The sequence below is a fragment of the Struthio camelus genome, chromosome 23 (genome assembly GCF_040807025.1).
Source record: "Struthio camelus isolate bStrCam1 chromosome 23, bStrCam1.hap1, whole genome shotgun sequence".
NCBI classification, from domain to species: domain Eukaryota; kingdom Metazoa; phylum Chordata; class Aves; order Struthioniformes; family Struthionidae; genus Struthio; species Struthio camelus.
The window spans coordinates 8,783,330-8,908,428 of NC_090964.1; the positions used below are offsets into that span (position 1 = coordinate 8,783,330).

The 125,099-nt window shown below is 70.4% G+C and overlaps 5 protein-coding genes across 14 annotated transcripts; 3 read left to right on the forward strand and 2 right to left on the reverse strand.

Annotated features, from left to right (window-relative positions):
• Positions 1–4,601: 4,601 nt before the first annotated feature.
• On the forward strand, positions 4,602–41,276 carry ADGRB2 (adhesion G protein-coupled receptor B2). 10 transcript variants are annotated; one of them, XM_068917514.1, is made up of 33 exons: positions 4,608–4,679; positions 11,854–11,951; positions 12,913–13,708; positions 23,318–23,401; positions 24,502–24,666; positions 25,980–26,144; positions 27,662–27,826; positions 29,332–29,496; positions 29,584–29,685; positions 29,808–29,914; positions 30,394–30,588; positions 30,689–30,757; positions 30,845–30,953; positions 31,038–31,184; positions 31,906–31,981; positions 32,147–32,249; positions 32,416–32,459; positions 33,870–33,996; positions 34,685–34,788; positions 35,125–35,227; positions 36,007–36,157; positions 36,281–36,350; positions 36,499–36,565; positions 36,700–36,785; positions 37,345–37,443; positions 38,219–38,390; positions 38,476–38,571; positions 38,793–38,832; positions 38,926–39,584; positions 39,818–39,853; positions 40,391–40,495; positions 40,638–40,691; positions 40,896–41,276. In XM_068917514.1, the coding sequence occupies exons 3-33, from the start codon at positions 12,928–12,930 to the stop codon at positions 41,091–41,093; spliced, it is 4,644 nt and encodes a 1,547-aa protein (XP_068773615.1). In that variant the 5' UTR covers positions 4,608–4,679; positions 11,854–11,951; positions 12,913–12,927; the 3' UTR covers positions 41,094–41,276. The 10 variants fall into 10 exon arrangements, with proteins under 10 accessions (XP_068773616.1, XP_068773615.1, XP_068773617.1 ...); XM_068917516.1 differs by having other exon boundaries at positions 38,476–38,559; XM_068917515.1 differs by lacking the exon at positions 11,854–11,951 and having other exon boundaries at positions 4,602–4,679.
• A 5,469-nt stretch (positions 41,277–46,745) lies between these two features.
• On the forward strand, positions 46,746–75,632 carry COL16A1 (collagen type XVI alpha 1 chain). The gene is made up of 71 exons (XM_068917497.1): positions 46,746–46,770; positions 48,265–48,374; positions 51,555–51,617; positions 51,770–51,887; positions 53,796–53,919; positions 54,009–54,284; positions 54,383–54,463; positions 54,778–54,912; positions 55,501–55,554; positions 55,960–56,004; positions 56,136–56,171; positions 56,683–56,709; positions 56,897–56,959; positions 57,095–57,136; positions 57,217–57,261; positions 57,769–57,804; positions 59,698–59,760; positions 59,907–59,951; positions 60,042–60,137; positions 60,284–60,322; positions 60,849–60,893; positions 61,151–61,186; positions 61,322–61,438; positions 61,547–61,582; positions 61,738–61,773; positions 61,880–61,969; positions 62,070–62,114; positions 62,323–62,376; positions 62,846–62,962; positions 63,047–63,082; positions 63,280–63,387; positions 63,552–63,674; positions 63,745–63,798; positions 63,870–63,911; positions 64,041–64,076; positions 64,372–64,425; positions 64,632–64,700; positions 64,919–64,972; positions 65,124–65,150; positions 65,280–65,345; positions 65,536–65,589; positions 65,699–65,752; positions 65,840–65,893; positions 65,995–66,039; positions 66,132–66,239; positions 66,690–66,725; positions 67,069–67,149; positions 67,221–67,265; positions 67,697–67,741; positions 69,456–69,509; positions 69,613–69,666; positions 70,622–70,675; positions 70,821–70,865; positions 71,018–71,071; positions 71,227–71,262; positions 71,533–71,595; positions 72,310–72,381; positions 72,577–72,630; positions 72,720–72,764; positions 72,949–72,993; positions 73,103–73,156; positions 73,245–73,298; positions 73,425–73,475; positions 73,708–73,797; positions 73,934–73,969; positions 74,381–74,425; positions 74,519–74,707; positions 74,790–74,856; positions 74,954–75,130; positions 75,211–75,288; positions 75,375–75,632. Exons 2-71 carry the CDS (start codon positions 48,296–48,298, stop codon positions 75,575–75,577), a joined length of 4,854 nt encoding a protein of 1,617 aa, XP_068773598.1. The 5' UTR covers positions 46,746–46,770; positions 48,265–48,295; the 3' UTR covers positions 75,578–75,632.
• A 223-nt stretch (positions 75,633–75,855) lies between these two features.
• Positions 75,856–80,137, forward strand: PEF1 (penta-EF-hand domain containing 1). The gene is made up of 5 exons (XM_068917496.1): positions 75,856–75,951; positions 76,488–76,758; positions 77,660–77,815; positions 78,549–78,692; positions 79,316–80,137. The coding sequence occupies exons 1-5, from the start codon at positions 75,931–75,933 to the stop codon at positions 79,543–79,545; spliced, it is 822 nt and encodes a 273-aa protein (XP_068773597.1). The 5' UTR covers positions 75,856–75,930; the 3' UTR covers positions 79,546–80,137.
• A 2,026-nt stretch (positions 80,138–82,163) lies between these two features.
• TINAGL1 (tubulointerstitial nephritis antigen like 1) lies at positions 82,164–91,418 on the reverse strand. The gene is made up of 12 exons (XM_068917445.1): positions 91,349–91,418; positions 90,226–90,557; positions 89,482–89,545; positions 87,019–87,111; positions 86,771–86,885; positions 85,775–85,898; positions 85,431–85,581; positions 84,966–85,149; positions 84,539–84,584; positions 84,039–84,162; positions 83,451–83,496; positions 82,164–83,276 (listed from the first exon to the last, which is right to left on the reverse strand). Exons 2-12 carry the CDS (start codon positions 90,524–90,526, stop codon positions 83,130–83,132), a joined length of 1,395 nt encoding a protein of 464 aa, XP_068773546.1. The 5' UTR covers positions 90,527–90,557; positions 91,349–91,418; the 3' UTR covers positions 82,164–83,129.
• Positions 91,419–94,025: 2,607 nt separating this feature from the next.
• KCNQ4 (potassium voltage-gated channel subfamily Q member 4) lies at positions 94,026–117,392 on the reverse strand. The gene is made up of 15 exons (XM_068917836.1): positions 117,172–117,392; positions 105,479–105,569; positions 104,492–104,618; positions 104,119–104,294; positions 103,909–104,034; positions 103,696–103,806; positions 103,510–103,605; positions 102,974–103,062; positions 101,129–101,284; positions 99,752–99,796; positions 97,600–97,817; positions 97,357–97,459; positions 97,043–97,174; positions 96,760–96,895; positions 94,026–96,559 (listed from the first exon to the last, which is right to left on the reverse strand). The coding sequence occupies exons 1-15, from the start codon at positions 117,390–117,392 to the stop codon at positions 96,341–96,343; spliced, it is 2,046 nt and encodes a 681-aa protein (XP_068773937.1). The 3' UTR covers positions 94,026–96,340.
• Between the last annotated feature and the right edge of the window lie 7,707 nt (positions 117,393–125,099).

A 125,099-nucleotide genomic window follows, 5' to 3' on the forward strand; every position in this document is an offset into this window, starting at 1 on the left:
TTCAGGGCGCGCAGTGCTTGGAAAGGAGATGAAGACACCGAGCCGAAATGCATTTTCCTGGGCAAAATGACAGCATTTATAGGATCCGGGAACCACTTGGGATCGGCCATCGGCTCAGGAGCCACAGCACTGCTCCTTCATCCTTCACAAACCCCCAAAGTGAAATTTATTTTGGAGTATTTTCTTATTCTTCCTCTTCTGGGTATTGCATGGGCTTCCCTGGCAACGTTTCCTTTGCTTCTCTCCCTGCCACCAGCAACAGAAAGCTTCAGCGTTAAAGTACGTCTGGGCTGACCGGTGGCCGTGCAGCCCGGCACGGGCGCGAGAGCCGACCTCAGCGTCCGGCGGGGCGGCAGGAGCACTGACCGGGCACCGGCCGTCTCTTTAGAGGGACTTGCAAGGCTTCCTTCACCAGGCGCTTATTGCCTCTTCCCATTAAAGCGGATTCTCTTGCAAAACAAATTTTCCTGTTTATCGCTGCTTTTGTTTTTCCATTGGAGCAATTCGCAGCAAAGTTTATGGGAAGCGATTCAGACAGGAGGTTGCAATTATTGTCAGGTTAAGAGCTGCTCGGAGGGCTGCCTGCCGCTCGCTGCCGCTCGAGCTAAGAGGCTGCTCTTAGATCAGCGCCCTGTTTCAGCTAAATCTTTCTGAAAAGCTGCTGCTCCTTGCCTTGCTCGCAGGAGACGAGCCCTGCGGATCCGGCCCGTCGTGGGCCGGGGGCTGGTTGCAGCATCCCTGCGTCCCCCCAGACGCTGGCTGGCGGCTGCGCTCCATCTCTTCATCGAATCCTCACCCAGCGCTGGGTGCTGAGGACCTGCCACCTCGGGCACTCCGGCCTGCCCCTGATTTCTATGCCAAACGACAGGGAAATAAGAGCCCTGTGTTGAAAATGCAGTCTGACACGGCGTCTCGAGGGCGCCGGGATGGCAGGGAGGCCTCAGCCGTCCCCCGGCGCAGCTCTGCTGCCCGGTGCTGGCTGTGCCCGTGGCTGCCGCAGCGGGTGCTGCCTGCAATGATTGCAGCGTATAAATAACAAACACGGCGGCACCCAGGACCCCGTGTCAGCCAGGCCGGTTATTACTGCCTTAATGGACAGCCCTGATTCCCATGCACCAGGCGAAGCCCCGGCGCTAAACCTCTGCAAGCGCCGGTGCTGTTGTCGTCATGCCCTGTGAGCTGCTCCGTTGCACCCGATTCCCGACCCCTCTGAATTTGCACCCCTCTGCTCCCGGCGTGAGGCCGGGAGCCCCGACGGGCGCTTTCCCCTGCTCCCAGGCGTCCGAGGCGGTGAAGCAGATGCCAGGGCCTTCGCACCGCGATTGCTGCGACCCAACTCAAACCCAGGGTGTGGGTCGGCGGGGGAAGATGCTCCATGCTTGCTTCCCGCACACGTCGGGCCGCCGGGAGAGGAGCGCGTGGGGTCCCCGGGTGCCCGCGGTGGGCTGGCCCCGAGGGTGCGTGCGGGGCCGACCTGCCGCCGAGCATCTCGCTCTGCAGCTGGGGGAGGTTTGCAGGGATACGGCAGCAACGAGCAGCTACGGAGAAAGCACCCAGTTGTCCTGGTAACAGCGGGAGCCTCCTGCTCCCGGAGCTCAGGCCCTTTCGCGGCTTGCGGGGAGGGAGGACGCGGGCCCCTGCGGCCTCTCCTCGCTCCTCGGTTGGGGCAAAGATTTGGGGACAGCAGGGAGCTGGGGCAGGAGGCTAAAGCAAGGGCTTGAAATGACTTCCGTGTTGCAAGGCCAGGAGCAGGCACCAGGCACGAGAGTTACAGCCCACTGAGCATCCTTGCACGCCCCGGGTACGATCGGGGCTGTGCCGGCCGGAGCTCGGGCCCCGAGGTCTGTGCCGAGCCGCCCAGGAAGGCGACGGGGCCGGCGATGGGGCTCTGGGCAGAGCCCGTCGGGGACACGCACAGACCAGCTCCTGCAGCCACCCGCCTGCCTCGCAGGGCTGAGAGCTGGCGACAAGCGATGTGTTTTTAAATGTGGAAGTATATTAAGCCTGCAGACCTAGTCGGCTGCTGCCGGAGTGAATTCCTCGCGGGAAGCAGAGAGTGTGACCTAGCGAGCTGTGGATTTTGGGATGGCCCTTTTGTTAAACTGCAGCCATTGCCACAATCTGTATTTACAGAGCCTGGTTATGGAGCATCCCCCAGTTACGCTTGAGTTAATGACGGTCTTCTCCCTGGAATAAAGAGGACTTTAAAAAGCTGGTTTTCTTTCTTTCAGCTTTGACCCAGGGGGGATGAGTGTCTGTCTGGGCACGCTGGGGTCAGGCACCTGCAGGCTGCGGAGGAGCATTGGGAAAAGGGACTGTGAGGCAGTGAGTGAACTGAGTTGCAGGAAGGTCTCATGTGGATACGTCCACGCGCTTCCAGCGTGCCCGGCACTAGGCTGGGCTGGAGCCAGCACTGAGCAACAGAGCCCGAGGTGCTGCGCAGCTGTCCTGGTGCTCCCTCCTGCTCCCAGCCCTGGCAGGACGTCGCAGCATCGGGCCTCGTTGCCCCGCCACCCTGGGAACGTTCCCGCTGGCTGGGAGTGGGAATACGCTGCGTTTCCAGCTAAGCTGCTCCTGCAGTGTAGTGCAGCATGAGGCCCTGCTGCATCCCGCTGAGCTCCTTGCTGCATGGACCCAGGCTCGGCAGCAGGAACGCCTCGTCCCCCCCCGAGACTGCGCTTCCCTTGCTCCAGGCAGACTTGGCCCTGGATGAGGAGCCAGGCTGCAACGGAGCCTCCATGCACCGGCTGCTCCGAGTTGCCCATCAAGCACAGAGCCGCTCAGGTCTGCCCATCTGTGCGTGGAGCCGCCCCTCTGCACCGCGCTCGCCCCGTGCCAGGCGTGCGTGCCTGTGGCCACGCAGGCCTCACGCCTCGTCTGTGCTCCTCCACACAGGAAACCGCAGCTCCGCATTCCCCCTCGGCTCACCGCCACGGCCCTCAGGGGTTAGCATCCTCTGTCACACACACACACACTCATGCCGTGTTTGTGCAAACATGGGATGTGCCATCCACATCTCTCACCCTGTGCTTGTGCTCAAGCTCGCCTTCTACCCCACCCACCCCCCTGTACCCCCACAGCTCCCCTTGCAAAACATGCCATTCCAGGGCCTGCACATGCATGCAACACGGCTGCTCGCAGGGAGCGTATCTATCCTGCATAGCAGTGCACCGTGCACATGTGTGTGCATGCGCAGAACACCAGTGGTATGCATGCACACCCATCTCCTGCACTTGCATGCACACTGCCCACGCATCTGCAAGCATGAATAGCCCACCTGAGTGCACGCGTGAACAAGCTACCCATGTGCATGCATGAACCAACCCATGCTTGGGCAAGACACCATCTATCTATCTGCATGCACACCTCAAGCATGCGCATGCACACACAGCTCACCCGTATGCATGCAAACCTCCACCTGCACGCACACACACACACATATCATCCATGCACAGACACGGCCCATGTGTGTGCACACATCCCTCTACCTGCATGCGTGCACGCATAGCCCACGTGTGTGCACACATCCCTCCATCTGTGTGCATGCACTCTCCAGCCGTGTGCAGGCTTGCACACCTCATCTATGTGCATGCACACACACACTCCACCTGTATGCATGCACAGACGCACACCCCATGTGCATCTCTCCTCCATGTACACGCACACATACCACATCGATCTGCATGCCTGCACCCCCCCTGCTGTGTTCATTCCCCCATGTATGCACACACACACACACACACGTAGCATGCCTCACCCCCATGTGCATGCACCCACCCTATGTCGGTCCACCCCATGTGCAACCCCTGTGTGCATGCCCACAACCCCCCCCCCGCCTTGTGCACTGCCCCCTTGTGTGCACACACACACAAACATCTGCATTCCCCCTGTGTGCAGCCCCCGCATACGCACACAGAGCACACATCCATTCCCCCCCCGCACACAGAGCACACATCCGTGTGCACCCCCCGCGTGCGCGCACACACATCCATGTGCACCCCCCGCGTGCGCGCACACACGCATCCATGTGCACCCCCCCGCGTGCGCGCACACACATCCATGTGCACCCCCCGCGTGCGCGCACACACATTCATGTACCACCCCCCCCGCGTGCGCGCACACACATCCATGTGCACCCCCCGCGTGCGCGCACACACATTCATGTACCACCCCCCCCGCGTGCGCGCACACACACATCCATGTGCACCCCCCCCGCGTGCACGCACTCAGAGCGCTGCAGCGCGGGCAGCCCCCCCCCCCCCCCCCCGCAGCTGCAGCATCCCGGGGGTCACCTTCCCCCCCCGCTCGGAGCCCGGAGGCAGCAGCAGCGGGGGCGGGGGGGGGGGTGAGGCCGCGCCTCCCCCCCCATCCCCGCGGGCTCTCGCAGGCGGCCCCGGCGCCGCGCACGCTCCCCGCCATGCCCGGCGCTGTCACAGCGCCCCGCGCATGCAGCAAGTGCCCGAGCGGCGCGCGCCGCCGCCCCCCCCCCCGCCGCCCCCCCGCCGCCGCCGCCGCCGGGGCCCGGCGCGCCGCGCCGCGCACCCGCTGCCGGCCCCGCGCGCCGCCGCGCTCCCCCGGGCGCGCCCGGCCACCGGCTGCCGCCCGCCGCCGCTCGGGGATGGCCAGCCCGCTGCACGCCGCGCCGCGCCGGGGCTTGACGAGCTGCTAGCGGAGCGCAGGTAAGGGCGGCGGCGGGGAAGCGGCCCCCCGCGCCTCCACCCCGGTGCAACCGTTTCCTTCCCCCCCCCCCCGCCATCGCGGCTCCGGTGCACCGAGCCCCCGAGGCGCGGTGCGCTCCCCCCCCCTTCCCCTCCGCTCCGCCGTGCACCGCGGGGGCGGCATCGCGCCGGGGATGCGGCTGCGGCGGCCGGGGCTGCCCGGGAGCCAGAGCCGCGGGTCTGGCCGTCCAGCGCCCCCCTCCCCCGGACAACTTTGCCGCCCCGGCAGCGGGCTGCGGCGCTCGGCGGGGCCCGGTGCGGGGCGGCCCCGGCCCTGCCGGGAAGTTGCGCGGGGGCTGCAGCGGCGGCGGAGCGCGCTGGGCTGGGCTGGGCTGAGCTGGCAGCGCCGTGCAGCGCCGCGGGCCGGGGGGGGGGGGGGGGGTCGGTCCCCCTGCTCCGGTGGGAGGGGGGGGCCGCGGGGACCCGCTCCCTGCCGTCGCCCCCGCGCCAGCGGCGTGGGACCCCCACGCAGGAGGGGCGGCGGGTGCGCGCGTGGCGCCGGGGCGATGCTCGGGCAGCGGGCAAGGCCGCGGGGGCATCGCTGCCAGCCCCGCGGCGCCTGCGGGCGCCTGCGGGCACCTGCAGCCCGGTGCGCGCCGGCGTGTGCCCGCTGCCAGCCGGGCTGCGCCGGGCGCTTCGCCGCCGCCGTGCCGGCGGGTGGGCAGAGCCGGGCTCCCGCACCGGGAGCTGCTTTTGCAGTTCTCCCCTCGCGCGGGGCTTTGGGCTGGCGTCGGGCGCCAGCGCCGAGGGCCGCGGGCGCCTCGGTGGCGGCGGCGCGCCCGGGCCGTGGGCGTGCTGCGTGGGGCGCACGTGGGCTGGCGGCGTGTGCCGGGGCGGACACGTGCGGCACGCAGGCGGCACCCGCATCTGGGGGGGCAAGGGGAGCAGTGGGGGAGCGGGTTCCCCCCCCCCGCGCAGGAGGAGCGATGCCGGCCGCGCGGGTGCCCGCCTGCGGGCGTGCGTCGCTGTGCAGGTAACTTGTTGAAGCGCGGGGAGCTTCGCCGCCGGCCCGCGCTCGGGGGCTGCGTGCCCCCCGCGCCGGGGGCTCACGGCAGCGCGGCACGTGAACAGCCCTTTGCTTTTCTAGGTCACGTCGGTGCCGCCTGTGCCGGAGGGAGCCTGGCAGGCGGCGCCGGCTCGGGGCTGCCGGGGGCGCGGGGACCCCCCCAGTCCCGGGGGCCGGGGGGGTGCGCGGTGCCTCCCCACCGGGCGCTGCCGAGGGCTGGACGGCAGAGCGCCGCCGCTGCCATCCGACGGGGAAAGTTGCCGGTGGGCGATTGGGGGCCGGGGTGGGAAAGCGGTTTTGGACTCTCCTCTCCGCGCTCGACGGCTGCAAGATGCCCCGCGGGGAGGCAGCCGGCTCTCGGCATCGCGCGTCCCGCCGGCAGCCGAGCGCGGGGTTCGCTCCCGGCCGCCCCCGGAGTTGGCCGTGGGGCAGGGGCAGCCCGGAGCCCTGCTGCTCTCCGAGGCCCGCGAAGCTGCTCTTTAAACCTCGTTTCCAGCCCCTTTTTGATCCAAGCAGTTTGGAAGGAGGCCGGATCCTACAGATTTGGTCCGTGCTGGAGGACAGGTACGGAGGCGGCGCGGCGCGGCTGGCTTCCTGCGCTGCGCTCGCCGCTGCCTCCTGAGCCGCGGGCCCGGCTGCGGCGTGCCCGGGGGGGCGTCAGCTCCTCTTCACGTCGCCTCGAGCCGTCTCCGGCCCAGCGGCTCTTCTAGCGGCGCGCCTGCCCCCCGCGCCGCTGGCGACGGCCGCGCGGTCCGAGGCGCCGGGCGCCCCGCTGAGCCGCGTCCCCGCGGAGCTGCTTCCGCTCCGTCTCCTCGGGCCGCCTCGCGGGCCGCAGCGCTGAACGGCCTGGAGCAAAACCTGCGGCCGGAGCCGCGCGGTGGCGGCGGCGGCGGCGGCGTGGGGAGCTCGGAGCCGGGCGATGGCGGCGTGGGGAGCTCGGAGCTGGGCGATGGCGGCATGGGGAGCTCGGAGCCGGGCGATGGCGGCGTGGGGAGCTCGGAGCCGGGCGATGGCGGCGTGGGGAGCTCGGAGCCAGGCAATGGCGGCGTGGGGAGCCTGGAGCTGCACGATGGCGGCGTGGGGAGCTCGGAGCCGGGCGATGGCGGCGTGGGGAGCCTGGAGCTGCGCGATGGCAGCGTGGGGAGCTCGGAGCTGCGTGGGGAGCCCGGAGCCGTGGGACGGCGACATGGGGAGCTCGGAGCTGGGCGATGGTGGTGTGGGGACCTTGGAGCCTCGGGACGGCAGCGTGGGGATCTCAGAGCCGCGTGATGGCAGCGTGGGGACCTTGGAGCCGCGTGGGGAGCTCGGAGCCACGTGATAGCAGCGTGGGGACCTTGGAGCTGCGCGATGGTAGCGTGGGGACCTCGGAGCGACGGGACAGCGGAATGGGGAGCTCGGAGCTGCATGCCAGCGGCGTGGGGAGCTCGGAGCCACGTGGGGACCTCGGAGCCATGCGATGGCGGCGTGGGGAGCTCGGAGCCACGTGGGGACCTCGGAGCCATGCGATGGCGGCGTGGGGAGCTCGGAGCCACGTGGGGACCTTGGACTCGTGTGGGGACCTCAGAGCTGTGCGATGGCAGCGTGGGGACCTCGGAGCCGCGCGGGGACCTCGGAGCCATGTGATGGTGGCATGGGGAGCTCGGAGCCACGTGGGGACCTCGGAGCCATGTGATGGCGGCGTGGGGAGCTCAGAGACACGTGGGGACCTCGGAGCCATGCGATGGCGGCGTGGGGACCTTGGAGCCGCGCGGGGACCTCGGAGCCATGCGATGGCAGCGTGGGGAGCTCGGAGCCGCGTGGGGACCTCGGAGCCATGCGATGGTGGCGTGGGGAGCTCGGAGCTGCGTGATGGTGGTGTGGGGAGCTCGGAGCCACGTGGGGACCTTGGACCCATGTGGGGACCTCGGAGCCATGCGATGGTGGCGTGGGGACCTTGGAGCCACGTGGGGACCTCAGAGCCATGCGATGGCGGCGTGGGGAGCTCGGAGCCGCGTGGGGACCTCGGAGCTGTGCAATGGTGGCGTGGGGAGCTCGGAGCTGCGTGATGGTGGTGTGGGGAGCTCGGAGCCACGTGGGGACCTCAGAGCCATGCGATGGCAGTGTGGGGAGCTCGGAGCCGCGTGGGGACCTCGGAGCTGTGCAATGGTGGCGTGGGGAGCTCGGAGCTGCGTGATGGTGGTGTGGGGAGCTCGGAGCCACGTGGGGACCTTGGACCCGTGTGGGGACCTCGGAGCCATGCGATGGTGGCGTGGGGAGCTCGGAGCCGCGCGGGGACCTCGGAGCCATGCGATGGCGGCGTGGGGAGCTCGGAGCCACGTGGGGACCTCGGAGCCATGCGATGGCGGCGTGGGGAGCTCGGAGCCGTGCGGCGGCGCCAAGACCCTTCCGGGCCGGCTCTGGCTCGGCGGCAGCAGGAATTGGCGGTTCTTCTGCTCCGTCGCGGCCGCGTGACGGATCCGGGGCAGGACAGCCCGGTCCCCGGCAGGCCGAGCTGCGCGCCCGGCCCCGGACGGGTCCCCCCTGCCCGGTCCTGCTTCCCGCGGCCCGGAGGGGCTGCGCGGCCGGCCGACGGCGGCGGGTCTGCGGCGGGGGCGCGCTGCCCTCAGCGCCGGCTCGGCTCTCAACGCCCACCCGCCGGGCTGGCTGGCCTCGACGCAGAGACATCCGCAGGGGGTTTGGACCGAGGCCTTGCAAACTCATTTCCTACCGTGGCGCCGTGCTCCAGCGGGGCCGGGGCTGGCTCCGAGTCACCCGGCTCGGCTGCCCGGTGTCCCGGGCTCCGACCTCCGCGGCGGCCGACGCGTGCCGCCTCGCTCTCGTCCCGGCCGGTGGCTCTTGGTGCCCGCCGAGCCTCTCCCTTTCCCTGAGGCTCTGGCCGAGACGGTGGGTGCCCGAACCCCCCCCCCCCCGGCGCCCCCAGCCCCCTGGACGTCGCCCGAGCAAGAGGCCGAGCTGGGGGGCGGCGGGAGGCGCAGCCCGACGGCGCGGCAGCGGCCTTGCGAGAGGCTCCCGGGCAGGCGAGGGGCAGCCGCGCGCCCGCTGCTCCCTGGCAGAGCCTCGTCCCTAATCCCGGAGGAGATTTCACTGTGCTGTCTCTCGGCCTTGCTTTTGGAGCAGAGTTTTACCAACAGCAGTTAAGTAAAATAAATAAAAAGGCCTGCGCTTGCCAGTGATAGCGAGCCCGATCCGGTGATTGGCAAACCAGCACCGTTAATTACAGCTCCGCTTTGCTGCCAGCACGCGTTCTTCAGGAAAGGTGGTGGCAGCGTGCCGGGGAAGCCAGAGGGAGAGGGGGAGCGAGAGGGGAAGGGAAAGGAGACGTGCGCGCGCGCCGGGGCGGGGGGGAACGGGCGTTTGGTCCCGGGCTCCGGGGAGATTATGCAGTTCCTGGTGGGAGCTGCGCAGCAAAGCCGTCTATCCTGCTGGACGCGCGCGCGCGCGCGTGTGTGTACACGCACGAATGCAAGCGTGCAAGCTCGCCGGTGCACACGCGTGCGCGCGCAGGCGTGCACGCGCTCCCGCCGGCCTTTGCAGAAAGCCGTGCCGCCGGGGGGCCGGCTCGCGGGGCCGAGGGCCGCCGGCCGCGATTGCAGCGCCGTCACTCCGGCGAGCGTTGCTTAGCGGGTAGAGAGGCTGCGTGCCATCCTGCACGGGGGCGCGGGCCGCCGGCCAGGCTCGGCGCGGCGGGGCCGGCCGGGGCGAGGGGCAGAGCTGGGCGCGGGGGGCCAGGAGCCGCCGAGGGGCTGAGCGCGGAGCAGGCAGCGGCGTCTTTGCGCTTCCCCGACTCTTTATCAATCCTAGCGACGGTCCTGGATACCGGCGGTTCGCCGGCCCTCGGCAGGGCGGGGGGAAGCGCTTTGCTCGGGCGGCAGGGATGCGCTCCGGGCGCGTGCAGCCGGGCGGCTGGACCCTCGCTGCCCGCCCCAGCGGGGCCACGCCAGCCGCCACCACCTCCTCCTCCTCCTCCTCCTCCTCCTCCTCCTCCTCCCCCCCCCCCCGGATACGGCGGCGTTTCGGCGGGGAGCGGGTCCGCGCGGCTCGGTCCCTCCTGCCGCGCCTGCCCTCATCCGGCGCCGTCCTCGCATTAGGAAATCTCGTGGATTGTGTATTTTATACAGCCTGCGAAAAGAACACTGTCAGGTTAAAAACCGTGTCTCTTAAAACCCAAATCTCCTTTACTTTGTTATTAATCGTTTCTCAGATTACTGGTGCCAGCACGCTTTAATACCACCCGTTCCTCGCTCTTGCGGCTGCTCGTTCGTCTCGGGCTCCGCTGGCGCAGGAGCGGGCTGCCGCTCCGGCTCGGGCCGCGCGTCCCTTCCCACCTCGCCGTCACCGTCCCCCCGCAGAAAGCCGGGGGCTGCGCTGGCAGAGGGTGCAGCTGGGTCCCCGCTGCAGCCGCTCTTACAAGGAAGATCTTCCGGGAAGCGACCTGCCTGCGCTCGGGGCAGCCCGGCGAAGAGCCGCGAACAAACGCGTTGTGCCGCTCCGCTCCGCCGCGGCCGAGAGAGAGGGGAGCCCCGGCCGGAGGCGGCGGCGGAGGGACCCCGGCGTCCGGCTGAGCGCGGCGATGCCGGCGGAGATGGGTGTCTGCTCTCGGAAGCAGGGCTGCTGCTCCTCCCTCCGACCGCCGAGGAAGCGGGAACCCCGGGCTGTCCTTTCCACCCGATCGCTTTCCCGGCTCTGTAATGGCTCTTTAAAAAGCTTTAATTAAAAGCCCACCGCGCTGCCTGCCCCCAGGCTGGGAGCAAAGGGAAAGGGCAGGGCTGGAGCGGGCGCCGAGCGTGCCAGCCGGGCTCCGGCAGCGGCGCCGCGGCCGGGCTGGGCGGGAGCCCCCGCGGGCACCCGGCGCGTCCGGCTCCGCTTCGCCCCGCCGCGAGCGCCGGAGGCTGCGGAGAGGCGAGAGCGCGGGGCTCTGCAGCGTGCGCGCGCCGTGCCAGGCGGCTGCATGCGGCACGTCCCCGGCGTCCCCCCGCTTGGGCTGGCTTTGCCCGGGCCGCCGGGATGGCGAGGTGCACGCCGGGCGGTTTCTTTCCCGGAGGACGAGGCTGGACAGCCATGCGGCAGCGAGGCGATGCCCCGGGGGCCGGGAGGGCCTCGGGGCGGCCGGGAGCCGGGGGGATGCCGGATTCGCCCTTGCCGCCACGTACGGGTGGCTTTGCTGGGTAGGGGGTGATGGTCGCTGGCGCCCGCGGCCCCTCTGCGAGCCGCCCGCGCGGGGCTTTGCCCGCCAGTGCGGCCCCGCTGCTTCCCAGGCTGCCGCCGGCAGCTCCCGCCGGGCCGACTTGCTGCCCCAGATGTTAAATATATTCTCGGGCCCAGCTTGCAGCTCAATGAAATATTTTCACTGCAGCAGGAGCAGCAAACGCTGCGGGGAGCCGGGCTAGCGCTGAACGAGCTGAGACAGATTGGATCTGCTCTTAGCCAGCCCCGGCCTTTGGTACGGTGCCGGCGCCGCTCCGGGGGGCTCGGGGCCGACGCAGCCCAGGCCCCGGCTCGTTTTCGGGGCTCGCTCTGCCGCCCCGGCTGCCCCCGGAGCACCCGCATCTTGCATTGCAACGTGCCCCAAAGCCGGGAGCGGGCCACGTGGCCGGAGGAGCGGGCGGCGATGCGCCCGTGGTCGCTGTGCTCCCCAGCAGGCTTTTAGGGTCTCGCGTCCCTGCCGGGCTGCCGGCGGCCCGGGAGCTCGCTGCGGCGCGTCCCCGCCTGACCTGCTCCTCCGTCGGCCTCCTGCCGTCTGCGCGGAGCGGCTCTCCGGGAGGCCCCAGCTCCTTAGCGGATGCTTGAGAAACGTGGATGGAGAAGGGGCGTGCGGCTCCCCGTGCGCCGGGCGGCTGGGTCCCGGCTAGCGCCGGCAGGAGGATGGCTGCCGGGGGTGCCGGGAGCGCCGTGCCGGCACGTCGGATGCCGAAGGGGACGGGAAGGCCACGTCCCTCCTCGCCCCGGCGGCCAGGCTTGCGGGAGGTGTAAACGGCTGCGTGAAAGTGTGGTTTTTCTCTCGCCCCACGGCTCCTGCTTGCAGCAGGGGGGTCCCGGCTGGGTCCGGCCGGGGGCCTGGCTGCTCCCCCGGCGGCCCCCGCCCCGACGCCTGCGTGCTCCAGCCTCTGCCCTCTGTCCCCTTGTCCCCAGGCCCGTTTGCTGGCGGTTACTTGTGGCTTACTCAAGGAAAACCCCGCTGGGACTCCAGGAGCTGAGGATTTAGGAGGAAGAGGACAAATATTGCAAGGGTAGGATAATGCAGGGGGAGAGGAGCCAGGGGAAGGGGCCAGCCTTGCCGGCCGCGCTGCGCCGCAGGGGATCGCCGCTGCGGTGCCCCGTGCTAGTGCCGCGGGCTGCAGTCGGAGCATCCGCGCGGACGCGGCTCGTGCCGGGGCCGCCCCGAGGCGGCGCCCCCTCCCCGGCACCAGCCTGCGAGCCCCGTTCCTTCTCGCTCCCTGACGTGCCCGGCGCGGAGGCTGAGCCCAGCTTCGGGCTGCCTCCCCGCGGCGCGGGTGGCGACGGGGGCCGGCGCGCTCCGCTGCCGTTGGGACGCGCTGCCGGGTCCCAGCCGGCCCCGCGGCCCCTCTTCCCCTGCTCCCGCAGTCGAAGGATGCAGGGATGCTCGCGGCAGCCTGCTGCCTGGAGCAGGGCTTGGAAACGGAGCCCCGGCAGCTCGTCCGTCCGCTGCGGCGCCCGCCCGGCGCAGCCGTGCCCGGCACGCGCGCCGCCGCCTCGGCCTCTCCAGGGCCGAGCTCCGCTCCCGCTTCATAAGGCCACTGCGTGCGTTATTTCATTAATGAGTTATTAAAAAGCTATCCGAGGCGATGCTGTTGCGTAGCTGGCGTGGTCCTGGAGAAATTTGTGTTTTAACCATTGCTCGCCTTGTGCCGGGCTCCCGCAGCGGGCGGGGAGCGGGCGCCACTCTCCAAAGGGCGCCGTCGCCTCGGCCAGGGTGCGCGAGGGGTCCGTCGGCGACGGGACGGGCATGTGGCGCCCATGGTCCTGCAGCCGGCCTGGGGCTAGCGAACGCGGGGAAGAGCCCCGGCGCCCCGTGCGAGCTTAGGAGGCTGCGGCAGGCAGGTTGCAGCAGGCTGCGGGGAGCGAGGCCGGGCTGGGGGGGCACCGGCTCCGTCCCGGCTCCGCGCAGCGCGGGCAGCAGCGCGGCACCCGCTAAGCGTCCGCCTGTCCGGCTGTCTGTCTCTCCGGCAGGGCAAATGCCATAGGATGACCGCTGCTGGTCCCCTCTTACTGGCTGTGATTTCGTCCCTCCTGTGGCTCGCGCGGGGCTTCGACCCGGCTCCCAGCGCCTGCTCCGCTCTGGCCTCCGGCGTCCTCTACGGCTCCTTCTCGCTCAAGGACCTCTTCCCCACCATCTCCTCGGGCTGCTCCTGGACGCTGGAGAACCCCGACCCCACCAAGTACTCGCTGTACCTGCGCTTCAACCGCGAGGAGCAGGTCTGCACCCACTTCTCGCCCATGGTGCTCCCGCTCGACCACTACCTGGCCAACTACAGCTGCGACCCCCGCGGCGAGGCGGCCAGCCCGCCACCCGAGGCCGAAGACCAGGAGGAGGAGGAGGAGGAGGAGGGGGACGGTGAGGCCGAGCTGGAGCTGTGCGAGGGCGCGGGGCCCGTCACCTTCTTGCACTTCGACAAGAACTTTGTGCAGCTGTGCCTGGCGGCCGAGCCCGAGGCCGCCCCGCGCCTCCTGGCCCCCCAGGCGCTGGAGTTTCGCTTCGTCGAGGTGCTGCTCATCAACAACAACAACTCGAGCCAGTTCACCTGCAGCGTGCTGTGCCGCTGGCTGGAGGAGTGCCTGCAGGCGCCCGGCGCCCGCCGCTGCGGCCTCACCCACGCCGGCTGCAGCTGCCAGGCGGGCGGCGCGCCCCGGCGCAACGGCACGCGGCCCGGCTCGCCGCCCGCCGCCGCCGGCAGCCGCCACTGCTGCCTCCCCGAGCTGCATTCTGCGAATGCCAACGATTTCTACGGGCCCGAGGGCGAGCACGGTGAGTGGGGCGCGGGGCGATGCCGGGGGAGCCCCTCCGTCGTGTCCCGCGCATGGACCCTGGGGCAAAGGGGAGGGCAGGACGGCAGCTGGGTAGAGGGATGCAGAGAGGCGTGCGGAGAGGAAGCGGGTCGGGTGCAGGGTGCAGAGAGGCGCGCGGGGAGGAAGCGGGTCGGGCGGAGGATGCAGAGAGGCGCGCGGGGAGGAAGCGGGGTCGGGCGGAGGGTGCAGAGAGGCGCGCGGGGAGGAAGCGGGTCGGGTGCAGGGTGCAGAGAGGCGCGCGGGGAGGAAGCGGGTCGGGCGGAGGGTGCAGAGAGGCGCGCGGGGAGGAAGCGGGTCGGGCGGAGGATGCAGAGAGGCGCGCGGGGAGGAAGCGGGTCGGGCGGAGGGTGCAGAGAGGCGCGCGGGGAGGAAGCGGGTCGGGTGCAGGGTGCAGAGAGGCGCGCGGGGAGGAAGCGGGGTCGGGCGGAGGGATGCAGAGAGGCGCGCGGGGAGGAAGCGGGGTCGGGCGGAGGGTGCAGAGAGGCGCGCGGGGAGGAAGCGGGTCGGGCGGAGGATGCAGAGAGGCGCGCGGGGAGGAAGCGGGTCGGGCGGAGGGTGCAGAGAGGCGCGCGGGGAGGAAGCGGGTCGGGCGGAGGGTGCAGAGAGGCGCGCGGGGAGGAAGCGGGTCGGGCGGAGGGTGCGGAGAGGCGCGCGGGGAGGAAGCGGGTCGGGCGGAGGATGCAGAGAGGCGCGCGGGGAGGAAGCGGGTCGGGCGGAGGGTGCAGAGAGGCGCGCGGGGAGGAAGCGGGGTCGGGCGGAGGGTGCAGAGAGGCGCGCGGGGAGGAAGCGGGTCGGGCGGAGGATGCAGAGAGGTGCGCGGGGAGGAAGCGGGTCGGGCGGAGGGTGCAGAGAGGCGCGCGGGGAGGAAGCGGGTCGGGCGGAGGGTGCAGAGAGGCGCGCGGGGAGGAAGCGGGTCGGGCGGAGGATGCAGAGAGGCGCGCGGGGAGGAAGCGGGTCGGGTGCAGGGTGCAGAGAGGCGCGCGGGGAGGAAGCGGGTCGGGCGGAGGGTGCAGAGAGGCGCACGGGGAGGAAGCGGGTCGGGCGGAGGGATGCAGAGAGGCGCGCGGGGAGGAAGCGGGTCGGGCGGAGGGTGCAGAGAGGCGCGCGGGGAGGAAGCGGGTCGGGCGGAGGGTGCAGAGAGGCGCGCGGGGAGGAAGCGGGTCGGGCGGAGGGTGCAGAGAGGCGCGCGGGGAGGAAGCGGGGTCGGGCGGAGGATGCAGAGAGGCGCGCGGGGAGGAAGCGGGTCGGGTGCAGGGTGCAGAGAGGCGCGCGGGGAGGAAGCGGGTCGGGCGGAGGATGCAGAGAGGCGCGCGGGGAGGAAGCGGGGTCGGGTGGAGGGATGCAGAGAGGCGCGCGGGGAGGAAGCGGGTCGGGCGGAGGATGCAGAGAGGCGCGCGGGGAGGAAGCGGGTCGGGCGGAGGATGCAGAGAGGCGCGCGGGGAGGAAGCGGGTCGGGCGGAGGATGCAGAGAGGCGCGCGGGGAGGAAGCGGGTCGGGCGGAGGATGCAGAGAGGCGCGCGGGGAGGAAGCGGGTCAGGCGGAGGGTGCAGAGAGGCACGCGGGGAGGAAGCGGGTCGGGTGCAGGGTGCAGAGAGGCGCGCGGGGAGGAAGCGGGTCGGGTGCAGGGTGCAGAGAGGCGCGCGGGGAGGAAGCGGGTCGGGCGGAGGGTGCAGAGAGGCGCGCGGGGAGGAAGCGGGTCGGGCGGAGGATGCAGAGAGGCGCGCGGGGAGGAAGCGGGTCGGGTGGAGGGTGCAGAGAGGCGCGCGGGGAGGAAGCGGGTCGGGCGGAGGGTGCAGAGAGGCGCGCGGGGAGGAAGCGGGTCGGGCGGAGGATGCAGAGAGGCGCGCGGGGAGGAAGCGGGTCGGGCGGAGGGTGCAGAGAGGCGCGCGGGGAGGAAGCGGGTCGGGCGGAGGGTGCAGAGAGGTGCGCGGGGAGGAAGCGGGTCGGGCGGAGGGTGCAGAGAGGCGCGCGGAGAGGAAGCGGGTCGGGCGGAGGATGCAGAGAGGCGCACGGGGAGGAAGCGGGTCGGGTGCAGGGATGCAGAGAGGCGCGCGGGGAGGAAGCGGGTCGGGTGCAGGGATGCAGAGAGGCGCGCGGGGAGGAAGCGGGTCGGGTGCAGGGATGCAGAGAGGCGCGCGGGGAGGAAGCGGGTCGGGCGGAGGGTGCAGAGAGGCGCGCGGGGAGGAAGCGGGTCGGGCGGAGGATGCAGAGAGGCGCGCGGGGAGGAAGCGGGTCGGGCGGAGGATGCAGAGAGGCGCGCGGGGAGGAAGCGGGTCGGGTGCAGGGTGCAGAGAGGCGCGCGGGGAGGAAGCGGGTCGGGCGGAGGATGCAGAGAGGCGCGCGGGGAGGAAGCGGGTCGGGCGGAGGGTGCAGAGAGGCGCGCGGGGAGGAAGCGGGTCGGGCGGAGGGTGCAGAGAGGCGCGCGGGGAGGAAGCGGGTCGGGCGGAGGATGCAGAGAGGCGCGCGGGGAGGAAGCGGGTCGGGCGGAGGATGCAGAGAGGCGCGCGGGGAGGAAGCGGGTCGGGCGGAGGATGCAGAGAGGCGCGCGGGGAGGAAGCGGGTCGGGCGGAGGGTGCAGAGAGGCGCGCGGGGAGGAAGCGGGTCGGGCGGAGGGTGCAGAGAGGCGCGCGGGGAGGAAGCGGGTCGGGCGGAGGGTGCAGAGAGGCGCGCGGGGAGGAAGCGGGTCGGGCGGAGGATGCAGAGAGGCGCGCGGGGAGGAAGCGGGGTCGGGCGGAGGGTGCAGAGAGGCGCGCGGGGAGGAAGCGGGTCGGGTGCAGGGATGCAGAGAGGCGCGCGGGGAGGAAGCGGGGTCGGGCGGAGGGTGCGGAGAGGCGCGCGGGGAGGAAGCGGGTCGGGCGGAGGGTGCAGAGAGGCGCGCGGGGAGGAAGCGGGTCGGGCGGAGGGTGCGGAGAGGCGCGCGGGGAGGAAGCGGGTCAGGCGGAGGATGCAGAGAGGCGCGCGGGGAGGAAGCGGGTCGGGCGGAGGGTGCAGAGAGGCGCGTGGGGAGGAAGCGGGTCGGGCGGAGGGTGCAGAGAGGCGCGCGGGGAGGAAGCGGGTCAGGCGGAGGGTGCAGAGAGGCGCGCGGGGAGGAAGCGGGTCGGGCGGAGGGTGCAGAGAGGCGCGTGGGGAGGAAGCGGGTCGGGCGGAGGGTGCAGAGAGGCGCGCGGGGAGGAAGCGGGTCAGGCGGAGGGTGCAGAGAGGCGCGCGGGGAGGAAGCGGGTCGGGCGGAGGATGCAGAGAGGCGCGCGGGGAGGAAGCGGGTCGGGCGGAGGGTGCAGAGAGGCGCGCGGGGAGGAAGCGGGTCGGGCGGAGGGTGCAGAGAGGCGCGCGGGGAGGAAGCGGGTCGGGTGGAGGGTGCAGAGAGGCGCGCGGGGAGGAAGCGGGTCGGGCGGAGGGTGCAGAGAGGCACGCGGGGAGGAAGCGGGTCGGGTGCAGGGATGCAGAGAGGCGCGCGGGGAGGAAGCGGGTCGGGCGGAGGGTGCAGAGAGGCGCGCGGGGAGGAAGCGGGTCGGGCGGAGGGTGCAGAGAGGCGCGCGGGGAGGAAGTGGGTCGGGCGGAGGATGCAGAGAGGCGCGCGGGGAGGAAGCGGGTCGGGCGGAGGGTGCAGAGAGGCGCGCGGGGAGGAAGCGGGTCGGGCGGAGGGTGCAGAGAGGCGCGCGGGGAGGAAGCGGGTCGGGCGGAGGGTGCAGAGAGGCGCGCGGGGAGGAAGCGGGTCGGGCGGAGGGTGCAGAGAGGCGCGCGGGGAGGAAGCGGGTCGGGTGCAGGGTGCAGAGAGGCGCGCGGGGAGGAAGTGGGTCGGGCGGAGGATGCAGAGAGGCGCGCGGGGAGGAAGCGGGTCGGGTGCAGGGATGCAGAGAGGCGCGCGGGGAGGAAGCGGGTCGGGCGGAGGGTGCAGAGAGGCGCGCGGGGAGGAAGCGGGTCGGGTGCAGGGATGCAGAGAGGCGCGCGGGGAGGAAGCGGGTCGGGCGGAGGGTGCAGAGAGGCGCGCGGGGAGGAAGTGGGTCGGGCGGAGGATGCAGAGAGGCGCGCGGGGAGGAAGCGGGTCGGGCGGAGGGTGCAGAGAGGCGCGCGGGGAGGAAGCGGGTCGGGTGGAGGGTGCAGAGAGGCGCGCGGGGAGGAAGTGGGTCGGGCGGAGGATGCAGAGAGGCGCGCGGGGAGGAAGCGGGTCGGGCGGAGGGTGCAGAGAGGCGCGCGGGGAGGAAGCGGGTCGGGCGGAGGGTGCAGAGAGGCGCGCGGGGAGGAAGCGGGTCGGGCGGAGGGTGCAGAGAGGCGCGCGGGGAGGAAGCGGGTCGGGCGGAGGATGCAGAGAGGCGCGCGGGGAGGAAGTGGGTCGGGCGGAGGATGCAGAGAGGCGCGCGGGGAGGAAGCGGGTCGGGTGCAGGGATGCAGAGAGGCGCGCGGGGAGGAAGTGGGTCGGGCGGAGGATGCAGAGAGGCGCGCGGGGAGGAAGCGGGTCGGGTGCAGGGTGCAGAGAGGCGCGCGGGGAGGAAGTGGGTCGGGCGGAGGATGCAGAGAGGCGCGCGGGGAGGAAGCGGGTCGGGTGCAGGGATGCAGAGAGGCGCGCGGGGAGGAAGCGGGTCGGGCGGAGGGTGCAGAGAGGCGCGCGGGGAGGAAGTGGGTCGGGCGGAGGATGCAGAGAGGCGCGCGGGGAGGAAGCGGGTCGGGCGGAGGGTGCAGAGAGGCGCGCGGGGAGGAAGCGGGTCGGGTGGAGGGTGCAGAGAGGCGCGCGGGGAGGAAGTGGGTCGGGCGGAGGATGCAGAGAGGCGCGCGGGGAGGAAGCGGGTCGGGCGGAGGGTGCAGAGAGGCGCGCGGGGAGGAAGCGGGTCGGGCGGAGGGTGCAGAGAGGCGCGCGGGGAGGAAGCGGGTCGGGCGGAGGGTGCAGAGAGGCGCGCGGGGAGGAAGCGGGTCGGGCGGAGGGTGCAGAGAGGCGCGCGGGGAGGAAGCGGGTCGGGTGCAGGGTGCAGAGAGGCGCGCGGGGAGGAAGCGGGTCGGGCGGAGGGTGCGGAGAGGCGCGCGGGGAGGAAGCGGGTCGGGTGCAGGGTGCAGAGAGGCGCGCGGGGAGGAAGCGGGTCGGGCGGAGGGTGCAGAGAGGCGCGCGGGGAGGAAGCGGGTCGGGCGGAGGATGCAGAGAGGCGCGCGGGGAGGAAGCGGGTCGGGCGGAGGGTGCAGAGAGGCGCGCGGGGAGGAAGCGGGTCGGGCGGAGGATGCAGAGAGGCGCGCGGGGAGGAAGCGGGTCGGGCGGAGGGTGCAGAGAGGCGCGCGGGGAGGAAGCGGGTCGGGCGGAGGGTGCAGAGAGGCGCGCGGGGAGGAAGCGGGTCGGGCGGAGGATGCAGAGAGGCGCGCGGGGAGGAAGCGGGTCGGGTGCAGGGTGCAGAGAGGCGCGCGGGGAGGAAGCGGGTCGGGCGGAGGGTGCAGAGAGGCGCGCGGGGAGGAAGCGGGTCGGGCGGAGGATGCAGAGAGGCGCGCGGGGAGGAAGCGGGTCGGGCGGAGGATGCAGAGAGGCGCGCGGGGAGGAAGCGGGTCGGGCGGAGGATGCAGAGAGGCGCGCGGGGAGGAAGCGGGTCGGGCGGAGGGTGCAGAGAGGCGCGCGGGGAGGAAGCGGGTCGGGTGCAGGGATGCAGAGAGGCGCGCGGGGAGGAAGCGGGTCGGGCGGAGGATGCAGAGAGGCGCGCGGGGAGGAAGCGGGTCGGGTGCAGGGTGCAGAGAGGCGCGCGGGGAGGAAGCGGGTCGGGCGGAGGGTGCAGAGAGGCGCGCGGGGAGGAAGCGGGTCGGGCGGAGGATGCAGAGAGGCGCGCGGGGAGGAAGCGGGTCGGGCGGAGGATGCAGAGAGGCGCGCGGGGAGGAAGCGGGTCGGGCGGAGGATGCAGAGAGGCGCGCGGGGAGGAAGCGGGTCGGGCGGAGGGTGCAGAGAGGCGCGCGGGGAGGAAGCGGGTCGGGCGGAGGGATGCAGAGAGGCGCGCGGGGAGGAAGCGGGTCGGGTGCAGGGATGCAGAGAGGCGCGCGGGGAGGAAGCGGGTCGGGCGGAGGATGCAGAGAGGCGCGCGGGGAGGAAGCGGGTCGGGTGCAGGGTGCAGAGAGGCGCGCGGGGAGGAAGCGGGTCGGGTGCAGGGTGCAGAGAGGCGCGTGGGGAGGAAGTGGGTCGGGCGGAGGATGCAGAGAGGCGCGCGGGGAGGAAGCGGGTCGGGCGGAGGGTGCAGAGAGGCGCGCGGGGAGGAAGCGGGTCGGGCGGAGGGTGCAGAGAGGCGCGCGGGGAGGAAGCAGGTCGGGCGGAGGGTGCAGAGAGGCGCGCGGGGAGGAAGTGGGTCGGGTGCAGGGATGCAGAGAGGTGCTCTTGGAGGTGTGCAGAGAGGTGTGCGTGGTGCAAGCAGCATACTGACGGGGGAAGCCACGCAAAGGCCAGGTCCCGCTTCTCCGCCGGCCCGTGCGCTCCCACAGCTCGCCCGAGAGATGGCTAAAGTCAGCCTAGCTGCACAGACCGTGGCTTCCTTCTGCTCTTCCTCCCCGCGGCCACGTGCCGGTGGCCCCCGCCAGCACCTCTCCCTGCCGCGCGGAGCACTGGGCTGCCCGGCTGTTTGCCACGGCTGTTTTAGCACAGCCAGCAGGGCCCCGGGGTCCCCGGCACGGGGCTGCTGCGAGCTCGGAGCAGGGGACCTGTCACTCTGCATCGGGCGAGCCGTGGAAAGCAATTTGCAGGTAAAATGACCCTTTCCCGTGGCCAATTACCCTTGACTGCTGCAGCCCGGGCGCTTGTTATTCCAGGCAGGATGTCGCGGCACGGCGGCACGGCTCGGCCGCGCTATTAACCAGGTGGAATGAAGCCATTTACTTTTTACAAAATTGCAAGGACCTCAAGTGAAAATGAGGGAGCCGTGCTTGTCAGCCCCTCTCCCTGCCCGGGCCCGGCCAGGCTGCCCGGCGCGCAGCTGGCTTCGCCCGCGCTGCCCTTGCACCGCTGCTCGGCCCCGCGCCCCGGTGGGATTTTCGGCTTTGGGCCTGGGCTGCCGGGCCGGTGGCGCGCGCTGGGCAGGAGCGGCGTGCCGGGGAGATGGCGCAGGGGCCGCAGCTGGCCAGATGTTGCCCCTCGGCCGGCCCCGCGCGGCGCCCGGCGAGGCGCTCTGCCCCGCGTTGGCTGGGTGCTGTCTCTACCCTGGCCGCTGCCGGTCTCAGCCGATTAGGTGGTGGTGATGAGCCGTGTGTATATATATAATTTTAGCGGGCTTTAGCATTTATGTCAGGAGCTAAATGTCATTATGGGCAGATCCCCCCGGATAAATCCCTGGACCGTTTCGGCTGCACGGTTATAAATCGCCTCATCTCGAGGGGAACTGCTTGATTTGATTCCCCCCCCCCCCCCCCGCTTAACATGCAACTCTCTGTGGCAGATTAAGAGCTCAGGGCCTGGGTCAGGTGCTTTCCCACGGGCTCGCAGCCTCGTCCCAGGCGCTCTGGGCGCCCCTCTGGCAGCACCCTGTCCCCCGGCTTCCGGGCCCCCTGCGCCCCCGACGGGGGGCCGGGGAGGGGGGCACTGGCTGAGGCTGGGGCTGCCGCCGCCGGGTCGCTGACTCCCGCGCCGGCGCCGTGCCGAGCCCCCGCGAGGGCGAGCGCCTGCGCTCTCCTTCCTTCCCCAAATTACGTTTGACATCTAATTAAAACCTGGAGGCGCCCAGAGGTAAAATGTTATTGCAGAGAGGGAGTCGCAAGGGTGAGTCGGCGGGTCGGCCGGCCGGGGCCGAGCGAGCCCGCGCGGCGCCCCGGCGCGTGGGAACGGCCTCTCCGCCGCCCCTCCTGCAGCCGGGGGTGCGCGGCCCGCGCGGAGCCCGCCGTCCCCAAACGCCGCCCGTCCCCGGGGCGCCCGTGCCGCGGCGATGCTCGGAGCACAGAGCGCCGTTCATGGCGCGCGGGGGGGATCCGTCCGCCCCCGCCAGAGCCCCCAACTGGCCCCCCCCGGCGCGGCAAGAATGGGCCCCTTTCAGGGTGGCCGGGGGGTGAATGCCAGGCCTGTGATTCGAGCCTTGGCGGGCGCCCAGCGCTGATCTCACCAGGGTGCCGCGGCCGCGCGCTGGCGGGTGCCCAGGCGCTCCCCGTCGCCCTGCACGGGGCTGGGGGCACGCTGCTTCGCGGCGCCTGCTCCAGCGGGACGGGTCGGGGCCTCGCAGGGTGACGCTGGGCGCCTTGCACCCATGCGACGTGGGCAGCGCTGCCCGCGTGTCTGGGTGCTGGCAGCTCGCCGTCCTGGTGGGCTCAGCTCTTTGCAGAGCGCCCCGGAGGGGATGCAGCCCCGTGGCATCCTGCGGTGTCCTGCAGCCCCGCGGTGTCCTGCAGCCCCTCAGCATCCTGCAGCCCCACCACGTCCTGCAGTGTCCTGCAGCCCCACGGTGTCCTGCAGCCCCTCAGCATCCTGCAGCCCCGCCACGTCCTGCAGTGTCCTGCAGCCCCACGGCGTCCTGCAGCCCCTCAGCATCCTGCAGCCCCATGGTGCCCTGCAGCCCTGCGGCGTGCTGTGGCGTCCTGCAGCCCCATGGCGTCCTGCAGCCCCATGGCGTCCTGCAGCCCCGCGGCGTCCTGCAGCCCTGCGGCATCCTGCAGCCCCATGGTGGCCTGTGGCTGGAGTTTGCTCGGGCTCCAGTTTCCCCTTGCATCCAACTCGGGCCCCCCCAGGACGTGGCCGCCGGGGCGGTGGTGCCGGGACGGGGCCATGCCTGCCGTGCCATAGGCTGCCAGCCTCGTGGGGACGTGCCTGGGCTCAGGGGACATCGTGCAGTCCCCAGAAAGATGCCCCTTCCCTCGGCATGCCCGGCGGCCCTGTGGTGACGGCCGATGATTTAGGGCTCTCCGAAGGAAATTGAATTTGGTGTCTCTGTCGAACACCGCTGGGGAGAGCACCCTCGTATTTTCTCTGGATTTACGGTCTGCTGCCGGCTCGCGCGGAGGCGTGCGGGTTTGCGCCGCGTGGCTAGCAGCCCCTCGGCTGCCTGCGGGGCTCCCGCGGGCCGCGGCGAGCAGCTGCCCGGCGCGCACGGGCCGCGCGCGGCTTAGACCTGAGTTGCAGGCAAAAGGCAGGGAATTTGGGTCTGTTTTATGGCACTCCTAAGCGTCCGGGCTGCCGTCCCGGGATTTGCCCGGACGGGGTCGTTTGCTGCCCCCAAACGCCGCCTGCGCTGCTGGGCGCCGCAGGCAGGCCGGGGACCCCCGCACCGGCGCCCGCCTCTCCGCCGAGCCCTCCGCCTGCCAGTTAATTTCACGCCAAGCGCTCGTGATGGATCTCTCGTTATTTTTGGTGAGCCGAGCCGTAAATTTGTGGCACCTCACTGCAGCAATGTGCTAAGGGGCGAAGGGAGAGCGCGCGGCGCTGCGCCCCCCTGCCCGCCGGCCCCCCGGGCACCCAGCGCATCGGGATTTTGGCAGTCTCGCCGGGCCTGCAGGACCGCCTTTCGTCTGGCAGCTTCTGTCTCTGGAGGCTGATTTCAGCCCAAATTGGTTAAAAAAAAAGGGAAAAGGCGGGGAGCTGTCAGGTCGGGGATGTTCTTCGGTGATGCGCCCCTCACCGGAGCCCTTCTCTCCCTTGCAGGCAATGGGGTCGAGGAGAACCAGAAGGTGAAGACCCAGTGGCCCCGCTCGGCGGACGAGCCCGGCGTCTACATGGCCCAGACAGGTAGGGCGCTGGCGGAGGCGCCGCGGCGGAGGGGGGTCCCGCGCGGAGGGGGATGGCTTTGCCCCGGCGCCGTCTCCGCGGCCGTAACAAAACCAGGCGGGAAAGTTTCCCGGGGGGGGCGACGAGGAGGCAACGCTGGTCCCGGCGCCCGCCCGGCCGCGGGAGCGATGAAGACGGAGCGACTTCCTTTGCTTCCTGCCCGTGCACTGACTTAATTTGCTCCGTGTATATATTTCTCTTTGCACTTTCCTCTGAGGGTTGTAAAGCTGAAAAAAAAAAAAAACATTAATTGTTTCGTTCAAACGTATTTATTTGGCAAATTCATCTGGGTAATTTGAGGGCACTGCCCCCTCTTCCCCCCCGCCCGCAGCAGGTCCTGATTTATGGTGCGAGGGCTGCGAGGCAGCGGCGAGATGGACGAGTCCCCGGGCGGGAGGGATGCTCGGCCCGTGTGCCTGGCATGCAGATCCGCCCGGGCGCTCGCCGGGGCCCTGCGCCGCGGGCCGGCGCGCGGGGCACCCTGGCAAGCCCGAAACAGCAGCCGGGAGCACGCTGCTCGCTCGAACCTGCCGCTGTGCCAGCTCCCGCCGGCGTTTCCAGCCTCGAGGCGTGAGCCCCGAGGGGCGAATCGCCCCGGCCGTTGGGTTCCCGCGTGGCTGCCGCCGCGCTCCGGCACCTCCGCGGGAGCCCTGTTGCGGCTGATGCGCGCTCCCGTCTGTCTGCAGGACAAATCGTACCCTTCAGAGCCCTCCTCCGTATCGTCCTTTTTAATTTAAACTGATGGCCTTTCCTTCTGGCCTGTCCAATAGCTTCAGATAGATCATCGAGCTTAATAAGAGCTGGGTGGTTGCACATGTCGATACCGCGCCGGCGTGGGGAGGAGAGGGAGCGGAGCGGGGCGCTGGGCTCGGGTCCGGCACCCGCGTGCTCGCGACCCGTTTCCTCCGTCCGGCGGGTCGCTGCCGTGGGAGCCGCGGCGCCGGCTCCTTGGCCGTGCCGGCGTCCGCGGGGCCGTTCGGGAGCCTCGTCCCCGTCCCCGTGGGACCCCCGGCGGCCGGCCAGGAGGGGCGCCCGGCGCTCACGCGCGTGTCTCTCCGCAGGAGACCCCGCGGCCGAGGAGTGGTCCCAGTGGAGCGTCTGCTCGCTGACGTGCGGGCAAGGCTCCCAGGTGCGGACGCGCTCCTGCGTCTCGTCTCCCTACGGGACGCTGTGCAGCGGGCTGCTGCGGGAGACGCGCACCTGCAATAACACGGCCACCTGCCCAGGTACCGGCGCCGCGGGCCCGCGGGGGCTCGGGGAGGGGGTCCGGCGGCGGCCCGGGGGGCGCTACCTGCCTCCCCGGGGGGATTTCTGGGGGTCTCCCGGGGAGCCGGCGGGTCTGTGCCGTGTTGGGAGCGGGGCGATGCTGGCGGTGCCGGAGGGTCCGCGGGGGCGACGCTGGCTTCGTCCGGCCGTGCCGGCGCGGCTGCTGGGAGCAGGCGTTTCCCACCCCGCTGCATCGCGGGCTGCTCCGACCTCCCCGGCGGCGCCACGCCGTCGTCTTGCTGTATCGGCTCTCGGCACGCGCCGTGGGGAGCAGCGGGGCTGGGGCGGCGCGCGAAGCGGGGGCAGCGTCGCTGGCGTGGCTGACCCGTCCCGTCCCGTCCCGTCCTGCTGGCCCTGCTGCCTTCTCCTTCGCGAGGCTGTGGGTTTGATTTTGGGAGCAGCTCGGCGGGTGGCACCTTTCCATCCTCCTGCCCCCGCGCACCCAGCTTGTCCCTCCCGGCTCCGGTTTGACACCGGGGCTCCCCCGGGACAGAGGGTGTTTCCAAGGCCGGGGGCCGGGGGAAGCTGGCACCTGCGCCGTGGGTCGCGGGGCCGGGAGGTCTCCGGGGCCAGCGATCGCCGTCCCTGCCGGCATCGGCAGTGCGGAGATGTGGGGTGCAGGCAGGAGCCGCCCCGTGCGCCCGCCGTGGGGTCCGTGCGTCTCGTGAGGGGTCTGGACAGACGGCGGGGTTCGGCAGGGCCCCGGAGCCGCCGTGCCACGTCCAGCCTGCCCTGGGAGGTGTCGGGGAGCGCCGCTGGGGCTCCTCGGCGTGGAGAGCATCCTTCGGGGCGCTTGGGAGCCAGCCGGGTCCTGGCTCGCTGCGCGGGAGAGCCGAGCTCGCGCGGCTGCAGTGCACGGCGGGGACGGCCGCGGTGCTGAGCCCAGCCGGCGCGGCGGCACGCGGACGCGGCGGCCCGGGCTCCGCCGGCTGTCCCCAGCGGGCAGATGTGCGCGGGGCAGAAAGCGGCGGCGGCGGCGGCTGCGTGCGCACGAGGCCTTTGGGGTTCGCGCCAGGATGTGACGGTGGGGAAGAAGCAGCTGGTGGGAGACGGAGGGAGCTGGGCACTGTGCCCAGGTCCCGGGATGCGAGGGGGCTCCGATGCCCGGCACCCCTCGGGGCCGAGCCCGGCTCTTTGCCAGGCGGCCAAGGGAGGAAGAGGAGGAAGAGGAGGAGGAGGCGGCGGCGGCGGGGGGAGTCCCTGTGCACTCCCCGGGGGCCCCGCAGGCGAGCGGCCGGGAGCGCCAGCCTGACCGCGCTGTGCTGTGTTGCAGTTCACGGCGCGTGGGAGGAGTGGTCCCCGTGGAGCCTGTGCTCGGTGACCTGCGGGCGAGGGGCCAGGACCAGGACGCGGCGGTGCGTGGCCCCGCAGCACGGAGGGAAAGCCTGCGAGGGCCCCGAGGTGCAGGCCAAGCCCTGCAATATCGCGATCTGCCCGGGTTAGTACCTCCCTCCCCTTCTCCGCTTCGCTCCCTGCCCTCCTCTCGCACCTCCTCGTCGCCCGGCCCCAGCTCGGAAGAGCCCGGAGGTGAGAGCGAGGGGCTTGTGCCCGGTGCAGGGCCCTGCTAGAAACGGGGCTGTGCCCCGTCCCAGGCGGCCGGAGAGCCGGCTCCCGTCCCCCGGGTGCAGGACCGCCTGCCCCGTCCCGCTGCGGGACTCGCTCCCGGCAGGAGCGCGGGACCTGCCCGCGGGGCACAGAAACTTGGGCAGAAGCAGCAGGACAGACTGGGGCCGAGCGAGAGCCTGGGACGGGGGCAGCTGCGATGCCCCGACGTGCCCCAGATGCCCCCTTTGCCAGCAGGATGCTTGGTCCCGCTGCGGTCCCCCGCGGCGATCCCCTGCTGCGGTCCCTGTGCCTGCGATGGCCGCGGCCGCCTCGGCGTTGCCGTGACCTCTCTGCAGCTCCCCTGCCGGAGAGCCAGGGGTCGTTTCTGCTCCCTCCCCGCCGCTGATAAGCGGTGTGACCCCCCCGGCGGGCCCGTGCGGGGGCCGTGGGGAGGCGCTGGAGGTGGCGAAGGCGCAAGGGCTGCGGGTGGGTCTGTGCGCGGGTGGCAGTGCCGTCTCTGTCCCTTCCTCCCGCGCGGCTGAAGCGGCAGTGGCGGCTGGGGGGTTTCTGCGGCGATGGCCGGGGATGCTGCGTCGGGGCCGGCAGGCTGGGGGGGATCCCCAGGCCGCAGACCGGCCGGCACGGGGAGGGAGCCAGGGAGCCCGTGGTGAAGTGGCGTCCCGTCGTGGGCAGCGGCGCCGGGGGCTCGCACCGTCGCGGGGAGCGGTGCCAGGGGCTCCCACCATCGTGGGGAGTGGCACCGGGGGCTCACACCGTTGCAGGGAGCGGTGCCGAGGGCTCATCCTGTCGCAGGGAGCGGTGCCGGCAGCTCGTACCGTCGTGGGCACTGGTGCCTGCGTGGGGCTTGCACCGTTGCAGGGAGCAGTGCCTGGGGCTCACACCACCGCGGCAAGTGGTGCTGGGGGCTTGCACCGTCACAGCGAGCGGTGCTGGGGGCTTACGCTGTTGCAGCGAGCAATGCCCGGGGGCTTGAGCCGTTGCAGGGAGCAATGCCTGTTGCAGGGAGCAGCGCCAGGGGCTCACACCGTTGCAGCAAGCAGTGCTGGGGCCTCGCACCGTTGCAGCGAGGCTTGCACTGCAGTGGGAAGCAATGCCAGGGACTCGCCGTGGGCCATGCCGGTGTGGACACACCGCAGGGCGGGCATTTCTGTGCAGCGGGGTTGTAGGACCAGCTGCTCTGGATCTGGGGGCCAGCCCTGGTGACGGACCCCCGGCTGGGGCAGGGTTCACCTTGGACCCTTTGGGTCGCCGGGGCCTTTTGCGGGAGTGGAGCCGGCAGCGTCGGTAGGTTGGACCCGTTGCCTGGAGAGCAGCCGGGGGGCCGCGGCGTGGGGAGCTGCGGCGGCCGGCGGGTGCGGGCTGACGGCGCTCTCCTGTGCTTCCCCGCAGTGGAGGGCCAGTGGCTGGAGTGGGGCGCCTGGAGCCGCTGCTCGGTCACCTGCTCCAACGGGACGCAGCAGCGGACGCGCAAGTGCAGCGTCTCGGCCCACGCCTGGGCCGAGTGCCGGGGGGCTCACGCCGACGCCAGGGAGTGCTCCAACCCCACGTGTCCCAGTAAGGCCCTGCACGCGCTGGGAGGACGGTGGGGACGCGAGGGGGCAGTGGTCCATGGCACGGGGCACGGTGCGGAGTGAGTGGCAGGCCGGTGCAGGGCACAGTGGCACGCTGCTGCAGGGCACAGCGGCACGCCGGTGCATGGCACGGTGGTGCGCAGCGCGCTGCTGCAGGGCACAGCAGTGCACGGCACACCGGTGCATGGCACAGCAGTGCATGGCACGCCGGTGCAGGGCACAGCGGCACGCGGCACGCTGATTCGGGGCACGGCGGCACGCCGATGCAGGGCACGGTGGCACGCGGCACGCCGGTGCAGGGCATGGCGGTGCATGGCACGCCGGTGCAGGGCACGGCGGCGCGCAGCCGGGCCGTGCGTCACCCCCAAGGCTGCCGTCTCGCCGTCGGCGTGGGTCGGCGCCGGGCAGCGTGGCTGCCGAAACCCCACGCGCCTCCTCCCCGGCGGATGCGGTCGCACGGGGAGCACAAACATGTGGGCGATGCCGTGGATTCGCAGCTGTCTCCCGCGTGCCGGTTCCTCCCCCCGGTCGCATCCCAGCCGGAAGAGCTGGGGATTCATGCCGTGTCCTCAGCCCCCTTCCCGCGCTCGCCCCCCCCGCGTCTCGGCTGACTCACCCTGCGCTGAGCTCAGCCCGGACCCCGGCGCGCGGCTCCGCTGACGCACCGCCGCCGCCTCCATCCTCTCGCCGACGTGGGTTCGGAGGCAGGCGAGGGTTTGTGAGCCGGCACCTGCCGGTGCCGCGTGTCCCTCGGGGGTCCCCGCGCCGGGTGCCGTGCCCTGGAGGGCGCCGGGAGCCGCCTGCGCCCCGCTGGCCGCAGCAGCGCCTGCTCGGCTGCATTTTGGGTGCGCAGGGGCAGCTCTGGGGCTGTCGCTCGGTGGGGCTGAGCCCTGGCCCTGTCCCGCTGTCCCCTCGGGGGTCCCTGGTGGGGCTGGGGAGAGGTGGCTGCAGCCCAGGCTGGGACACCCAGCCCTTGGCGGGGGGACGCCGGGCGGATGCGAGGTGACGGCGGGGGGAATCACGCAGCTGGTGACCTTTAAATGTCACACGCCTGCTGCAAACGGTCTGGAAAAGCCCCGGGGCGCTGCACCCCCCCCCCCAGCTCCCCAGCTCACGCGGGGGATTCGGGGCCGGCCGCCTGCCTTCCCCGCTCCGGGCGGCCCGCGCATCCCGGGACACGTCGCGTCCCTCCTCCGCCACCCGGCTGCCTCCGGAGGGGAGCGAAGGGCCCCAGGACGGACCCCGCGTTCCCGTCCTGCCCTTCGACTCCGCTGCTGGCAGACGGGTGCTGGGCTCCCCGGCGGGGCTGCCCGGGGGGCCGGCGGGCTGCCTGGGGGCCTTCCAACGCGATTTAAACAAGCGATCAGCGGAGTTAATAGCCTGTGGAAGACGTGATGCGCTGTGGGTGGGCGCTGCCGGGACCCCCCCGCGCGGCCGGGACCCCCCGCGCGGCCGGGCGCTCACGGCGCGGCGCTGCCGCCCCTGCAGCCGACGGCAAGTGGGGCCCCTGGAACCACTGGAGCCTCTGCTCCAAGACCTGCGACACGGGCTGGCAGCGGCGCTTCCGCATGTGCGAGGGCACCGGCGTGCAGGGCTACCCCTGCGAGGGCACCGGCGAGGAGGTGAAGACCTGCAACGAGAAGAAGTGCCCAGGTAGCGGCGGGCGCCCCCGGCGCGGCCCCGGGCCGGCCCCCGGGCTCGGGCTGCCCGTCACCCGCCGTGTCCCCCCGCTCCCCGCAGCCTACCACGAGATGTGCAAGGACGAGTACGTCATGCTGATGACCTGGAAGAAAACGGCCGCCGGGGAGATCATCTACAACAAATGTCCCCCCAACGCCACCGGTGAGGGGTCGTGGCGGCGGGCTGCGGGTGCTGCACCAGCGTCCCCCACTCGGGGGGGGCGCTGGGGGGGCTGTTTCGGGGCAGGGACCAAACCCTTTGCCCGTGTTGTGTTTGCCGCGCAGGGTCCGCCAGCCGCCGGTGCCTGCTGAACGCGCACGGGGTGGCGTACTGGGGGCTGCCCAGCTTCGCCCGCTGCGTCTCGCACGAGTACCGATACTTGCATCTCTCAGTAGGTGCACGCTCGGGCGCCGAACCCGTCCCTCCCCTCCGCCGCCGGCCCCCCGCTGCTGCCCCCAGCTGCTGCACCAGCCGCTGCCGCCGGGGAGCGGTTCATAGCGACCGAAGGCGACCGCCGCGGCTGCCCCCGGCCCGGGGAGAGCCGCCGGTCCCCGTGTGCCGGCTTGCGCCGGCGGTCGGGGCGCTGCGTGGGGAAACCGAGGCAGGCGGCGCTGGGCGGGCCGGCCGGCAGCCCGGCTGGAGCTGCAAGGGGAGCCCGAGCGCCGCGTCCCCCGGGAAGGGCTCGCAGCGCGGCCAGCCCCTGCCAGCCCCCCCCTTGTCTCCCGCCGCCGCTCTAATTAATGTAATTAGCTCCTCTGCAGAGCGTCCCCAGGGCTCCCGCCTTCCCTGGCCCGGCTCCGGGCACGGTGACGGGAGGGGTCCCCGGGGTGGGTGCCCCGCGGCGGGTGACGCCTGTGTCCCTCTTGCAAGCTGCGGGAGCACCTGGCCAAGGGGCAGCGGGTGCTGGCGGGCGAGGGCATGTCGCAGGTGGTGCGGAGCCTGCTGGAGCTCGTGGCCCGCAAGACCTACTACAGCGGGGACCTGCTCTTCTCCGTGGAGATCCTGCGCAACGTCACCGACACCTTCAAGAGGGCCACCTACACCCCGTCCTCCGAGGACGTGCAGGTAGCCGGCCGGGATCCCGTCCCCGGGCTGGCTCCGGCTGCGGCGGGCACTGGCGGCCGGGCGCCTGCGGACCCCAGCCCCGCTGACCCCCCTTCCGCAGCGCTTCTTCCAGGTGGTGAGCTACATGGTGGACTCGGAGAACCGGGACAAGTGGGAGGACGCGCAGCAGGTGAGCTGGGGAAGGGGCTGGCGTGGGTGCATCCCCCCGCCACCTTCCCGGCTGCTGCCGGAGCTGGGCCCTCTCCCGCGCCCACAGGTCTCGCCCGGCTCCGTGCACCTGATGAAGGTGGTGGAGGACTTCATCCACCTGGTGGGGGATGCGCTGAAGGCCTTCCAGAGCTCCCTCATCGTCACCGACAACCTGGGTGAGCGCTGGGGCCGTGCCGGGGCGGGCACGCGAGCTGGAGCGGGCACGTGAGCCGCCCGTGATGCCCGCTCTGCCCTGCCAGTGATCAGCATCCAGAGAGAGCCCGTCTCCGCCGTCTCCAGCGACATCAACTTTCCCATGAAGGGGCGCCGGGGCATGAAGGACTGGGCCCGCAACTCCGAGGACAAGCTCTTCATCCCCAAGGAGGTGCTGAGCCTCTCCTCTGCTGGTAAGGCAGGGCTGCGGGGCCGCGCGAGCCTGCACGTGTGTGAGCGTGCACAGATGGGAGCATGTGTCTGAGCATGCACGTGTGTGCACGTGTGTGAGCGTGCACAGGTGTGTGCACGTGTGTGAGCATGCACAGATGGGAGCATGTGTCTGAGCATGTACGTGTGTGCACGTGTGTGAGCGTGCACAGGTGTGTGCACGTGTGTGAGCGTGCACAGATGGGAGCATGTGTCTGAGCATGTACGTGTGTGCACGTGTGTGAGCGTGCACAGGTGTGTGCACGTGTGTGAGCATGCACAGATGGGAGCATGTGTCTGAGCATGCACATGTGTGTGCACGTGTGTGAGCGTGCACAGGTGTGTGCACGTGTGTGAGCATGCACAGATGGGAGCATGTGTCTGAGCATGCACGTGTGTGTGCACGTGTGTGAGCGTGCACAGGTGTGTGCACGTGTGTGAGCATGCACAGATGGGAGCATGTGTCTGAGCATGCACGTGTGTGTGCACGTGTGAGCATGCACAGATGGGAGCATGTGTCTGAGCATGCACGTGTGTGTGCACGTGTGAGCATGCACAGATGGGAGCATGTGTCTGAGCATGCATGCGTGTGAGCACATATGCAAGCACGCACGGGTGTGAGCTCGCACCTGCATGTGCGGTGGGAGCCCGGCTGCCGGCTCTGCCTCCCGCCTCACGGCACCGCTCTCCTTCCCCTCTCTGCAGAGATGGATGAGTCGTCCCACTTCGTCATCGGGGCCGTCCTGTACCGCACGCTGGGGCTGATCCTCCCGCCGCCCAAGTGAGTGGGGCTGCTCCTGCGGCTGGGGGCACGGCGGGGGCTGCTGCCGTGCCGGGGCCGAGCTGAGCCCCGCAGCAGGATGGGGACGGGGCCGGCGGAGCCGCAGCGGGGCAGAGCCCGGGGGGCGCACGGTGCCCGGTGACCACCGCTGCCTCCTCCCTGCAGGACGCCCCTGGTCGTCACCTCCAAGGTGCTGATGGTGACGGTGCGCCCGCCGACCAAGCCCGCGGCGCCCCTCGTCCTGGTGGAGCTCTCCCACGTCGTTAACGTGAGTGTCGCCCTCGCCGCGGCTCCCGATCCCATCCCGGCAGAGCCGGCCGGCACCCACTTGCAAGCCCCGGGCTGGGTGCTGCCGGGGAGCCGCCGGGGCCGTGCCGGGGCCGGGAAGGGGTCCGGCAGCCGGACGAGCTGCTGAGCCGCCCCTCCGTCCGCAGGGCACGTCCCACCCGCAGTGCGTCGCCTGGGACTACTCGAGGACGTGAGTGGGGCGCGGAGGGGGGCGCTGGGGGCGGTGGGTGCCGCCGTGCCCGCACTCGGCAGGCGATGCTGCAAGAGGGGGCTCAAGGGTTGGTTTCGCTAATACGGGTATCGATTTTGCTCCGCTTGACGCCGGAGACCGATGTCTCCTGCCTGCCAGACGCAATTTATTAGCGTGGAGCCCGGCGCTTTGGCGAGCGAGCTGGAAAGTAGGGCACGGCAGGGGGAGCGGGCCGGGCGCGGGGTGGGCAGCCGGCCCCATCGCCCCCAGGCACTGCGCCCAGTCTGCCCCCAGGTGCCTCCAGCTCGGGGTTACTGGTTCCAGTGCAGCCCCGCTGGGGAGGCTGGGCCTGCCTGAAGTGTTGCAGTGAGGCTCCCCTGTTGACGAGGAGGAGCGTGACTGTGACGAGCGTGGCAGGTCTCAGCCTGGCCCTCGGCGTTTGCATCCCCAGCTGGCCTGGGGCCTGATCCACTGCTGTCCCACAGACCCAGTTCCCTGTTTCCCTGGTTCACTGGGAGCTGTGGCTGCTTTGCCAGCGCTGCTACGCACAGCCAGCACGGCCAGCCCCGCGCCCCGTGCCGCGGCGCTGTCACCTGGCTCAGTCCTGCTGGCAGCCGGGGGTCTGACCAGCCCCGGGGGCTTGAAGGGAGCCTTGTGCCCTCCCTAGGGAAATGTGGCTTTGGGAATAGCTCTTTCCTGCTCCATGAGTTGCAGCTCCTGCTGGGCTGCGAAGAGCTGCAGGTGGCTGCGTGGCTCTCGGGGGCCCTGGGACGGCTCCTGCCTGCCCCAGCACCTCCACTTTGCAGGGAGCGGTGCAAGCGGGACCCTAGGGCATCGTTGTGCCCTGGTGTGGTGCAGGGGGCTGCAGGGATGCCCCGGCACTGCCCCGACAGCCTGCCACCCGCCTGGGCCAGGTGGGACAGGATGCGCACAGCACCCGGCGCCTGGCTGGGAAGGATGCAGGGTTGCAGCATCCTTCCGCACGGGGAGCCATGCACGGGGTGCCTGGCTGCTCCGCATTGCAGCTGGCCGGGGACACAGCGGGGAGACGTGTCCCCTGCATCCCGCCTGCCCCTGAGCCATGCCGGGGGAGCCACCGCTGCCCAGGCACCCTGCATCCCCTCCGCCAGGGCCTGGCCCCCTCCCTCCCGCGGTTTGGCCCCCCACAACCTGGAGGAGGAGATTAAATCCGTGTTGCACTGCTCCCCTGGGGGATGAACGCGGGGGGAGGCGGGGGGCGGGGGTGGCTTTTGCCCCATGTCTGGCTTGGGGGATTAGCCCATCTCCCAGCCTCCCCCCGGGCAGGTGCCAGCAAAGGGTTAACTCGGCGAAGGCGCGAGGGGCTGTGGGCTGCGTATGCGTTTGATCATTTCAAATTGCTCTCTCCCTCGCTCTGGTCCCATTAATCAGGGATGCTGGCTTGGGAAACTGGGACACGGAGAGCTGCCAAACCCTGGAGACCCTCCCGGCACACACCAAATGCCAGTGCAGCCAGCTCTCCACCTTCGCCGTCCTCGCCCAGCTGCCCAGAGACCTGGTAGGGGCCGGGGGGCCGGGGGCCAGCCCTGCCGTCGGGGTCGCCAGCGATGGCATCTCGCCTGGAGAGGCGATTCCCACGCTGCAGGGCCGAGGGGGCCGCCCGGCCCGGCCTGGCCCCGGGGGGTGAGGGGGGACGGGGGGTCCCGCCGGGCAGCCGCGGCTTAGCAGAGCCGGGCACAGCCGTGGCCTGTCCGGGTGCAGGGGTCCCCATGTGGATGGGGCAGGGGGGCGCGTTGCCTGCAGGTACCCCAACCCCATGGGCTGCCCCGTGCTGGGTGGTGCGAGGGTGGGGGGGGTTGCAACTGCCAAGAGAGCGGCCTGGGCCCCCCCGGCGCCCCCAGGGCTGCACTCTGCCAGGCAGGATGCTGCAGTGATTTATAAGGCTCCTTAACAGGTGTTGATATGTGCGAGGAGGGGAGGGGACAGGGACGCACCCTGGGGCGGAAAGGAGCCGTCCTGGCATGTGTCCCTTCCCGCAGCCGCGCCGGCAGGGCCCTCCCGGCCCCCATTGCTATTCCAGCAGCGTCCCCGTTGGCCCGGAGATGGGCACCGGTCCCCGGGAACGCGTCTTGGCAGCGCCGAGCCGCGGCGCCCCCCGGGGTCCCCGAGCTGGGGGGCAGCTGTGGGGGTGCAGGGGCCGGCGTTAGCCTGGGGATGGTCTCAGCCTCTCTCCCTTCCTCCCCCAGGCCATGGACCCCTCGGGCACCCCATCGGTGCCGCTGATGATCGGCTGCGCCGTCTCCTGCCTGGCCCTGCTGACCTTGCTGGTGATCTACGCTGCTTTCTGGAGGTGACAGTGTGGGTGCTGTCCGGGGGCGCTGGGCACATCCACAGCCGGGGAGACAGGAGCAGATGCAGGGAGGGGGCGGTGAAGGGGGAGCAGCGAGAGCACGAGCTTAGCAGCGCTGCGATTAAATGCATTGTTCCTGGAAGAGAATAAACCCTCGTGGCATTAGGGCAGGAGGGGGCACGGAGATGCCGGGCTGTCCGGGTACGGCTGTGACCACGTGTCATGCAGGAGGCCCTGCTGGCCCGACCGTCCCCAGGCAGGACAGCGTCTGCAGCGCCTGGGCACGTCCCGGGCTCTGGGGCAGCACGCCGGCTCCACGCCGCTCCCTGCCCGCAGGTTCATCAAGTCGGAGCGCTCCATCATCCTGCTCAACTTCTGCATCTCCATCCTGGCCTCCAACGTCCTCATCCTCGTGGGCCAGTCCCAGATGCTCAGTAAGGTGAGAGCCGCCGGGGCGCCCCGGGGACGCGGAGCGCTCGCTGCTCGGCTCCAGCACCCTGGGTGTCCCGGGGCGGGAGCCATCCCGCCTCCGGCAGGGATCGGAGGATGGAGCAGGCAGTGCCCCGCAGGGACAGGGACACCTCGGGGCAGGCACGGCCTGGGGCATCGCTGCACCGAATCGAGGGTGCAGCATCGCCTTTTGCAGCGAGGGATGCAGGTGTGGGAGCGTATCAGCGTGCCGGGGCCGCGCCGTATCCCAGCCCTGCATCTCCGTCGGCCGGCTGCGACGTCCTCCCCCGTGCCAGTCCTGGCGCTGCCGGGGAGCGTGGCGAGTTTGCAGGTCTCTGCGGGCACGTGTCCCCGGGGGCCGGTGAGCCAAGCGCTCGGGCGCTGATGGCTGGAGCGAGATACGAGCGCCGCGGCTGCTCCAATCGCGCCTTATCTGCCCGGCTGGTCGCGCCGGCCCTGCTGGCTCCGAGGAGCAGATTTGATTTGGATTAACTCAATCTTGGGATTAAATTCTTTGCGCTGGTGGCTCGGACACAAACCTAGCCCAGGCGTGGGAGTTTAACCGCCGCGATGCCGGGCGGTTCGGAGGGCCGGTCGCGGCTCAGCCCCGCTGGCGGCCAGCGCCTGATCCTGGCGCTGCTGGCAGAGCCCCGCAGCTGCCCCGCGGCTCCCTTTGCCCCGCGCTGCCCCGAGGCAGACCGCAGCCCTGCAGCCCTCGGGGGGCTGCCGCGGGCCGCGTCCCCCTGACCCGCCTGCCTCCCCCGGCAGGGCGTGTGCACCATGACGGCTGCTTTCCTGCACTTCTTCTTCCTCTCGTCCTTCTGCTGGGTGCTGACGGAGGCCTGGCAGTCCTACCTGGCGGTGATCGGCCGGATCCGGACACGCCTGGTCAGGAAGCGCTTCCTGTGCTTGGGCTGGGGTAAGGAAGGGAAACTGAGGCAGGCTGCGGGAAAGCCTCTTCCGCAACGCCTTGCTGCAAGCCCTGGGAGGCCGTGGGGCCGTCCCCCGCAGCTCCGGCTCCTCTCGCCTCCTGCCTCTCCAGGTCTGCCAGCCCTCGTGGTCGCCGTCTCCGTCGGCTTCACGCGGACCAAAGGCTACGGGACGGCGAGCTAGTACGTGGGGACGGTGGGGACGCGGCGGGCTGGGCCGGGGCAGGGGGCTGGCAGCGGTGCCGGCAGCGTGGGGCGAGGGGTGCGGGACGGGACGGGGATCGGGAGGGAGCCCGGGACGTGCCCGACGCTCCGCGTTCCCCCTCCGCAGCTGCTGGCTCTCCCTGGAGGGCGGCTTGCTCTACGCCTTCGTGGGCCCCGCTGCCGTCATCGTGTTGGTAGGTGGGCCCCGTGCGGCGCTCTTCCCCCGCCGTGCACCCTGCAAAACCCTTCGCCAGCGTTGGCAGCTCCCCGCCAGGTCTCGGAGGGGCTCCGCGCCCGGCCCTAAGCCCAGGCTGTCCTCTCGCTCCAGGTGAACATGCTTGTCGGCATCATCGTGTTCAACAAGCTCATGTCCCGCGACGGCATTTCAGATAAGTCCAAAAAGCAGCGAGCTGGGTAAGTGCCGTGCAGCCCCGTGGGGGCTGTCCCTGGGGCCGGCGCGGGGATGGGGGCGCAGGCAGGCTGCTCCCCCCGGAGCTGTGCCCTATGCCCAACCCAGCTCTGCCACCTGGGAGGGCATTGGGGGGGGGGGTCTCCTCTGGGAGCAGGCTGAGGACTGGGCAGACTTCGCTTCACTTGTGGGCGGTGGGGGCCAAGCCCAGGGGTGCTGCAGCCCCTTGCTGGGGGGGGCAGCAGATGGGGGGAGCACCTCCCCCCGGGAAGGGGGAGCCCCTTCCCTGCCGCCGGCCGAGGGGGCTGAGCCCTGCGCCCGTCCCTGCTCCACGCTTGGCCACCCCCTGCTAGTCATTAACAACTGCTGCCGCCCGTCGACTAACCCGGCGCTCTCTCTCTCTCTCTTTCTCTTTTTCTCTTTCCTCATTTGCTTTCTGCCTGTGTCCATCCATCCATCCATCCGTCCGTCCGTCCGTCTGCCCGCTCCCCGTCCCCGCCATCCCGCTCGCCCCCGGCCTTGCTCTCCCGGCGCGGACCGGTCCTGGCCGCGGGGGGCGCCTAGCTCCGAGCCCCCGCCCTGCGGCAGCCTGCTGCTGAAATGCACCAAGTGCGGCGTGGTGTCCAGCGCGGCCATGACCTCCGCCACCGCCAGCAACGCCATGTTAGTGCCCGCCGCGCGCCCGCCCGCCCGCCCCGGCGCAGCCTTCTCCGGGGCCGGGGTGAGGGGGGGAGCAGGGGGAGCAGGGAGAAGGCTGCGCGCTCGGGGCGGCCCCCCTGCGCGCCGCGCTCGCTGCCCGGGGCGCGCGCCACCCACCGCGGCCATCACGTCTGCATGGCATGGCTTCCCGCAGGTCACGTCATCTCCGGGGACAGCGGGGCGGAGGGGGTGCGCGGGGCGGCTCAGCTCCTCTCCCCCGGCACGTCACGCCGGGGCACGTGCCGGCCCCGGTCTTGGGACGTCTTCCCGGCACGTCAGCACGGGGACGTGTCCCCAGGGCCAGGCCATAGGTGCCACCACCCCGCTGCTGCCGGTGGGGCCCTGGGGTTTAATTAGAACAGAAACAGCTCCAAAAAGTGCTGCTAAAAACCCCTTGTGTGGGGTTACTCCTGAGTGCGGGGCTCGGGGTGCAGGAGGGGAGCCCCGTTTTTCCCGTTCGCCCTATCGAATAGGCAGCGCAGCGAGCGCCCAACCGGGGGCGGCTCGGAGAGGCCGAGGGAGGGGGGACAGACGGGTGCCTGGACCGAGGCACTGGGGCTCCGCAGCGCTCGCCGGCTCCGGGTCTCACTGCAGACGTGCAGCACCGTGCACCGCCTGCCCCTTCCCTCGGTTCGCCCCAGCCGAGCTTGCGGGGAGGAAGGGTGCCGCTCCGGGGGGGTTTGTCCCAGGATAGCCCCGGCGCGGCCCGGCTCACCCGGCCCCTCTCTCCCTGCCCCAGGGCATCGCTGTGGAGCTCCTGCGTGGTCCTGCCCCTGCTGGCGCTGACCTGGATGTCGGCCGTGCTCGCCATGACCGACCGGCGCTCCATCCTCTTCCAGGTCCTCTTCGCCATCTTCAACTCCGTCCAGGGCTTCGTCATCATCACCGTGCACGGCTTCCTGCGCCGAGAGGTGGGAGCGGGGAGCCCGGTGGCGGGAGAGCCCCGGCCGCGGGGGCTGCCCCGGCCGCGGGCCGTGACCGGCTCTGTCCGCGCAGGTCCAGGACGTGGTGAAGTGCCAGGTCGGGGTGTGCAGGAGCGAGGAGAACGAAAACTCGCCCGACTCCTGCAAGAACGGGCAGGTGCAGATCCTGGTGAGGGCGGCAGCGGGCGCAGCGCCCCGGCTGCGTGCGGCAGCGATGCCGCCAAGAGCTGGGGCAGGCCGGCTGCGGGATTCACCCGGGGCTGCGTCAGGGACCCCCCCCAAACCGTCTTCTCCCTGGTGCTGGCCAAGATGCATTCATTTCTCTGTCTCTCTCTCTCTTCTCTCTCTCTCTTTCTCTCTCCCTTTTCCCTTCTTTCTGTATTTTTATAGACAGATTTTGAAAAGGACGTTGACCTGGCGTGTCAGACAGGTGAGGGCTCTCCCTGGCAAGGGCTCGGCGTGGCCGTGCCGTGCCGGGCGCAACGCCACCGGGCAGGGGGTCTGACCCGCTCCCTGCCCGCAGTGCTGTTCAAGGAGGTGAACACCTGCAACCCCGCCACCATCACGGGCACCTTGTCCCGCATCTCCCTGGACGGGGACGAAGATCCCAAGCTCAACACCAGCTCAGAGGGCGGCCTGGGCTTCTCCAGCCTGCCCGGGAACATCCCACCCCCCAGCATCCTGGTCCAGGTGCCCAAGATGACGCCCAACGTGGTGGCGGGCTTGAACGACCTCGGCGAGCCGCCGGCCAAGAACGTCAACCTGGAGGCGCAGGGCCCCGTGTACCTGTGCACGGACAGCAGCCTGCGGCCGGTGGAGTACAGCTGGCTGCGGGCCCAGGAGCCGCCGCTGGAGAGCGACTACATGGTGCTGCCCCGCCGGACCGCCAGCCTCAAGCCCTTCCAGCGGGAGGAAGGCAAACTCAACGCCGGCACCGAGGACGGGGCGGGCGGCGGGAAGGGGCGCCCCGGCGCCGAGGGGGACGCCTACCCCAGCTTCGTCTCGGTCGACCACATCAACGTGAACTTGAACCAGCCCTACGGGACGGTGAAGCATCCCTACGGCCTGCAGTTCAAGCAGCATCCCACCGTGCGGCAGATCCTGGCCTCGGAGCTCTCAGAGCGCAGCCGCACCATGCCCCGCACCGTCCCCGGCTCGGCGATGAAAGTGGGGTCGCTGGAGGTGAGCGGGGGCACCCGGGGAGACGCGGGCACGCGTGCTGGAGGACTCGCACGGGAGGGGAAACGCGTGGGCGAGGAGGCCTGGGGTGGGGAGAGCATGCAAGAGCGTGCATGAGTGTGCACGTGCGAGTTTGCACGAGTGCCCGCCTGCTGGATGTGCAAAGACCTCTCCGTTTTGTTGTCCGTCTCCTCCCTGCCTCGTCCCTGCTCCGGGCCGGGTGCCTCCCCTGCCAGAGGAAGAGGTTGCGATACTCTGATCTGGATTTCGAGGTAAGCTCTGCCACGCAGTGGGGATTGCTGGATCGGGCACTGCCCGTCCCTTGCCCTGCCGGGGCAGCGCCGGGGTCCCCGTCCCCGAGAGCTGGGTACGGGCACAGCAGGCGTAAAGCACCTTCTCCTTAATCACCTCTCCCCCAGCCCTGGGCAGATTTAAGCAAATGTGATGAAATAGAAGCCAAGCTCCGAGGACTTTTATACCCGGCAATGAAGAGCAGTAGCTCTTGATTAAAATGCCAGCGCAGAGCGGGAGTGTTTTAGCGGGCTTTACGGGAGGAGATGGTGCTGGCAGGCAGGCTGGGGCTGGCGGCGGCGTGGCTCAGCTGCCGTTAAGGGGCTCGGCGTACCTCGGCCAGGGCCGCGGGGCAGAGACCCCGGGGACGGGCCGCGTCTGCCCGCAGCCGCGCTGGCCCCGGCTTGGGGCGCCCCGGGAGGGCGGCGAGCGAGCGGGCCGGCGGGGGCCGGGGCTGGGGCGCGGGGCTGTGCCCGCGGCAAGCGCCCACCGCCGCGGGGGACCCTCTCGCCCTGCAGAAGGTGATGCACACGCGGAAACGCCACTCCGAGCTCTACCACGAGCTGAACCAGAAGTTTCACACGCTGGACCGGTACCGAGCCCCGGCCACCGGCACCTCCAAGGTGAGGTCCTGGGGGCGCACGCTGCTCGCCTCTGCCCCGCGGACCGGCCGGGGCGTTTGGGGAAGGCAGCGGGGGATGCAGCACCCCGGGGAGGTGCCAGGCGGGGGGGTGAGCGCTGAGCGGGGCTGTGTCTCTCCCGCAGCGAGAGAAGCGGTGGAGCGTCTCGTCGGGCGGCGGGGAGAAGAGCGCAGCCGGCGTAAGTGCCCGGGGCTGGGCTGGGCCCCCAGGGGGGTGATTCGCCCCGTGCTGCACGGGGCCGGGGGGGCCGGGGCACCCTGGGATGGGGCGGAGGAGGGTGGCTCCCACCCCGGGGTCTGGGTGATGGGTGCTGGATGCTGGGCAGGAGGGAGCCGCGCATGCCCCAGCCCCTTGCTGCAGCCCCCCCCTTTTCGCCCCGTAGGAAGCGGCCGGCCCCGAGGAGCAGCAGCAGCCGCCGCCGGCAGCACCGCCGCCGAAGCCGTGGAGCACGTTCAAGGCGATGACGCTGGGCTCGCTGCCCAGCGCCCGGCGGGACCGGCTGGAGCTGCGCCGCGCGGACTGGGAGAGCCCCGGCGTGAGCCTCGACGTGGCCGACGGGGACTTCCAGACGGAGGTGTGAGCCCCCCGGGCGCCGGGCCCGCCTCCGCCGGCCGCTGCCGGCAGGACGATGCCCGACGCTGCGTTTTCTCCGTCCTCCTCCGCGGTCGGGAGTCCCCGGCCGCTCGCCCTCTCGCCGGGGGCTCGGCCCCGCGGGGCAGGGACCGCGCTCCCCGCCAGCCGCCTCCTCCCGCCGCGCGGCTCCCCGTGCCCCCCGTCCCTGCGGGGCGGCGGGGACCCGCGCACCCCCCCACGCTCGCGCACGCCTGCACGCGCTCTCGCCCGCGCGCGGGGCAGGACCGGCCGCGGAGGGAGTTGGATCGTCGTTCTTTTCTACCGGGATGTTTCTTCACGCAGTGCACCGTGTGCACGCGCCGCGCCGCACCGGGGGGGACCCCGGGGCCGGGCCGCCCTCGCCCCGGCCGTCCCCCTCCCGGCCCTCCCCACCGTCCCCACCCCACGGGGCAGGTGCTGTCGTTGTTGGAAATAAAAGTTCACTCTCTGTGGTGCCGTGGGCCCGCGGCGTGGTGCTTGGTGTCCCACCGCCGCGCCGGGGCCCCGGCGCGCCCCAGCCCGGGGAGGAGGGTGGCCGTCGCCCGGCGGGGACCCAGGCCGGCTCTTGCAGGGTCCTGCTGGCCAGGGCTGGGCAAGCAGCATCCCTCTGCCTTGCGAACGAGCGTCGTGGTGCGGGAGCCAAAAGCAGTAAATTACGTGGTAATTAATCCATGAGCAAATTAGTAACTTCAGAGGCAATCACCATGCAGTGTGCAGAGGGGTGTAACGCTGCGGAGCACCCTCGCTGCCGCCCGCCGCAGAGCGTGGGGCCCTGGCCCGGGCTGTCCTCCGCCCAGCCACGGTCCTGTCCTGTCCCGTCCCGGCTGGGGGTTCGCGGGCAGCTCGAACCGTCCCGCTTGCTGAGCTCGGCGCCTTCCGCCGAGTGCCCAGGGAGGGGACGTGTCTTTGCAGCGCGGACACGCTCTGCAAAACCCGCGGGTGCGCAGGGAGCGCCCTCCGCGCTCGCCGTCCCACCGAGCCGGCAGGGCCGGAGCCGCCACGGCGTGGGGCCGGCGGGCGCCGTCTCTGCTGGCACCGCCGGGGATCTGCCGGGAAAAGGCTGCTGCCGGGCTTGGAGCAGTGACCTCCAGGTGCTGGGGCAGCTGCGCGCTCCCTTGCCCCGGCGGCAATTACTCCGGGGCCACGGGGACGCCACTGCGAGACGCGTGAAATTCATTACGGTCCCCTTTATCCTCTTTAAGCAAACCCGCCCGGGCAGCACGCGGCGGCTGCCAGCGGAGCTGACGACTCAATCGGCGCCGCCGGGATGGCCGAGCGCCCGCCGGGGGGTCCCCTGGCCCGCCCCGCTCCGGCAAAGGGCCGTGCAGTGGGAGATGCTCCCGTCAATCCCTCCTGGGAGCCAAAAAGGGCAAATCCCCTCCGGGAGGGTTTAACCCCTGTGCCGCCGGGCCGGGGGGGGCGCGGGAAGGGCTGGCTGGGAAACCGCCTCTGTGCATTTGGGGGTGACTTGTGCAGGGGGAGCTTTGCTCCCCGCCGCGGAGGGGGCGACGCCAGCCCCGCCGGGCGCCCTCCGCCCAGGACCGCGGCCGCCGGCTGCTGCCGTGCATCGCCGAGCGGGGGCTGCCGCCGGCGGCAGGCAAAGGCGGCGCGTCCTGGCCCGGCTGGAGGTGCTGCGGGAAGGCGAGGCGGCAGCTCGGCTCGCTCCTCGTTTTGCCGCCGCCGGCTCTCCCGGCAGGCGGCCGGGGAAACGGCCTTCGGGAGCCGCGTCGGGCGCTGGCGGCCCGGGGGGCACGCGCGGGGCTGCCGCGGCCGGGAAAGGGCAGCGCGTTTCGGGGGCGCTGGGCTGAGCGCGGGGAGCCGCGGAGGGGCCGCGAGCCTCGCGCCCGGAGGCCTGGGCTCGGCAGCGTGGCCATCCCATCCCGGCCCTGCCGTTCCCTTCCGGCTGCCCGGCTGCCTAGGCAGAAAATAAAGCTAAAAATCCCCGGTTTTCCCCGGCAGGGCAGCGGCCAGGGAAGGGCGGCCCGGGTTCGGGGTTGGGGGCTGCTCCGGAGCCGTGCTGGGATACGGAGGCAGGATGTGACCCCCCCCCGGATTGAGGAGGGGGGGGTGTCTCTCCGTGGCACCCCCCAGCCCGCCCCCGGGAGGCTGAAGTGCTCATTTCATGACTTGGCTCTTGCGGGCACCATCTGGTTTGAGTTTGGGGCACCGGGAGAAGCGAGCCAGGAGCTGCTGCGCGGCGGCGGGAGCGTGGAGGAGGCGAGGGAAGGGGCCAGATTTCCTCCCCCTTTCCAGCCTCCTAAAACAAGCCAGACCCCAGCTGTGAAAGGGGAGAGGGGGGTGCTGGGGGGGTGGGGTCCCGGGGGCCCTGCTCAGCCCGGGGGGGGCCGCAGGCACCTCCCACCCTGGTGTCTGCAGCCCCCCGGGCTGGAGCCAGCTCCGGTTGTGCAAGAGACGGAGCCGCGGCAGCGGGCGAGGAGAGCGGGGCCGGCTCCCCGCGCCGGGGGGGGCCGCGGGACAGCGTGCGGGGTGGGCGCCAGGGGCTGCGAGGGCTGCGCGGGCTCTGCCCCGGGCTCGGGCCCCCGGCCGCCCGGCCCCGCTCCCTCCCCGGAGATGCTCGCCAGCTCTCTCCGGCCGGCTGCTAAGTTTGCTGGTAAGAGCAGCGCTTGCTCCCGCGGGTGCTCGCCCAGCGGGTGCTGCTCGGGAGCCCTCCCTGCCGCCCCCACCCCGCGCTGCCCCTCGGACCCGGAGCCGGCTCAGCGTCCCCTCCTTTCCCTTGCAGCCACCAGAGGCAGCGTCAGGCTTTCCTGGGGCATCTGTTGGCAATTAGCAGCTTTTATTACTCATGGAGGCGCCGTATGCGGTGAGGGAGCGGAGCTGCCGGGGCCGCCGCGCCGGGGCGGGGGGAGCCGGGGCCCAGGGCGGCCGCCCTGCCGATTGCCCGGGGCTCGCAGCCCCGCAGCGAGCCGAGAGGGGCCGGGGGCTGCGCCCGCGGGGCAGCCGCCGCCTGGGAGCAGGGTGGGCAGCTCCGAAGCCCGTTGCCGTCTGCAGCCTCCGGCTGCGCCGGCTGCTGCACCACGACGGTGCGTTTCGGGGGGCGGAAGCCATAGAGGAAACGGTGACGTTGAGCAGCCCAGCACGGCGCAGCCGGGATGGAAAGTTCCCCTGCTTGGGTTTCCAATGGCTTCTCCTTTCGATCTTTGCCGAAGTATCGGCTCCAAAAAGAGGCAAAACTGCAGTTGTAACGCTGCTGAAACGAACCGTCTCCATCAACCTGGAAAGAATCGCCTTGGGCCGTCTCCTCCCCTGCAAATGTTGGAGGCTGGGAGCCTGTGCCCGGACTGCTGCGGAGGGAAACGCTGAAACGCCTGGACGCGTGCCACAGGAACTCCCTCCTGCCCGCGGGGCCCCGGCCCGCCGCCTCGCCCCTGGGGCAGCCCCCCGGCAGCGCCCCAGCGGCTCCGGGAGCGGCGAGCCGGCGGCCGCGGGAGCCCTGCAGACCGCTGCCGGCGGCCGCGGCGGGTCGGGGGCGAGCCGTCTCGGCTCTGGAAATTGCAGGGCTCCGCTCGGCGTCGTGTTTCTTGGCAGCCGCCGCGGCTGTTTCTTGGAAGTTCAGCTCGCCTCGGTTTTTCCATGTCGGCTTGGTGGGCAGGGGCCGGGGGGGGCTCTCCCCGTCCTTGTTCCCCTGCTCTAATAAAGTGTCCCCTGAGCGATAGGTGCCCCCCCCGTGCTCCCCCTTCCCGCCATGATTCCCACCAGGGCTGAGTTTGAGGATCTGGGGAGCTGCCGGCCGTGTCGGCGCCAGCGAGAGGCCTGGCCCGGGAGGTGGGGATGAGGAGGGTGGCCTTCGTCCCCCTCGGGCCGGCGCCGCAGGCAGCCCCTGCTCCCTGCCCGCGCCGCCCGCGCATCCGTCTGGCGCTCACGCGCGGCGTTTAGCATTGCCGGGCGGCCTCGAAGGAAGACCGGCGCGGGGTGAATAATTGGCGAATAAAAAGGAATTATAAAAGTTTTGTTGTTTCATACCCACTTGCTTTAATTACCCTTAATTACTACAGTAGGCAACCAGCGAAAGAATTAAGTGCTCTGTCACCGCATCTCGGGGGCCGTCGGCGGAATAAATGGCAGAGTCGAACTGCACTTCAAAAGCGGCGCTCGCTTGGTTTGCCCGAGACAGCTTATTTACTGTGGGCTGAATAAATATCAGTTGTTAATTAGAGCGCGTTTATTGAGATGCATGCGTCCCTAATACACATTTGTAAAGCTTCGGTGTAAATAGATTTGTCATAATTTGAGCGGGAAGCAGATGAGCAGGGGCCTGCCTGCGCCGGGAGCTGCCTGCTCCCCGCGTCCGTCCCGTGCCCGGCGCGGGCTCCAGAGGGACGCGGACCGCCGTGCCCGGCGAGGCCCTTTTTGGCTCGGCGCGTTCCCGTTCAGCGCGGCCCTGCCCCTGGGCGGCCGCTGGAAAATCGCTCGGCTGCCGTGTCGGAGCGGCGACTGGGCCCTTTGCCTGACTCAGCCGGGCCGCCCGAGCCTGGACGTGGCGGCAGCGGGGGCCGCCTGCTCCCTCCCTCCCTCGCTCCCTCCCTCCCTCCCAGGCGCTTTTGCCGGTCGTTCGGGGCGGATCTCGCCCTCTCTCTGTTCCTGTTCCAGCCCCGGCAGGAAAACCCTTTGGAAGGGGGAAGAGGGTGAGCGCCAGCAGCGGTGCCTCCGTCTCCGCCTGGGCACCGAAGCCGGGGAGCGGCGCAGGCAAGGGCGTCCCTGGAGACGGGGGCCAGGGGCCGGGCTCCGCGGCTCCCCCAGAGCGGCGTGGGCCGCTGGGCTGCCCCGGCCCGGCTCCGGGCACGCGTCCGCGTGCTCCCTGCCGGGGCCCAGGCGGGAGCCAGCGGGGCGGCCTCGGCGGCTGGCGTGCCGCCGGCGGCGCGGAGCCGGTGCGAGCCGGGGTCGGTGCCAGGCGTGCCGCGAGGGCCGCGCCGGCGCGGCCGAGCTGGCAGGGCCACGGTGCTGATGGAGAGGTGACTTTTTAGCTCTGGAAAGTTGGCGGCTTGGCTGCTGGGGGTGAGGGGGAGCCCCGGCGGGCCGAGGGGGGCGTTCGTGTCGCTGGGAGCGCTGCCGGCAGCAGAGGCTGGAGCGTCCCCGAGCCACCGGGCACCCCGGGGACTCCCCGTCACCGCTGCGGCGCGGCAGGCGCTGGCGCCCCGATGCCGCTGGGCTCGTCCGGGGCTGCCCCCGTCTCAGCCGGGCACCGGGGGCACCCGAGGTCGGAGGATTCGCCCAGGCCTGGCAGGAACCCAGGCATCCTGGAAGCGGCGGGAGCATCCCAGCCCCGGGATACCCCCCCTCTCCCGAGTGCGAGCTACCTGGGCAGCACCTGGTCCCTGTCCCCTCTGTGCCTCAGTGTCCCCAGGGAGGAGGGAGGGCTGGTCCTGGGGGGCCCCACAGAGCGTGGGGACGGGGTGACCCGCTTGCCCCTTGCATGGGGACAGAGCGGGGGACAGGGGTCACCCCCAGCACGGAGACCGGGGCTGCGGGGTGCACCCCAGGGGATCCCCTCCTCCAGGCGGGGGTGGCGGGTCCCAGTCCCCCCCGGAGCGGGGCGGGGGGAAGGAGGAAAGGAAGGGCCGGGAGTTGCCGGTTCGAGTCCCCCCCCCCCCGCCCCATCCCGGTCCAAGGAAGGGAGGAAGACGGCGGTGAGGAGCGGGGAGGGGGCTGGGAGGGGAGGCGGAGGGCGGGCAGCCGCCGGGGGGCGGCTCGGGCCCCCCCGGAGGGAGGCGGGGAAGGCGGGGGCGGCGCGGCGCTGCTCCCGGTGCCGGCGGCGCTCCCGCCGCCCCGCAGCCGCACGGACGCGCCGAGCCGCCGCCGCCGCCGCCGCCGCCGCCGCGCAGGTGAGCCCCGGCCCCGCGCCCCCCCCCGCCGCCGCCGCCCCCGCCGCGGGGCCGGGTGCCGGCGGGCGCAGGGGCAGGCAAGCCGGGGCGGGGGGGGGGAGCTGGGGGTGCCGGAGCAGGGGAGCGGGCGGCAGCGGCCGGGAGAGCCGGGCACGCACGGGCTGCGGCTGCAGGGGTCCGGGAGGTGCACGGGGCGCAGAGGGTGGAGGAGAGCTGGGGACAGCGGCAGGCGAGTCGGGGAGCCGGGATTGCAGGAGCAGGGGAGAGCCGGGGGGTGTGGGGGAGCGAGGTGCAGGCAGGGGACAGCCGGGGGCTCTGGTCACAGGGGCCCCCGAGCGCCGTGACGTGCAGGCTGCAGCGATGCGTCCCCTGCTCTTGCTGCGGTGGCGGGCGCCAAGTGTGTCCGCTCCATCGTGACGGCCGGCTCCCGCTGCCCTGGGCCCTGCCTTGCCTCGTGGCAGGAAGCAGGCGGGAGGGAGGCCAGGTGGGGGTGTCCCACGGGGTCTTGGGCCACCCCAGGGGTCCACATGACACTGGGAGATGAGACAGGAGGGGTCAACAGCTTCCCCGGGGGTCCTGAGCAGGCAGCGCCGAGGTCTGCTCTGGTGTGGCTCAGCCGCTGTGCTTCCAGGGCTTTGGCAGTAAATCTGGATGCTGGGGTTGGTGGATTGGATTGAACCCCCAAACGCTGGGCCCCGGGGCTTGCTCTGTGTGTTTGTAAGGGCTGGGCTGGAGGGGGCATCCCGCAGCGCACAGGGGCCACGCTCGGCCCCCCCCAGAGCCGTGGCCGAGGGGGTTGGATCCTGCTCTGTGCCCAGGGCTTTGCTGGCAGCGCCGGAGCGGCAGGCGAGTTCCCGCGTTGGCGGGCCGGTGCCTCAGCACGTGTCTGCGCGTACAGATAACCCGCGGCCATCGCAGGACGGCGGCTGGGCTGGATTTGGCAGCCGTTTGGGTGCACGTTTGGATGCATCCTTGCCGCAGGCTCAGATGGGGCAGTGGGGCCACTTGCAGAACGGGGTCTGCTGGCCCGGGTGGCTTCCCCTGCGTGCCGGCTCCCCGATCACGGAGGGGGGTCATCACAGGGCACCCTTGGCCAGACGCCGAACCCAGGCCCATTTCTGCCTGCATCACCCGAAGGAGATGCTCTTTTGGGACAGGCAAATCCCATCGAGGTGTCTTCCGCAGGAGATCCTGCGGCTGCTGAAGAGCCGCCCGGGGAGACGGTGGCGGTCCGTGCGCCCTCTCTGGCGCGACGCCCGTCCCGGGCCCCTCACTCCTGCCCATCTCTCTCACGTCTAGGACGCCCGTGGGGGCCCCGAGCTGCTGCCCCATGCGGGCTCTGTGGGCCCTCGCTCTGGCGGGGCTGGTCAGCGCCTGCACGGGCACGGAGCTGCCCTCGCCTGCCGCAGGTAAGGGAGCCGGGGGCGGCGGGCACGGCGGGCGTCTGCAGGTCGGTACAGGGGACGTCCCCATCTTGCCTGTCGCTGAGTGCCCGGGCAGAGGCCAGAGGGGAGGGAAGGGCAGTGGCAAGGCTGGAGATGGGTCTCTGGGGCAGCAGCAGCCGGGGCACCGCGGGCGCTGCGTCCACGCGGGCAGCGCCGGGCTGCGGGGCAGCGGCAGCTGGGGCACCGTGGGCGCTGGGGCAGCAGCAGCCGGGGCACCGCGGGCGCTGCGTCCACGCGGGCAGCACCGGGCTGCGGGGCAGCGGCAGCCGGGGCACCGCGGGTGCTGGGGCAACAGCAGCCGGGGCACCGCGGGTGCTGCGTCCACGCAGGCAGCACTGGGCTGCGGGGCAGCAGCAGCAGGGGCACCGCGGGTGCTGCGTCCACGCAGGCAGCACTGGGCTGCGGGGCAGCAGCAGCAGGGGCACCGCGGGTGCTGCGTCCACGCAGGCAGCACTGGGCTGTGGGGCAGCAGCAGCAGGGGCACCGCGGGTGCTGCGTCCACGCAGGCAGCACTGGGCTGTGGGGCAGCAGCAGCAGGGGCACCGCGGGTGCTGCGTCCGCGTGGGCAGCACTGGGCTGCAGGGCATCAGCAGCAGGGGCACCGTGGGTGCTGCGTCCACGCAGGCAGCACTGGGCTGCGGGGCAGCAGCAGCAGGGGCACCGCGGGTGCTGCGTCCGCGTGGGCAGCACTGGGCTGCAGGGCAGCAGCAGCAGGGGCACCGCGGGTGCTGTGTCCACGCAGGCAGCACTGGGCTGCGGGGCAGCAGCAGCAGGGGCACCGCGGGTGCTGTGTCCGCGTGGGCAGCACTGGGCTGCAGGGCAGCAGCAGCAGGGGCACCGCGGGTGCTGTGTCCACGCAGGCAGCACTGGGCTGCGGGGCAGCAGCAGCAGGGGCACCGCGGGTGCTGCGGGGCACGCCAGCAGCAGGAGCGGCGGGTTGCAGCCAGTGGCTCCCCGCACCGCTCCGGCCGCACAGGGCTCGGCGCATCGCCCGGCATCCCGTGAAAGGGCCGAGCTGCCCGGGCAGGCGCGGGGCCAGGCAGCGCGGAGCGTGCCCCGGGACACCCCGCTCCCCCCGCTGCCGTGGGGCTTGGCCGGCGAGAGCCGCCAGCTGGCCCCGAAACACCTCCTCGTCCGGCAGCGTGTGTGGGAGCCGGCTGGCCGGGGTGGGGGCTGCTCTGGCCAGCGGGAGCTGCTGGGGGGCGGCTGGCATCACGCTGCCAGGCGGGAGCGGGGCCGGCTGTGCCGGGCGCGGAGGGCTCGGGGCTGGGAGACGATGGCTCGGTCCCGTGGGGGACCCTGCTGGCAGCTCCGCCGGGGAGCTCCGGCTCGGCCGGGCGCTGCGGCGGACGGCTGGGAGGAGCTGCTCACAGCTCGCATCGGGCTTTGGGGGGGGGGTCATCCCACCGCCCCCCCGACCGCAGCCCCTTCGGCGCAGCCAGAGGCACGCGGGACGCCCTGCGGCAGGGCTCAGCTTTTCCGAGTGGTTTCCGCGCGGGGGGCAGTGAGCGCGCGGCCAAGATCCCGCGTCTCGGAGCAGGGGCCCCACGTCAGGGCTCGGAGCAGACGCCAGCGCACGCCGCCTCCCTCGCAGCCCCCCGCGGCGGTTACGTGGCGGCGCGGGCGGCGGGCGCAGCGCCTGCGGGCTGCAGGGGTCTGTGCAAAAGCGGGTGCATGGAGCTGTTCGCGGCCCGCCGGGCCCGCCGGGCTCTGGGCCGTTCGTTAGGGAAACGAGAGCCGCCCCGGTGCAGGGAGGGAGCAATGCCGGGGCCGGGAGAGACTTGAAAAATGATTGCAGCCAGGGTGATTTATGTTTCGTTTTTCCGCCTCCTGCCCCGGTTGCCGATGATCTCAGTGCCTGCAGGAGGGAGCTCTGCCTCGCAGCGCTGTCTCTGACAGCGAAATGTGCTGCCCGGGGCTTGTTTCAACACCGCAGACGGTCCTCCTCCTCCTCACGCGGTCTGCAGGCCCCGGGACCAGCCCCGGACGCCTGCGTTCTCCTCGCCGCTCCCGGCCCCGCTGCGAGGGGCAGGTGGTTCTCTTGCTTTTTGCTTCCCCGCTGCCACACTTTGCGGGGCTGCGAGCTCAGCGGGACCCGCCACCACGCCTGCGGTGACCGCCGCAGCCCCCTGTGGCGTGCAGGATACGCCGGGGCGAGCGGCGCTGTTCTGTGCGGCAGCCGTCAGCGCGCGAGCGAGTGGTCAGCTCTGGGGAGAAGCGCCGTGGCGTAGCGTTGGGCAGAGGGAGAGGGCAGCAGCGCAAGGGGCCCGTCCCAGAGCCTGGAGCCGTCCTCCAGCAGCACCCGACACCCTCGGCCGAGACGGGCAAATTGTTCAACAGCCATGGCTGCTGCAGGGCTGGGGTGTGCACGGAGACAAACAAATTCCTATGTCGATATCCCCATGTTTCCTCCTCTGTCTTGCACTGCTCAACATCTGGTAGCATCCAGCGGAGGAGGAGGATTGCTGCTAAAGCAATAAATACATCAGTGCAGTTGCAAACAGCTTCCCAGTGGTCGTGACTGATACGGCATTTCCTGCCTGTCCCCATTCCCGGCCCGTCACGCTCAGCGGCCGCGGCTCAGCCTCCCCGCTGGAGGTGCGTGTTCCCGGCGCGCCGGCCCTGGCCGTCACCTCCGTGCCAGGAGCCTCAGGCCGCCTGTCCTGAAAGGCATGGCCGGGACGGGGCGCGAAGGGCCGGCTCTGGGCGCCATCTCCTCACCGTGGGTGCCCGCAGCGGCGGTTTGAATCTCTTGATGTGCGTTCCAGCCGCGCAGTTGGTTTGAGGCAAAAAGTGCTGCAAATGGGAAAAGCATTTCACCTGGTGAACTTGCTTTGCTGGATTGCGCAGGGGCCGAGGCCAGTCCTGAGTCTGCAGTTCATCTGTTCAAAATACGCCTCCCAAATCCTGGCGGGTGGCTTGCAAGGCGCAGGAGCTGCGCTCGGAGCCCAGTTGCATCACAAGCCGTGGGAGCCGTGCCTGCTGGCTCCGCGCTGCCCTGCGGCCGCCCGCGGCCTCGGCTGGAGCCCCCCGGGTTTGGGGGGCTCTGCACAGCCCGGCCCGGCTCCCCAGGAGCCCAGCCGCCCCGTCCGGCCGCGGCCGAAGCGCGGGGACATCGCGGTGACACGCTGACTTGCCTTGCAGGGGAGCCGTGTCCGCAGCTGCGGGAGGAGAATCTGCTCGGGGACAAGTATGAAAACGTAACGGGTAAGGAGAGCCCCTCGCGCCCTCGGGGTCTCGGCCCATGGGCGCAGGCAGGGCTCACGGCCGCTCCGTGCTGCGCCTGTCTCGAGAGCGTCGGTCCTCAGCGCCCGCCGCTGGCCGGGGCCCCCTCTCACCCCCTGCTCCCCGTCCTGCAGGTTTCAACCTCATCAAAAGGTTCGACTTGCTGAAGATCTCGTCCATCAAGAAGATCCGCAACCCGAAGGGGCCGCTGATCCTGCGGCTGGGCGCTGTGCCGCTGGTGCAGCCCACGCAGTGAGTGCCGGCGGCTCGCGGGGGGCCGGGGGGGCGGCCGTCCCTCTCGGCCTCTTGGCTCGTGGCGTTGCCTCCGCTCCGGGGCCGCTGGCTCTGCGGCCGCCCGCTCTGCAGCGCTCGGTGCCCGGAGGGGACCGAGGCGCCGCCGAGGCAGAGCCCAGCTGCCGTGCAGATGTGCGTTTCCGTGCAGGCTCGGCCGGACTCTGCCCTCCTCCTCCTGCGGGAGAGGCCAGGCTGGAGCGTGCCCAGCTCCCGCGGGAAATAGGCTTTGGGCAGAGCTGGGGCACGGGGCAGCCGCGGAGAGCTGGGGCTGGGGTCCGCGCTCGCGCAGGTCGCCCACCGCAGCTGCACCCCTGGCAGCAGGGACGTCTCCCCTGTCCGTTTTACAGCCTGGATCCGTGCTCTGGAAAGCGGCTTTCAGGCAGCCGGAGAGGGGGGAGAGCGATCCCGCAGCCACCCGGCTCGTCCTGGCCGTTCGCGCCGGGCTGAGCGGCTCCGGCGCAGCACAGGGCCGGGAGGAGGAGGGTGGGCACGGGCCGGGTGGATGGCGGAGGTGGCAGGACTGCGGGTGCCGGCAGCGCCCAAGGGGACGCGGCGGCCTCCGTGGTGCAGCCCCAGCGCTGTCCGAGTCGCCTTCCTCCTCGAAAGTAAATCGGGGACCGAAGCAGCTCGGCTGGGGCCGCGGCCAGGCCTTACGCAACCGCTGCTCTGTGGCTGCTCTGTGTTTGCTCTCCCGAGCTTGGCAGGCGCTCGCCCAGGTCTAGACAAGTGGCTCGAAACGTTGCACGGCTCTGAGCGGGGGCTGCCCTGGTTGCTGGGGCCATGCGCTGGGGGAGCAGCCACGGCCCCCCCGGCACCCCCTCGTCTCCTCTCCCCCGTGTCCTGTGCCGTCCGCCCGGGCCGGGGGCGGCGCGTAGCCGGGGGCTGGCTCGGTGGCAGGGACGCTGCAGCGTGGCGAGGAAATCCCCGTCCTCGGGAGCAGCGTGGGAAGCTGGCTGCTGGAGGAGACTCCGGAGTGCGTGTTGTGCCTCCCCGCTGTCCCCAAACTGCCCCCGAGGCGGGCACCAGGGAAAGCCGCGGACGGACAGGGCCCTCCCGAGGGATGCTCGGGGCGAGGGCGGTAGCGTGGGATGAAGGAGATCCAGCCTTGGCTCCTGGCCTCGGCAGCCAAGTCCTTAGATGGCTTTTCGATGGCGGATGCTGCAGCCTGGTGTTGCTTTTGGCCGGGTGCCCGCGGCGGCCGGGAGCCAGCCCTCAGGAAGTGCTCGGCGCGGGGATGGATGCGGAGAGCGGCCCTTCGCCGCCCCGCTCTGCCGGCCGTGGGAGCCGGGTCACCCGCCCGGCGTGGCATCCCGCGCGTGCCTCCGGCTCAGCCCCTCGGCACCGGCGGCTCCCCGAGCGCGGATGGGACCGCGGGGTCCGCGCGGCCGCCTTGGTCCCGCTCCGGAGCGGTGGCTTGGAAAATCGCTGGCGTGGTGGAGCCGAGGCAGAGAGCCGCCTCGCCTCCGTTGGCAGCACCGTTGCCCAAAGCAAATATTTCTAGCGGGACGCGGGGCCGGGTGCCCTGGAGCTCTGGGGCGAGCTGGGCACGGACCCGGCTGGGAGGGAGGCCCCGCTCTCCTCCGCTTTGGGGCTTGGACACGCAGCTCCGTCTCGGCTCCTTGGTTTTCTTCCCGTGAGCCTGAGCCGGCTGCTGCTCCGGCAGCTCGCGGCAGCGGCGCCGGGCACGCAGGGACGGAGCTGGCCTGGCCGCGGGCTGTGGGTGCCTGGGGATGGGCGGAGGGGTCAGCACGCGCCGGGGGCAGCTGCCGGCTCCCCGCTGCGCGGGGATGCTCTGCCCCGACCGCCACCGGCGCGAGGGGTCCCGGCCGGCACCCATGGGTGCCCCGCTGACGCCGGCCCTCGCAGGCAGGTGTTCCCCCGCGGGCTGCCCCCCGAGTTCACGCTCGTCCTCACCTTGCTGCTGAAGAAGAACAGCACCGGGGAGCACTGGTACCTCTTCCAGGCCACCGACCGCCAGGGCTACCCCCAGGTACGGCCCGGCCAGGGGTGCGCGAGCCCCGCCAGGGGACGTGGCCAGCCCGGGGACAGTGCCATGCAAGGTGTCCCCTCTGTGCCCAGCTCTCCCTGGCCCTGCACGGCCCCGAGAAGAGCCTCGAGCTTCAGGCCCGAGCTCCGGGGGACGAGTTCGTCAGCGCCGTCTTCGCGGGCAAGGGGGTCTCCTCCCTCTTCGACGGCCGGTGGCACAAGGTGGCCCTGAGCGTGCAGAGCCACGGCGTCTCCGTCCACGTCGACTGCGGCTACATCTCCTCCAAGCCGCTGGCGCCCCGGCGGGCGCTGGTGCCGGAGGGCAATGCCTTCCTCGGGCTGGACGCCGCGCGCGGCACCCCGGTGCGGGTGAGTGCCCCTGCAGGGACGGACGGGTGGGCTCTGTGTGCGGCACGGTGGCGCCCGGCCCTGCCTGCCCCGACCCCGCCGCTCTGCTCCCGCCGCAGTTCGACCTCCAGCAGGCTCAGATCTACTGCGACCCCGAGCTGGCGAGGCAGGAGGGATGCTGCGAGATCTCGGCCGGCGGGGTGAGTCCGGCCGGCGCTCCCCGGTGCCTCTGCCTAGCGCCGCGTGTTGGCCATCGGCCCCCGAGGGGAAACCGAGGCACGGCACGGGCAGGGCTCTGAGCCAAAGCTTCCCCGCGGGTCCTGGCGCTGAGCTCCTGCTCGCCAGGGACGGGGACTGGGATGGGGACGGGGACGGGGCGGGAGCATTGCGGTCGATGTCCAGCCTGGGGTGCCGTGCGCGGTGCAGCCCTGCTGGCCGCCCTGCGCTTGCCCCGGTGGGGCCGGTGGGGCCGGGGCCGGGCCCCCTGCCGCTGAGCCCTTGCTTTCCCGGGCAGTGCCTCGCAGACGCGCCCAAGACGCGGCGGCAAGCGGAGCTGATGCAGAGCAGCAACCTGATCGAGATCTCGCCGCAGCCCCAGGGCAGGGTGTACACCCGCTGCTTCTGCCTGGAGGAGCCGCTGGGCGCCGCGGTGAGGGCTGGCGAACGGCAGGAGCCCCCCAGCATCCCTCCCCGAGCCTCGGCACGGCTCCCCGGCCCCGGCGCTTGTGCCCGCTGCGGCCCCGGGCCGGCCCACGCCGCGGAGCACAAAGCCGCGTTGATTCATCCGCTGGAAAAGCCCTGCCTCACATTTTCCACAGCCCGCAGCGGGGGGAGCGGGGGAGCGAGGGAAGGGACGGCTCCTGGCAGCCGAGCCACCGGCGCTGGGCTCTGCCCGAGCCCCCGAGGCGGTGGGGTGGCCGGGCTGCGAGGTCCCAGCGGGTCCTCCCCACCGGGGTCCTGCCGCCACTGCCCCTCTCCTCTGGCTGCCTCACGGCGGGCGCCCCCCCCGCTTCTCCTGGCACGGAGAGCATTGCCCCATCGCCTTGTCTGGGGAGGAGGGCACCCAGGGAGGCATCGCCCATGGGTGCCCTGGGGAGGTGTCACCCATAGGTGCCCCAGGAGCTCTCCCCTGTGGGTGCCTGGGCAGCTATAACCCCTTGGTTCCCCCACGGAGGTGTAACCCCAGGGTGCTCAGGGATGCGCTCATGCACCCATGGGTGCTCTGCTCTCTCCACAGGAGCCGGCGGGAGCTTTGGGGAAGACTGGCCTGAAGGGAGACCACGGGGAGAAGGTGAGGGCGGGTGGGAGAGGGCATCCCGCCCGGCGGCTCCGGTCTGCGCACCGCGCCGTGCCACGCCGTGCGCTGGCTCGGTCTGCGCTGCCCGCGGGCCTCTGCGCTCGCTGCCGGAGCTGCAAGGAGGCAGTAAAAAGCGGCTTGTCGGCTGCCCCGTGCAGGGGCGAAGGGAGAGCTCCCGACCGCGGCCGAGAGCCCCTTTGCTCCCTCCGCGCGGCTCCGCCACGTCCCCAGCGCGGGGGGCAGGCGGAGGCGCAGCCCCGTCCCCCGGGGCCGTGCACACTCAGCCGCCACCCCCCCGGCCAGCTCCTGCGCGGAGCATCGCCAGGGCACGAGCGGGGCCGGGCGGCGCGGGCTGCCCCGCTCCTGCTCTCACCCCTGCTCCGTGTCGCCTCCCCGCAGGGCTATCGGGGCCCCCCTGGGCAGCCGGGGACGCTCAGCAAGGAGGTAAGACCCCCACGCCGGGGCTGGAGCCCCCCGGAGCGGCCGCAGCTGCTGCCCGGGGCCCCGCGGGGAGCAGCGCCGGCGGTGCGTGGCGCGGGGGCAAGGAGGCGTCAAGGCGGCTCCGTCTCTTTCAGTGCCCGCCCTGCTCGCCGCGGACGGCTGCAGCCAACGTAAGTGCCGCCGCTCCTGGCCGCGCCGCGCGTCTCCTCTCGCTGCCGGGCAGCGCCGGGCTCTGCTGCTGGCAGGAGATGGCTGCTGCGGCCCTGGCTTTGCCCCCCGTGCGGGGGCCAGGGGACGGTCGGGGGCCACCAGCCCTAAGGCTGCGTCCCCGAGCCCCTGGTGGCAGGAGAGCGGGGCTGTGCCGGGCGCCCCCTCCCTGCGGGCGCTTTGCTGCTTGAACCCACGCCGAGGACGTCACCATGCACCGGCGGCGGCTGCAGTGCGGCTCTGTCATCTCCGCCGGCCCCCCACGACCTCCGGCTCCGCCTGGCCGGTGTCCCGGGGAACATCTGGCTGCTTGGGGAAGGTCCTTGATGCCTTCCAGATGTGAGCCCGTTCCTATGGCAACCACCAGCCGGAGCCGCGCGGTGGGGCGGACGGGGACCGCGGCGGGGACGGGGACCGCAGCGTGCCCTTGCCGGCGCTCAGGGCCCCGCGTGACGCCTGTCTCCTCTCCCCCAGGTCACGCTCGGTCCGCCGGGCCCAAAGGTAGGTTTGTCATCGCCCCCACGGCCGCGCAGAGCCCAGCTGCAGCAGGGACGTGGCTGCGGAGACCCTCCGCCCTGCCCGGAGCATCCCTGTCCCCAGGGTGCATCCCAGCGCCCAGCGGGGCACACGGGTGCGTGTGGCACCCCGCGTGCCCCGTCGTGCCAGCCCGGACCTTCCTCTCTTGCAGGGTGGGAAGGGAGAGCGAGGCCTGCCCGGCACCTACGGCGCCAAGGGGGAGAAAGGCGACCGCGTGAGTGTCCCCGGCGGCGTCCCGGGGCGGGGGACGCGCCGCCCCGGGCTGCTCCCTGCGGCTGGGGGCACGGCGCGGCGCTCCTGCCCCCCGGCCGAGCCCTGCTCGCCCTGAGCCGCCTGCTGTCCCCCGCAGGGCGCCGACTGCGTGCGGACGGCCCCCGACGGCCCCGTGCAGGTGAGGACCCCCCCCCGCCCTGCGCCCCCCCAGCCCCCTTCCCACCACCATCCCCTCACCCTCGGCCCCTCTGTCCCCAGTGCGCCGAGGGCCCGCCGGGCGAGAAGGGGCAGCGCGGAGAGGCGGTAAGCGATGCTCCCGGCCCGGCGCCCGCTGCCATGAGCCCTTGCTGCGGGTGCCCGGCCGGGGTTGGGCGCTCCGGGTCCCCTCTGGAGGTCTCGGAGCCGGGACGCAGCGGCGCGGTGCAGCCCGGGCGCTCGCCACGGGGCCCGGCGGCTCCGGCGCCGCCTCGTGCGCATCCCCTCCGCTTTGCCCCGCGGTTTGTCTCGCCTCCAAGCCAGCTGCGCCGGCGCTCCCGCGCCTGCTCCGGCGCCCGCCGGTGCCTCTCCCCAGCTCCCTGCTCTCTCCAGGAGTTAATCCCTGCTCTCGCAGCCCAGTAACGGCCCGTCAGTCTCCCCGCTCCGCCGCGGCCAAGTTTATACTGCGGGGTGTAAATATTTGTGCCACATCCTGCCTGGAGGCCCTGGGGCTGTTTGCCGGGTCGGGCAGGGTGCCGCGGCCGCCGCAAGGTGCATCCGCGGCACCGTGCCGCCCCGGGGCGCCGCTAACGCTGCCGTCTCTGCCGCACGCAGGGGCTCCCGGGAGCGACCGGCGCCGACGGGCAGAAGGTAACTGCGGCCGGCGCGGGGCAGCGGGGTGGCGGCTCCCCCGCCTCCGCCCGCCCCCACCTCCCGCGTGGGAAGCGGAGCTGGTCGGAGCTGGGTCCCGGGGGCCTGTGGGAGGTGTCGTGCTGCGGCCCCGGCAGGCGCTGGGGCTTGGCCGCCTGCAGAGCCAAGCAGCGCTGCCGAGGGCTTTGCTGGGGGAGCGTGGGGCAGCGGTGCGGGGTCTGTGGGGCAGCGGTGCGGGGGCTGTGGGGCAGCGGTGCAGGGGGCAGAGGGGCACAGTGCAGGGGCAGCGGTGCAAGGGCAGAGGGGCAGCGGTGCAGGCTGCCATGGGGCAGCCATGCAGGGGCCATGGGACAGTAGTGGGGAGCCATGGCACAGCGGTGCAGGGGCCATGGGGAAGCAGTGCAGGGGCAGCGGGGCGGTAGTGGGGGGCCGAGGGGCAGCGGTGCAGGGGCAGCGGGGCGGTAGTGGGGGGCCGAGGGGCAGCGGTGCAGGGGCAGCGGGGCGGTAGTGGGGGGCCGAGGGGCAGCGGTGCAGGGGCAGCGGGGCGGTAGTGGGGGGCCGAGGGGCAGCGGTGCAGGGGCAGCGGGGCGGTAGTGGGGGGCCGAGGGGCAGCGGTGCAGGGGCAGCGGGGCGGTAGTGGGGGGCCGAGGGGCAGCGGTGCAGGGGCAGCGGGGCGGTAGTGGGGGGCCGAGGGGCAGCGGTGCAGGGGCAGCGGGGCGGTAGTGGGGGGCCGTGGGGCAGCGGTGCAGGGGCAGCGGGGCGGTAGTGGGGGGCCGAGGGGCAGCGGTGCAGGGGCAGCGGGGCGGTAGTGGGGGGCCGAGGGGCAGCGGTGCAGGGGCAGCGGGGCGGTAGTGGGGGGCCGTGGGGCAGCGGTGCAGGGGCAGCGGGGCGGTAGTGGGGGGCCGAGGGGCAGCGGTGCAGGGGCAGCGGGGCGGTAGTGGGGGGCCGAGGGGCAGCGGTGCAGGGGCAGCGGGGCGGTAGTGGGGGGCCGTGGGGCAGCGGTGCAGGGGCAGCGGGGCGGTAGTGGGGGGCCGAGGGGCAGCGGTGCAGGGGCAGCGGGGCGGTAGTGGGGGGCCGTGGGGCAGCGGTGCAGGGGCAGCGGGGCGGTAGTGGGGGGCCGAGGGGCAGCGGTGCAGGGGCAGCGGGGCGGTAGTGGGGGGCCGAGGGGCAGCGGTGCAGGGGCAGCGGGGCGGTAGTGGGGGGCCGAGGGGCAGCGGTGCAGGGGCAGCGGGGCGGTAGTGGGGGGCCGAGGGGCAGCGGTGCAGGGGCAGCGGGGCGGTAGTGGGGGGCCGTGGGGCAGCGGTGCAGGGGCAGCGGGGCGGTAGTGGGGGGCCGTGGGGCAGCGGTGCAGGGGCAGCGGGGCGGTAGTGGGGGGCCGAGGGGCAGCGGTGCAGGGGCAGCGGGGCGGTAGTGGGGGGCCGAGGGGCAGCGGTGCAGGGGCAGCGGGGCGGTAGTGGGGGGCCGAGGGGCAGCGGTGCAGGGGCAGCGGGGCGGTAGTGGGGGGCCGAGGGGCAGCGGTGCAGGGGCAGCGGGGCGGTAGTGGGGGGCCGAGGGGCAGCGGTGCAGGGGCAGCGGGGCGGTAGTGGGGGGCCGAGGGGCAGCGGTGCAGGGGCAGCGGGGCGGTAGTGGGGGGCCGAGGGGCAGCGGTGCAGGGGCAGCGGGGCGGTAGTGGGGGGCCGAGGGGCAGCGGTGCAGGGGCAGCGGGGCGGTAGTGGGGGGCCGTGGGGCAGCGGTGCAGGGGCAGCGGGGCGGTAGTGGGGGGCCGAGGGGCAGCGGTGCAGGGGCCTGCGGACGCGATGCCGAGGATGTGGGGGCCGGGGAGCGCGGGGGCTCGCGGAGGGCAGACCCCTGCCCTGGAGAGCCCGAGCCCTGGCTGACGTTCGGCTCTCGCAGGGCCAGAAGGGCGAGAAGGGCGACGGGGGGCTCCAGGGCAAGCCGGGCCGGCCGGGCCGTGATGTAAGTAGCACCTTGCAGCGCCTGCCGCTGGGGCAGCCGCGTGCGGTGGCTCGGGCGCGCTGCCGGGGCGCTGCCGCAGCTCGTGCGCGCCGACCCCGCTGCCCTGCGCAGTGGGCAGAGCGCTCAGCCTGCTCCTTCGCCGGCAGGGCCGTCCCGGAGAGGTTTGCGTGGTGGGACCCAAGGGCCAGAAGGTAGGTGGGGGCTCACGGAGGGGCGGGCGGGCACCGGAGCCCCCCGTGCCCAGCTCAGCCCCGGTGCTGAGCGCCCGCTTTGCCTGGCAGGGTGACCCAGGCCTCGTGGGACCCGAGGGGCTGGCTGGCGAGCCGGGACCCCCGGGGAAGCCGGGATCTCCAGGGATTGGCTTTCCAGGGAAGCCGGTAAGGATGTCCGTGGGGTCGCGCCTAGGAAGTGTCCCCGGCTCGGCACGAAGGACAGCCGGGTCCCGGTTGTGTCTGCGCGTGGGCATCGCCGGCCGGAGGGCGTGCGGGCGGGCAGAGCTAACGCCGTCCTCTCTCCTTTGCAGGGTGACCCTGGTGGCCCCCCGGGTCCGAAGGGAGAGAAGGTGAGTGCGGCCGCGCGCGGGGCGCCAGCCGGGTCCGATGCTGCCCGGCCATGCCTGAGCTGCGCACCCGCCGGGCGGCCGGAGCGCTGCCAGCCGGAGCGAGGGCCGGGGGCGTTCCCAGCCGGAGCGTCTCGGCGTCCCCAGCCAGATCCTGCTGTCGGAGCGATGCTCCATCACGCTGCTGCTGGCCTTGTGCAGCCTCGTCCCGGCCAGCTCCGGCTGGGTGGCCCCGGGCTCATCCTGGGAGGGGGCAGGACACTCGCTCTCGGGGGCGAGGAGGGCAGCGGTGGGGGCGCGGGGATGCTGGGTTTGGGCAGGCTCCAGAGGGGCTGGAGCAGGAGTGGGTCCGAGGCGGACGCTGGCTCCAGTCCCTGGTTTGCGGAGGCGGAGAGGAGCGCCGGCAGCGCTGGGGCAGCCGGCCCAGCCCCGGGAGGTGCTGGGCTCGGTCACCTCCTGGCCGCTCTGCCAGGGCCGCGCGGTCCTGCGCCCCCGGCAGACGGCTCAGGCTCTCTCGCCCCGGCTCTAGGGTAGCTCGGGGGCTCCTGGACCTGGCGGATCGCCCGGGAAGCCCGTGAGTACCGGAGGGGGCAGGGATGGGCTTCCTGGCGCGGGATCGGGGCTGCTCGGCCGGAGCAGGGCCGGGATCCCAGCGCAGGCGTGGAGCGGGGTGGGAGGGCTGCTGTCCTCGCTCGCGGCCGGGACCGTCCCTCGCCGGACGGAGGGCAGAGCCAGGTGGCGCGGGGATGCACATCCCTGTCCCACGCTGGGTTTCCAGCTGCCCCCATCCCCATCCCTTAACCAGCCCTCTCCTCTGCCTTCCTCCCGCAGGGGACGTCCGGCGTCCCGGGGCCGAAAGGAGACAAGGTGAGTGCAGCGCCCGGGGTGGTGGCCGTGGCGGGCCGGGGGCTGTGCCACATCCCGCCTCCGCCGCCGCGGCGTCCATCCGCGGGGGTCCGGGGCGACCCTGAGGGCCGCGTCTCACCGTCCCCGCGCCGCCAGGGCGAGCCGTGCGAGGTGTGCCCCACCGTCCCCCCGGGGATGCTCAGCGCCGCCGGGCTCCCCGGCAAGCCGGGACCCAGAGGAGAGCCCGGAGCGCCGGGCAAGGACGGCGTCTCGGTGAGTCCGAACCTTGCGGGAGGGCGCGTGGGGCCGAGCGGGTGCAGAGCAGCACCGGCTCCTCGTCTCCGCTTCCCTAACGCTCCCTCTTCATCCCTCCGTCTCCAGGACAGACCCGGCCCGGCCGGACCCAAGGGCGACAGGGTAGGTGGTGCCGGAGCCGAGGGCTGAGCATCCCCTCCGGAGCAGGGCGGCGCTGACGGCGCCGGCCAGGGAGGGCGAGGTGGTCCCGGGGGCCGTCCGTCGCACCCGTCCCCGTCCCCCGGCGCTGCTGCCCGCTCCCTCTGTTTTCTCCCCAGGGAGACCCCGGCATCAACGGGATAAAAGGGGAGAAGGTGAGTGTCCGTCCGTCCTTGCCGACCGGCCTCGGGCCGGCACGCTCCGGGCACAGTCCCGGCAGCCGGCCTGAGCCGCGCCGCGGCCGTGCCACCTCTCCCGCAGGGCGACTCGTGCGTGCCGTGCGAGGCCGGCGTCCTCGCCGCCCTGCTGCGCAGCCCCGCCGCCGGGCACGAGGCCGAGCCGGGACTGCCGGTGAGTACGCCGTGGCCGTGGCCCCCCCATCCCTTCTGCGTGCGCCGTGGCGGGGCTGCGGGGACGGGGCTGCGTGACCGCCGCGCTGGCTCTTCGGCAGGGCGACGCGGGGCTCCCGGGGCTGGCCGGCATCAAGGGCGAGAAGGTGAGTGAGCCCCGGTGCCCGCGGCGCTGTTTGCCCGCCCCGGCTGCCTCCGCTGCCTTCCAGGGCGCCGGCGGGCAGGGGGAGCCGCGGGCAGACCGGTGAGCGGGGCGCTCGGCGGGCCGCGTGGCGCTGCGGCGGCTCGCGGGGTCTGCAGCTCCGCGCGCGGGGCTGAGCCGCCTCTCCTCTCCGCGGTGCCTTCTCCACGCAGGGGCTGCCGGGAGGCCAGGGAGAGCCGGGCGTCCAGGGGCTCAAAGGAGAGAAGGTGAGCCCTGCGGCGGGGGGTCTGCAGGGTCTCGCTCCCGGCCCTGTCCCGAAAACGCCCCCTTCTCCGTGCTTCCGTGTGCTCCGTCCCTGGAGGTGCTGGGGACGGAGGTCCCAGCGCTGGTGCTCCGGGATGAGGAGCTGCCCGGGTGAGCGAGGGGAGGGCTGGGCTGCCCCTGCATGCTGCCTCCACTCCATGCACCCCCAGACGCGTGTCCGGCTCCGTCTGTCCGCACGTCCCCCTGAGGCTCACGCAGCCCAAAAGGCTGAGCAGGAGCTTAACTGTAGGCAAAGCGGGGGAAACCCAGCTGAGACCTGTGCAACTCATTGCACGGGGCAGTCATGAGAGCCCGGCCAGGGCAGCAGTCCCAGGCGCCCCCGTAGGGTCCTGCTGAGGGTCCCACGCCTCCCACCGCTGGGCAGCAGCCCCCGAGGCCTCGCTCCGAGCGGGACGTGTCCCCCCTCCGCAGGGCGAGCCGTGCGGGCAGTGCCCTCCTGCTCCGCAGGCCCTCGAAGGGGCTGCGACGACGGTGGCCGTGCCCGGACCGCCGGGGCAGCCGGGCGAGGCTGGACCCCCGGGCCGAGCGGTGAGTGGACCCTTTCCGGCCCTGGGCATCCGCGCAGGATGCTGCGGGGTTGCTCTGGCCTGACCGGCTCCTCCGTTTCCCCAGGGGAAACCCGGCGACGCTGGCCCCAAAGGGCAGAAGGTGAGAGGGGCGCGGGGCAGCGGCTCCCGTCCGGGCACCGCGGGGCGGCAGCCTGCCCGGGGCGAGCGGCGGAGCCCGTCACCGCACGGGGGAGGCTGGGGACGGTGGCCAGGGCTGCAAACCCCCCGGTTTGTGGGGCTGGGGGGGCAGCCACGTGCTTCCCTGCCCTGTGCCAGCCTTGTCCCCCTCTTTGCTAGGGGGACGCGGGAAGCCCCGGGGACCCGGGCACCCCGGGCACAGCCGGTCTGCCAGGGCTGTCGGGTGAGCCCGGCATCAGGGGTCCAGCTGGGCCCAAAGGCGAGAAGGTGAGTAGCTGCAGGCTAGCGGGGGTCATGCGGGGCCCCTGTCGCCCCAGCGTCACCGGCTCCACGCGTGCCCCGCAGCCGTGCCGGGGAGCCCCGGCCGCCCCGCTTCCCTGCCGTCCTCTTGCCCCATCCCGACCTCCCCTCCTTTGCTCCATCCTTTCCAGGGAGAGGCCTGCGAATCCTGCCCCGTTCTCCAAGGGGAGTTCTCGGACGTGGTCGGCATCCCCGGAAAACCCGGTGCCAAAGGGGACCAGGGCCCCCCGGGCATCGGCCAGCCGGGCAGACCCGTGAGTGCCCCGTGCCCTGCGGCGCCCCGGCGGCACCGTGCCCTCCAGGACTGACCTCGGTGTGTTTTAGGGGAAGCCGGGACTGCCCGGGATTCAAGGCCCCGCCGGGCTGAAGGGGCTGCAGGTGAGCGGGGGCCGTGCGGGGCTGGGGCGCGGGGGCCCTCGGCGCCGCTCACTACCCCTGTGTCTCTGCAGGGCGAGCCGGGTCCGCGGGGGATCGGCCAGCAGGGCCCGCAGGTGAGTGCACGGGGCACACACCCGGGCTGCCCGCTCCGGCTCGGCCCCCCAGCCGGCCCCATAGCCCTCAGGTGCTGTGCAGTGCTGTGCCCGGCGGCTCGGCCGGCTCACGCGCTCTCTCTTCCCCAGGGAGAGCCTGGAAGGACCGGACCGCCTGGGACACCCGTAAGTAGTGTTTTGGGCTCCCCGATGCACATCCCGACCCGGCAAGACGTGGGCTGCAGCCTCCTGACTCTTGCAGGATGGGGGGTCTGTCCCGCGCAGCTCCCCGGGGCAGGGGGTGAAAGCGTAACCCCGGCCGGAGCAGGTCTCTGGAGCCGGTGCTGGGTCACTGCTGCGCGGTGGCAGTGTTTGCAGGGGGCCAGCGCAGCGCGGGCTGTCACCGGTCCCGCATGGGTCGCCGGGGTGGCCGCGGGCTATCCTGTAGCTGGGGGGAGCTAATGCCATCTGCTGTCCCCAGGGACCCCCCGGACCCCAGGGACCCCCAGGGGCCGCAGCAGAGAAAGGTGCCAAGGTAAGGGAACGTCCTGCCGAGCCCTCCCGTCGTGGGGGGCTTGCTTGTCCCACTGCCCCTCTGCGAGCCCAGCCTGGAGCCGCATCCATCCCGGCTGCATGCTGGAAGCTGGATGCTACCCCTGGAGCTGCCGGCAGACCTTTCCCTGCCGGTCCGCCTTCCCTGCCCACCGGTGACCTCTAAGCCGCGCTTCCCTTTCTCTGCAGGGATCTCCGGGGCCCAAAGGTGCCGTGGGCCCCCCAGGGCCTCCAGGGACCAGCGTGACGGGGCCGCCGGTAGGTCCTGCCTTCCCTGGTGGGCATCACCATCCTTCCCCCCGCGCCTCGCTCGCTGCTGGCCCTGTCCGGGCACCCGCACGCCCTGGGAGCAGCATCCTGCCGGATGCCTGGGTCCCTCCCCATGCCACGGGGCACCTGGGCTGAAAGCCACTGCGCCAGGTCTGTGCCGCCAGGCGAGCTTCCTCACGCGCTCCCTGCTCTCCTCTTCCTCGCAGGGCCGCGAAGGGCAGCGGGGACTCCCCGGGATGCCTGGATCCAGCGGGCTGCCGGTACGTAGGGCTGCGCGGGCGGTGCGGGCGGAGGGACAAAGCCCCCGGGCGCTGCGCAGAGGGCGACCGTGCCCCCACTGTCTGTGGGAGCCGGGCATGGGTAGGGGGCACCGCGGCAGCTAATGCGCGTCTCTGCCCTTCCTCTTCGCAGGGAGAGAAGGGCGCCCGCGGCGAGAAGGTGAGTCGGTGCTGGGGGTCGGGTTCGGGCCGTGCCCCCGTGCCACGGGGAGCAGCGGGCAGGGGGACGCCCTGGCCCCCGAGCCTCCCCGTGCCCGTCCTCCCTGCCCTCACCCTCCTCTTCCTCCAGGGAGACGCCGGCGAATGCACGTGCCAGCCCGGCCCCCGCCAGGACGCCAACTACGTCGGGATGCCGGTAAGCACCCAGCGCGCCCGCCGGCGCCCGCCTGAGCCGTGCAGCCGTCCGCCTGCCGCCTCTGCCCCCCGCTCCGCCGGCCCCCCTGCCCCCAGCTGCTTCCCTGCCCCAGCGGGGCCGTGCCAGGCTGCCCGCCCCCCCGGCCCCGCTTCGCCTCCGCTGAACGCTCTGCCCTTCTCTTGCACCCCAGGGAGCCCCAGGACTTTGGACCGGCACGTCCTGGCAGCCTCAGCCCGGCCCTCAGGTGTGTGCTTTCCCCGCGTGCGCTGCAGCCGCCTGCCCCGCGCTGCGCCCCCGGCCCCATCTCACCACCCTCCTCCCTCTCTCTCTCTTTGTGTTTTGGGGTGTTGCAGGGTCCCCCCGGAGCTCCAGGACCCCCCGGGCCCCCCGGCGCCCCGGGACGCCAGGTGAGCGATGGGAGAGGGAGCATGGGGCAGATACTGCCCAGCTTTTAGCGAAGGCTTCAAGTATTCAAGCTTTCGGCTTGGCTTCAGGGGATCCCAGGGCACAACGGTTTGCCGGGACTGCCTGGGCCGGCTGGAGACCTGGTAGGTAGCGGCTGCGCCGCGCGCGCGGGTCTGCCGGCGGTGCTCACGCGGGTGTCCTGCTCGCGCGGACCGGCCCTTTCCCTCCTCCGCGTCTGTCCCAGGGGCCGCTGGCCGTCGTGGCCGAGAGGAACATGGAAGTGCTGAAGGTGAGAGCGCCGGGACGGCGTCCCGCGCTGCGCCCGGCACCCGGCGCGCGGGGGGGCCCCGGGGCCGCGCTCACGCTGCTGCCTCCTGCCAGACCCTCTGCGGGGACTGCGTCCAGCTGCAGGCCGCCTTCGAGGCGCCCGGTGGGGAGAAGGGCGACCAGGGCATGCCGGGCGCCCCTGGCAGCGAGAGCTGCGCCCGTGTGAGTATTTGCCCGTCTCCGGGTGAGATCCGGGGGCCCCGGGGTGCTGGAGCAGAGAGGTTCCCGCGGCCCCGGCCCCGGCTAGCGCAGCAGGGGTGCGCAGCAGCACGGGCGCGCGTGGCTGGGTGCGCTCTGGCCATGCCGGCGCTGTGCCCGGCATGCAGCCCTGCTGCTCTTCGGGGCCCCGCTGCCCACGCTCGTTCGCCCACTTTCTGGCCCCAGCACGAGGCGCTACATGGGCAGGAGGCGCCGGTTTGGGTCGGGCTGCCCCGACAGCGCGCGGTGCAGGGAGGAGGCAGAGGGCAACGGGCACATCGGTCCGCTGGTCCTCTCGGGCAGAGGTGCTGAGCGCCCTAAGGGCGAGCGAGGCGGTGCCGGGAGCCCCGCGGCCCCTGCAGCCGCTCGGCGAGGCAGGGCTAACCCGGCCGTGACTCCAGGCTTTTCTTGCAGTGCTTTGCCCAGTTCCCGCGGGCGGAGGAGGCTCGGGTGAGTGCACCGCGCCGCCGGGAGGCCTGGGGGCTCCCACACCCCCTCCTTCTCGAGAGCTGGGTGCCGGCAGCCCGGGGCAGCGCTCAGCCCTGCCGGCTCGGTGCCGGCCCTGCTCCGGGGCGGAGGTGCCGGCTGGGTCCCGGGGCGCTGCAGCGCCGCGGTCCCGGCCGGGGCGGCACCCGGCGCTGCAGCCCCTTTGCAGGGGCCAGCGGGGCTGTGGCGGGAGGTGGCGCGGGCCGCGGCCGAGGCGCTGGAGCGCTTCGTGGGGCTCGGCTGGGCTCGGCTGCGGGGCGCCGGCAGAGCCGGGCAGCATCTGCTGAAATGGCTCCGTTTCCCACAGGGTGACAGCCCCGACACGGACTGCGTGGGCGAGCCCGGGCATCCCGGCGCCCCGGGCATCCCCGGCGAGCGAGGGGAGCAGGTAGGTGCCGCGCCGGGGCCGGGTTCGCCCCCCACCAGCACCCGCGCCTGACTGCGCCCGTCTCCCCCCAGGGCTCACCAGGACTGCGGGGACCCCCAGGGCCGCCCGGGCCTGTCGTAAGTACCCCGCCGGGGGCGGGGGGCTGTGGGGCCGCGTGCCCCTGCGAGAGGGGGTCAAATCACAGCCCCAGGGCAGCACACGCAGGCTGGGCGGGGGGGGCTCGGCTCTCCCCTCGCCCCGGTCCCCCACTGCTGCAAGTCACCGAGGGGCACCCCTGCCCCGACGCTACGGTGATGGGCAGAGGGCTGGGGCTGCTCCCAGGTGGAGGCTCCGGCACGGCTGTCCCCACCACGCCGGCTGCTGCGAGTCTGGAGATGGAGGCGAAGGCGCTGTCCCCCCGGAGACCCCAGAGCCTGCTTACTCGGAGCCGGAGGCAGAGGCGGCTGGCGCCCGGCCGCGGTGCCGGCGCAGCTCCCTGGCCCCGAGGGCTCAGCCCCGGCTCCCGGCGGCCGTTTCCAGCCTGTGACCTGCCTGTTTCTCCCCTCAGGGCCCCCCAGGCTTTCCCGGAACGCCGGGCGCACCCGGACTGCCCGTAAGGACCAGCACGGCTCTGCTCTGTGCCGTCTGTCGCTGCCGCTTGGTTTGGCTGTGCCCCCCGTCCCCGCTCCCAGCACCCTGCGGGCGCCGGCCGCCGGCCCCGCGCCAGGGCTCCGGCCACGGGAACAGCCGTTTCCCTCCCGCCCGGCTCTCGCCTCCTCTCCTCTCCCCACATGTCCATCTCATGCTCTCCATCTCTTCCTCCATCTCCATGCGGGGGCTCTTGGTCGGCCCGGGGTCCTCGGGCTCGGGAACGACCTTCCTGAGCTCGGGAACCTGCCTTCCCGGTGCCGGAGGCACCTGCGGCGGCTCGATCCCCCTCTGCCACCGTGCAGAGGGCAAGACTTGCCCACGCGCCCCACGTCGTGGCGCTTGGCCTCGCCGGGCCGCGGGCTCGTGGGCGCGCTGGCGACGGTGGCCGTCCCCGAGGCCGGCTCAGCCTCAGCCGCCCGGCAGCGCTCGGCGTGATGGGGACCTGCCCGCGGCGGCGGCACCTGGCGCTGCTCCTGCCGAGTGCCACGGGCGCACCGACGGCCCGGCGCCTACCTGGCTGCCGGCCCCTTCCTGCCGGCTCCCGGGCTCCTTCCTCGCTCCCGGCCGGAGCTAGGAAGCCCACCATCTCCCCCTGGTGCTGGAGCTGCCTGGGCTCATCTTCCTCCTCCCTGGGCCTTCATCCAGGAAGCCCATCATCCACCATCATCTTCATCCTCATCTTCATCCTCATCCTCATCATGCTGTCTCCAGCCGTGCTCCCGCCTAGCACGAGGCGGCGGCAGAGCCCGCTGTCCGGGATGCCGCCCAGGGCAGGGAAGAGGCTGTCCCCCGCCGTCCGGCTCGCGGAGGATCCTGCCCTCCCTCTGCCACGGCGGCCGCGTCCCGCTCCCGTCCCCATCCGCTAATGGCACCGTAACACCACGGTCTGTGTGGGTCGTCGCTCTGCGGTGTATCAGCGTGTCCTGTCCAGCCTCCCACCACGTCGGCACCACGTAACCCCCACTAACCCCCCCCCGCCCCCGTGTCACTGCGCCAGCGCCTGCCCTGGCACTCGGGGCCCCGGGGGCTCCCGGGTCCTTCCCCGTGCCTTGTGCCACCCTGGCGCGGTCCCCAGCGGATGGGGACCGCTGCCTGGTGCCAAACGCATCGTAGGCAGCGGTTGCAGCCGGCCGCGCTGCAGGCAGCCGTGCCGCCTCCCCGGGTGCTAATGCAACCCCGGGCCAGCCTCGAGCCCCCGCGGGAGCGAGCTGAGCGCGCCCCGCGCAGCGCCCGGGCTGCCGGCGGCGTCCGTCCCGCGGTGCCGGCAGCAGGGGCTTTGCACGTGGCGACAGCCCCGCGCTCCGGCGGGGAGCGCGCCCGGACAGGCCGTGCTCGCACGTCGAGCCCCGCACGGCCGCGCCGAGCCCCGACGAGGGTGACGCAGCACCGTGGCCCTGCTGCCACCTCCCGTCCCCGTGCAGCCAGGGCTCGAGGCAGCAGCAGCCAGGCACCAGCCGGGTTGGTTCCCGGTGCCCCTGGCTGGGATGCATGCAGAGGTGCCAGCACCGGCCCAGGGCAGGATTGGGCCGGCGCAGGCTGGCAGAGATGGTAAACCTCGGTGGGCGCAGCCCGGGCTCCCGCAGCCCCTGGCCTGCCCCGGCGTGTGCTGCCCGGTGGGCGCAGCCCGGGGCGGGGGCCAGCCGAGCCCCCGCTGCAGCTCTGCTCTCTCTCCGAAGGGTCTCCAGGGCGAACGCGGCCCCGCCGGCCTTGAGGGAGCCAAAGGGGAGCCGGTGAGTGGTGGGGCGAAGCCCCACGGACGGGAGGGGGACGTGGGCACCCTGCAGGCTCCAGGCGCTGGCCTGGGTGGCTCAGCATCGTCCTCCTTCTCTGCAGGGACCTCCAGGGCAGCCTGGCTACCCAGGTGCCACAGGCCCCCCCGGCCTTCCCGTGAGTACGCGTGTCCCTGCCGGGCATGGGGTCCCCGCAGGCACTGGGAGCACTGCATCCGTGCTCAGGAGCTGCGTGGCCTAGCTGTACCCCACGCGTCCCCTGTGCCCCACGCATCCCCTGTGCCCCATCCCTGTCCCGATGCCCCATCCGTCCCCCGATGCCCCACACATCCCCTGTGCCCTGCACGCCATGCATCCCCTGTGCCCCATCCCTGTCCCGATGCCCCATCCGTCCCCCGATGCCCCACGCATCCCCTGTGCCCTGCACGCCATGCATCCCCTGTGCCCCATCCCTGTCCCGATGCCCCATCCGTCCCCCGATGCCCCACGCATCCCCTGTGCCCTGCACGCCATGCATCCCCTGTGCCCCATCCCTGTCCCGATGCCCCATCCGTCCCCCAATGCCCCACGCATCCCCTGTGCCCTGCACGCCATGCATCCCCTGTGCCCCATCCCTGTCCCGATGCCCCATCCGTCCCCCAATGCCCCACGCATCCCCTGTGCCCTGCACGCCATGCATCCCCTGTGCCCCATCCCTGTCCCGATGCCCCATCCGTCCCCCGATGCCCCACACATCCCCTGTGCCCTGCACGCCATGCATTCCCTGTGCCCCATCCCTGTCCCGATGCCCCATCCGTCCCCCGATGCCCCATGCATCCCCTGTGCCTCATCCCTGTCCCGATGCCCCATCCGTCCTCCGATGCCCCACGCGTCCCCTGTGCCCTGCACGCCATGCATCCCCTGTGCCCCATCCCTGTCCCGATGCCCCATCCGTCCCCCGATGCCCCACGCATCCCCTGTGCCCTGCACGCCATGCATCCCCTGTGCCCCATCCATGCCCCACTGGTCCCCAGTAACCCATGCCCCATTCACCTGCCCTGCCCCACACATCCCCATGTCCCCTGCTTGTCCCCAGCCCCTGCTGCGGTTCATTCTCCTCCTTCCTTCCGCAGGGCATCAAAGGCGAGCGAGGCTACATGGGCCCCCCCGGGGAGAAAGGGGAGCTGGTGAGTGCCGCAGGGCTCAGCGAGGAGCCGGGGGTGCTCAGCTCCTGCAGCAGCCAGACGGGATTTTGGCAGCGCCGGGGGTGCCCACCTCACCCCCGGCCCCCCACCACATCCTCCTGAGCCCTGCTTTCCTCTCCCTCCCCAGGGCCCCCCTGGCTTGGACGGCATCCCCGGTCCCACAGGGCCAACGGTAGGTTCCCAGCGGCGCTCCCGGCCTTTCAGCTCGCTTGGAGGAGCCCGTTCGGCTCCCGCCGGGCTGCGGGGAGGAGGCGGGCGGCGCGCCGGGCACCGAGCCGCCCGCCCGGCCCTGCCACCTCCCCAGCTGCCGTCTCTCCGCCGCAGGGGCCGAGGGGCGAGCGTGGGCTCCCAGGCGGCACTGGGGAGAAGGGCGATCAGGTGAGCATCCCGCGGCTCTGCGCCCCCGGCACCCGCCCGGCCGGCTCGTCCCCCGGCTCGCCCTCTGCCACGGGGACGCCGGCCGGGCAGGACCGCGGCTCTCGGGGCCGTCTCGGCTCCCAGCCTCTGCCCCTGCCCCTCTTCTCTCCCCGCAGGGTTTCCAGGGACAGCCGGGCTTCCCAGGGCCACCTGTGAGTATGTCCTGTGGGATGCGGGGTGCACGGGACCGATGGCAGGAGGGACGGGGCGGAGGGCGCACGGCCGCGGTCGTGCAAGCATCCCAGCGGTCGGGGAGCTGCCGGGGACGGATCTCTCCCTGGCAGACGTGAGCATGTCCTGCCTGGCAGAGCCCAGAACAAAGCCTGTTAAAACAAGTTTGGAGACAGACAGGACGGGATGTACGTGGTTTAGCTCTCCCACCGCGATGCCCACCCCTCCCTGAGCGCTCTTCTTCTCTTTAGGGGCCCCCTGGTTTCCCGGGGAAGGTTGGCCCGGCCGGGCCACCGGGGCCCACAGCTGAGAAGGTGAGTTTAATGCTGTGGGGTCTGGTGCTGCAGGGTTTAGTGCTACAGGGTCTGGTGCTACAGGGTCTGGTGCTATGGGGTTCAGTGCTGCGGGGTTCAGTGCTGCGGGGCTCAGTGCTGCGGGGTTTGGTGCCACAGGGTTCGGTGCTATGGGGTTCAGTGCTGCAGGGTTTGGTGCTGCAGGGTTTGGTGCTGCGGGGTTCAGTGCCGCAGGGTCCAGTGCTACAGGGTCCAGTGCCGCAGGGTTCAGTGCCACAGGGTCCAGTGCCGCAGGGTTCGGTGCTGCGGGGTTTGGTGCTGCGGGGTTCAGTGCTGCAGGGTCCGGTGCCGCAGGGTTCAGTGCTGCAGGGTCCGGTGCCGCAGGGTCCGGTGCCGCAGGGTTCAGTGTCGCAGGGTTCGGTGCCGCAGGGTCCGGTGCCGCAGGGTTCAGTGCTGCGGGGTTCAGTGCCGCAGGGTCCGGTGCCGCAGGGTTTGGTGCCGCAGGGTTCAGTGCTGCGGGGTTTGGTGCCACAGGGTTGCTCTCATGTCTGGCCGGGTGCTGGCGGGATGGAGCAGTGCCAGACACACTGTGCCCAGCCCGAGGCCGCGGCACCCTGCCGCTGAGCCGTGGCTGCAGGGTGTCAGGATACGGCAAAGCTCCGGTTGGCTCCACCTCCTGTGGAGTCCTGGCTCCCACAGCCCCTCACCGCAGCGTCCCTCCTGTCGCTCTTGCAGGGCAGCGAGGGCATGCGTGGGCCCACAGGGATGCCAGGACCCCCCGGCCCCCCTGGCCCCCCGGGCATCCAGGTAAGGCCTGCTCCCAGCTCGGCGTCCAGCCTCGGCAGGGGGAACGGGACCGGCGGTATTGCAGGGCCGCGTGGCGGCTGGGGGAGCATCGCCGCACGGCCCCGCTCCCCCGGGCGCTGCTCCCGGCGCTCCTCGGGCAGCATCCCCGGGCCTCGGAGCGAGCAGCCCTCCGAAACCTCCTCCTCCCCCCCGCAGGGCCCCGCCGGCGTGGAAGGACTGGACGGCAAGGACGGCAAGCCAGGGCTGCGGGTGAGGCGCCGGGTGCTGCCGGCGGGAAAGCGGCCACACTGGCATCCCCCCGCGCACCCCAACCCGCCCCTCTCGCTCTTTCTCCCCAGGGTGACCCCGGCCCCCCCGGGCCGCCAGGGATGATGGGTCCGCCGGTGAGTGACGGCCTCCCTTGACACCCGTCCCCGGTGCTTGGCGCCCAGCGTGTCCCTGCGGCAGGGCTGGAGCGTTTGGGATGGATGGATGGATGGATGGATGGATGGATGGAGGGGGACGTGGCGAGCCTGCAGGAACAGCTCTGCTCGTGGGAACCTGGACCGACCTCTCTTCTCCTCGCAGGGCTTCAAGGGGAAGACGGGCCACCCGGGTCTGCCAGGACCAAAGGTGGGTGGCCGGCGGTGACCCCCAGAGTGGTGGCCGCCCCAGGGACCTCGGCCCCGCGCAGGGAGTCTCGGCTCGACGTGCTGCCCACGGTGTCCGTTTGTCCTCCTAGGGCGACTGTGGCAAACCTGGCCCGCCGGGGAACACGGGCCGGCCCGGAGCGGAGGTGAGCACGGGGGCGAGAGGCTGCGGGAGCCCCCAGCCCCGCGGGCTGCCGCCGATCCCACTGCCTCCCATCCCGCTGCCTTTCACAGGGTGACCCCGGACCCATGGGACCCCAAGGCCGGCAGGGACCACCGGGCCTTATAGTAAGTTGAGCTTTTCTGCCCCGGCATGCTGGGACGGCAGCACCCCGGCAGAGAGCGCAGGTCTGCCGGGGGGCTGGCGTCGCCTTGGCTCCCCCAGCCGCAACGCCGGCATCCTCTGCCCCGCAGGGTCCCCCGGGCAGCCCGGGCCAGCCGGGCCCCGCCGGCCTCGCCGGAGTGGTGAGTACGGCCCCGCCGGGCACGGCCGAGGGCTCATCCCGCCCCGTCCCGCTTTGCCCACCTGCAGCCGGAGCTGCGGGCACCGGCGTTAGCCGGCTGCAGCATTGCAGGCGCTGGGGAGCGGAGGCAGCTTGGGGATGGGGGCACCCTGCTCCCCAAAACTGGGGGTGCCCGCCGGGCCGTCCGGCACCGGCTCTGCCTGCCCGGCTCTTTCCTCCTGCCCCTTCCGCAGGGACTGAAGGGTGAGCGGGGATCGACGGGGGACCGAGGCCTGCCGGGGATGCCGGGACAGCCGGGGCCGCCGGGACACCCTGGACCACCGGTGAGTGCCGGGCACCGGGGGCACGGCTGCGGGGCGGCGTGCCGGCACGGTGCTGGGAGCACTGGTGAGGACTGGTCACACGAGGCACAGCACGACTGACCCGGCTTAATCTCACGTTTCCCCTTTGATTTTGCAGGGGGAGCCAGGACCCGACGGACCGGTCGGTAAAGAGGTATCTGCGTCCCCGCGCCGCGGGGGTATCTGCGTCCCCGCGCCGGCCGCGCTCTCTGCTCTCTCTCTTTGCCCGCACGCTGCGCTTTCTCCTCTGGACTCGCGCTGCTGCTCCGCGCCCTGAGCTGCCGCTGGACCTCTCCCGGAAAGCGGCTTCCTCCCGCCCCTGCCAAGGTATCCCTGGGGCGCCCCTTGCCAGGAGGGGACTGTCACCCCGGCCCCGAGGCACATCGGTCCCCGGCCCCCGTGCTGCGCTCAGGCTCTCTCGTCCCCTGCGTCCCGCTCATGGCGCGGCGCTGCTCGAGGAGGAGGAGGAGGAGGAGGAGGATGGCAGAGATGCTACCAGCCTCGCCGGTGGCACGAGCTGGCCCGGTGGCCAGCCCTGCCACCCTGCTTGTCCGTGTCTCCCTAGGGCCCCCCGGGAAAGCCCGGCACCGCGGGACCGGCCGGCCAAAAGGTGAGGAGCGAGCCGGGCCGGGCCGCGACGGCCCACAGCAGGGCCGGCGGGTGCCCGGGCTGCATCCCGCCTCTCTCCCGCGGTTTCTTGCAGGGTGAAGCTGGATCGCCCGGCGAGAGGGGCTACCCCGGGGAGAAGGGCCGAGCCGGCACGCCGGGGGGGCCCGGCAAGAGTGGCTCCATGGGCCTGGTGGGGCCGCGGGGCGCCGCTGGAGAGAGGGGCCCCCCCGGCATGCCGGGCCCGGCAGGCAGCCCGGGGCTGCCGGGCCCCCCGGGGATGATGGTGAGGAGGAAGGGGCAGGCGCGTGGGGGGCCGGCGGGGGGGCTGGCGGTGGCGGCCATCTCCTCTGCCCTCCCTTTTCCAGGCGGACGCGGTGAACTACGACGAGATCAAGCGTTTCGTGCGGCAGGAGCTGAGCAAGATGTTTGAGGGTGAGGGCCGGGGGCCGGCAGGGGGGGGTGGAGGGGGGAGCCGAGCCCCCTGGCCGCCGGCGCCGCGCTGAGCCCCGCCGGTGCCGTGTCCCTGCAGAGCGCATGGCCTACTACACCTCCAGGATGCACTTCCCCATGGAGATGGTGGCGTCGCCGGGCCGGCCGGGCCCGCCGGGCAAGGACGGGCTGCCGGGTCGGCCGGGTCCCCCCGGCTCGCCGGGCCTGCCGGGACAGATCGGCAGAGAGGGCCGCCAAGGCGTGCCGGGCATGCGAGGTAGGCGGCGGCGGCCGGTCCCGTCCCGTCCCGTCTCCCGCCGCGCCGCCCGCTCAGCCCGTCTCCGCGTCCTCTCGCAGGCGAGCCGGGCGCCAAGGGCGAGAAGGGGGAGAAAGGCGTGGGCCTCATGGGCGACAGCGGCCCGCCGGGACCCCCAGGTGAGCCGCCGGCCCCCGCCGCCGCCCCCGCCGCCATCGGCCCCGCCGCGTCGCCCCTCTCCTCTCCCTCTTCTCCTCCCTTGCAGGTCCGCAGGGGCCGCCGGGTTACGGCAAGATGGGCCCGCCGGGCCCGGTGGGGCAGCAGGGCGTCCCCGGCGTCCCCGGCCCGCCAGGCGCCACGGGGCAGCCGGGCAAGACGGGGCAGTGCAGCCCGGCCGAGTGCCAGGCCGCCCTGCCGCTGGAGCAGCCGCTCTTCGCCCCCAAGAGCGTCAAGGGCCCCTTCGGCTGAGCGGGGCCGGGCGCGCGGGGTGGCCTGGGTCCCTGCCGCGCCGCTCGCCTCAATAAAACCGAATTTTTTTTTTTTTTGGGTGTGTTTGTGTGTGCGCGGCCAGGCCGCTGCCTCGGTGTCTCCTCCGCCGCGGGGGGGCGGGGGGGGGTGCGGGACCACCCCCCCCCCAAAAGGGAGGCCGCTGGCCCTTTAAGGCTCGCCCCGCCCACGCCGGGTGATACCGCTCACGTGACTCCGCCGCACAGCCGCCCGGAGCGGGCGGGCGCGCCGCAGCCAATAGGCGCGCGCGCTGCCCGTGACGTCGGCGGAAGGGCGGGGCGAGGCGGAAGCGGCGGCGGCGGCGGGGCGGTGTCATGGCGGCCTACCCGGGGCAGGTGGGGGAGGTCCGGGGGGGGGGTTGGGGGGGTCAGAGAGCAGTTGGGGGTTGGGGAAGCGGCGCTGGGGGTCGGAGGGTGGTGAGGGGGGTCGGGGCAGCCCTGGGGGGCCGGGGTGGCGGTGGGAGGGGCTGGGGCGCGATACTGGGGGTCGGGGGACAACGGAGGCGAGAGGGCCAGAGCGGGTCGGAGGACGGGGCTGGGGGTCAGAGGGCAGGGTCATAGGGGTCAGAGGGCAAGGTCACGGGTCAGAGGGCAGGTCACTGGGGTCGGGGGGCGGGTCACTGGGGTCGGGGGCGGGGTCACAGAGTCAGGGCAGGTCAAAAGGACAGGTCACAGGGGTCAGAGGGTGGTGGTAGGGGTCAGAGGGCAGGGTCACAGGGGTCAGAGGGTGGTACTGGGGGTCAGGGGACAGGGTCAGAGGGCGGTGTTGGGGCTCAGAGGGTGGCGCTGGGGTCGGAGGGCAGGGCCAGCCTTGTCCCGCAGCGGCCAGGGTTGGCGGCGCGTGGCCCGAGCTCTGCCCCTCTCCCTGCCAGGGCTACCCCGGCACGGCAGGACAAGCCCCCGGCGCCCCCCCGGCCGGCTGCTACCCTGGAGGCCCCTACGGAGGGGGGCCAGCCCCGGCACCCGGGGGACCCTACGGGCCCCCGCCTGGCTCAGGGCCCTATGGGCATCCGCCCCCGCCAGCTGGTGCACCCGGGGGCCCCCACGGAGGCAGCCCAGCACCCGCAGGGCCCTATGGGCAGCCCGGCACCAACCCCTACGGTGTTCCCCCGGCGGGGCCCTATGGAGGAGCCGCTCCTGGAGGTGAGTGAGGGCTGCGGGACTCGGAGGGGCCCCTCCTGCGGGGCCTCCCTGGCCACCTCCCTGGCAGCCCTGGGGACAGAGAGGGGCAGAGCGTAGAGGCTGAGGAGCAGCGTCGGGCACCCTAGGCTGGTCCCTGCCTGGGACAGGAACCAGTCCCGGCCCGTCGCTGTCCCGGGCTGATTTCAGTGGGTTCGCTCCTCTCCCACTGCTCCACGCTACCCTCCACCAGGTTCAAGCCCCCTATCCTGGCCCCAGTGCAGCGGTCCCAAAACTCCCGAATCCTAGCAACGCTTCAGCACATCTCCTCTGTGTTTCCAATTCCCTACCGGTGAATGAACAGTTATGGGGGGATGATCCGGTTTTTAAGGCTCTGCAGGTGAAAAGGTTTCTCTAGATGTTGCTGGTTGTTGAGTGTGTTGGGAGGTGTTTCAGCAAAACGTGTTGCTCAGCCGGATTGAAGCTGTGGTATTTAGATAAATTATTTGTCTCAATTAAATTGAAAGGTTTCAGTTTGTTATTTTAAAATTCTGATGGGGAAGAAAATGCTGAAGAGGCTATAACCATGAGCACCAGAAATAAAACTTTACAGCCACACATCCGTCTGCCAGCGTCACGAGCATTTGTTGTGCTGGAATGGCATGGTTCCCGATGGCTTGTTCTCTGCTCCGGAGCTACGCGAGAAGTTTAATTTACTTCCCTTTCTCTGTCGCAAGACATCACACTCCAAGTCCCAGATGTCTTTTCCCAGGATTGATCATACAGCTGTAAAAGCCATGTAGAGTAGAAGTGCTGACCAGTCCCTGGGTGCTGGCTGCATCTCCATGAGCTGTCCCTGGGGAAGGACCTGTATTCAGCCTCTCTGATGGAAGGTGTGAGCTGTTGGTGGCATTTCTCTGCGCAGGTGGTGCCCCACCTGGCGTGGACCAGGAGGCCTTTTCTTGGTTCCAGGCAGTGGACAGCGATCGCAGCGGTTACATCTCCATGAAGGAGCTGAAGGAGGCGCTGGTCAACTCCAACTGGTCTGCGTTTAACAACGATACCTGCATGCTGATGCTAAGTGAGTCCAGACTCTCTCTGCCCTCCAGCAGGTTCCCTGCTGCGGTGGCAGGACAGGAACCATGCATGTTGTCAGGGGTGGGGTTTTCATGCTGCTTTAATGCTGATGCGGCCCTTTTTTTCTGATTTGCATCAGGTCTGCATCCATAAGGGGAAGTCCAGGTCCAGCCTGTGGTTCCCCTCTGGTTCGAGCATCACTTACAGCTGGCCTGTAAGCGCTCTCTGGAGCAAACAGTGCAGGTCTGAGCGCCCTTTTGGCGGAGGACAGAGGAGTCAGAGGCCCAAAGCTCTCTGCTCAGGAAGGGAAACCTACCTGTCTGGTCTCGTGTTGCTGCTGTGCCGTAGTTTAGCGAATACGCGCTCAGTTCTGCATGAGTCTGAGCGAGCCCAGCATCCTGGAGCCACGTGCTCCTCCCACAGAGCCAGGGAGCAAAGGGAGGGAGAGCTCCAGGCGCTGGCACTGAGCCAGAGCTGCAGCATTTCTGTGCTTGCCCCAGCATCGCAAAAGCAAAGGTTTCGTTGCTGCTTCCTGCCAGCCTCTTAGGGACCTGAATGGTCCTGTTTGATCGCTGTCCTGGCAAGGGAGGGCTTTCAGGGCTGGAGCTGGGGTGCTAGGACCGGAGGAGTACCTTCCTCCCAGGCAGTGAGGCTTGGAGCACTCCGGGGGTTTCTGTAGCGCATCCTTGCTCTGCTCCTCACTGCCCGGCTTGTGCTGTTCACTCGTTCCTCCCCAGACATGTTCGATAAGACTGGCTCAGGTCGCATAGATGTGTACGGCTTCTCAGCCTTGTTGCGCTTCATCCAGCAGTGGAGGAGCCTCTTCCAGCAGTACGACAGGGACCAGTCGGGCTCCATCAACTTCAGCGAGCTTCAGCAAGGTGGGCAAAGGGCAAGTGGGTTGCAGGGGTAGCGTCACCACACTGGCCCTCCCTGGGGGATGCTGTCTGACTCCAGCTGGTGTTTGTTTCTGGCCTGGCCCAGTGAATAATCCTCCTGGCACTGCCACACAGCAGGAGGGGCATTTCTGAGATGACAGAGTGCATCCTTCCTGCACAGCCGCAGCCCAGCAGCTGCAGTCCATGCCTGTTGCTGAGCAGTGCTGGGAGCGTCCTGGGCTGGTTACACCAGTCCTGGCAGAGCTGGTGGCTGAGCCTTCCCACAGGCGAAGAGTCGAAGAGCCACAGCAGGGCTGGAACATGAACTTCCTCCCTTAAGGAAACCCCTTCTCCCATGTCCTCCCCAACACAGCATGTGGTTAAACCCTGTTTTCTGGGGGGAGATGTTGGGTGGGTGTCTGATGAAGGGGGAAAATGTCTGGAATTCGTGCCTTGATTCGGTTCCTCCCTCCCGAGAGCCCTGTCTGCGCACACCCGCTGTCTGAAGGCTCCTCAACCAACCGGGGCAGACAGGGTGTGTGACAGCGCCTGGGAGGGAGGGCACAGTCGCTCTCCCTGGGAGTGGCTTGTCGCAGGGCTTTAGTCCGTGTGTTTCCTCTTCCCAGCTCTCTCGCAGATGGGCTATAACCTGAGCCCCCAGTTTAGCCAGCTGCTGGTGTCCCGCTATGCCCAGAGATCGTCCAGCCCCAGCATCCAGCTCGACCGCTTCATTCATATCTGCATTCAGCTGCAGACCATGACAGACGCCTTCCGGGAGAAGGACACAGGGCTGGTGGGCAACGTGCGGCTGGGCTACGAAGACTTCCTCACGATGGTAGTGACACGGATGTTGTGACGCCCTTGGCCGAGGCCAGCGTGGCTGCGAGCTGGCCGGGAGCTCTGCCCAGCTCTCCTGGCGGAGCAGGGATCCCTTGGCCGGTCTGGCTGGGGTGCGTCTCGTGCTCCACCTGGAAGAATGAATTTTTCCCCCCCGCCCCGGGCTGGGTTACCGGCCTGAGGACTCCCATGCTGTGGGCGTCAGCGAGCCATGAACCCCTGTTGGGACTCAGCCATCTACGGCTTTGGTTTCTTGTCCCCACTTGAAGGCAGTGGGTGCCTCCTTGCCAAACTGGAGCCTGGTTCTGCCACCCTGGGGGATGAGACAGGAGTGAGCCCGTGCCATGACCCCCAGGGAACGCTTAGATCTTTCTTTGCCAGACACAAGTTGTTTCAGCCTCAGCTGTGCTGTCCCTCTGCCTGGCTTGCCTTGCCTTGCCTTGCAGACTTTCCTTCCTCAGCCTCGTGCACTTTTAACAGCGCAGTGGTCCAAGCTTCCCGCTCTCGCTTGGAAACATCCTGACTTTATTGAAGGTCTGAGCACTGTTTCCCGCTGCTGCTAAACTGGGCTCTAGTCACAAATAGGATAATTAAATCTGTCTTTATTGCCAGAGGTTGTCTTGATTTATTCCTGACTGTAGGGGCCAAACTCAAAAACAGTTTCAAGCTTATGTTTACAGTTCTCTACTAAAATACCATGTGCACTGTTTGTTTTTTGCTGTCGGAGCATCTGGCAGAGATGCTGTCCGGGCCTCACTGTCTGCATCTCTGGGGCTTTTAAGCCCTGGGCTCAGCACTTTCCAAGGCAGGTATTGCTCTAAAGGAGGGACCAGCAGGCCCAGTGCTGAATGCGGAGCACTGTCAGCTCCTGCTGCCAGGCTGGGACTGTCTCGCCGTGTGGGGCTGGTGTAGATCAGTCTCTTTGCTCACAGGCGGGTCACAGGGGTCAGAGGGCAAGGTCACAGGGGTCAGAGGGTGGGGTCATGGGTCAGAAGGGCAGGGGGCAGGTCACAGGAGTCAAGAGGGCAGGGCTGGGGGTCAGAGGGCAGGTCACAGGGGTCACAGGTGGTGGTAGGGGTCAGAGGGCAGTGCTGGGGGCCAGAGGCATCGGAGGGTGGTACTGGGGGTCAGGGGGCAGGGTCAGAGGGTGGTGTTGGGGCTCAGAGGGTGGCGCTGGGGTCGGAGGGCAGGGCCAGCCTTGTCCCGCAGCGGCCAGGGTTGGCGGCGCGTGGCCCGAGCTCTGCCCCTCTCCCTGCCAGGGCTACCCCGGCACGGCAGGACAAGCCCCCGGCGCCCCCCCGGCCGGCTGCTACCCTGGAGGCCCCTACGGAGGGGGGCCAGCCCCGGCACCCGGGGGACCCTACGGGCCCCCGCCTGGCTCAGGGCCCTATGGGCATCCGCCCCCGCCAGCTGGTGCACCCGGGGGCCCCCACGGAGGCAGCCCAGCACCCGCAGGGCCCTATGGGCAGCCCGGCACCAACCCCTACGGTGTTCCCCCGGCGGGGCCCTATGGAGGAGCCGCTCCTGGAGGTGAGTGAGGGCTGCGGGACTCGGAGGGGCCCCCTCCCGGGAGCCCTGCTCCTCCGCCTGCTCGGCCGGAGCGGCTGGTCTCCCCGCAGCGGGCTCTGGAGCGCTCCGGGGCGGCTCTGCGCTGGCCGCGGCCGCTCCTGCTGCCCGGGCTGCTGAGCCGCCCCGCGCAGCCTGCGGCCACCAGGTGGCGCCCCGCTCCGCACGGTGGGTGCTGCTCCCCCGGGCCCTCCACGGGATATTTTAGGGGCGGGAGGGGCGGCTAGGTTGACCCATGGCTGCAAGCCAAAAAACGGAGGGGAAAAAAAAAAAAAAAAAAAAAAAAAAAGAGGAGGCGAGGGAAAAAATGCAAAAAAAAAAAAAAAGGAAAAAAAAAATCCACCCCCGCCCCCCCGGGGACAGCATGCATAACCATACATGCACATGCACACACTCAGGGCCTGATCCTGCCAGGCCTTGGCCCCCCCCCCCCCCTTCCTGGGAAGGTGCTGCACATCCTCCCTGTCCCCCTCCCAGGCCTGGCCTGTCCCCAGCACAAGGCTCCTCGCTGCAGCCGCATCTCAGCGGGTGCTCCCGGCCCTGGAGCTGCGCCCCCCCCCCCCCAAAAAAAAAACAAACCCGCACCCCGGAGGGACAGACACAAGCAGGCGTGCAGGCAGCTGTGCACATGTGCATCAAGCCCCCCCCCCCCCCCCCCCGGCGCTGTCCCAGCAGCCTGATTTGGATAGATGAATCCATGGTGGACGACAGCGTGGACCACTTTCCTACAGCCATGGTAAACACTATGGCAGGACAGACAGCTAGAAAGATCCCCGGCTCGGACGTGAGCCCGTGCAGCGTTGGGGGCAGTGTGGGCCGCCTTCCTCGAGCCATGGCAACTCACACACGGATGCACACGCACCCTCCCAGCATCCTGCTGCAGATCGGAGCCCATCGTGGGCAACCCTGTGGGCTCCTTCCTCGAGCCATGGCAAACAGAGCGGCGGTCGGCCGGACACACACCGACCCCCCCCCCCCCCCCCGAAAATGCCCTCAGGGTTTGCAGGCGGTCGCGGCATGCTGGCATGCCAGGGAGGGAGGCACAGCGGCACCCTGCACCAGCAGCGCGCGGAGCCTTCAGTACGTTTATTTACAAATAATAAAAAGCAAAATAAATATAGGAAACAAAAAAAATCTTACAAGTACGGAGCCTGCCAGGGCTGGGGCGGGGTTGGGGGGGGGGGGGATCGAGGCTGCCGCCATGGGGACCAGGGGTGCTGTGGGGCCGTGCCCAACCCCTGCTGCACCCCAGAATACCCCCCTGCTGCACCCCAGGATAACCCCGTCTGCTGCGCCCCCAGAATAATCCCCCCTCCGGCTGCACCCTGGAATGACCCCCCCCCCCGCTGCACCCTGGAATAACCCTCCCCTCCCACTGTACCCCAGAATAACCCCCCCATTGCACCCCCGAATAACCCTCCTGTCTGGCTGCACCCCAGAATAACCCCCTCTGCTGCACCCTGGACGCCCCCCCCCCAGCTGCCCCCCTGGAATAACCCCCGGCCCTGCAGCACACGGCATTATTTCTGCCCGACTCGAGGCACAGGATGCGAGCTGACACCCGGCACGGGTGACAGCTCCACACTCATGTGCATGGGGTTGGGGGCGGGGGGGGCAGGCTGGCCCCCCCCCCGTGCCGGGGGTGCACCAAAGACCTTCGCGGCTCGGTGTTTAGACGAGGGCGGCGGAGCTGTCAGCGCCAGGCGCGGCGCAGCGCTGACGCCTTTGAACACCACGCTGCTCCCAACAATGCCCAGCTCAGCCAGGCCGGGATTAGCGGGCCAGAGCCGCCGACCCACACAAAGCGTTTGGGGGGGGGGGGGGAAGAGCCTGGGGGCAGGCGGGGAGAGGGGCCGCAGCGGCCGGCCGGGCACACGGGCCACTGCCTCCCGGCCGCCGCGTCAGCAAAGCCGGGGGCCGGGCAGCGGCGAGCCGGGATGCCCCTCGCAGCGGGACGGGGCGGCCCCCCGGGGGTGTGCGTTGGTTGGGGGGGGGGGGTCGGTGGGGAGCGGCGGGGCGCTGGGCCCTGGCGCCCGCTCACTTGCGGCGGTGGTTCATGTCCTCCGTGCTGACGCGGCCCCACACCCCCACCACGAAGGTCTCCACCTCGCACTCGTTGACGCCGCGGGCGATGCGGAAGTAGCCGTTCTCGCCCCACTCCTTGCCCCAGGAGTTGGCAGCGGTCTGGCAGGGGGGGGACAGGCGCCCGTCAGAGCCCGGCCAACCCCCCCCCCCCCCGGCCACCCTCCCCAGCGCAGGGGCCCGCCACTGCCTGCCAAAGCGACGCTTGCACCCTCGCCGTGCAGCCCCGGCAGGCTGCTGAGGCTCAACAAACTCGTGACAGCTGGCCCTACTCACCCAGTACTTTTGGGTCTGGCCGTCGGGCGTTTGCTCTTCTCCCCACCTGCAGCAGGAGAGGGCGGGACGGTGAGTGGGGGGGGGGGCTGTGGGCACAGGGCACCCCACACCCAAAGGAAAGGCATGGGGGGCCCCGTGGGGGGGTCCGGCTCTGCGGCCAGCGGGGGGCACGTGGGCTGTGCTCTGGGCCAGGGGGTTTAGCCTTGCTCCTTTCTTGGCTCCAGCGCTGAGGCCAGCGCCTGCGCAAGGTGTATATACACCTGCTGCAGCCAGGTCCCTTTAGCCGCAGGAGCAGCAAGGGAGGTGGCCTCAGCTCCTCCAGCCCTATCGCCGCATGCGCCCCTGCCCCCAGCCCTGCACCTCCCTCCGCGGCTCCACAGCGAGCTGAGAACGTCGCACTCGCGGCACTTGTGGCCGCCAGCCCCTGCCTGCCGCCTGGGCACGGCGACGCGCAGGCCCGCGCGGCCGCCAAGCCCTGCACCCTCCTTCCGCCTCTGCTTCCTCTCCCCGCCCGGGAGGAAGGGGGACGCCTTTCCTCTGCCGAAGGAGACGTCTCCTGCGGCCGGACTCTCCGCTCCCCCCCCGTACCCGGTGATCCTGACGGAGTGGGTGCCGTGCCGGCGGTGCTTCGGCGCCTTCCCCTCGGCCACCGGCGTGTGCCGGTAGATCCCGCTCTTGTACATGAAGAAATCCTCGTGCACCTCCAGGATGGCTGCGGCCGGGGAGGGGGGAGCGGAGTCACCGGGGGCCGGGCAGGCGGCCGGCCCCTCCGCGCTGGGCCAGCGCCTCCCCAGGAAGGGGACGGGGGGGCTCCGCCTGGGAGCGGGGGGGGGGGGGGAAGCAGCCGGATTTGTCCCCGGGGATGTTGCACAGGATTCAGCCAGAAAAAGGACGAGACCAGCCCTGAGAGGGAGCCGGCGGCTGGGGAGTTAAGGGGAGGGCAGGGCGACGGGCACCGCCGCGTTGCCGCTCCACCGGCGGGAGCCCCCGTTAAATATTAAGCAGCAAACGCAGCCATGCGTGAGGGTCCCCGCGTCCCCGGGGTTTGGGGCGCCGCGGAGGGGACCCACGTGCCGCCAGCTCCCTACCTTGCACCGGGCCGTTCTCCAGCAGCTCCTTCATGATCTCCTTCTCCTGCAAGGACAGAGCGGGCGGTCGGGGGGGCGCAGGGGCCACCCCAGCCCAGAGCTCCCTGCAGCCACGTGCAAAAGCCATTGCGGCAGCCAGCAGGGCGACCCGGCGGCCGCCGGCGCGTGACGGCGTCTCGGAGCGGAGAGAAACGCCGCCGGCCCGCGTCCTGCCAGGGCCCGGGCAAAGTTTGCCGGGCAGAGCAGGTTTTTCCCTGCTTTCTTTCCAACTCGGCTTTGGCCAAGAACCCGACCACCCCAGCGCAGGCCAAGCTGCTTCCAGGGAAACGACTCCTGCTTCGCCCACGCTCGCGCCGGCAGAGGGTCCCGGGCAGGAGGGTGGCGCGGCCCTGGCCCGCCGGCCCGCAGCCCCCCCGGCGGCACTCACGCTGGAGGAGAGGCGGTAGGCAGGGGTGGACTGGTAGATGTCGTTGGCGTGGGCTTGGGGGTTGGGGCAGCGCGCCGTGGCCTGCCGCTTGCCCCGGCCCGTGGAGCGGCTGTGCATCATGCAGGGCCGCCCGGCCGGCGGGCTCTCCTGGCTGGTGAAGGGGTAGCACTCGTCCGTCACCACCCTGAACGCGGGGATAAGGGCCGTCAGGCGGAGGGGAAGGCTGGCCCAGCCCCGGCTCCGTCCCTGCTTGGGTCAGGAGCCCTCGGTCCCCAAGGGACACCCCCGGGGGGGACAAGAAGGTGGCTGCAAGGGGCACCTCCAGACTGCGCTCGCCCTTGGGGCTAGCGGTCCTTGCTCTGCCCAGGCCACCGCAGCCTCAAGTGCCTTTTTCCCAGCCCCAACATCTGGAGCGACCTCTGCCCGCTGCATCCCACCGGGCGTCCCCGCCAGGCGCGGACTCACCCTCTCCTGCGGAGGTACCACCAGGCCCCGTCCAGCCGGCCCCCGCGGCAGCCCCGCTGGTTGCGGGTGTCGCAGGAGAGGAGGTTTTGGGGCGACAGGGCGGGCGTCATGTGCCCCATGGAGTGGATGGAGATCCGGTCCGAGGCCACCGCTGGGAGCGAGGCCGGAGGTCAGAAAGCCCCGCGCGCTCCCCGCCATCCTGCCCCGCTTCCCACGGAGGAGCTTGGCCGGACCCCGCGGAGCCGCAGGGAGCAGCAGTGCCCCCGGCCGCTGGGGCAGGATTCGGTCCCTCACTCGGAGCATCCTTCCCTCCGGCCGCCCCGTCCTGCCCGGTCCCCCCTCACCTGCAGTGGAGAAGGCCCAGGACCCGGCGCAGTTGCCTTGGTCCAGGGGCTCGTGGATCATCCCGGGCCATTTAGCGGCTGCGTCGAAGTGGCGGGGCAGCACCTCGTTGGAGTCCATGGTCACCTGCAAAGGCAGAGGGGCTGCGACCCGAGCGGTGGGGCAGGCGCGGGGCCGCACGGCCGCAGCCCCGGCCTGGCTCAGCTCCAGCGTTTCCGCTTCGAGGGGAGACCGCGCACCCGCCCTGGCAGCACGCGGCTCGGCCATCCCTGGGGAGGATGCAGCTACGCCACGGCGCTTATCCCAGCTCAGGAAGCAGCTCTAAAAAAACCCATAAACCTCACCGGGTGTCAAGGCCAGGGCAGCCTTGGCGAGGGGGCTGCTCCCTGAGCCGCGGCGCCAGGCTCGCGCTGGGAGCATCCTTGGGGGCTGCCCAGCCGCGGGGCGCTCCAGCTTCCCAGTGTCGGATGGGGCAGGTCTCACTGGGGACACCAGCAGATGCTGGGACCCCAAAATGGGATGCACCGTCCTCTCCCGCTCCCCATGGTGCTTCCCTCCCTTCGCTGCACGAGGGGCCCCGCAGGCGCCCCGGGATGCCGCCCGCCCCGCGCAGGGTCAGGCCCTGCGGGCTCGTGTCCGCGGAGGCATCCTGCTAGCAAAGCATCAGCGGGGCCGGCTTTGCTGACTCAGCAGCTCCAGGACCCAGCTTTCCGATGGGAAACGAGCAAGGAGGAAAGGGGGGGGGGTCAGATCAGGGATTGCGAGGGGGGAATTTGCTGAGCTGCTGTCTCCAAAGGCCCGGGGCATCTCGTGGGGCCCACGGCGTCACCCGGCACAGCTCGTTCCTGCCTCCGCGCCAGGGCTGCTCGGCCCGGCCCAGAGCCGCTTTCCTGTTAGCCCAGGGGCTGGCAAAGTGCTGGGCCAGGCCACAGGCAAGGCTCGGTGGGGGCTGCCCGTGCCTCAGTTTCCCCTTCTGCCCGGAGCAGGGGCAGACTCACATGCAGCTCGTTCATGTTCATGACGGTGGGGGGCGGCTTGAAGGTGCCCAGGCGGTAGCGGATGCCCTCGTCCAGCGTCATGCCCCAGAAGTGGCTGTAGTTGGCGGCTCTCCAGCTGCGCGGGAGGCGGGAGCGGGCGTCAGGGGACACCCGAAAGGCACCCAGGCCCCCCCCACCCCGTGCATCCCCATCGCCTAGGACAGGCTGCGCTAGGCACAACCGGACGGCAACCAGGCAGCGGCTCTCACCCGTAGCTGCCGCGGTTGACGGCGTCGATCAGCTCGGCGTCCACGAGGCAGGCGTGCTCCTCGCAGTCCCAGCGCCCGCCCGGGCTGCAGGTGCTGCGGGGACACGAGGGGGGCCGGGGCGGTCAGCCGGGGAGGGCCAGCACGGCAGCCCCCGCCGCCAGCCCGGCACCCCCTCGGGCAGCGCCGGGCCCCGCTGCCACCGCCAGTGGCGGTCGAGGGGCTAGAGGCTGCGCCGCGGCCCCGGCCGGCAGCCCTCGGGCTGCCACTTGGAGCCGTTCCCTGCCTGGTCCCTGCAGGAGCCTCGAGGGCAGACAGAGCATGGGACAGAAAATAAGCTGAAAAGCTGAAAACCAGCCAGGCCTGCAAATGTCAGAGCAGGGCTTGGAACAGAGCCCGGGGAGGGGGGCTCGGAGCGGGCTGCCATCCCCGACCGAGACGATGTGCCCAGGTTCGCCTGGGAGCCCCGCGGTGCTGGCGCTAGAGACCTGCGAGGGATGGGACGGGGACAGGAGGTGGCCCGGGGCAGGCAGGCGCCAGGTGCCGGTCCCTGCAGGCATCCCCGGGTCGGGGCTCGGCAAGCGCTGAGCAATGCTCGGCATGCCCTCCTCCTGCCCGCGGCGCCAGCTCCCGGCCGCCTCTTCCCTTTTAAGGAGTCGTGCTGGGGCCAGAGCGGGCCCTGGCCAGCGCCGCACCCCACTCGCTGCGGGGCAGCACCCGGATGGGCCCCAGCGTCCCCCCCAGTAGAGGGTGGCAGTTCGGGGAAGCAGCCAGCCAGAGTTGGGTGCAGCAGGACCCCGGCTCCCAGCATCGCCCTGCCAGGGGCCACGGGCCCCCGCTGCGTCCCAGCTGCCACCCCAGGGGCCACCTTGCAGGGGACACATTGCTGCAAAACCAGGCCCATAGTGCAGGGTGCAACCCCCCCACCCAGCGCTGCCCCGTGCAGCTCTCCCCACCACACTGCCAAGCGCCTGTAAGGCGGTGGAAAAAGCCAGTAAGATGGTTTACGAGCAGAGCGCGGACCCCCCGGCCAGCGCCGCTCGGCCGCCTGCAGGCGCCCTGGCCCTGCTGACCCAGCCTCTCACTGTTAACTCCTCAGGGACGGGCGCCGGCACGCCGGGGCCCGCAGGACCGGCCCGGGGTGCAGGTGTAGCCCAGGTAGCAGGGTGCAAGCCAGGCCGGGGTGCCCCAACCCACTGCCCAGCTCCAGGTCCTCCTGCTTCTCCCAGGCTTTGACTTTGCTCCCTTCCAGCTGCCGCAGGCCCTGCGGGACCCAGGCGGGGACGAGGGTCTCGGATGAGGCAGTTCAGGAAAAGCTCTCCACGCTCCAAGTGCGGGGGAAGAAATGTTGGCAGAGGAGCGTCAGCCCCCAAGGCCCAGCGCTGGGGTGGCGGCAGAGATGCTTTGGCAGCAGCCGGGACCCATCATCCGAGCACACGGCCCTTGGGGCCACGACCTTCCCCTGGAGCTCGGGAACCGGCTCCAGCCCTACGTGCCTCCACGCCGCGGTCCTGGAGAAACGCCGGGGCTCAGGGCCGGCAGGGCTGCCGTGCCGGTGGTGTCCCTTGGGGAGCCTGTTGAACCAGCCGTGGGGTGGGCTCGCCCACGCAGCTATGCGGGGATGGCTTCACTTTTCACATCCAGCCCGGAGCAGGCTGCTTGGGGATGCACAGTGGCACGCACTCGCACACACGCATGCACGCACACGCACCCATGCACACCCAGCGCTCTCTCCCCGAGACGGGGCTTTTGATTTCCCTTATCTGCCGTATTGCTTTGAGCCAGCCAGCCACAGGTATGTTTGCTCCTTGTCTACACACTCTCCTGCGCCCACAGGTTTCCCTATAGCCCATCTTGGGGATGCCATTAATACCACCGCAATGAGTTTCGAGATAAACCCCAAGCTGTTGGCTAATGCAAATAAAAAGCACACAGCGCAGCAAGGGTGCTCGCCGCCGCATGCAGACGAGCGGCTTGCATCAAAGGAGGCTGCGGGGCCGGACGCCGGCTACCTGGCAGAGGCTCCCAGCTGCAGGCATGTCCCAGCAGGCTTGCACAAGCTGGACTCGGACCAGTGTGGCCAAAAAAACCAAACCCCAGGCAGCTCCAGGCCAATGCCGACAGCCTGTAGCTGCGGGAGGCTCTTGCAGCCAACCTGGCCTTGCACTACCCGGCCGAGCAGGAGGCTCCCAGAGACACGCTCCAAAACTTGGGAGCGGATCAAGGCCCCAGGGTCTGCGCTCCCAACACTGGGATATGCCAGAGCAAAGGCATTTGGCACAGCTCTCCCGCCACCCAGCGCAGGCCCGGCGCTGCCGCTGCAGCGGAGCCGGCTGCGGGCAGCCCCAGCCCACCTGGGCAGGCGCTCGCAAGCCTCCCGCCGCCGCCCGGCCCCTCGCCCTTCCTCGGAGCAGGGGAGCGGGCCGGCGCCGAGGCGGCGGTGCCTGGGCAGCCGGAGGCACTCACCACAGGTTGCAGTTCTCGCGGTATGTGGCTCCGCTGGGGTAGTTGCGGCCGGCGCGGGCGCAGCCTGGGCAGGAGAGAGCAGAGAGCCGCCGTGAGCAGCCGGCGGCACCGCGGCCCCCCTCCCTGGCTCCTGCAGGGAGAAACACCCCTCTCGGGAGGAGCAGAGCATTGCAATATACTGCCTAACACCAGACAGGTGCGTGGCTGCAGCCCGGCATCCCCAGACCTCCGCGCAGCCCCCACCTCCCCATCCGGCCGGGGCAAGGGGGGGGGGCCCGGCTCGCACCCGGGGCCGGTGGCAGCTGGGAGAGCAGGCCCAGCGCGGGGAGGGTTAACAAGCAGGGCTGTCCAGCAGAGACCCAGCTCACACACACAGGCTGACGGCGACGGGGATAAAGGGGCCGGTTGTACCGCGCGCTGGCTCTGCTCTGCGGAGACTTCTTAGGCAGCTTTGTGCTGCGCGGCGGGGGGAGCCCAGCATCGCCCCCTCCCCGCCTGAGCTGCGGCACGGGTTAAGTTAGGGCCAACATCTGCGTGACCCAGACATGACCGGCAAAGCTGGGACCGAGCATCATCTGGTCCTGCTCCATGTCACAGGTACGTGCCGCTGGAAAAGACCCTCCAGCCTTTTGGCCCTGCAGAGCCTGCCCCCCCCGGGACACGGGGCCTCGGGGCTGCCCCGGCCCTGCGCCTGGGACCGCTGCACGCTCCGACTGCTGCGCCAGCGCGGCCGTGCCGCCTTACCGGCCGGTTTGGGGAAGGGCGGCGGGATGCCCAGGCAGTACTCCCAGAAGTCCGGGCAGCAGTCGGAGATGGTGCGGTTGCAGAAGAGGTCACAGTAGCATATGGTGTCGAGATACGGCACGGTGCAGCCGTCATTTCGGCCGTGGCAGCAGACGTCCCCACGCTCGCAGTAGGACCCGCTGGCGTCGTAGACCCCGTGCTCGTACAAGCCCGGGGCCAGCTCCCGGCGCGAGCGCACCCGCAAAGCCACCGTCTCCTCTGCCATCAGCAAGAGGATGAGCAGGGTCCAGAGCACATGCATGTCACCAGCAATGTCCCCAGACCTGCCACCGCTGCAGAGACAGAGCGGAGTGAGCAGGGCATGGACTGGGCAAGGCTCCTCAACCAAAGGCTTTGGTGCTTCTCGGGGCAAGGGCAGCAGAGGTGCTGGGCACGGGACGGTTGGGCCCCAGGGAAGCAGTGGTGGGTGTCACCCAGGCACAACAGTCCTGCAGACCAGCCCCAGCCTGCAGCATTCCCAAATCCCCCGACAGCACCAGCTCGCAGCCCCCTTCCCCTCTCCCTGCATGGCTGTGTGACACTTAAAAAGCTCCAGATTTATTAGCTCCCATCTGATTTTCAACAGACACACCCAAGCAGCATCCAAGCTGACACCCCGAATGCTGGGCACCCACCAACCACACAGCAATGCCCAGGAACAAACTTCTTCCTGGGGTGCCCGACTCCCCGCGAGTGTCCCCCTGAAGGGCCCCACACAGACCTTAAAAACCACCCTCCTGAAGCAGGATCCCGGCGGGACAGGGCCCGAAGGGCACAGGGGGAGGGTGAGGGATCCCGGCGGCAGCGGGGTGCACCAGCCGCGGCCGCGACCCCGGGCGCGTTGCCCCGCCACGCCCCACCCACCCGCGTTGCTCCCGCGGGCACGGCCGGTGCGATGAGTTCCCAGGTCTCAGCGCGGGGGCAGTGGGGGCCGGGAGGGGAAAGGGCTCCTGGGGGAGGGGAGCGGCGCGACGGCACTCCAGGAAAGGGTCAGCGCGCTCGGCAGCTACCGGCGGGACCCCTTCCCCGGCACCGATCCCCGGCGTGAGGGACCGGGACCGGGACCGGGACGCCGCCAGCCTACCTGCAGCCCCGCCGTGCGCGCCGCGCCGCTCCGCGCCTGCCGCCGCCGAGCCCCTCCTCCGGCCCCGCCGCTCCTTATATCCGCGCCGGCCCCCGGGGCCTCGCCCCGGCCGGGGAGGGCGCGGGGAGGTGCCGGGGGGCAGCCGCGAGCCGGCGGCCGCAGCGGCGGGGAGGGGGGCGCGGGGCCCGCTGCCCCCCGCGCTCGGCGGGGCTCCCCAGTGGGTCCCCGGTGGGTCCCCGGTAGGTCCCCGGTGGGTCGCCGGCGCTCCCCGCCGCGCGCCGCCTTCTCTTCCCACGGAGCCAGAAGCCGCTCGGGCTGCAGCTCCCGCTCCGCCGCTTGCTCCAGGCCCTGCCGCTGGCGAACCTCCGCGGCCCGGTGGCACGGCGGGGTGAGGCCGGCGGGCATCGCCGCTGACGCGGGCTCCGGCGCGCTCATGTGAGCCGCAGCTGGAGGTGCCAAGGCCAAAGGTGACCCTAGAGCACGCGCGTCGCTGCGTCACATGGAGCGGGCTGCCGCCGGTGCGGGGGTGTCCGTGCCCCCGGCCGTGCCCTCCCGGCCTGGGTGTCCCACTCCTGCACGGGATTTCTGCCCGCAGCCGGCTGTGCCGCCCCGGGAAGCGGTGTGAGGAGGAGCGAGGTGCTGCCTGCCGCCCCTCTCGGAGCATCCCAGCCGTGGCACTGGGCTCTCCCTTGCGTGTGAGTGACACGGGGACATCCCACTGCAGCCCAGGGCAGGCAGCCAGTGTCACTAGAGCTGGCTCCATTTCCCCAGCTGCCAGGTCCCCCGGTGCAGCCGGGCGCTCCCGACCCGGGGAGAGGGGCTGTTGCAGCCAGCGGTGCTGCGGGCTCCGGCCGGGGCCACGCTGGGCTCTGCGGGCAGGGTCCCGGCGCTGGCGGCGGGGTTTCCGCGCCCCCGGCAGGGCAGGCAGCCCCGGCGCGCGGTGCCTCTCTTCCTGGCCTGCAGTTAGCATTTCCCAGCCATTGCCAAAGAATTCCTCGAAGTCATTGCATGGCAGCCAGGAGGGGAGGCACTGCGGGCGGCCGCGAGCCGCTGGAGGGAGCGGGGCAGAAGCTGAGCAAGGTGCTGCTGGGCATCCAGACCTTACAGGACCCTGGGGGTTTCCTGGAGACCCCTAACCCAAAGGAGGCTGCTAGGATCCCAGCCTGGCTTCTCGGCCAGCGCTCTCCGAAGGGCCTTTTCCTGCGAGCGTGGCCTTTGGCAGAGTGCGGACGCAGCTCGGGGAAGGGCCGGAGGGCTGATGAGCGCCTCAGGAAGGAACTGAGTCCAGCCTGGAGCCCGGCAGTCTCCAAACACAATCTTTCTCCATGACAGGATGAACAAGCATCAAGCGTGAGTCATGCTTCATGCTTTTTTCCAGGACCCTCAGTGCACAAAAGTGCACAGGCTGGAAGGACGCCCCCCGGCCGCTGCTCTCCGCGTCCTTGTGCTGCTGCCAGGCAGCGCGGCCTCCCGGGACGACCGCCTCTCGTCGGGGGGAGGATCTGCAGCGCAAGGTCTTACCCTGACCCCAAATAGTGCTGCAGCCCGTTCCCACGCAGGAGTTTCGCTGCCCCATGGCGTGCCCGCACCCCTGGCCGGGTTGCCCCGGGCTGCCCAGCGGCTGCCGAGGGGACACAGCCCCCGGAGGCAGCCGTGCTGGCCCCTCCCCGGCCCCACTGCAGCCCCCCGGCTGCCTGCCGCGGGGGGATGAGGGCTCGTGCGCGGCGGGCTGGCACGGCGGCGTCACTGGGGTGCCGTCGAGTGCCCCTCGCCCTGCTCCCGCGCTGTGTTTGGCGTGCTGAGCCCGGCCGGTGCTGCCCGCAGCAGGACCGGCTCGGCAGGGTCACGGCTCACTAAGTCCCCTGCCGCTGGTGTTTTCCACTCCGTCAGGCTCCCCCAGCACGTCCCTGGACTGCTCGACACCCGGCCCCATCCGGCCCCGTCTCTGCTCTCTTGCACGCCCACGGAGGGAGGGAGCTGCGGCGGAGGAGAGCAAAGTCCAGCCCGGGCACCTTGGGCCCTGGCAGCCAAGAGGAAGCAATGCCGCGCGCAGCGGGCTGGCACGCACGCCTGGCCCTGCCCTCGCGCCCGCCAGCTCACCGCCCCCGCCGCGCTGGCAAACCGGGGCCGCACCGGGGCAGGGAGACGGCCCCGGTGCCCCGTGGGGGCTGCAGAGGGTGCAGGCGCGATGGGGAGCCCAGGCGCCGGCGGGGACGAGACACTCGCAGCGCCCCGTGCAGCAGCGGGGTCATGCGCACGCAGGCACCTGCAAAGACCCCGCAGGAAAGGAAGACCCCGCGCAGGACAGAGAGCCTGCGGCAGGGTGAGGACCCTGCTCACGCAGAGGTGCATGGCTCCAAACTGGAGCCAAACCCCCCGCCGGGGAGAGCAAGCAACCCCGGGCCCTTTTTGCCGATCCTCTCTGCCATTCGGAGGAGCAGAACAGGCGAAAGCAATGCAATGCCCCGGCCGGCCGGGGAGAGCTCTTGTTTGCGTAGGGTTTTCCTGGTTATGCCGAGTCCTGGCTCCCCCTTCAAAGCCTCTGCTCCAAAGCCACCCCGATCCACGCGCTAGCCGACACGCGCTGCGAGGAGCGGCCGAGGCTCCCCGGGGATCGCGGCCCCCTCGGGCTGCACGCTCCCGCGAGGCTCCGGCTGGCGGCACCCCCAGGCTCCCGGGCCCAGCAAAGCCCCGCGGCACCCCCGGCCGAGGGCAGCCTCAGCCTGGGGGCTGGGGAGGAAGGAGCTGGCCCGCCAGGCACTTGGCACGCTCCAGCGCTCCTGGATGAGTCAGGAACATATTTGCTGGCAAGACGCAGCCCGGAAGCGCAGGGGAATGACCTGCAAAGAGCCCCGGCTTCCTCCTAAGGCAGCGCCGCACTGGGGAAAGGGGCTCCCTCCCGGCCTCTCTGCCCGGCCGGCCGGCCCCGCGCTGCGCCGGGGGACGCGCCGCGTCTGCGGGGCGTCTCTGCACAGGGCAGGGACAGAGGATTTGCCGTCCAGGACGTCACGCTGTGTTTCCCAGCACAGCCTGCCAGCCCTGCTCCTCCCGGGCTCTGAATGCGCTGCATGGGCCCATCTGTAGTGGCATCGGGCCTGCTGCCTCCAGGCACAAGACGCCACTGAACCGGCAGACGGTGAGGCGAGCCGGATCCCGGGGCCCCATGTCTGGGGGCAGGGGGGTGGCTGCGGCTCACGGCGAGGCAGGCAGCAGGAAAGCGGCAGGACGCCTGGGTCCTCTGGCGGGGCCGGCTCGGCTGCGGGGCTGGAGTGCCACCTCTCGGGAGAGCGGGGAGACAAACACCACGCAGGCAGGCAGCCTCTACTTCAAATTTTAATGAAACAAATAAGTTAATAAGTTAATAAAGTGAGGTAACTACTGCTGGCTGGGGAGGTCTGCGGGGAGCAGCCAGCCCCGAGGAGGAGTCCTAACGAGTTAGTTACTGTGCGTGCCTGTGCGGGCAAAGCTGTCGCATGCACCCTCGCCCCGCGGCCGGGCGTCCTGCCGTGCACCCACGGCACGGCCACCCGGCCGACTCGCCACGCGCCCGCCGCGCCGCTGTCCCACCGTGCGCCCACGGCAGGGCCACCGGGGCGGGCGCTCCCGGGCCGAGGGGGTCTGTGCGGAGACGCGTGCACGAGCAGGCGGGAGGCTGCAAGTGGCTCTGGCAGGGCCCGCGCTGGCCCCATGCACAAACAAGGCAAGAAAAACAAGCAGGATGGGGGGGGCACCCCCGGCTGGCTCCCCTGCCAGGCACAGGGGACACTGGAAAGGGGGGGCTGGAAATCCCCCGAGCCCTGGGGCCCCCGGCCACGCAGGAGCAGGAGACAGCCCCAACCCTGGGCAAACTTTGGCACTACCGTGGTCATTGCAAGCCTGGTTCTCCCCAGCCACGCAGGGAACGGAAACCAGCCCTGGGCGTTCAGGTCGCCCCAGCAGCAAAGAAGAGCAGAGCAGGGAGAGAGCTGCAGTGGCTCTGCTGCACCCGGTGCCGGGGGATCGGGGTGCAAGGAGGCATGGGAAGCTGGGAGCCCTGGGCTGGGAGACGCCAGGGAGGGACCTCAGGGACCACCTTCCCCATCGCCTGCATCTGCACCCCCCCCCCAGCTCCCACCCCTCCGGCCACCCGGCTCCGGCACGGCTCAGCAGCTGGGTCCCCAGAGCAGCTGCGCTCGGCTGCGCACCGCAGCGGCGGCAGGGCCATGGGGGAGAAATCCAGCCCTGCATGCTGCCAGGGGGAGATGCTTATTGCCTATGTCCCCACGGGCTGCTCTTCCCGGGGATGTTGCATATTCAGACATTGTTGCATATACATGTATATATATCTCCTACATCTATATTGCCTTGGGAGCATGCACGGGCAGGCAGAAGGCTCTGCTGTGCTTCTAGAGGTACAGCTGCAGCCGCAGAGCTGCAGCCCTGCGAGCAGGACAAGAGAAAACCCAGGCAGAGGAAGGCGAGGGGGGAGAGGCCCCCGCAAACCCCCCGATCTGGGGCAGGCCCCGGCCACTGCAGTGGCCAGGAGCTACACAGATAAAACCACATTCAGTCGGGTTGCAAGGCCCCTGCTCAGCACCTGCAACCAAAGGGCGCTCCAGCCTTGCATAGCTGTCGGTGGCCTCCGGCTCGGCTCCCAGAGGGCCAGGGACGGAGGAGGGTCTCGGCGTGTTTAAAGCCCCGGTCGGGGGCTCTCCTCCCTCTGGGAAGGGCAGGAGCGCTGCAGGAGCGTGGTCCGAGTGCAGAGCAGCGCCTCGGGCTCCTGCCCCGTGCCCAGACCGGGCACCCGGCTGCAGCCGCGCTTGGCACTCGCGCGGCTCCCGGACGGGCGACACGGGCGATTCACTCGCGAAGGAAGACGCATTTCAAGTAAAACTGAGAGAGAGCCGGCTGACGAGGCCGGCTGACGCGGACGCCACTGCCCGGCCCCTCGGCCCGGCCCTCCTCGCCCGCAGCCGGCGGCGGCCGCGGCACCTTGCCCTACCGCCTCCCTGCTCAGTCCATGTTGGTGCTGGCCGACCTGGAGATGTTCAGGGTCTGGGCAGAGACCGAGATGTCCTCGTGGTCCACGGGGCTGTGGTAGTCGGAGGTGATGTCGGGCTCGCAGCGGGGCAGCTGCACGGCGGCCAGGCTGAAGGAGTTCGTGGAGCCCTTGCGGAGGCACTGGGAGTAGAGGCCAAGCAACAAGTCCAGTTTGTGCTCGATGGACTGTACCTGCAAGGGCGGCGGGGTGAGCGGGGCGGGCACCCCAGCAGTGCGGGGCACCTGGCCACGGCCTGCCCGCGGCCCCCCTGCAGCCTGCGAGAGGACCCAGGAGTCCGGGCTCCTCCTTGCTGCCCCGGCCAAAGGGAAGGTGAGAAGACAGCAGCCCCCAGGCGCCCCACACGCCATGGGGTCGCACGTCCTCTCCTCACCTGCCGCTCCACCTTGACCACCCGGCCCATCATGCTGAGCTCGTCCACCGGCTCTGGCTCCAGCACCGGCTTCTCCACCTTCTCCCTGGCCTTCTTGTCCGCGGCGAGGGCCCCCCTGCCCACGATCTGATCCACCCTGGCGCCGAGCACGGAGGCAAGGGGCATGGCCCGTCACTCTCGACCGACCAGACGGCAAGGGGACGGGGCACCACGGGCACGGCTAGCGGCAGGGGGAACCCGTGGGAGCCCACAGGCCCCTGCCACCGCTGGAGGGGCAGCTCACCGCATCTGCAGGCTCTTGATCCTGCCCAGCATGTCCAGGTGACCGGCTGAGTACTGCTCGATGACATCCTTGACGTCATAGGGCCGCAAGGTCTCCTTGAACTTTCTCTTGGCCACCAGGAACTTCAGGATCCTGCGGGACACCGGGATAGCTGGAGGAGCTATCTCCCCAATGGAGCATCCCTGCTCCTCTCCCCTGGCTCGGCCAGGGAGCGCGAAGGGAGCCCTGGGCAGGGCTGCGCAGGTCCGGCCTCCAGGGAGGGCTGGGGGCACACGAGCGAGGAGCTGGGGGGACGCGGGATGCGACAGTCCCACCTGACGGCCCGGATGAGGGTCTTCACCGCTGGCATGACGTCCTCGGCGGTCAGGTCGCACTGGGAGCTCTTCTCCTCGCCGCTGTCCTCGGGCGGGCAGTCGGCTGCGGGCGCGAGAGCGGCGCTGGGCGGAGGACGCGGGAAGCTGCCGCCGCAGCCCGGCGCGCACGGACGCTGCTCCCAGCAAGGCTGCGCGGCCGGCTCAGCCCCGGCGTCCTCGCCCCACCGCTCCCCGGGGACTCACCCTCCACCGGCAGTCGGGGCTTGAGCCGCAGGGACGCCCGGAAGCGGGTCCGGTCGTTGAAGCTCCAGCTCTTCTGCACCTTGGTGGAGCTGGCGGCCTCGGGGACGTCCTCGGTGCTGGGGGAGCGGTGCAGGGGCGGCCCCAGCTGCTGTCTGCCCCGGCTGCCCTGCCGCTGCGGGTTGCTCAGACGGATGCGGTCCTTGATGCCCATCTTGTTGCTGCGAGGGAGGAAGGATGGGCAGCGTCAGAGGCAGGCGGGAGCCCTGGGACCGGGGGCAAAGGTGCGGGGCTGCCGGGGGCACGGGCAGGAGCGACCCCGGCCGCAGGCACGCACGGCGCCTGCCACGGCGTAGGCAAGGACAGGAGCATCTTTGGGGTTAAACACGTCTTTTTTCCGAGAGCAAAAAAAGGAGGAGACAGACGGACAGCGGACAGACAGCTGCAGCGGCTGGGAAGGACATGCAGCAGAGCCCGCAGCAGCCGGGAGAGAAACCGCCCGGGCAGCGCCGGCCCTGGTCCCACCGTCCTCCTCCTCCCGGCTCCCTCCAGCCCCGGGGCTGTCTCTGCTCCGGCCAAAACGCTCAGCACCACTTCGGTGCTGAGCTGCGCTCTGCTTGTTCGTTAGCTAAACGGGGCCTAATTTAAGCTCTGCTCCTGCAGGATGGAGCCAACTGGCCCTCATCCAGCCCTTCCACTTGCTCTGCTCCTGAAACCAGCCCCTTCGCTGTGCGGGGGGCAAACAGCAGACATCGTTTACGTAGGACCTACACAAAAGCACTGTCCGGTGCTGCCTCTTGCTGGCAGCGGGCTCACAAGCACATCCCGGGAGGCGCGGGGAGGCCGAGCGGGAAGGGGCCAGCCTTGGCCCCGCGCCGCACGGCCCCGAGCGCGGAGCGAGCCGAAGGACTCGCAGCAAAGCACCGGGCACGCGGGGAAAGAGCAGTCGGCTGAGGCCCCCGGTGCCCCGGCGGGGACGGTGCCAGGATGCACGGCGCTGGCACCGCGGCAGCGGCGAGTCCCCGCGTCTCTGCGCCCCACGAGGCTCCACACCGGGCCCGCCGCGGGGGGACGGCGGGGGGCCCCGGGGCTGCGCAGCCTGGCAGCAAAGGCAGCAGGGAAGCACGGCACGTGGGGAGCGCCCCGGGTTTCTCCGGCCGGGAGCCACGCTGCGGGGGGGGGGCGCGGGAGGGCTCTGGTTTGCAGCCCCTGCTCGTGCTGTTTGCCGAAGAGCGGGGCAGCCGACCCGCGCTCGGTGCCAGGCAGTGCCGGAGGACGGGACGGCTCCTCGGCAGCGGGGACCGGGGGGACCACGGCCAGCCCAGGGTTTATCCAAGTGCCTGTTTGCATTTGTTGCACTCGGGAAGCTCAGCACTTCCAAGAGACGGGGCTCAGCCACAGCGCACAAGCAAGCAGCGGGGAGGGAGAAACCGAGGCACAGCCGGAGCGGGAGGGAGTCGGTCCGGCACTGAGGGGGAGAGCCGGTCCCCAGCCCACGGCAGGGCACGGAGCCCCTTCCGCGGCGAACGAGCCGCGTTTCGGCCGCCCTCTGCCCGGCGCTCCCGTTGCACCCCGCGAGCAGGCGTCTCCGCACGGCAGCGCCGAGCACCGTGCACGCGGCGGTGGCGGCATTCGCCCCGCGCTGCCTCCGCCAGCGCCGTGCCGGCCGGGCACCCGATACCTCCGTCTCCAGGGGGCCCGGCTCCGCAAGAGGCTCCGCTTAGCGCTACAGACCCGGCTGGAGGGGCAGGGCAGGGACGCGGAGAGAAAGAGAGAGCGTTAGCACGGGGCCGGAGCTGGGCTGCGCGGAGCAGAGCGGGCACGGCGCTGCGCCCCGCCGCGGCCCCCACCGCCCGGAGCCCGGCACGCGGCATCCGCTCCGCGGCGGAGGCCAGCAGCGCGAGCAAGAGCTGTTTGTGTAGGTCCTACATAAACGCTGCCCTCTCCCCTGCGCAGCAAGGAGGCAAATTTCCCCGCGGCGGAGCTCTGCGGAACGGCGAGTCGTGAAATGCACCTTGCGGCCAGCGGCCGGCCGTCGCCCCGGCCCTCGGCCGCGGCACAGCCCGGTGGCTGCCGCCCTCCGCCGCGGCTCTCCCGGGACCCTCCGCGCGGGGAGGGCGGACGAGCGGCCCCCGCGGCTCGGGGGCAGCGTTACCTGAGCCGTAAGCACTTGTGGGGCTGCGCGTCCTCCTCCTTCCAGCTGCCAGGGATGGATGGGGAGGCCGGGGTGGGGGGGCGGTTGGGGGCACGGGGAGGAGGGAGGTGAGCAGGAGAGGGGAGGAGAAAGAGAAGATGAAAATGTTATGAGATGTTGGCCCAAGGGATGGCGGGGCCGAGCCTTGGTGCCCACAGCCAGCGGTGACGGTCCCTCTCGCTGCCTCCCAGGTCCCAGCCCCGTCCCACGGCCGGCCGGGCGGACGGAGGACCGGGAGACCTTGCAGAAGTGCACGAGGGAAGGAGACGGCTGGGGCCGGCGCATCGCGACAGCCCCCGGGGCGACACCTCTCTGATGCTGCAGGGGAAACTGAGGCACCAGGCAGCGGAGGAGCAGAGCTCCCTCTCCCTTCTGAACCGTGGTGCTAGGGCTCGGTGCTGTGCCCAGGGCCTGGGCGCACGCCGCGGTCTCCCGGACGCTCTTCGGACACGGGGCGCAACCGCAGCCCGGCGTGGACGTGCTGAAGGCTCTCCTCTCCTCGCCTCTCCGCGGGATCAGGGCTGCCTCGGCCTGGCCGCAGCTCCGCGCCCGGCACCTTGCCGCTGTGCCCCCAGGCGTGGGCGCTGCAAATCCACTTCTGACCGTGGGAAACACCGTCCGGGACTGGCTTCTCCGCTCTGCCTCCTCTCCAGGGCCCCGCTGGGCGCTGGACGCAGCCAGTCGTCTCGCCTCCCTCGGGGCATCGCCTCGCTGGGATTAGCGCAGGGAAGAATTCCCTGGACCGCGCGCGGCACACGCCGGCCCGATGAGCCCTAGGCGAGCGGGTTTTGGAGCTGCGGCGCCGGGCCGTGGGCGAGACAGGGGCCCCGGTGCTGCTTGCTGCGCGCTGCCGCACGGGCGCCCGGTCCCGGCTGCCTGCAGGCCGTCCGCGCGGCCGGCGCGCGTTTGCTGTCAGCCTCGCGCACGCGCGCTCCGCTCGCCTCTGCGAACGCCCCGGGGCCGAGGCTCCCCCAGAAGCAGCGCGAGGTGCAGCTGAGCCTTTCCAGAGGCCTCCCGAGGTCCCGGGCGGTCCGGAGCCTCAGCGCGGGAGCAGCGGAGGAGCCGGGCGCCGCGTCCCGGCCGTGGTGGCCGTGAGGACACGGAAGCGGAGCGGGGCCGACGGGCTGAGAGGAGCCGGTCCCTCCGGAGCTGCACACCAGGCTGGCTGCCCGCCATCCTGCGAGGGTGCAGCCTGCGAGGCTCGCGGGCGAGGCGGCACGGCAGGCCGGACAGCGGGCGGGATGCGACAGGGCCGGGGGCTGCTGCCCCGCGCGCACACGCGCCCGAGCACAGGCGGCGCGGAGAGAGGACGCGGCGCCGGGGCGGGCTGCACCCTACCTTTCCCCTGCACAAGCGGCGGGGCTGATGCTTTTCTGGCCAGAGGTGAAGGACTGATAAGGCGGTGGGGCTCCGTCTGGCAATTTTTTCACCTCTGAATTCCTAATTCCTCCATTGCGGACTCGGTGCAAATGCTCAAAGATTAGGACCAGCTCTCTGAGGTTGGGGGTCAAATAAAAACATGGAGAAATTAAACCTTCCAAAGCAAACAAGATGAGCAAACCAAGGCTGAGCAGAGCCGGGTCCTCCTCTGTGCAAATCAAAGCAAAAACAGGGCAAAATAAGAAGCAAAATCAGAACAAATCCTTTCTTTCAAAAGACAGTTTCTTAACAGCTCTGAGCAGCGCCTGCAGGCTCAGGCCAGGCGGACCACGGGGCTGGGCCAGCTGGACACGCTTTCTGGGCGGGATGTCTCGTAAAAGTCAGCCCCGGAGCCCCTCGCGCTGCAGAGCTATCCCTCTAACGGTGCCTCGGAGAGCCCGTCTGCCCGAGCTGCCGGCAGGCCGAGCGGGCAGCTCTGCGGCCAACCCGGGCGCCGCTCGCTCCGCGGAGCCCAGCGCTGTCGGAGGACCTGGCCCGACTGGGACCACCCCGACGGGCTGCAACGGCAGGGTCCCGTCTGGCTGCCGCGGTCTGGGTGGCTTTGGGAAAGTCACCCTACTCCGGTGGTACCGGTGCCCGCGCAGCCGGCTGCCGGCGGCGGTGCTCAAGCCTCCGCCGCGAGGCAGCAGCTCTGCTGGCATCGCTTTGGCCAGGCGGGACGTACTGCTCCCGCTGCGCAGAGCCGGGGGGGCATGAGGACCTGCCGCCGAGGTGGTGGCAGAGCAAGGACTGATCTGCAGCCTCGGGGCCCTGGTACTGCCCGTCCTTCCTCGCCCCGGGGCGGCAGAGCCCGAGCGGCCAGGCGAGGGGGGGAGCGCGGATCCCAGCACGAATCACAGCTGGCCCAGTCCTGCCTCCCTGCTGCAGGAGCTCGGCGGTCCGAGGGACCGGGCGGCTGCTGCGCGGCCGCTGCCGCGAGTCAGAGGGACTCGTTTCCTGCGCTGTTAAGAATCCTGTCTTTTGAAAAAAAACAAAGATGAAAACAAAACAATAACTTTTGTCATTGCAACAAAAAAACAGTGGCAGAAAGTCAAGGCAAAGGCAGGGACGAAGGCAGGGCTGCGGGCGCCGCAGCGCCGTGCCGGGGCTGGGGCTGGCGTGGGGAGGTGGGCAGCAAGCCCGCCGTGGGCTGCGGTGGGCTCAGCGCCGCCGGGGCGGGCACGGGGTGCCGGGAACACGCAGCGCGGCCAGAAACGCATTGGGGGGTCCTCGATTCACCGCGGCTGCAATTGCCGGCCAGAGAGTGCTCCAGGGACCTGACCTCCCGGGCGGACCCCATCCAGCCTCCCTCTGCCCCCGCATCCCGCCTGCGGGTCCGTGGCTCCGGGGGCCTCGGAGGCGGCTCGCTGCAGCTCCGGCCGCGGGGAGCAGCACTGTCCCCGTCCACGCTGCGGGCTGTCGGACCAGGGCTACGGACGGGCAGAGGGAGGGACGGGATGGATGGGCTCAGCGGTCTGGGGGGATGACGATGATGATGGAAGAGGAAGTCAGGCGTTTCGGCAGCCACCGGGCTGTGGCTCCGGCGTCCCGGGCCGTGCAGACCCGAGCCCCGAGGCGAGGCTGAAGAAGGCCGTCCGTGCTCCTCATCCTCGCGCCCCGCCGAGCCCGCTGCGTCTCCGCGGGGGCCCCGGCGGCGGCCGCTCACGGGGCAGGGGCTCCCCGGGGGCGTTCGGGTGCCGTCGGCTGGCGCGGGCAGGGCACCCTCGGCGCGCTCCCGCCGCCCTCGCCCCGCGCCCTGCCTACCTGAAGGAGGGCAGCAGGCTGTCGTAGTAGCACCACGTGGCGGTCAGGTACGCCCGGCCGGCGTCCGTCGAGTACAGGCGCCAGGCAGCCTGGGCGAGAGCGGGAGCCCCGCGGCTCAGGCCAGGACAGAGCGCCCCGAGCCGTCCCGGCTCCGCTGCCCCCCGAGAGCACCGCGCCCCCGGCACGGCCGAGCCCCCCGGCCGCCCGGCGGGACCTGGGGACCCCTCCGGCTCTGGGAGAGGACGGAGACCCAGCGGGGTGGTGCAAACCCCAGGCTGGGTCCCGTGCAGCACCGGTGCAAACCCAGCACCCTGCTGGTTTTGCTGGGGCAGGTGCTGGGGGAGCCGGGGGCCAGCAGCCCCCTGTCGTCCCCGGGCTCCGAGCGAGGGGGACAAGGCAGAGCCGCCTCTCCGGCCACGACGGGCAGACACCGGCCCAAAGGAGCTGACGGCTGGCTTTGGGGTCAGTCCTTCCCGTGGCACGGGGACGGCGGGGACCGCGGAGCCGCGGGGCAGGACACGCCAGCCCGGCGCTACCTGGATGAGATTGGCCGCTGGCGTCCGTCTCTTCTCAAAGTGCTTCTGCCGATGCTGCTCCTGCACTTTGAGGGCGAAGCCGGAGCCCAGGATGCCCTGGGGACGGAGGGGACGGCGGTCCGCGGGCGCCGGCCAGGCCGGGGAGCCCCCCCGCCCCAGGGAGCCCCGTCCCCGCACGCCACTCACAGCAGGCAGCGCGAAGAAGGAGATGCCGAGGAGGGCGAAGCCGGCCGCCAGCATCCGGCCCAGCCACGTCTGCGGCGTCTTGTCCCCGTAGCCGATGGTGGTGAGGGTGATCTGCGGGGGCAGAGAGCAGGGGCAGGCCTGCAGGCAGCCCCCCTCCCGCCGGCCCCAGCCCACCCCGCTGGCCGCGCCGGGGGCCGCGGCGGCCCGACGTACCGTGCCCCACCACAGGGAGTCGGCGTAGGTGGCGAACTGCGCGTTGGCGTCCTTCTCGGCCAGGTAGACGAGGAAGGAGGCGAAGATGAGGACGAGGAAGCCGATGTACCAGGCGGTGATGAGCTCCTGCGGGGCGGCGGAGGGGTGAGGGCTGGCGGGGGGCCGCCGGGTGCCCCCGCGGCCCCGCGCCGGCCCCCCGCCAGCCCTCACCTTGCTGTGAGCGTAGACGACGGAGCCCAGCAGCTTCCAGGTGCCGCCGCGGCGGTCCATGCGCACCATGCGCAGGATCTGCAGGAAGCGCATGCTGCGCAGCGCCGACGTGGCGAAGATGTTGCCCTGGGTGCCAGCGGCGATGACGGCCACCGAGGCGATGAAGACGATGAAATCTGAGGGGGGGGAGGCGCAGCGAGGGTCGGGGGGGGGAAGGACATGTGATGAGCTCTCCCCTGTGCTCAGCCCCAGTGGGTGCCCTGCACCAGGCACCCCGGGGACCTCTTGCAGCCGGGTGTCATCCATTGGGTGACACTGGAAGTCCCCAAATTCAGGGAGAGCCCGTGCCCCCCCCCCCCCAGCCCCGCGGTACCTATAACGCAGAAGGGTTTCCTGGCAAAGCGGAAACGGCCCCTCCAGCCGCGGTAGCGGCAGCAGCAGCCGGCCGCCCAGATGCGGATGATGTACTCCATGCCGAACACCACGATCATGACGAACTCCTGCCGGGGGGAGAGACGGGACAGCGGGAGGGATAAGCGGGGCAGGCAGGGGCGGTGGGGCCGAGCGGGGCGCGCTGGCAGGGTGGGCGGCTTTGTGGGGGGCAGCGAGAGCCAGAAGGAAACCCTGGCACCGAGGAGGGCACCGCTAACCGCCCCGGGGCGGCCAGGCCGCCGAGAGGCGCCCGGGGCATCGAGCCTGCCTGCGCAGCCCGGCCCTCCTACCTGTGCCAAGCTCAAATATAGCTGGGTCCTTTTCCTCCTCCGTCAGCATTGTCCTCCTGCCTCTCGCGCAAACAAGCCCCCGTTCTGCTTACTCGCGGGAAAGTCACAAGGACCTTCCCAAATTAGTCTCCATCACTCGGGAGAACTCCAGCGTCAGCCGTTTCTGACAGTTTGGGGGAAAGTTGCCTTTTTTAGACCCTCCGCGCCCTGCCTTTTCCAGCGGTTTGGGCCTCTCCCCGCCGCAGAGGCCTGGTTGCAGCCACGGGCCCCCAGCGAAGCCCGGCGCGAGCCATGGGGATGGAGGCGCACAAGGAGCAGGGAGAGCCGGAGCAGCGAGGCCACCACGCACCCCTCTCCCTGAAGCACCGGACAGGCCAGCATCATTAACACAACTACTTATTTGCAAATTAAGTGATTAAGTGAGAGGAGGGGTGGGGAAGGGGTGGGACCCATGGGTTTTGTTGATCTCGGTCAGGTCTATTAGGGCACAACATGGGGAGGGCAAGGCCAAGCAACAGAAAAACTCAAAGCGATCATGAGGTGTATCCTTAGACAAAGGAATCTGGGCTTAATCCTGGCTCTCAGGTCCAGGTAACCGTACCCAAGCCCATAAGCAAGGTCTGCACACCCTGTCTTACCAGGATGAACAGGCACTGGTTGGCCAGTTTCTGATGCTCCTGGATGGTGGAGAAGACAGAGAGCACCAGGCAGCTGAAGACGAGGAGGAATCTGCAAGGAGAGCAGCCGCTGTGGGGGAGCGGGGCCAAGGAAGCTCCCTCCGGCCCCGGCGCGAGCTTCGGGGCTGGCCGGAGGTGGCCGAGTGCTGGTGGCCGGCCTGGAGCCAGCTGAGACCTTCCCCGCCGAGGCTGAGCCACCGGAGATGCAGTTTGCCCCTAGATGGTGGCATGGAGCAATTCAGGAGCCCACGAGCAGCTGCCCAGGGTGCCGAGTAGAGCTGTGGCCACCCTCCTGGAGACAACCCGTCACTGCTGGGACATCGAGGGACACCAAGGGACACTCTGTCAGGAGCAATTACCTCCCCAGGCAGCCTGGATGCATCTGAGCCTCTGCCAAGCCCACAGGGCGCTCCTGGATCCCCGAGCTGCCAGCGCACCCAAGCCTATGGCCGGACCCCTCTGTTCACCCGGGATGGGACCTCTCCCTGGCCTTGGGGATGGCACCCCAAGCTCCCAAGTGCAAAGGGACAGTCGCTCCCGTGGGACAGCCAGGCATGAGCGCCGCTGAGCCATGGGCATCTGGTGGCAGGACCTGCTCCCGCGCGCCCACCGGCCTCCCAGCCCAGCCAAGGTGCTGGATGCCGAGAGAAAACCCAACCAGGCAGTCATCTCCTGGCTCCAGAAAATGCTCAGAGCTGGGCCGGTCTTCTAAATATTTAATAGCCAGAAAGACACTGCAGGATTCCCCGGGGGAGCGCGGCGGGCACAGGGCAGCCCCTGCGCGCTGCGTTAGCGCGGGGGGCACAGCCCTGCAGGGAGCGCAGCACGGAGAGGGGACAGAGAGGGACCAGGCTTGGCGATGCTGCTCTTATTGCATCCCCATCCTGTTGCCCGGGAGCATGGAGGGGTGCCTCCATCGCTGCGCCGGCACCCGGGGCACCACCCTCGGGGCAAAGGCTGCGGGAGAAGGGGCTTCGCCCCCTCGATGGAGACGCCGGGCAGGCTCACAGCATCCTCGTGCTGGAGCACAGCCGTGCCCACGCCAGGGCCTGCACCCCGGGACCCCGGGCCGCCCCGCAGCGCGTGGAGGGGGCGGCCGGCTGCCGTGGCTGCGGGGCTCGGTGCCAGGCTCCGCCGCAGCCCTGCAGCCTCTTCCCAGGCTAAACAACTGCTAAATAAAACCAGGGAGGGCGACGCAGGGCCCTGCGGCGCGGGCAGGGCTGCTGCTGGGGAGGGGAGACCGGAGCCGCTCCCGGCCGCCCCGGCATCGCCGCACACCCCGAGTTAAGACAAAAGGGGCTTTGGCCCATTTAAAATAAGAAGGAGGGGGGGGGAAAATAGATTTGGGAGCTGAAGCAAATGAAACTCTCCAAAAATACTTTTTTTCCCCTGATCCAGCGATTCTAAATATGGGAAGCGGAGGGCTTGTGCCACCAGCCCACGTGACTGCGTGCAAAGGGCCAGGGCTCGGCAGGGGCCAGCGTGCGTGACGGCGCAGGGGGGTCCGCGCGCCCGCCCGGGCCGGGGAGCCGAACTGGAGCGGCCAAGCCCGCCGCCGGTAGCACCGGGCGCCGGGGCTGCTGCAGCGCCCACAGCCCCGGCGCGGCCGAGGGGGCCAGAGCCGGGCACCCCATCCCTGAGCCAGCAGGCGCCCGTCCCAGCCGGTCTTCCCAACGAGAGAAAAGCCCGCCGGGCCAGTAAACGGTGCTACAGATAGCGCGGGGGGCTCGGCTCGGCCCCGGCGCTGCCGGGAGCACCGCCGGCTGATCGACGCCGGCTCGGCAGCGCTTCCTCGGCTCCTTTTGCTGCTGACTCGGAGCTTTCGAGCCGAATCGGCTGCAGCGAGCAGCTGCGGGCTATGAAACCAGACCTGGCGTCCTGCTCCGGTGCAGGCGAGCCCGGGAGCGCCCAGCCCCGGGCCCGGCGCTGAGCCGGGGGGCACAGGTCCCCTTCCCCGAAACCACTGCAAGGAGAAACCGGAGACGGCGACACTCGTGGCGAAGAAACGCAAGGGAAGGGCCAAAGGGCTGGACGCGGAGCGAGGGGAGGGGACGGGCTGCAGCAACGAGCCCCGAGCCGGACGAGCCCCGCGGCTCACCGCCAGCCCGCGCACGGCGCCCCCGTTTCAACAGCTGGGGAAACTGAGGCACGAAGGAGGGCGGCCCCTGGCCGGCAGCTTCCAGCGCGATGGGGCCAGGCCAGCCTCGCCCCGGCGTCCGCTGACGGCCGCGCTCCTTCCCCATCCGCAAGGCCAAAGGCTGGAGCCAATTTCTTCTCCCTCTGCATTATTGATGCAGCCCCTTTGCTTCCACGCAGCATTTTCATGCCGTTAACTCCTCCGGGGGCCGGGAGCTGGAGAGCAGCGCCGGGGCGCAGCGGTGCCCTCGAGCAGCCCGCGCCCGGGCTGGGAGCACCGCCGAGCCCGGGGAGGGGAAATCGGAGCAGGTCCGCCGGCCTCCGGGCCACATTAGGTCGGCTCGAGATGCAAAACAAGATTTGGCTAAGTGGCCGGTGACGGAGCCTTTCTGCTTTGTGCATCATCAGCAATAAAGATTATACAATGAGGATTTAGCAGGCAATTACATGGGCAGTGAAGCACAAAGCAGAAGAGAATGCAGAAATCTCACAGCGTGCAAAGATTTGTGCTTCTCGCCCAGCCCGGGGAGCGGGGACGCACCAGGGAGGGGGTCTGCGCTCCGCGGGGACGGGACGGGACGCGGGCACGCTCCGGCAGCCAGTGCCGGAGGACCAGCCCTGCCGCCTGCACCGCTCCCCCGCACCCAGCACCAGGCGTTTTCCGGCAAGCGCTGGCCCTTCTCCCATTGCGGATGGGAGTTTTTACGGAGCCGTTTCGGCCTGGCCGGACCGGGGTGCTGGTCGGCACACGTAACGCCACGTGCATCGTGGCTCGGCCGCTTGTCCCCATCCCGGGGCTGGGACAGAGGACGGGGCTCGGGGGCGCGAAGCTACGGAGCCAGGTCAATACAGAAATGCTGCAGGAGCAGCGACAGCCGGCAGCACCGGAGAGCTGGGACGTCTGCGCGGGCCGCGCCGGTGCCCGCGGGAGCGCAGCGCCCTCCGCCCCAGCATCCCGGTCCCGCGGTCCCGCCGTGGGATTTGGCAGAGGACGCCAGCAGCGGAGGAGAGGGGTGGCAAGGAAACTTTCTGGGAACACATCACCTGCTAGGAATTAACTTCTAAAGCCGGAGCAAACGCCGCCCGTCCCGGCTGCCGGGAGCGGCTAAGCTGCTTAGGGAAAGGGTCGGACGCTCGAGGGCAGCCTGGCGGGCCGGGAGGGGGGTCCCGCTGGGCCCCGAAGCGCTGCTCTCAGCAGCTCTGCCCCGCGCGAGGCAGCGAGGGCTCGGCAGGGTCACCCGTGCAGCGCCGGCCCCCGCTGCTCCCTCTCCCCTTGCATCGGGCAGCAGCTTCTCCCAACGCTCCTCGCGCCAACCGGGCAGGACCAAAATAAAAGCTTGGGTGCTTCTGCGGGTTAACTTGCAGGCAGGGAAAGGCCCCTCGCCCCGCAGCGGCGAGGCTGCGAGGGACGGGACGGGCGGCAGGGCGCGAGACCCAGCTCCCGGGGGAAGGAAAGCAAGGGATGCCCCGGAGGCGGCCGGTCAGCGCCGAGCCGCCGGGGGCAGCGGGGCCGGGGCAGAGGGACCCCGCGAGGCAGAGGCGCCCGGCGCCCGGTCCCGTTCACCCGGGGGGGAGCACGGTGCGCTGCCTTCGCTGAGCCAGTGCGTCGGCTCTCCCCGCGAAACCGGCCGCCCCCGTCCCCGCCAGCCCGCGGCCTCCCCGGGCGGCCCCCCGCCGCGGCATCGCGGATCCCCCCGGCCCCGCCAGCATCCTCGGGGCCCCCCCGGGGGCGGGCAGGACTCAGGCCCCTCCAATCCCTCTCCCTCCCCCAAAAGCAAGGCTCGTCTGCAGGAACGCTTCTCCCCCCCGCCCCAAGCCCCCAAATTAATAATTAAGAGGCGGCAGGGGGCCCTGCTCATCTTCATGAGCACGGCTTTCGTCGCACACCGCCGGTCCGCACAGGTCGTGCCGGCAGCGGGCTCGCAGCACGCGGGGACGGCACAGGGAAGCCACTGAGCAGGGGCAAGCGGGGCCGGCCCGGCCGCGACGCGGGGAGCCCCCGGCTGCCCCTGCCCCAGGACGGGGAGGGGGGGGAGCTGGCAGGGGGGCGGCGAGCACGAGGCTGGGGCCGCTGAGACCTGATGGCTTCGCTACGCCGCCGCGAGGAAGCCCCGAGCCGGCGGCATCGCGCAGCCTCGCGCTGACAGCTCGGCAATAACTCAGCGGAAGGAAAATACCACGCGCCGCAGTATAAACAGCCCGGCAGCGGGAGAGCGAGCGGCCCGGCCGTTGGCCCGAGCGCGGCAGCCCGGCCCCGGGACGGGGCTGCCGGGACCCCCGCGGCTCCGCACCCCGGCCCCCCCGCGGGGAGCACCCGGGCCCCCGCCGGCTCCAGCGGGATGCTCCGCTCTCCGGCCTCCCCGTCCCGTGGTGCCGGGCTCCATCCGTGCGCTAAGCACCGTCTGCAGCTGAATAAACAGCGTGTCTTATAAATCCACCGTCCCTCGCTCCAGCAGCCTTTTAGGCGAGGCGGAGAAGGAGGCCTGGCTGCTCGGGAGGATATAAATCATCGGCGGCGGCGCAGGCCTGTTTGCACCCAGTAACCATGGCAGGGGCGCCTGCCTCGCTTGCCCGCGCAGCACCGGCATCGGCACCGCGGCCGGGGCTCGGCCGGGCTGCCCAGGGCCACCAGCGGGCTGAGTGCAGCTCGAAGGCAGCCTGCAAGGGTGCCCGAGGGTACTGGGTACCCCGCGCCGCGGGGCCCGACCGCGCCGTGCACCGTGCGCGATGCACCCGGGTGGGACACGCGGCGGCGGAGGGCAGCCCCGACGTGCCCCGCCGGGGACTCCGGGCCGGACCGACCCAGCCTCGGCCGCGCTGCCGGCTCCTCCGCTAACGCCCCGCGGCGAGCGGGGGGGGACCGAGCAGGCGCGGGGCCGGCTGCGTCGCCCGCCGCGGGACCCCCCTCCCCGTGCACGCGGGGGCTGCTCGGGCAGAGGTCTCCGGGCAGCTTTGCCGAGGAAGCCGCTCTGGTTAGGCTCCGTTTTAAAGAGAAGGGTGACAGCACAAAGCATTTCCCCACAGCCGCCCGGGAAGGCGGTAACAGAAGGCAGGAGCCCGGGGGTGGCCCGCGCGCCCCGCACGGCTCTCGCAGAGCGGCTGGCGCGGCGCGGCGGCAGCGCAAGCCTGGGTCGACTCCGCCGACAGGCACCCCGGCCTCCGCAGCGGTTATCGCGGCGGCCGCGAGAGCAAAGCCCTCGCTCTGAGGACGCCGCGCGGAGCCTCGCCGGGGCCGGCGGCCCCCCCGGGCCCCCAGCGGCTCGGCCCCCTCCTCGCTCCCGGCAGCCCCGCGCGGCTGCAGCTGCTCCGGGCGCCGCGCGACGCCGTATTTCCCTGCCTTTGTGCACGGACCAAGGCAGCCAGGTGCGACGCTGCGGCTCCCAGGTCACCCACGAGAGAGGAAAAAAAAAAGAGGAAAAAAACCCCCGACAAAAGCCAAGGGAGACCCCCGAGCCGCCGCATCGCCCGCCGCCGGGCTGGGCCGGCCCCGGCTCCCCGCGCCCTGGCAGGGGGTGAGCGGTCACAAGGCTCCTCCGGGACGGTGCCAAGACGTTAGCGCGGAGCAGCTGAGATAGTTTTGCTCTTGAATCATCTGGCAAGCAGCTGACTTGGGGCGGGGGGGGGGGTATTAAATAAATAAAAGGGATGTTTTCAGGCTCGCTTCCCCGTGCCTGGGGGATTGTGTGCCTCGTGAGAGGGATCGGGGCCATCCTGACCCTCTGGGGCAACAGGAGGTGCCTGGGCACGGGGGGCCTTAGGGACACAGAGCAGCCCCGAAAAGGTCCCGGCGGGGCCAGGTGTCCGGCGAGGCAGGCTGAGACCCCCCAAACACGTTGCACGTAGGGCAGCAGAGCCCACAGGGAGCAGAGGCCAGTCCCGGCACTGGCTCAGCCCCTCTCCTTCCCCTTGCCCTGGGGAATCACTGCTTTGGGGGAAAACCAGCAAAAGCCTGGAGGCGACGGTGGCAGCAGCCAAGCAGCCCCGGACCGGGTGCCGGCCCTGCTCCCGCGCCGGGGTCCGAACCGGGGACCGAACCCGTGCGTCGCACCTGGGCCGGAGACGGGGGAGCTCCCGCGGCAGTGGCAAGAAGTGGCGGGGGGGAAAAAGAAAAGAGCAAATCAATGCACGGTTTCACGTTGCGCCGTAGTCACTTAATTTTATGCCCCGGCGACACCGTGTCAGGCTCGGGAAACTGCTGTGCCGGCTTCTCTTGCCGCGGATGTTTCCCCCCCAAACGCAGCTCCCGTTTCGAGCTCGGGCGAGGCGAGCGGCCTGGGAGCAGAGGGCTGCCGTCGCCCCGGCCCGCAGGTCCTCGCGCGCCCTCGGGCCGGACTCGCGCTCAGCGAGACACCCGTGTCACGTGCACACGGTTCCCGGGTGGAGAGAGCCCCAGCCTCGCTGCCCCTTCTTATTTTGGCCGCCCGGAGGCGGCGCTGGGGATAGGGAGCGTTCTCCTCTTCCTGCCCCAAACACGGGCCGCTTTGCAAAACGCCAGCGGACCCGGGATGAGCAGGGTCCCTCCAAGGCGACAGCAACAGCAGGTTAAAATGAGCTTGGAACGAGGAGACTTTGCAAGGCAGGCGGCGGAGCAGCAGGCACCGAGCAGGCGACGCGACGACTGTCGTGCAAACCCTCGAGCCCTGAATCGCGGCGCTCCCGCCCCGTTAAACGGCCCCAGGCGGGTCTGCAGGGAACCACGCTCGCGGCAACGGGCCCAGCCGCAGCGCCCGCGCATTAAGTGGTGGTTGGAGCTACGGCAGGCATTAACCAGCGGTCTAATCCCCGGCGTCTCGGGGGAAGAGCTTCTGCAACGGCCGCCGCGGAGGGAGGCCGGGATCGCCTGCCAAGCGTCCGCCGGCGCGCCAGGAGAGCCGCCGCTCCGCGTGCCCCGCGCCAAATACCGCGTCTGGAGCGGCGAGCGGGGGGCGAACGTGCCGGCTGCCGCCCTGCGCCCGTCCTCTCGCCGCGCCGTGCTGCAGCCCCAGTGCCCTGCCCGCCTCTGGGCACGGGGGAGAGACTCAGGCATGGACCCGACCGCAGCCAGGCATGGGGAGCAGGTTGGGCTGCCCGGGACTGGGGACTGCAGTGCTCTTACTGGTGATGCTGGTTCAGTCTTCGCTAATTTGCTCCAGCTCAAATTGCTCTTTATAAACAGCCCCTCTGGGAAATGGAGATGTGCTGAGCCAAGTTTCTGGTGCATCCAGCAGTTTCATAACCATCCAGACAAGATCCCAGCTACCGGTTCCCTTCCGAGCAGCAATACCAGGCTCCTGTGCGGAGCCAGGCTGGGAGGTGCGGGGCTGGCGGGGAGGGGGCCACCAGGCTGCCGCGCTCGTGGGAAACCGCCCGCCCGGGGCCCTGCTTCGCTCAGCGAGCGCCCCGAGGCCGCAGCAGCGCTCGCGTGGGATGCGCCAGTGATGAGCCGGGGAAGGGCAGCAAGAACACAGAGATCCTTCTAGCTCCGCTCTTGCGAGGAAAAGCTGCACCGAGCAGTCATGAGCTACTTGCACGAGATCTGTCCCCTGCTCGCCCAGGGCTGGCCTGGCATTTAACTAAGGCTGCTGAATCGCGGTGAAGCAGGGAGCAAGACCCCACTGGTCCCCACTGGTCCAGCCGGGCGCCTGGCAGGGCTGGCCCCGCGCTGCGGCTCCTGGCAGCAGCATCCTCCCCAGGACCGGGCAGAGGGGGTTGGAAGCACGAACGCCTGCAGCGGCCGCACTGTTAACCAGGAAAATCACCAGCAGCACGTGCAGTGAAAGGCATGAGCTGGGCACAAGAACAGCCTTCCGGTTTCCTTAAAAGCAGGAGATTTTAAAAAGTAGTTTTCATTTGCCCCCAGCTCTAAAGTCTCTAGGTTAATGCTCTAGTCACGCTCCCAGATTTTCTCTGTAAGCTCCAAGGCGAGAAATTCATTTCAAGAGGGAAAAGCAGAGCCGGGCACTCACCACCCTGGGTGCCGGGCGCTTGCGGGAGCAGCCCGCTTCCGCACTGGCCGGCACCCGCAAACGCGGGAGGAGGCAGCTGCAGCCAGGCACCCACCTCGGCACGGCACGGTGCTGCAGGGACGGCGCCTGCGGCGAAACCACCCCGGCAGGCAGTGCGGCCCCGGGCCGGCCTGCAGCAGCGCTCGGGACGCGAAGCTATTCGGGATCAATTTGCCAGCAGAAAGAGATGGAGCTCGTCCAGTAAACGGTATCGGCTGAGCCCTGCTATGTGCTCCCGGACATTACACCGTGCGAGGGAGGGAAATGCCTTGCTTCTCCGCAGGTATTTCCATGTTAGCGGTCTCCAGCCCTGTCTGGGAGCCAGGCTGCTCGGGGGGGGGCAGCGCGCAGGCTGGGTCAGAGCACGGGCGCTGTGACCAGCTCGGCCCCGACCGTGGCCAGGTCGCTCCAGCGTCCGTGCCTCGGTCTCCCCACTGACAAGGGGGATGCACCTTCCTCCTCTTCTTTTTTAAGCCCAACCCGCAGACATTCGGGCGCACAAATCGTTCCCCGAGAAGGTCAGTACGCAGCGCCGCAGCAGCCTACCAGCTCCCACCTGCCACCTCGGCAGAGAAAAACTTTGGAGAAGACAGAAAAGAGCAGCATTTACAGGACAAGCTTTACAAAGAGACATCCGCACCGTGCACCGACCACGGCGCCTTCCCCACGGGCTTTTGGGGGTCACCGGCACGACCGACCGCCCTTCACCTGTGAAACTAAATGAGCAAACGAACAAGGAGCCTTTCCCGTCCCGCTGAACGCTTGAGACGTTTTGCTCCCACTATGGGCTCAGCTCGCGGCCCCGGAGGCATGCGCGGGCCAGAGGAGCCGCCCGCGGAGCCGAGCTGCCGCGGGTGCCGGGGCGGCCTTCGCACCCGCTGCGCTCGCGCTGAGAGCACCCACGCCGGCACGCGTCGGCGGGGAGGACCGGCGGACACCCTGCTCGAGCCACGCGCCTCCCGGCCGTCGGGGGCCAAGCGGGGCGATCTCTCTTTCAGAGCTCAGCAAGCACCCGTATAATAAAGTCTGATCCTCCCTCCCTTACCAGGAGGTTTCGGCTGCTGGTTTCAGAATCATTAATTCCTTGCAGGAAAAAATCTCTTTCGAGGGCAGCTTTTGCAGCGTACGTATTTATTTTCTAAGCACGCTGCGGCGGTGCTGGCAGGCGTTACAAATGGCCCCGCGGCGCCTCTCGCAGCTCCCCGGGGAGCTCAGGTGCCCTGGCACCGAGTGACAAATCCAGCCTGCCACGGCAATGTGCTAACCTCGGCAAGACCCACTTTCCCTCCCCTTAAGGGGCTGCGGGCGCGCAGGAGCCTGCGCCGGGCGGGCGGCAGCTCGCAGAGAGGGCCCAGGCACCGGGCACACGCTTAGCATCGCTTTCCCTTTTCCCCCCCGCTCCCCAATCCTTCCTTTCTTTTTTTCTGTTCAGTGCTGCTGCTCACTCTTTGGAAGAGGGGGAAACGGCTCCTTCCCCCTGCCGGGAGCGGGCCAGGGAGGACGCAGCCGTGTCCCTGCGCCCGGCAGGCAGCAGGGCTGGGGCAGAGCAGGGGTCCGTGGTCTGGACAGCCAGAACAGCCCCTCCAGCAGCCCCGGCCCCAGAGCCTCCCTCTGCCCCCCAACCCGCCGCCCCGGTTGGCTCCGGGCAGGTTAGTGGTCCCCAGCGCTGCAGCCCGCTGAGCAACAGCCTCAGGGGGCTGAATTTGCTCCTCAGCCGCTAACAAAGTCTGCACGTCTCGGAGCCGTCCGACCCGTGGTCGGGCACGCAGAGCCAGCCCAGCGGCAGCGCGTGGGAGGCCGCAGCAAGCCAGCCGCGGGCCCCTGGCCCCGGCCCCGCCAGGGCACAGAGCCGACGCCGTCCTGGCAGCGTCCCGGGCGCCAGATCCCGAGAGGGGATGCTTCCGAGCTTGGCCTTGGAAGCGGCTGTGACGCCGGAGCGGGCACCGCTCTCGGGGCAGAACGGGGCTACGGCGGCTGCCAGCCAGCTCGTCCCTTGTTAAAGGCGGCGGAAGACCCATCCGCCGCGCTGCCCCCATCCCACCCCGGCATGGCCCCTGGGAAGCCGGGCAGGGACTTCTGCTGCATCCTGACACCTTTATGGGGACCCAGGGGGACAGGTGTCTCGTCCCATCCAGTCCTGCCCTCCAAGCACTGCTGTCTGTCCCCCCTTCAGGGAGCTCCTGTTTTGGGGCTCCCCATGGGCTCGGAGATGCCCTAGCCCAGGGGCACTGCCACCCTCACAAGGACCCCACCAGAAGGGACAGTGCCAGACCACAATGTTAACCCGGGGCTCTGGGCTGCGTGGGAGGCCACCAGGAAGGTGTCACTGCACCCTGCTACCCCAGCAAATAAGTCACATCTCCTCAGACACAGAAACCTGGAGAAGCATCATGAAATCACGGCCGAGCCAGCTCCCATCGCATCCCCTGGTACTCTTCCTTGCATGCCCCGGGGGCGTGGAGCCCAGACGAGCCACCAGCATCCTGCGCCCCCGGGACCCGACAGCCACCTCCCCGCACGCCGGCGAAGGGCCCGAGCACCCGCCTGCAGGGTGCCCTCTGCCCTGTCCGCAGCCACAAGGGGTTTTCTGTCTGCAGCACCTCAGCCAGCAGCGCGCTCATCCCCTCTCCCGCTTGAGGGGGAGAGGAGTTTGCAAGCCAGCCCCCATGCCAGGGCACAGACCCGCTCCCACCTCGTCCCGCTCTGTGGGCGGCGCTCCCCGCGCCGGGACCCCGCTCGGCCGAGAGCCACCCCGGGCCGGGCGCCCCGGACACCTGCTCTCCCGTTTGCAGGCTGCCTGCTTGCTCCGAGCATCCCTGCAGCCCCTCGGGGCTCACGGAGGCAGCGCCCAGAGGCGGGACGAGAGGCAAAGGTGCTCGTTTTCAGGGGCTAAATCCCATGGCAGGAACTGGCACCCCTAAAAGTACCTCCTGCTGGAGAGATGCACAGCGCAGAGGCCCTGCTCCCTCTTTTGTTTTGCAAACTTGCTCTTTTCTTCTTTTTCTGCTGAATCTGAGAAACGTCTCAGCACAGGGCCATCAGCTCACCTCGCCCGCCCTGCGAGAGCGCCTCCACCGCGGGCAGCAGCAGAGCGCCGGGCGCCCAGCGCACCCCCGCGCCCCTGGGTGCCCGCGCGTCCCACCCCGCTCCCTCCCGGGGCCCCGCTGGATGAACGGCACCGTCTCGCCGCCACCGAGCCGGGTAAGGGCGCTCCTCGGCCGAGCGGAGCGGAGCGCCCCGCGCGCGGCAGCCCATCACCGGGGCGGCAGGGCGAGCGGCAGCGGAGCGAGCCCAGGGCAGCCAGGGAGCCGCGCGGCGGCTCCCGCTGCTCCGGCCCCAAACGCTCGGGTACAAACTTCTGCAGCGGGAGGAGCAGCAGCAGCAGCGCCCGAGGCTGCCGCTTCCTCGGGCGGGAGCTCAAGGGAACCAGCGGCGCCCGGGGCCGCGGCCGCGCCGGCACCTCCCGCCGCCCGAGCCGCGACGGCGCGGCCGCCGCCGACCCGCCCGGAGAGCCGCGGGGCGGCGGCTACTCACATGAAGACGTGGTAGACGAAGGCCCAGCCGCGGGGCCGCTCCAGCACGTTGTAGAGGCAGTTCTGGAGGCGGCGGCGGCAGCAGCGCGGCGGCGCGGCGGGGCGGGCGGCGGCGGCGGCGGCTCCGGTCCCGGCCCCGGGGCGCGGCGCCCCCAGCAGCCCGCGGCGGCACCGGCCCGCGCCCTCGGTGCGCACCGCCGTCAGCGCCGCCGCCCCGGCCATGGCGCACCGCCGCCGCCGCGCTCAGGGCGCCCCGGGGGCCGCCGCCGCCGCCGCCCGCATGGCCCCGGCGCCGGCAGTTGGGCGGGGGGAAAGGAGGAGGAGGAGGAGGAGGAGGAGGAGGGAGCCTCGACGGCGGCGGCTCCGCGCCGGAGCAGCCCGCGCGACTCCCCGGTGCCACCTGCCTTTAGCTGGCCGCCGCCGGGCCCTCCCCCGCCACCGCCCCGCCGGGGCCGGCCCGCCCCGCCGTACCTGGCCCCCGCCCCCCGGGGCCTCCCGGGACGCCGCTGGGGGGGTGGAGGGAGGGGGGCGCGGTGCCGCCAGCCCCGCCGCCGCCGCCGCCGCCTCCCCCGGGCAAAGGGATGGCCCAGCTCTGCCCCCCCCACCCCCCACCCCCCGGCACCGCCTCTACGGCACCGGGCAGCCCCGGAGGGAGTGTCCTGGACCACGCAGCAGCAAGCATCCTGACCCACCGGGCACGGAGCATCCCGAGCCACCGGGCAACCCCAGAGGGAGCATCCCGAGCCACCGGGCATGGAGCACCCTGAGCCGCCAGGCACAGAGAGCATCCCAGGCTGCCTGGCAGCAAGCATCCCGAGCCATGGGGCGTGGAACATCCTAAGCCACAGGGCATGGAGCATCCCAGGAGCGAACATCCCAGGAGCGAACATCCCAGGAGCGAACATCCCAGGCCACCCAGCAGCAAGCATCCTGGGCTTCCTGGCTTGGAGCATCCCAGGCCAGAGCAAGGGAGCAGACAGCCTGGAGAGCTGCGCCATCCCACTGTTCTGCTCCTCTGCTCTGGGTCCAGGAGCTGCTGGAGGTGCAGAGGTTTAGAGGGACACCAAATACGTACCAAGAGGGGTGCTGCGTTGCTTGGGGAAGAAAGGGCATGTCCTTCCCCTAAGCCCTGCCTGGGCCCATGCAGACCAGGGGCCTGGCCACAGGTACTGCTCAACCCGCTGCCCCAGGTTGCCTGAGCCTCCCTGGACTCCACGAGCAGAGTTTTGATGGGTTTATTCCTCAGGCAACTCTCACAGCTGTTTGCTCTTCCACCTCAGGCCCCCCCAGCTCCACAGCCACAACCTCCCACTAAGTGATAGGGAAACCAAGGCACACTGCTGGGAATCCCCTTTCCCAAGCAGGCCGAGCGGGTGCAAAGGTGCCCAGCCCCAGCAATAACCACGCGCTCTCCACACCTTCACAGAGCCCAGTCTTTCCTTGCAAGGGTCCCCAGGGCCGGTGTTCTTGGAGAGGAGAACAAATTAATGGTTTAGGCCAATGAATTATTTAACATGGTGGTTGGACATTCTAGCATCAGTACAGGCCCTAATGAGCACTGGGGTATTTGGTAGATGCTCTGGAAATGCACACAATAAATACACAAATAACTAACAACCCCTGATGGATGAACGATATCAGGAGTGCGGCAGTCCTTTGCGGCGTGCCCCGGGAGGGTCTGGCTGGGCAGGGAGCGATGGTGCAGGCAAAACGCTTTCCAGGCGAGGAAGACGGGGCAGATTTGTGCAGCTCCTGGCGCAGCAGGGAGTGAGTGCCCTGAAAAATCAAGGCACAGAGGGGTGCGGGGGAAAAGGTGCTGCTGGGAACCACCACCAAGAGTCAACGTGCAAATCCCCTTCCCTGACCACCTGAGGACACTTCTCCCTGCAGCCACAACTCCCAAAACCACCATGCAGATACCCTGCAGCAGCGATGCAGACACCAAGACACATATGTCAGCATGGATTGAAATCACGTCAATTATAACCAAATCGCTCCCAGCGTCCTCTCTTCTGCTCGCTTCCTTCAGATCCAACTCCTACAGCTCCTCCACGAACCTACGATCCGAGGAGCGTGCAACGGCCGAAGCATGCTCCCGCAGCACGTACCAGCTGAGCACGATGCCGGCACGCGGGACCGGGCTGCTGGGCGCCGCGAGGTTGGCAGCCTGCTCCTGGGCACCAAGGTCCCCCCAATGAGACTTTCTTCCTCGGGAGCAGACGCTCCCGCTGGGGCTGCGTCGCTGAGGTTGTCGCAGCCTGACCTTGGTAGGGCTGTCGTTCTGTTCAGCGCGTTTACCCCGTTCACCAGGCTTAGGTTTCACGTGGTGATTGATTAAAGCCTGCAGACTGCCGACGGGGCAGAGTTAAGGTGACCCAAAAAGGACTTCAGCCAAGAGAGGCACTTGCTTAAAAGTAATAGTCTAGGAAGGTTAGGGAGTTGTTTTATTTATTCCTGCTGCTGCTTTACAGTGAATCTGGGAATACCCTGGCTGATGGCCAGGACTTGCCAGGGAAGCAGTGGGAAGAGTGAACAAGAACTACTGTTTTTCCTTAAACAAAGACCTCATTTCTCTAAATTGCTTGTTGGAATTGGCAAACTGTTAATAAATTAGCGAAGAAAGAGCACTAATGAGTCCCACCAACAGCCCTTTCGAACTCTTTCACCTTCTTGCCTCACGCAGTTTTGCTTTTGGAAATCAGACCCAGAACATCCCTCTCCTAATGCAGGAAACTTCACGAGGTCGAAGCCACGACCGCTCTCAGCGGAGGGGCCTGAGATGCCGGTCCCCAGCGATGCCGGTTGCTCTCCAGGCCCGCGGGTACGTTAACCGGGATGCCGAGCTCTGCGGAGCACAGGCGCGCGGGAAACAGCCCCAGCCCCGCGCCGCGGGGGGTTTGCTCGGCAGCGGGTGGGGAAAGGGCAGGCTCCGGCAGTGCCTCGGCTTTGCAGTCATGCTCCCTTCCCTTCCCCTCCCCGGACCCTGGAAAACTCCATCCGTGCTGGAGCGGGGAGGTTTTGCCCCTGGGAAGGAGCCAGGGAGTCTAAATCGATACGGTACCGACCCATCCATCAGAACTGGCAGAGGTTTCGGGAAGGCGGCCCTGGCCCCGTGCGGAGTCCCGCAGAGCCTCTCGCGTCCTCCGGCTCCGTCCGGCCCCTGATGAAACTTTAAAGAGGATTTCCAAGGCCCGGTGCATGGCGAGTGGGGAGGCCTGTGTGCTTGGAGCCTGCTGCCCTCTTGGGATTGCAGCTCAAATTCCTGGCACGGACGGAAGGCCAGGATTTGCATCTACAGGATTTCCAGTAAGTTTTGCAGTTGTGGTATGCAGCCGGGGCGGAGGGCCAGCGGGACCCCGCGAGGCTCCGCGGGCCCTGGGAAGCGGCGGCTCCTCGCCGGGACCCGGGCACCGCAGCAAAGTCTCAGTCTGGCACGGCCGGGGAGTCCCGGCACGGAGCTGGGGGGGCATCCGGCAGGGGAGGGCGAGAGGTTGTGAAGCCCCTGCCCGCGCGCGGGAGCCCGTCCGGGCTGGAGGCTGCGCGCAGCGATGGGGCAGAGCCGCAGGGCTGGCAGCGCCGGCGCGGGGAGCTGCGAGGGCCGCAGAGCACCTGCGTCGGCCCCGGACTTGGCCTCGGCCCAGGGCAATTAGCTCCTGGCTTTGGTGCTCCCACGCGCTTTAGTGTAACAAACAAGAGGCTGAGAAGCCCCAGCCACGCTCGGAGCCGCGCAGCCGTTAACTCCCTCCCGTCTGCTGGCCCGGGCGAGCGCGGGAAACTTGGCACATGGGAACGGGGCTTCGGGACCCCTCCAGGCCTGGGGATGTGGGACCGCACCGATGGAGCCCTAAAACCCAGGGAAACCCCCTGGCTGCGGCGCTCGCCTCCCCTGACCCCAGAGCTCGGAGCAAAGCCAGGAGCTGGCTCAGGACTGGGGCCCGTCCCAGCACCGTCCCCGCAGGATGCTTCCTCCCGCTCTGCCGCAAAGGAGCCTGCGGGAGCAGGCTGTGACGGAGACACCAGACCACAACTGTTTTTTGCTGAGGGCTTGCTACCCAGGTGCCAATCTTCCCCCTATGGAGTTGCTCTTTCCCCCTTCAGCAAACAGGGAAACCACAGCTCTGCGAGGGGAGAAGCGTTGCACCGCACTCACCCGGCAGCTCGAAGAGGGGCCTCTGGCCCGGGCCAGGCGCCGCTGTCCTGTTCCCTGGGCCGCAGTACCTGAAACCGCAGCGTGGCACCCGGCGTCCGGGAGCATCGGCCGCTGCAAACCCACGTCCGACGCCGACCTCGCTGCGTGGACCAGGGGCTCTGGCGACCGGCCCTCTCGAGGCTGCAGGCGCCGAGCAATTCCTGGCATCCTTGCCAGGGGTCTGCCGGGCTCTTCCTCGGAGACTTTGCAGGATAAAAACAACCACTGCAAATACTAAGCGTTTCAGCAGGGTCTGTTCCAGCACAAGGCTCAGGAGGTGCTAAGCTGCCCCCGGCGGCTCCCAGCCCCAGAGCCTTGCGAGCCGGCTGCGGGGATCAGAGCAGCCCCAGGGCCACTCCGGCTTGCACCCTGCCTCGACCCGGGCTGCCTGGCGCTTACTGCCTGTTGTGGCAGGACCAGCTTCCCTGCTGCACCGCCAGCTCCTGCCTTCGTCGGTGCATCCTCCCTCCTCACCCTAAACCCAGTTTTGGGCTGGTGCCCATTTGCTGTTGGCGATGGTGAAACACTGCCAGAAGGCGCCTGGTTTTGTGGGTGGCTCCGGGCCTGATCCCACGAGGATGGGGACGATCCCGGCTCCCGCGGCGGAGGGCAGGGATGCGCCGTGGCTGAGCTCGAGCGCCCGTGGGGGAACAGCCGCCTTTGGGCCCCTCTGCAGCTCAAAACCCAGGGGGACAGGGCTCCGGGGAGAGATTCACGCCGCCGAGCTCCCCTTCTCCTGCCCTGAGCCACAGCGTTGTGTCAACACGGCTGCAGCCGAGCAGCGAAACCTCTGCTCCACACCTGGGGAGGAAGGGCAGTGCCAGGTTCCCTTTCTGCCTTCGCCAGGTCTCCCTGCAACGGGCTTTGAGCAAGAAACCAACCCCAGGCACCGACCGGGGAGAGGAAGGGAAGGAGCAGAGCGTCGGTGCTGCACCGGGTTCCCCCCTCTTGCAAGGTTTCCTGGGTGCCAGATGCTCTTCTGCCCACTTCACCGAGCCCAAGCCCCCAGGGGGTGAAGACCTCATTTTACGGCTGGTGCTGGGCAAGGGGATGGATTAGACCACAGTGTGCGATGCCCAAACCGCTCGGACAGCAGCTGCGCCGGGCCCTCGGCGCTGCGGCAGCTCGGCCCAAACGCTTTCCCTTAGGCGACCGGCGCGCCTCGGGGCGGCTCTCCCCGCGCTCCCGGTCCCCACGCTGGCCGACGACCTTCACAGCAACGACTTTTTCCTTGGGAGAGGGTGGCCTGACACGCGAAGCCCAAACAAGGCAGCTGTCAGCAGCAAGCCACGCAGTAAAACGAGAACGGCAGTTCCCAAGCGTCAGCGACAGCCACAGGCGCTCGCCCTCGCGACGTTTGTGCTTAGCTAATCACCCCCGAGGAGAAAAAGAAACTTAAACTGATCCTTGGGAAGAAAGTGCCTGCTCCCTAATCAGCTTTCATCTGAGCGTGCATGCAGCCCCGGCTCCTCCGGGAGCCCGCTCCCGGTCTCCCTCGCACCACGGTTAAATCCTAAGCCGTGGCAAGGCCAGAGCTCTCCCTGCTAAATACCCTCCGGGATTCCTTTATTTTCTCCAGCAGGCAAAGCAAAAATAGCCAGGGTTATCCTCTGGCAGCCCCGTTCCCGCCAAGGAACGAGCATAAATGTTTCCAGCGAGGATCACGGCGCCTTCTTCCTCCTTCCGAGGGGAGGGGAAGAGCCGTTCCCAAGAGCTCGGGCTCCCGAGCAGCGGTGCCAGGCAGGATTCCCTCGCAGTGGCCTCACCTACGTGATCAGGGGTTAATTCACCGAGTCAAACAGGCCCTTGTTCTGCAAGGGGTCAAAAATAGCCTCTCTGCAGATACTTGTACAAGAAGGGACGTGCCTTGCAGCACAAGGCAGGTCGCTGCATCCACGCTGTCCCTCTCGGAGCTGTAAAATTAGCCTCTGGTGGCTCCTACCCGCCCCAGTAATCTCCCAAAGCAGCTAATTCCCAGTTATGCTGAGTGAAGGAGCAGCTATTTATTGGTTCCAAAACCACTGCTCTTCCAGTTAACTTGAGCATTGCCTTATTTTCCTGCAAGGCTCAGTTTTCAATTCTCCTTTAAAGGTGACAGCCTCGCCTCTTACCTCTGCTGTTAGCCCATGGCACTGTCAGTGTCCCGAGGCTGCCCTTGGCTGCAGCTGTTTCGGGCTGTTTCTGGAGGAGGCTGATTACCTCTAGCCTGTTCACGCATTGTCACATGCTGCATTTGCCGAGCAGCGCTGTGGCAGTCCCGCCGAGCGGGCCCCTGCGAGGTCCAGCATCCTTCCCCAGAGGATGCCGCCGATTCGGAGCTCGCTGATCAGCTCTGGTAGCACGCGTTTCCTTCGGCATCACTCTTGTTCAGCTTCATTTGTCATCATACTTTCTAGGAAGATCAAATCAACGTGCATGTCCTTATACGGAAGATTTGGCTCTTATTAATGTCTAAGGCTTACAGGACCTGTGGCAGACAAGTGATTTGAGCTATCTTCGAAATATCTTTCCTGTTCAAGTCAGCTAGGAAAATTCTCAATAGTGCTCCGTCTGGAGCATAAACAAAGTGTTAACTTCATTATTAACTAAACATTCACATTATTGGCTTCGGTATTAACCCCTGTCTATTACGTATGTTCTCACACTCCTGGATGAGATCAGATTTTGGAGGATCTTCAGGTCAATACTGAGCACGTTGACAACAGCACCCCCTGAATCGAGTGTTTCACGGTGAACAACTCTCCCTTCAGGAGCAGCAGCTCACAGCCGTATTCTGTCCTTTAAGGACTTTTTTCTCATTCATAGCTGAACTATTTCAAGCAAACACAACATCGTACGCTGTTCTGGGTAAAGAGCTTTCCCCGGGAGCCTTCGGAGGAGCCCAGCTTGCGACCCGCTGCCAGCCGCTGATAACGCGAGGCAGCAGCCTCCCTCGGCAGCCCGGCTCCCCCTTACAGAAGCTGCGCTGCTCTCTCCAACAAGCCAGTTCTCCTGCTCTGCTCCCTGACGTCAGCAAAAAGCTTATTTTGCCAACGGAGCGGCTTATGAACCAAACCGCTCCTTCTCGCGCCCATCCTGAGCGCTTTGCCAGCCCTCGCTCCGGCTAGCGAGGGCTGCTTTGAGAGGGCCCTGGCCAGGCGGCTCGGCCGGCCCGCAGCGCGGCCGCTCGGGTGCCATTCAGACGCAGCCGGCAGACCGCCCCGGTCGGGCCTCCAGCGACCGACGGCAGCTTTGAAGAAAGACAGAGCCACCATCCGCACGCTCGCCCAGTGCGATGCCCTTCGGTAACCAGCAGGATGGTGCATCCAACACGTCCAGCCCTTCCAGCCCTGCACCCCGCAGTCCTCCCAGCCCCTTTTCCAGCCTTGCTCCAGCCCTTCCCGGGAAGCAGCCGCCCATGGGTGCCCTCTCGTGGCCAGTCCCCACAAACGGAGCTTTCACACAATTATTTTTCCCCCTTTCATCTTTTCAGTTAAGAGTACATGCTCTACTATGGCAGAGGGCTGCAACCATGCTGATGATAACTTAAAACCCTAGGCCAAGCCGTGGTGCTAAAATTGTGCAACGATGCAATACCAGAGAATTAATTCCAAGGAACCCATCGGTCTGCAATGCTCTGCTGCATTTGACGCATTTTAAAACTGAAAAGTGTAAACTCGTCATTTACAAAGCCCAGGAGGTACAGGTAACGCAACAAATACCTTTGCCAGGCTGGATCGGCTTCACACGATTTTTAGGCC

What these genes read in the sequence shown, in the direction of transcription:
- ADGRB2 (XM_068917515.1), top strand. Translation starts at nt 12,928, where the DNA reads ATGACCGCTGCTGGTCCCCTCTTACTGGCTGTGATTTCGTCCCTCCTG. An exon ending in TAACACGGCCACCTGCCCAG is followed by an intron (nt 24,667 to 25,979) that starts GTACCGGCGCCG and finishes GCTGTGTTGCAG; the next exon opens with TTCACGGCGCGTGGGAGGAG. An exon ending in ACCGATACTTGCATCTCTCA is followed by an intron (nt 29,915 to 30,393) that starts GTAGGTGCACGC and finishes CCCTCTTGCAAG; the next exon opens with CTGCGGGAGCACCTGGCCAA.
- COL16A1 (XM_068917497.1), top strand. Translation starts at nt 48,296, where the DNA reads ATGCGGGCTCTGTGGGCCCTCGCTCTGGCGGGGCTGGTCAGCGCCTGC. An exon ending in TCGGCCAGCAGGGCCCGCAG is followed by an intron (nt 63,912 to 64,040) that starts GTGAGTGCACGG and finishes TCTCTTCCCCAG; the next exon opens with GGAGAGCCTGGAAGGACCGG. An exon ending in CGGGGCCCACAGCTGAGAAG is followed by an intron (nt 71,596 to 72,309) that starts GTGAGTTTAATG and finishes TCGCTCTTGCAG; the next exon opens with GGCAGCGAGGGCATGCGTGG.
- KCNQ4 (XM_068917836.1), bottom strand. Translation starts at nt 117,392, where the DNA reads ATGGCCGGGGCGGCGGCGCTGACGGCGGTGCGCACCGAGGGCGCGGGC. An exon ending in CCTTCTTCGCGCTGCCTGCT is followed by an intron (nt 103,606 to 103,695) that starts GTGAGTGGCGTG and finishes CTCCGTCCCCAG; the next exon opens with GGCATCCTGGGCTCCGGCTT. An exon ending in CAGCGGCCAATCTCATCCAG is followed by an intron (nt 103,063 to 103,509) that starts GTAGCGCCGGGC and finishes GCTCTCGCCCAG; the next exon opens with GCTGCCTGGCGCCTGTACTC.
- TINAGL1 (XM_068917445.1), bottom strand. Translation starts at nt 90,526, where the DNA reads ATGCATGTGCTCTGGACCCTGCTCATCCTCTTGCTGATGGCAGAGGAG. An exon ending in GCCCTTCCCCAAACCGGCCG is followed by an intron (nt 89,546 to 90,225) that starts GTAAGGCGGCAC and finishes TCTCCTGCCCAG; the next exon opens with GCTGCGCCCGCGCCGGCCGC. An exon ending in TGGTACCTCCGCAGGAGAGG is followed by an intron (nt 85,150 to 85,430) that starts GTGAGTCCGCGC and finishes CCCCGCGTTCAG; the next exon opens with GGTGGTGACGGACGAGTGCT.
- PEF1 (XM_068917496.1), top strand. Translation starts at nt 75,931, where the DNA reads ATGGCGGCCTACCCGGGGCAG. An exon ending in TGGCGGCCTACCCGGGGCAG is followed by an intron (nt 75,952 to 76,487) that starts GTGGGGGAGGTC and finishes TCTCCCTGCCAG; the next exon opens with GGCTACCCCGGCACGGCAGG. An exon ending in TGGAGGAGCCGCTCCTGGAG is followed by an intron (nt 76,759 to 77,659) that starts GTGAGTGAGGGC and finishes TTCTCTGCGCAG; the next exon opens with GTGGTGCCCCACCTGGCGTG.